This window comes from Cetorhinus maximus, chromosome 10 (assembly GCF_964194155.1).
Source record: "Cetorhinus maximus chromosome 10, sCetMax3.hap1.1, whole genome shotgun sequence".
Classification (NCBI taxonomy): domain Eukaryota; kingdom Metazoa; phylum Chordata; class Chondrichthyes; order Lamniformes; family Cetorhinidae; genus Cetorhinus; species Cetorhinus maximus.
In genome coordinates this window covers 111,382,497-111,526,675 of record NC_135888.1, presented here as the reverse complement: position 1 = coordinate 111,526,675, position 144,179 = coordinate 111,382,497, and the positions used below count along the sequence as shown (strand labels likewise).

The following is a 144,179-nucleotide window of genomic DNA, read 5'->3' as shown; positions in this document are numbered from 1 at the left end:
GGCAACATGGAGGGCATCCACTGCCAGTGGCCATGAAAGTGACCACAGTGCTCAATTTTTATGCCAGTGGCTCCTTTCAAGGATGCACAGGTGACCTCTGTGGGATATCACAAGCCTCCACCCACAAATACATCCATGAGGTCACGGATGCCATCTTCTCAAGGGCACACAACTTTGTGCATTTCGCCCAGGACCAAGAGAGCCAGGATGCAAGAGCGATTGGATTTGTCCAGATCTTGGGTTTCCCACAGGTGCAAGGTACCATCGACTGCACTCACGTGGCGCTCAGATCTCTGTCGCAACACGTGGCCAAATATGTCAACTGTGAGGGCTTCCATTCGCTGAATGTGCAGCTGGTGTGCGACCACCACAAACCTGCAGGTCTGCGCACGATTTCCAGGGAGCGTCCATGACTCCTACATTCTCAGTTGGTCACAGATCTCTGACATCTTTCGGGGTCCACTAAGGCTGCAGGGTTGGCTCCTCAGGGACAAGGGTTACCCACAGAGGACGTGTCTGATGACACCCGTGCAGCAGCCTCAGGCTACAGCAGAGTGTAGATATAACAAGACTCATGCTGCAGCTCACAACTTGGTGGAGCAAACCATTGGTATGCTGAAAATAAGGTTCCGGTGCCTGGACAGTTTCTGGTGGAGCCCTGCAATTTAGTCCACAGAGGGTGTCACGCATCGTTGTCACCTGCTGCACCCTTCACAAGCTGGTGCTGCAACGGGGGGAGGAGCTGGCTGAGGAAGAGTTGGAGAAGCTGGATGTCTCCTTCGATGAGGAGGACGTCGACGGTGATGAGAGTGAGGATGTCCTCGAAGGCGACGATGACAGCGATGAAGTCCTCACACCGGCCAGATGAGGGAGGCGTGCTTGGGAGGCCCTCCTAGCTTCTAGATTCGTGGAGAATGATGATGACATGCAGTGAGGAGTAACCATAGATCCTCATATTGCATCTATGAATATTTGACTCCTGTCTGGCTTATGAGAGCGCACATACTTTGTGATAATGTTCCTGTCATTGAGATGCAGTGGAGGCCCTAATAGTCACTCAATTGCGGGAGGATGATGACGACATGCAGTGAAGACACTCCATAGACTTCACATAGCCTCTAAGAATGTCCGACACCTGTCTGGCCAAGGGCAGCTCGCTTGCGCTCTGTGATCAGGGTCATATCATAGAGACGCAGCCATGAGCCAACTTTAGAAGCACCTGATCCTTTTCCCACCTTCAGCACCTGACCCCTTCAGGAACACAGCGTCGCTGGTAACAGATGCCGATGAGATGGATGTTATCCCCCACATAAAGTTGCTGAGAGCACCCAGAGAGAGTGACGGAATTCTGTGAGGCCTGCCCACGAAATTCTGGCAACAATGACAAGCACCATCGAGGTGCAGGCATCACTAACATGTCCAGAGAGTGTGAAGCCGGATAATCACTTTGGTCTGAAAGTTTCACAAAGCACAGGGAAGAAGACCTGGACTAAGACACCTGCCTTTATCTTGCGCAGAAAGGTTTCACATCTGAATAACATGTACACTGCTCAACAGAACAAAGAGCTGTCAGCAGGGAGACATTGTGGAGAGTTTATTTACAATAGTGAACATTATGTACAAGTGATTAATGCCCATCCCCTGGCTGTGCAACTACATCTTCTTAACTTTCCTAATCCAGCCACTACGTCTCGGTGCTCCCTGGACACCCATAGTGGAGCTGGAGGCAGCCTGCTGACTACTACACCTTGTCTGTGATAAACTTAGTGGGCGTCCTCTGGAGGGCCAAGACTTGGAGGGCCCCAGATAGCTTTTGGGGTCCTGCTGTGTGGCAGTGGCACCCTCCTCAGCCTGTGGTGCTGGAACTGCTGGGGTCACAGGAAGAGGGGGTTCGGATGGGCCGGACACTCCCAAGGTCACATGAGTGGATGGCCTCGGGATGTGCGCCTGCTGATTCTTCTCCCTATGGGTGCCTGAGGGCCCCTGGCTGACCCCTTGAGGAAAAGGGGAAGCTGGAGTGAGATTGAGCTGCCCTGCACTCCCCTCACATACACACTGTTGGAGGCCAACTGTGGCATTAGCGATGGAGTTGAAGCCGCGCAGCAGTGCAGGAGTGATGCCCTCAACCAAGGTCTCCATGGTGGCCACCATCCTACCAGTGTTGACCTTGGTGTGTTGGCATGCCGGCGCCATCACCTCAGCCTGAAGATGGATGGATTCCTCCATCGTGCCTTCCAACCTGAGGAGTGCAGCGGACATCCCTTCTTGATATTCCCGAGCTTGCCTTTGTAGCTCCAGCAACTGTGACATGACCGAGTCCAGAGGCTCGTCATCTGACTCAGACTCGGCAGATTTCTGGCCTCCAGCAGTCCTCCAATTGCCGGACACCTGGGAAGTCCCTGCCGCCACCTGCTGTGGATCAGAAAGTGTGGTGTGCTCACCAGATTGTGATCCCGAGGCTACTCTAAAGCTAGGTCCCACTAAGGCATGTGTCTCTGCGCTAGCGGAGGGTGTGTGTATACGCATTCCTCCCCCGGTCAGCAACCTCTCCTTTTTGTTGTGCGCTAGCTTGTCCTGCATGAATAGAGATGGAGAGAGTATAAGCAGGACACCTGCCAGGCCAGGTGACAAGGATGCCTGGTATGTGTGAGTGGTGAGTGGTCCCATGGACAGGATGAGGACAATGAAGGTGTGTGTGTGGGAGTGAATGGTGATTCCCCTTGAACTGGCAGTGAGTGAGAGCCCTGTGGATGTGTGGTGGGTTTATGAGTGTGTGGGTTGAGAGTTTTGAGAAGAGTGACTTACCCCGGTGGAGCGTAAGAGATCATTCATCCTTTTTTGGCACTGGATAGCTGTCTTCTTTTGCAGAGCATTGGCTCTGACCACCACTGCCACCGCCTCCCAAGCCGGATTGGAGATGTTGCTTCCCATCCTGCAGCCAGAGCAGGGGTAGAGGACATCACGGCGGGCCTCCACTGCATCAAAAAGGCGCTTGAGGGATGCATCATCAAACCTGGGGGCTGCAGTCTTTTTGCCTTTTGGGGCCATATCTTCCTTGCAGCAGCCATGAGCTGGAAGCATTGAGAGCGACTGCAGCGTGATGAATGGGTGAGGTAATGGCGAGGCGGGTGAATGAGAGTCTGCCTGCCATGGAAATGACGTGTTTTCCAAGAATGCATAAGTAATGCGCTGAGATTGGGCCAATATGGCGTGAGAAAGCGTCATTGCGGCCAGCTGGTAAAACATAATTTTTCCCGGCTGCTCCTGCACTTAGTGCAAACCTGGGATGATTCCGCCCTTTGTTTCACTTTGAGGAGATCACACAGCACACAGGTCTGCTGCTGGAGTCTTTGATCTTTCTATCCATGTATATCTGTTCTCATGTGCCTGGTGTTAATAACTGAACCCACAACTTTGTCTACCCAATCCCTTATGAGTAATTGGTGCCTTTATATCATATAACAATGCAGCAATGTGGTCATGTGAAGTTATCAATAGGAGCTCCACTAATTGAATTCTGCTTTCTGGCTGATTAGAGATTATAAATTGAGATCTTGATGGTGTCTGGGTGTACCTAGAGCATCAATCATGAATACCTATTGTAAATAGTTTTGTTTTAAGTTAAGCTTTTCCATTTGTATTTATAAAGAATTGATACCAGTGAAATTTTATAACCTTTACGCAGTCCATGTGCTTGAGCCTCAGGTAAAGAAATGAAATTGTGTTAAGAGGAAATGAGAATGGCAAAATAATGAACAGCTGCAATCCGAAGCAAAAAACAGGAGAGAAACAAGATTAAAACCGAAACCTGCAAAGAGAAAGAAAGAAAATGGGGGAAGAGATTACACTTTACAATTGTTGCATGCAATATTCAGCCCAGAAATCTGCAAAGTGCCTAATCATAAGATGAGGGGCTGAATTTTCTGGCTGGCGTGTGGGTGGCGGAGCCCGCACGCCAGCGCTTAAAATGTCACGCGCTGACATCGCACGAGCGTCCCGACGTCAGCGTGCGGCATCGCGATATTTCTGTTGGCGGGCGCGCTATGCAGCGGGACGCGTACCCGCCATTAATTAAAGGCCTCATTAAGGCCCTTAACTTGCCAACCGCCAACGATTTTGAGGAGCCCGTGCGAACTTCAGCTCGGCGCACGGGCCCAACGGGCAGGTGGGTAGGTGATTTTTTTACAAACCTCATCCAGTGGCGGGATGAGGTTTGACAGCAGTTTTAAAAAAGTTTAATAAAGTTTTTGTTTAATTCATTAACATGTGTGACTCGTGTAAAATGTAACTCGTGTGACATTTTCACATAAGGGGGGCATGTTAATGAATTTTTTATTGTTCAATTTTTTTATATTTGCCAATCTTTCAGCGATCTCCCTGAGGCAGCACTTTGCCTCAGGGAGGTGTGCGCTCTTGCATGTGCATGCGCAAAAGAGCGCACTCTGACAGTTGGGGAATCCCCCCCCCCACCCCCCGCACAGAAAGTGCATAGCACTTCCCGTCGGGCGGCCCACTGGACAGGCCTTAATTAGCCCGCCCACTTAAAATGGCGGCGGGGCCCGTTTCGGCGGCAGCGATCGGCGGCCCGCCCGTCCATCAAGGGCAAAATTCTGCCCGAGGTGTCCTTTCTCAAGTTTGCATTGAGTTTCATTGGAACACTGCAGTAGGCTGAGGACAGAGATGTCAGCATGATAGCAAGGTGGAGAATTAAAATGGCAGGCCATCGGAGGTGCAGGGTCATCCTTGCAGACTGAACAGCTGCACTAACCAATGTTGCACCAACCTGCGTTTGGTCTTCTCAACCCTTTTGTCAGTTAGCGTCTCCTATCTTCCACCCAATCAGAAACTGTCCCTTTTGTTCTTTTTCCACTCCCATTTCACCTGCTTAAAACCTATTACATTTCTAAATTTTCCCAATTTAGGAAAATTTCCCCCAACTGCCTCCAAGGCCGTCTCCACACAACTCATAAGATTTTGCCCAGAGAGTCAGCAACTCAGTTCCAAACTAGCTCCCAATGTAGCAATCAATTGAAAAAAAAATGTGGATGACTGTTATCAGGTTGTTCTAATTTTAAAACTAACTCCATGTAACAGTTTTAGCATGTTCCCCAAGGATGGAACAGCCTGTGAAAAGTCCTGACATTTTTCAGAGGCCTCTCACCAGTCTGTGAGAGAGGCTTCATTTTACTGAGAAATCACATCTCTCACAATAAAATGAGAGTTGTGAGAAATGGATGTTTTTTAAAAATATATTTTTGGGGATTGCCAAAGCAAGCTGGGGCCCTCAAGACTTTGGATCTCCAGAGGACCCTCGCCAAAGCCATCAGAGGCAACCGGGCCAACCCTTGTACAGGCTGTCTCCGCCCCTGCTGCGAATGTCAGGGCAGCACCTAGAAGAAGTGATAGGCCTAGAAAAGTTAAGAATTTCTGATCACAAGTGGTTGCACAGGTGAACACATTTTGTCACTTTATAATCTGAAAATATATTCACTTTCACTGAATAATGTGTAATGGTGTCCATCAGCTTCAATTACAGGTTTCACAAGTCCTCCCCCTGCACCCACACCCCTCCCCCCACACCCCCACTCCCCAACTAGCAGTCCAGCTGCAAACAGCTGGACGAAGGGTGATCCTGGAAGGAGCAGTGTGTGTGTGTGTGTGGCAGAGCTTTCCGGAGCCTCATGCAAGCACTCTCCCGCGGATGCAGAGCGTTCCTCAATCACACTCATCTCAATGTCCCGATTATTTTCAGTGCTGCCTGCTGGGATCCTCTTTCAGTTGTCCATCTGAGCTGACCTGCAGCTCTGCCCACCCACTGATCACACTCCCATGCAGCACCTCTGCCCCTCCAACACTTTCGATTTCATAAGCATGGTTGTTCAGCTTCTCTGTCCTTTCCCTCCCCCAGTCACCATGTCCTTTCCCCCATCACTGTTGACCCCCACCCCGGCATCACCTTCCATCTCCCCATCGCCACCTACCAACCCGAACCTTTTTCTTTCCAGGATGTCCAGATGAACATGTATGTTCCCTACCTTCCTGAAAACCCCACCCCATCCACATTGACCTCCCCAACCTCCTCTTTCCCATCCCCAGGATGCATGTCTGCCTCCAAGTCCCCTCCAACCACCTTCACCAACTCTTCTATCGCCATTGTCACACCCTGACCCTCCCACCCTATCGCCTTATTCTGTCTTCCCTCATACCCACCCTTCTCTCCAAACATGCCCACCCTTAGGTCGCTCTCCAGGAGACAGTCCTCATCTCCACAGACCCTCACTTGCACATCCCCCTGGATAGCGCCCCCCCTTACTCCCTCCTCCATCCTTACTCCTTCCTCCACCCTTACTCCTGCTCCCCCAAACTCCTTCCTCCCCCTGGGCTCCTTTCCCCTCCGACTCCCTCCTCCCCCAGACTACCTCCTCCTCCCGACTCCTTCCTCCACCTGGACTTCTTCTTCCCTCCAAAGTCCTTCATCCCCCCGAAGTCCTGCTTCCCCTCTGAACTCCTTCCCTTACACCTTCCTCCTCTCTTAAACCCACCTCCTCAGTTGCTGCATTGCCCGCCCTTCCACACTCCTCCTCCCATATTCCATCCCCCCACTTCCAACCTCACCCCCCATACACGTTCCTCTCCCAGCCAAACCTTGACCTTCCTCTCCTCCCCCTTGATGATCATCCATAGCAGCCCATGGCTAGAACCCTGAAATCCTGAAGCAGACCCCAGATATCAATGGTGACCTTCCTTCCTTGAGCTGCTTCACAGCAGAGCCATGTCCATGAAAACCCACACAGCATGCAATGCACATGTTCCTCCAGGGTCCGGTAGCTGTAGGGCTCCAACATCTTCTGCTCCTCGGATGTCCACGATGTGAGCAAGGCCCTGACGTTAAGTCCTGACTTCTGCACATCCCACTTGTCAGGACTTGTTCTGGGCCGGCATGTTTTCCCGCTGACGTGCCGGGAAAATCCAGCGTGGTGTGTGATTCTGCTGAGCAGGGCTCATAACTATATGCAGATGTATTAAAATGACATTCCTGATGTGCGGAGGAGGGAAGTTCGTTGATAGGTGAAGCGGGTGATCATAAATTGGTTTCATGACATCATGAAACGGATTTTCTGCCTTCTTGCCATATTGTCCGCTCACGCCTGCCATGATGCCCGATGCTAACGGGGATAGGAAATTCCGGCCGATAAATGCAGGAAGTCATTTGTGGGAATGGTATTCAGACCCTCTAATTGTAACTACATGGTAGGACAGACTATAAAGGAAGCAATAATAGAAGCTTGTCAGGAAGGTACAGCAATAATCATGGGTGATTTTAATTTACAGATAGACTGGAAAAATTAGATGGGCAAAGGTAGCCTAGATGAGGAGTTCATAGAATGTTTTCTGGATAGTTTCTTGCAACAGCACATTCTGAAACCAATCAGAGTTGAGGCTATACTTGACCTGTGTTATGAAGGTATAATTATTTTCATAATTATTATTTGTTATAAAAGTAGGTTAATAGTGGGGTTTGGATAGTTTCTGAGTGTGTGTGTCGGGGAGGGATTTCACAGGATTGGAGGCAGCTGGTCTGGAGGCTTTGACTCAACAAAAGAAGCTAGATTTGAAATGCCACATAGGTCAGGTGTGAGGAGAATTTGCATTTTAAATAAATCGGGACAGTTTGAACCTCAAAGAGATGATAGGATGTTTACATCTAACAAAAGAAGCTAGGCCAAGCAGTGTGTTTATTTTTCCCAAAGGTTGCTGATAATATTAGCACCATGAAAAGCTTTATATTATGGGAAAGTACATTTTCAAAGACATATGGGACAACGGAATTTATAGATTAAAAAGAGAGAAAACCTATATAAGGGAGAATGAAAGGCAATGTTGGGGGAGGCCCTGTGACATCCGGCAGAAGCTTGTGATAAAGCCTCAGGCAAAATCCTCCAGCATGTCTTTATGAGTTTTGCTGCATCCAGCCTTTTAAGGTGATAATTGTGCTGGTCTGTTTTTAACTTTAAAATCTATTTTTGGACTGTTGCCTTGTAAGGGAATATATTTGGGAGTCAGGTTAGGCAGGAATTTTAGTATTTACTATAGTATTAAGTAACTGGAATCTTATCTATGTGTTTGACATCTTTTCTTTTGTTAATAAATATTTTAATTCAGTTTTTTAAAAAAATCTCTAAAGGTCTCAGTGGACATAATACTTCTGAATTCAATGCACACATCTCAAAATAAATACAAATTGCAAAACCGTTGTGATAGCAGGATCAAGTTTCCTTTGCGGATTTGATCCACCTGGCACACATCATCTGCCATGTCCAATTGTAAGGACATCGTGACTATGAAGCCAGGGGACTCGCTGATTTAAACTCGTTATTCCTGCAGCATTGTTAACAGATGCATCTCGAACCTGGGACTGTCCAGATCCATTTCAAAAGGAGACCATTGATGGGACAATGGGTGTCATTTGCATCTTGATAAGCTTAGCCCTCCAGAGGAGTCAGAGGGTTTGGCGTTGGGAAACTATTGTCTAGACAGACCCACTGACTCCGCTAGCAAGATGAGTTAATCAGGTGCAAATGACATCCTTGTAGTTCCCTTTCAAAATGGGTCTGGACTGTCTCAGGTGTAATATGAGTCTGTTAGCTGCTTTGTGGTCATAATGAGGTTTGATGTGAGAGCCTCCTGGTCTTTTATGATTACAGGGGATTTGTACAATCAGGTGAGATCCTGGAAGCTGAGAAAATAATTTCTTTGTTCTTGTAAATCCTGGTGTGTAGTTCCCAGACAAAAGGTCAACCCTGTGGTCATGTGACATGTAGCTGTCATGTTTTGGTTCAACCAGAAATCCATTTCTAAAAAATAACATCAAGGATAAAGTTTTGAACATACAGTGTTGGATTTTTTTCTCATGTCATAGGAACCCAACAATAGTTATAGACTGGAATTTTACTTCTATTGGTTGGTTTGTGGCAGTAGAAGCAGAGATGGGTGGCGAGGGCCGTCCTACTGTGACCCCCCCCCCCCCCTCCAACTGTGAGTGAGTGCAAATTTGAGTCACAGCAAATGGAAGCAGGACATCCCGTGGCAGTGATGGAAAGCTGTGACCCAATAGAAGGCGCTGGCAGCCAGCTTGAAAGGGCTGTCAGCCAGCCAAATCAGAGCCACTACAGGAGCTGAGACTTCAGCTCTGAAGAATTCCTTGAAGCAGCATCAGGAGGAAGCAAGTTTCATCCTCAAGGCCAAATCTAGGGTCATCTTCCAACATTGCTACCCATTGCGGACCAGCTCAGTGGGCACAATTATCAGAGCCAGCCATCCACCCTGCTCCAAAGACACTGAGCTTGCAATATCCCAGTGAGAACCATCATCACCTCAGCAGATCCACTGCCTCCCCCTGTCTAGAGGCATCAGCAATCAGCTTGTGACCACAGCAAAGATTAGATCCCAGGTGGCCCCAAGGGTTCAGCGATGACTCCCAGCATGTCCTCCTCCAGGATGCTGCAGCAAGGCAGGAGCCTCTTTCTGCAGGATGGAAAGAGGAGCCCAGGAGGAAAAAACAGTTCAGACTAGCACTCTTATTTCCCAGATTTACAGGTGTTCCATTTTAAGGCACATAAGACTGGTTCGGACCAGTATTCTCATTTCCCAGTTTTTACTGCCTTTTCCTTCTGGGAGATCTACCAATCAGAGCAGGCAAGACTGGGTGGAGGTAGCAGGGGAGCTCAGCAGCCATGGGGTCATTGAGAGAACCAAGCTCCAGTGCTGCAAGGGGCTCAATGACCTTCTCCACTCAGCCAGGGTGAGTGACAAACTTCAGTCTCCCTTTGGGTTAATGCAGCTGGGTGGATATACAGTTGAGGAGCATTGGGTATGGAAACAAACAGATTGAGGGAATATCTGCAGCCCTGTCAGAAAGTGAGTGCCTGACAAAATAGACAGTCAAGAGCTCATAAGTGACTTTAATTTAGTTTCTTAAGTTTATTAAGAGTGAAAGCTTAGGTATGATGCATAGGCTATCTAAATAGGAAAAGCATACAGCTTGTGACAATCGTGAGTGGTTTACTGATCGCAGAAGATGAACAGACGGATGGTGCAGAGTGTGTTGGTCTATATAGCTTGTGATGGCAGCATTCTGCTCTCTAGACAAAGTGTTAGGAAACTCTTCCCCCAGTCTTCTTCCATCTTCCCAGGTTCCTCTTCCATCTGCAAAGTGCAGCTGCCTGACGACACTGCCGCAAGTCTCTGAGCATCTGCTAATATACTTTATTTCCAGGGGCAGGTAGCATACCCTATGTTAATCATTTGTTCAAACCCCTCTCACCAATGAATTCAGAGCAGATATCCAAGATGTCAGGGTAGTCACTAAAATTGTGTACTCTGGGATTACTCAGGCTTGATCAAGTTACTGGTTTAAATTTCAAAAGGTGTTTGCAGTTGAAAAAATGAACCCACAAGAGTAAATGTAGTAGGGAATGTGCCTTTGGGTCAGGCCAGGAAGTTCCATGATAAGTTAAGAAGTGTGACCTTTGGGTCAGGATAGAATATGTTAATGAATGATCTATGAACTATACTATGACAAAGATATTGCCTGGCCTTCAGACCAGGATAAGATAAGCAAATGACTGGGCAATGCAGTAAAATGTCAGGATAGATAAGCAAAGTATGTGTTTTGGAATAAACGGTGCGCATCGTTTGTGCCAAAGGTCAAGGTCATTGCATGATTATTTTGTAAACTCATCTGTAATGGCAGATATATCCAACTAGATGTAAAAGATAAGAACATTGTATCAGAAAAATGGTGTTAATAACTGACGGAAACTGTGGCCTGAATTTTCAGCTTGGCGGGTGGGCGTGATTGGCAGGCCCGGGAGCAGTTGGGAAATGGACCACCGACCAGGATCGGCCCCCGACCACGATTTCATGCTGGCTGAACAAATAATGGCCAGCCAACATGAAGCATGCTCTGAAAAGCTCAGTGCTGCCAGGGTGGGGGCAGGAGGAGGGCATGCGATGATGTCCCTGAGAGCTGCCTCAGGGAGCTGAAGACCCAAAACCCAGGAAATAAAGTTTTAAATTCAGGAAAGAAATATCCAAATATCACAATCAGGCACCTGAACATATAGATTATAAAAAGGCCCCCACAGATTTCTATTTCCATTTTATTTAATAACGGAAACATCATCCCATCCTTGCAAGAGGTTTTGCTGAGAAATGTAAAGGCGGCCTGGCCGATTCGCCCATCTGCCCACCATAAGGTTGGATGGGCTATGTAAAATGAGAGACAATTGTGCCAACAATGGGCATAATTGCCCTCTTAATTGTCAGTGGCGCTTCTGCCTTTTGCACGCGCCTGATGACTGAAAAATCGCACGAGCACGGGATGACGTCAGGACGCTCACCCGATGTCATCTTGCACGATTTCACGCCTGATCAGGTCGGGCACACGCCCGCCTGATCGGCGTAAAATTCAGCCCTGTGTATCTTAGAATTGCCTCTTAGGGCATCCTGAGAGAACATTCTCCTGTATGCATACTTGCATTGAATAAACTGCTGCTTGCTTTACCCAGCTGACTCTGTGTCAAGTGCTTTTAGATACCCCACAACAATCACCTCTCCCCTTATCCATCACCTTTTAGTTTACCTTATGCTGAAGGTCATTTGTTAGCCCTTACCTGACATTTGTATAGGTAAGAACATACAAGACACTGTCCTATTCCTTCAACTTAGGAATGTCAACATGGAAGCTGAATTAGGAGACCTTGAGATGTCTTGTTTATGTGCTTTTCCAGAGAGAAAGAAAAAAAGGTTTATCTGCCAAGATGGCTTTATGCTATGACTAGCACTTCTGTAAGAATTCTATACTTATTCTGAAAGGTATATTTTATTAAAGGTCCCATATCTGACATGAGCACCACTCAAACACCTGACCAGTTGTCAGGTGAGGCCACTAACACTCGAAGAAGTGTGGGAGGTCAAGCCCATGGTGAGCCCTAAGCTGATAACATGCTTCTGGAGTCACCTGTAAGGCAATAGTGCTGAATGTAGAGTGTGATGTGGATGAAGAACTGGCTGAGATTCCAGAGGGTATGCACATCCTGGCAAGAACATCAGGTCATGAGTGCTGCGATCTCGCCTGCACACATGGCATCCTCCATTAAGGGTTTGGTGACTCTTATGGAGAGCCAGATCCAGCAGAGCAGTGAGGGGAGGCTGGAGGCGAACTCAGAGCTGTATGCCATCACCTTGTACCTGAGCTCAAGGGAGCAGTGACAAGGCAAGAGGGGATGAGGCACCAGGTCCTCATCCTTCTCAGGTTAGCAAGGAGGTACAAGGATGCACCATGATGACAGACGAAGAATAGCAGTCAGCGTCTGAGGGTTCCTCTCAGGATGCTCTTGACGCAGACACCAATTCCTCCATTCCTTCTGCCAGTGACACCAGTGTCTCAATACATCATGGCGACAGAGGAGGCTTCTGCCACTGGTCAGGAATATCCCAGAATTCAGTGCCCTCAACGCCTCAGATTACCAAAGGATGGTTGCCAAAATCATCACAGGCAATAAGGTGGTAATCTCAGCATCCTGTCTCCACCTCAGCAAGCAATAAAGAGGGAGCACCACATTGGAGCAGCCAGAAACAAATTAAGAAAACTCACTAGATGCACTCAGGAATCATATGAACAAGGAACAGGAGTAGGCCATTCAGTCCCTCGAGCCTGCTCCACCATTTAATAAGATCATGGCTGATCTGATAGTAACCTGAAATCTGCATCCCACCTACCCCCAATAACCTATCACCCCCTAGCTTACCAAGGATCTATCCACTCTGCCTTAAAAATATTGAAAGACCCTGCTTCCACCACCTTTTCAGGAAGAGAGCTCCAAAGACTCATGGCCCTCTGAGTGAAAAAAAATTCTCCTCATCTCTGTCTTAAATGGGCGACTGCTTATTTTTAAACTATGACCCCCTCGTTTACTACAAGAGAAAACACCCTCTCCACATCCACCCTGTCAAGTCCTCTCAGGATCAATGTTTCAATCTAGTTGCCTCTTACTCTTCTAAACTCCAGGGGATACAGGTCTAGCCTGTCCAACCTTTCTTCATAAGACAACTCACCCATTACAAGCATTAGCTAAGATGAAAACAAAAAACTGCGGATGCTGGAAATCCAAAACAAAAACAAAAACACCTGGAAAAACTCAGCAGGTCTGACAGCATCTGCAGAGAGGAACACAGTTAACTAGTCTGGTAAACCTTCTCTGAACTGCTTCCAACACATTTATATCCTTCCTTAAATAAGGTGACTAATACTGTACATAGTACTCCAAATGTAGTCTCCATAATGCTCTGTACAACTGAAGCATAATCTCCCTACTTTTGTATTCAATTCCCCTCACAATAAAAGACAACATTCTATTAGCTTTCCTAATTACTTGCTGCACTTGCATACTCACCTTTTGTGATTCATGCACTAGGACACCTACATCTCTCTGCACCTCAGAGCTCTGCAATCTCTCACCATTTACATATTATGCTGCTCTTTTCTTCTTCCTGCCAAAATGGACAATTTCACATTTTCCCACATTATATTACATTTGCCAAATCTTTGCCCACTCACTTAACCTATCTACATATTTCTGTAGCCTCTTTATGTCCTCTTCACAACTTACTTTCCTATCAATCTTTGTGCCATCAGAAAAATTGGCAGCCATCCCTTCAACCCCTTCATCCAATTCATTTACATAAATTGCAAACAATTGAGGTCCCACTGGTTACATCTTGCCAACCTGAAAAAGCCCCCTTTATGCCTACTCTCTGCTTTCTGTTAGCCAACCAATCTTCTATCTGTGCAAATATGTTACCCACTATATCATGAACTTTTATTTTCCATAATAACCTTTGATGTGGCACTTTATCAACAGCCTTCTGGAAATCTAAGTATAGTACACTCACCGGTTCCCCTTTATCGACAGCACATGTTACTTCCTCAAGGAACTCCAATAAGTTGGTTAACCATGATTTCGCTTTCACAAAACCATGTCGACTCTGCCTAATCCAAGCTTATCCAAGTGCCCTGCTATTACTTCTTTAATAATAGCTTTTAACATTTTCCCTGCGACCGATGCTAAGCTAACAGGCCTATAGTTTCCCACTTTCTGTCTTCCTCCCTTTTTGAATAATGGAGTTAAATTTGCTCTTTTCCAATCTAATGGGACATTCCCTGAATCTAGGGAGTTTTGAAAAATTAAAACCAATGCATCAACTATCTCACTGGACACTTCTTTTAAGACCCTAGGATGAAGTCCATCAGGACCCGTGCTCTTGTCAGCCCGCAGCTCCAACAATTTACTCAATACCACTTCTCTGGTGACTGTACTTCCTTCCTGACTTCCTTGCCCACTTCTATTTCCTGGCTTATAGCTGCTTCTGGGATATTACTTGTATCCTCTATAGTGAAAACTAATGCAAAATATCTGGTCAATGTCCCTCTCTGATTATGACTGTATCAATGCAATGAAGAGGTTAATATGGCCAGATGTGTATGTGGAAGGTTACAGGCCAGGGGCCACGTAGGGTTAACTTGTGGGCTGATGAGAGGGACAATCACCAAAGCACTGTGCACCTATGGTCAAGTTATTCTCTGCTGTTATTGGACAGTCGAGGTTGTAGTGCACCAGTTATGATGATCCTTAGTGTACCAATGGCTGGTGTGTTACAGCTCATGAGAAGCGCCTTATGACTATGGACTCCAGACTCTCCCTGCCATCTAAATCTTGAGGCCCATGAAGTGGTGCATGAGCCTGTTCTAGATGGTGTGGCCACTCTTCTGACCCCTTATTGTCATCCTCCTCTAAGGATGTCCCATAGTCCACGATAACTCCTATAGTCAGGACCTTGCTTCTCTGTAGCACCAGGTTGTGCAAGATGCAACATAAAACCACAGTCAGGGAAATCCTTGCTGCCACATACCGCAGGCCACCACCCGGTCACCCCAGGAATCTAAATCTCATGTTGAGCAGACTGATGGCCTGTTTAATGGTTCGCTGGTCGTTGTGTGGCCCACAGTGTAGCACTCCTCAGCATCAATCTATGGGTTTTTCATTTGTGTCATTAGCCATCTCTTCTGTGAAAACCCCCTGTCATCACATACCCTACTTTGAAATTGTGCTGGTCATGTAAAAAAAAGCATTGGAACCTGGGAGTGCTGGAGAAGCTATAGCTTGACTGCTCCAGGGTAATAAGTACACACCTGCAGGATTTGCTGCCAGCGGTCACGGACAAGATGAACATTAAGGGAGTTAAGGATGTTCAGGAATGCTCCTGGCTGGCTAGAGGGAGCACTAATGACCACATGCGTGCCATCAATGATGCCTTAGACATGAGGGAATCCAATCTTGACACCAAAGCCTCTGGACCTCTCAGCCCGACTGCCCGCATCTTTCGTAAATTAGATGAAATTCTTAATTCTCCTCAATTGGGCATTGTTCACAACCTTGGTGCAGTGATGTGGCTGGTGCTGCACATGTCACCAGTTACACTCTGGACTAAGACTAAGGTATAGAAATTCAGGGCATTGTGACCTTGAGAGGCATCAGCATTGGGTGTCCACCCACATAATTGGAGCTGACCTCCGCTGCCATCAAAGAGATGTCACAGTCTCTCTGGGCAGATACATCTGCCGTAGTTACTGGCACTCTAACATTTCTAGGTACTTTGACTGCTGCTGTTAGATCCTGCCTAGGTAACGTTGTCTCCTGCATGTCCTAATAGACAGTGCACCCTGAAGCCCTCTGCTCCTTCACCATCACGAGACTGGGCCTACACCTGCAGCTGGCCACCAGGGCTCTGCTGTCTCTGGCCACCTGGCAGCCTCTCCTCCCTCCTCCGTTTTACCTCCTCACTGGAGGAAACTCCAACGAATTGGACAATGCCCTTAGCCACAGCACACTGGCACTCTTGTGTCAGTGCCTTCCTACTGGCTGCGGATTCCTCATGAACTGGCAAACACTATCCAAAATGCAGTGGATGCTGCTTTTCAATAAGGCTCAACTTAAACTAAAATTTCGGCCCCTCACCTCTCACACCAACTTCTGCTGCTGCTTCCTACACTTCCTCACCCATAGTGTTGGTGGTCCCTTTATATGCCAAACAGCTGCTGCTCTTTGGAGATTGCCTCCAACACAGTATCACCACCGCCCCCCATGTGGCCCATATGTGACCTGTAAAATAGCTCAGGACACGTAAAATAAATGTAAACAGCATTTTAAATTGGCACAATTGGCCTTTATTTGGCCTTGAATGGTGAGCAGGTTTCTGAATTAACCCTCTGCTTGACTTACTTATAATTGCTCATTGGCATAATGATGTCAGGGGCTCAACTCAAGGCCATGACAACCCAAATTGCAGTTCACCTACTTTGGAGGCTGCTCAGTTTAGCGCTGTTAAGTCTGGTCATAGATTCAGTTCTGGTATTATCCTCCTAATTTTTTATTGCATCCTCTTTAATGCCTCTTTATTATTTGTAGAATATAGTCTAAACAAGATTCTGTACAAGTTTATCGTAACATCTCTGCTTAGCAATTTTACTCCCCTAGAGACAATTAGCATTTTGCACAGAGGTTATATCTATATCGTTTTCCAGCCCAACAGATACCAAAATGAAAATGAAAATTTATACACCACAAGCCAAAGCATCAAGAGCTGCTGTTATTGTAACATCACACACCATAGAAATGAGGCTGCACTGCCTCAGAAAGAACTTTACTAAACCTGATGATAGTGGGTTTCCACAGAAGAGAAGTCTAATGGCACAAATGAAACACCAATAGACCGATGCTGAGGACTGCTACACTGTGGGCCACACAACGACCAGCAAACCATTAAATAGGCCATCAGTCTGCTCAACTCTATCCCTGATGATTACTCAGTCGAAAACAATATTTCGAATAGAGCTTTATTAATTTGTTCAAGGGATATGGGCATCACTGGCTAGATCAGCACTTATTGCCCATCCCTAACTTCCCTTGAGAAGGTGGTGGTGAGCTGCCTTCTTGAATCTCTGCAATCCTTGTGGTGTAGGTACACCCATAGTGCTGTTAGGGAGGAAGTTCCAGGATTTTGACCCAGCGACAGTGAAGGAACGGCGATAAAATTCCAAGTCAGGATGGTGAGTGGCTTGGAGGGGAACTTGCAGGTGGTGGTGTTCCAATGCATCTGCTGCCCTTGTCCTTCTAGGCGGTAGAGGTCATGGGTTTGGAAGGTGTTGTCACAGGATCCCCTTGGTGAGTTGCTGCAAGGCATCTTGTAGATGGTACACAATGCTGCCACTGTGCCTCGGTAGAGAAGGGAATGAATGCGAAGGTTGGTGCTTGGGGTGTCAATCAAGTGGGCTACTTTGTCCTGGATGGTGTTGTGCTTCTTGAGTATTGTTGAAGCTGCACTCATCCAGTCAATTGGAGAGTATTCTATCACACCCCTGACCTGTGCCTTTTAGATGTTGGACAGGCTTTGGAAAGTCAGGAGGTGAGTTACTCACCTCAGAATTTCCATCTCTGACCTGCTCCTGTAGCCACAGCAGTTATATAGCTTGTCCAATTCAGTTTCTGTTCAATGGTAACCCCCAGGATTCAGAGATGATGATGCCATTGAATGTCAAAGGCAGATGGTTAGATTCTCTTTTGTTGGAGATGGTCATTGCCTGGCACTTGTGTGTTGCAAATGTCACTTGCCACTTAGCAGCCCAAGGCTGAATATTGTCCAGGTCTTCCTGTAAATGGGCACAGATTGCTTCAGTACTTGAGCAGTTGCAAATGTTACTGAACATTGTGCAATCATCAGCGAACATCACACTTCTGATCTTATGATAGAGGGAAGGTCATTGATGAAGCAGCTTAAAATGGTTGGGCCTGGGACCCTATCCTGACAAAATCCTGCAGTGGTGTCCTGGGCTTGAGATGATTGGCTTCCAACAACCTCTAAAAACCACAAGCATCTTCCTTTGTGTGGCGGAGCCCAGTAGGGAAAGAAAAATCAGAGGGTGACTCAGCATTATAATTATACCTCGGAATGAGTTGAATCTCACTTTTATTTTGTTGACACTGAACCCACTTAACAGCATAGCTGGAGTTAATACAAACCCCTGGAATATAATGGGATATAGGCTGCCTCAGGTACTAAGAGCATCCATTTTTATTTCCATAGCATCATCAGACTTCTCCCCTGCCTCAGTTCATCTGCTGCTCAAACCCACATTTATGTCTTTGTTACCTCTAGACTTGACTATTCCAATGCACTTCTGGCTGGCCTCCCACACTCTACCCTCCTAAAACTTTGTGGTCATCCAATATTCCACTGCCCATGTCCTTTCTCAAACCAAATCCCATTCACCCCTCTGCTTACTGAACCACATTGGTGTCTGGTCAAGCGAGTAATCAAGAGATTTTAAAACCTCATCCTTGTTCTCAAATTCCTCCATAACCTCATCCTTCCCATATAAATATATATATATAATATATATACTTATATGCTCATTTAATTCTGGCCTCTTGTGAAACCCCAGGTTTAATTACTCCACCATTGGTGGCCCTGCCTTCAGCTGCCTGGATCCTAAGTTCTGGAAATCCCACCCCTCACCGTTTCTTCCCCATCGCTGCCACCCCCAAACTCTCTACCCTTTTTTCTTCCTTTAAATTGCTCCGATAAACCTACGTCTTTGACCAAGCTTTTGACCAGTCTCCCTAATGTTGTGGCTTTTTAATCTTGGTATCTAAGTTTGTTTTCTAAAGTACTTGTGAAGATCCCTGAGATGGTTTATTATATTAAAGGTGATGTGTAATTATGAGTTCCTGTTGTTGGATAATAGCAAATCAGCAGCACATTTTGCATCCCCGCCTGAGGCAACATCATACATGAATGTATGGGCAGCATTATCCCCCAGTCGGGGGGATGTGCGGGAGCGCGCGGGTTACTGAACGGCACTCCCGGTCGGGGTCATGCCGCCATTTTATACGGGTGGGCCAATTAAGGCCCACCCAGCGTGACATGCGCCAGGAAGCGCTATGCGCTCCCTATGCGGGCAGGGGGGGATTCCCTGAGCCAGGAGTGCACTCTTTCGCACATGCGCATGAAAGAGCGCACAGATCTCCCTGAGGCTAAGTGCTGCCTCAGGGATGTCAGTGGTACTTTTAAAAAGATAATAAACGATGTGAAAAATTTAATTGACATTTCCCCTCATGTGACACTGTCACTTGAGCTGGGACATGTCAATTACTTTTATTCAAGATGTAACACAGATTTTAAATCCCTCATGAAACCTCATCCTGCCCATGGATAAGGTTTCATGTTTTTTCTGAAGGCCGCCTAAGCTCTTCACCTGCCTGCTAACCTTAAGGTTGGACGGACAGCATTCTTAACAACTTTAATTAGTTTAATAATGGCCTGAATAGGCCTTTGACAGTTCATAGAAACATAGAAACATAGAAACTAGGAGCAGGAGTAGGCCATTCGGCCCTTCGAGCCTGCTCCGCCATTCATTATGATCAGGGCTGATCATCCAACTCAATATCCTGCTCCCGCTTTCTCCCCATACCCTTTGATCCCTTTCGCCCCAAGAGCTATATCTAACTCCTTCTTGAAAACATACAATGTTTTGGTCTCAACTACTTCCTGTGGTAACGAATTCCACAGGCTCACCACTCTCTGGGTGAAGAAATTTCTCCTCATCTCATCCTAAATGGTCTACCCCATATCCTCAGACTGTGACCCCTGGTTCTGGACTCTCCCACCATCGGGAACATCCTTCCTGCATCTACCCTGTCTAGTCCTGTTAGAATTTTATAGGTTTCTATGAGATCCCCCTCATTCTTCTGAACTCCAGCGAATATAATCCTAATCGACTCAATCTCTCTTCATATGTCAGTCCTGTCATCCCAGGAATCAGTCGGGTAAACCTTCGCTGCACTCCCTCTATAGTAAGTACATCCTTCCTCAGATAAGGACACAATTTTCCAGATGTGGTCTCACCAAGGCCCTGTACAATTGCAGCAAGACATCCCTGCTCCTGTACTCGAATCCTCTGGTTATGAAGGCCAACATACCATTTGCCTTCTTTACCGTCTGCTGCACCTGCATGCTTACCTTCAGCGACTGGTGTACATGGACACCCAGGTCTCGTTGCACATTCTCCTCTCTCAATTTATAGCCATTCAGATAATAATCTGCCTTAGCTTCTTCCTTGAACAGAGGCCCCAGCAATCCCCATCCACCACTACTCTCCTCCGTCTGGCTGAACTTGTTCTCACACTGAACAATTTCTCCTTTAACTCCTCTCACTTCCTCCAAATAAAAGGTGTGGCTATGGGTACCCGCATGGGCCCCAGCTATGCCTGTCTCTTTATGGGGTACGTGGAACATTCCTTGTTCCAGTCCTACTCCGGCCCCCTCCCACAACTCTTTCTCCGGTACACCAATGATTACGTCGGTGCTGCTTCATGCTCTCGTCGGGACCTGGAAAAATTTATTAATTTTGCTTCCAATCTCCACCCCTCCATCATCTTCACATGGTCCATCTCTGACACTTCTCTTCCCTTCCTTGACCTCTCTGTCTCAATTTCTGATGATAGACTGTCCACCAATATGCATTACAAGCCTACTGACTCCCACAGCTACCTCGACTACAGCTCCTCACACCCCGCTTCTTGTAAAGACTCCATCCCATTCTCTCAGTTCCTTCGCCTCCGTCGCATCTGTTCTGATGACGCTACCTTCAAAAACAGCTCCTCTGACATGTCCTCCTTCTTCCTTAACCGAGGTTTTCCAACCACGGTCGTTGACAGGGCCCTCAACCGTGTCCGGCCCATATCCCGCGCATCCTCCCTCACGCCTTCTCCTCCTTCCCAGAAACATGATAGGGTCCCCCTTGTCCTCACTTATCACCCCACCAGCCTCCGCATTCAAAGGATCATCCTCCGCCATTTCCGCCAACTCCAGCATGATGCCACCACCAAACACATCTTCCCTTCACCCCCCCGACGGCATTCCGTAGGGATCGTTCCCTCCGGGACACCCTGGTCCACTCCTCCATCACCCCCTACTCCTCAACCCCCACTTATGGCACCTCCCCATGCCCACGCAGAAGATGCAACACCTGCCCCTTCACTTCCTCTCTCCTCACCGTCCAAGGGCCCAAACACTCCTTTCAAGTGAAGCAGCATTTCACTTGCATTTCCCCTTAGTCTACTGCATTCGTTGCTCCCAATGCGGTCTCCTCTACATTGGAGAGACCAAACGCAAACTGGGCGACCGTTTTGCGGAACACCTGCGGTCTGTCCGCAAGAAAGACCCAAACCTCCCTGTCGCTTGCCATTTTAACACTCCACCCTGTTCTCTTGCCCACATGTCTGTCCTTGGCTTGCTGCATTGTTCCAGTGAAGCCCAACGCAAACTGGAGGAACAGCACCTCATCTTCCGACTAGGCACTTTACAGCCTTCCGGGCTGAATATTGAATTCAACAACTTTAGATCTTAAACTCCCCCTCCCCCCATCCCCACCCCGTTTCTTCCACCCACCCCCCCCCCTTTTTTTTCAATAATTTATATAGATTCTTCTTTCCCCACCTATTTCCATTATTTTTAAATCTAAAACTAAAACCTTGTTAGCCTTTCCACCCCACCCCCACTAGAGCTGTACTTTGAATATCCTGTCCTCCATTCCTAATTAGCACTTTTCTCAGACAAAACACCTCTTTGACCCTTTTGTCTGTGACAGCTTTTGATTATCTGCTCATCTCCACAATCACCACACCCTCAATGTCTCTCTCTCCCCCCACCCCCCACCCACCCCCCTCCCCCCACCTTAAACCAATTTATATTTCTCCCTTCTTCTAACTATGCTTCAGTTCTGCCGAAGGGCCATGAAGGCTCGAAACGTTAACTGATTTCTTCTCCGCCGATGCTGCCAGACCTGCTGAGTTTTTCCAGGTAATTCTGTTTTTGTTAATAATCTGCCTTCCTGTTTTTGCTACCAAAGTGGATAACCTCACAGTTATCCACATTATGCTGCATCTGCCATGCATTTGCCCACTCACTCAGCTTGTCCAAATCACACTGAAGCATCTCTGCATCCACCTCACAGCTCACCCTCTCACCCAGCTTTGTGTCATCTGCAAATCTGGAGATATTACATTTAATTCCCTCATCTAAATCATTAATATATATTGTGAATAGCTGGGGTCCCAGCACCAATCCCTGCGGTACCCCACTAGTCACTGCCTGCCATTCGGAAAAAGACCCGTTTATTCCTACTCTTTGTTTCCTGTCTGCCAACCAGTTTTCTATCCATCTCAATACACTACCCCCAATCCCATGTGCTTTAATTTTACTCGCCAATCTCTTATGTGAGACTTTGTCGAAACCCTTCTGAAAGTCCAAATAAACCACATCCACTGGCTCCCCCTCATCAATTCTACTAGTTACATCCTCGCAAAATTCCAGATTTGTCAAGAATGACAATCCATGCTGACTCTGTCCGATTCTGCCACTGTTTTCCACGTGCTCAGCGATTAAATCTTTTATAATGGACTCTAGAATTTTCCCCACTACCGACATCAGGCTGACTGGTCTATAATTCCCTGTTTTCTCTCTACCTCCCTTTTTAAATAGTGGGGTTACATTAGCTACCCTCCAATCTGTAGGAACTGTTCCAGAGTCTATAGAATCTCGGAAGTTGACCACCAATGCATCCACTATTTCTAGAGCCACTTCCTTAAGTACTCTAGGATGTAGATTATCAGGTCCTGGGGATTTATCGGCCTTCAATCCCATCAATTTCTCCAACACCATTTCCCTACTAATACTGATTTCTTTCAGTTCCTCCCTGTCACTAAACCCTGTGTTCCCCAACATTTCTGGTATGTTATTAGTGTCCTCCTTTGTGAAAACAGAACCAAAGTATGTATTTGGTTGGTCAGCCATTTCTTTGTTCCCCATTATAAATTCTCCTGTTCCTGACTGTAAGGGACCTACATTTGTCTTCACCAATCTTTTTCTCTTCACATACCTATAGAAACTTTTACAGTCAGTTTTTATGTTCCCTGCAAGCTTACTCTCGTACTCTATTTTCCCCTTCTTTATCAATCCCTTGGTCCTCCTTTGCTGAATTATAAACCGCTCCCAATTCTCAGGTCTGTTGTTTATTCTGGCCAATTTGTATGCCTCTTCCTTGCATCTAATACTACCTCTAATTTCCCTTGTAAGCCATGGTTTGGCCACCTTTCCTGTTTTACTTTTGCGCCAGACAGGAATAAACAATTACTGCAGTTCACCCATGCACTCTTTGAACGTTTGCGATTGCCTATCCACTGTCATCCCTTTAAGTAATGTTTCCAAATCCATCATAGCCAATTCGCGCCTCATACCATCGTAGTTTCTTTATTAAGATTCAGGACCCAAGTCTCAGAATCAACTACGTCACTCTCCATCTTGATGACGAATTCTATCATATTATGGTTGCCCATCCCCAAGGGGCCTCGCACAACTAGATTGCCAATTATTCCTTTCTCATTACACAATACCCAGTCGAGGATGGCCTGTTCTCTTATTGGTTCCTCAATGTATTGGTCCAGAAAAACATCCTGTATACACTCCAGGAATTCCTCCTCTATGGTATTGTTACTAATTTGATTTGCCCAATCTATATGCACATTAAAGTCACCCATAATTACAGATGTTCCTTTATTGCATGCATCTTTAATTTCCTGTTTAATGCCATTCCCAACTCACCACTACAGTTTGGGTGTCTATATACAACCCCCACTAACGTTTTTTGCCCCTTAGTGTTTCTCAGCTCTACCCATACAGATTCCACATCGTCTGAACTAATATCTTTCCTCACTATTGCGTTAATTTCCTCTTTAACCAGCAATGCAACTCCAACGCTTTTTCCTTTTTGTCTGTCCTTTCTAAATACTGAATACCCCTGGATGTTCAGTTCCCATCCCTGGTCACCCTGCAGTCATGTCTCCATAATCCCGACTATATCATACCTGTTTACATCTATTTGCACGGTTAATGCATCCACTTTATTGCGAATGCTCCTCGCGTTAAGGCACAAAGCCTTAAGGCTTGTCTTTTTAACATTACTTGTCCTGTTCCCACTATTTTTCATTGAGGCCCTGTTTGATTCTTGCCCTTGATGTCTCTGACTATCACTTTTCTTATTCCGCTTCTGTTCGCGCCCGCCCGACATCACCACACGTCATTTTACGAGCCGGCGAGCAGGCCCCACCCCCGCCCGCCAAAGGGGGAATTCTGCCCTATGTTACACTTCTTATTAAAATGACCCTATGTCTACTTGCTGGTGCATCTCTCATACAAGGCAGTTAAATTAAATGAGTAAGTACAGGAGACAAGTTTGTAGGGACAATTGAGACCTACACACCTGTTTTTACAGTTGCTTAGAGCATTCAATGTAAGGAATGTTCATTGGTGTTTCACACATGGATATAGAAAAAATGGACCCTGAGCAAGGAAGAAAATAGAAGTGCTCAGAAACAGCTATTGAACAGTTAATTTTGAGGAGACTTTGAAAGCAGGAGAGAGGTGGAGAGGCTGGGTACTTTGTGAGAGAATTCCAGAGAGTAGGACCTGAGCAGCGGAAGGCTGTGCACCAATACTGAATGAACGGTGATATGTATAAACACTGGAGTCAAAGGAACTAATTATCTAGGGGAAAGTGCAGGTCCCATAGAGGGATTTAAAGATGAGAAAGAGGATTTTAAATTTAATGCTTTGAAGGACAGGGAGGTTGATTACATGGCAGAATTGTGGACAGTTGATCGAAGTTTTCAAAATCATGAGGGGGCTGGACAGAGTACATAGGGTGAAATTGTTCCTGCTCGTAAAAGGATCAAGAATAAGAGGGTACAGATTTAAAGTGATTTTCAAAAGAAGCAAATGTGATGTGAGAAAAAACTTTTTCACACAATGAGTGGGTCGGGTCTGGAATGCACTGCCTATGCAAAATTTCCTGAGGATGTATTATGAAGGTGAAGGAGGAGAACATTAAAGGCTTGTAAAATGGTTTCATCAGTGAAGTGCTATGACAATGCTGTGGAAGGTGGAAGAAAGCAGTCCTAGTGATGGAAGGGTATGGGGTTTAAAATTCAACTCAGGATCAAACATGCCACCAAGACTGTGAACTGCCTGGTTCAATATGATCACGGTGGAGGAAAGGGAAAGAAACAGAGGCAAAAGAGTAAAAATATTATGGGAAAAGACAATGATTCCAGCATTCCCTAGTGAACTGAAGGAAATCACAGCTTATCCAAAATGGCTGTTAGAAAATCAATTTGAGGAAAGTTGAGGGGTTGAGAGAGGCGGTAGAAAGGTGGTGTTGGGTGTCATCAGTGCGAAAGCAGCAGAAGGTATCAGTGTATGATCTTACTAAGGGCAGCATGCAGATGAGGAACAGAATGAAGGCAAGAACTATAGAGTTGAAAGTATGGGGAAGTGTGTTATTGCTGGGAAGTAAATGTTATTGCTGGAGATGCACTCAATATTTCAGATAGGTAGGAATGAAATCTTGCGAGAGCAGTTCCACAGAGCTGGAAAAAGGAGGGGAAGTGTTGGAGGAGGATGGTGTGGTCAGCCATATTGAATTCTATGAGGTGGTCAGGAGGAGGCTGAGTAATACACCACAATTACAACCGCAGCACATATTCTTTGTGACTTTACCAAAAATCAGTTTGGGACAGTGAGAATGGTGTAAGGTAGACTTGAGGAATTCAGAAAGGTGTTTTGGGAAAGCTGGAGGATGGCATGATTAATTATAAGCGTTTTAAATATAAGGCATAAATAATGGAAGAGTGCGTGTGTATGCTGGCTTCCCTGAGGATTCAAGTGCCGGGGACTTCAATGTGATATTTGGAGGTGTCTGCATGAGCACAGTAGGACTTAAATTTTTAGAAGTGACAGTTGCTTGACCAGCCTGAGTGAGATGCTTTATTTTAATGCCTCATTTACAACAGCCAAGTAGCCATAATATCTTCATTAAGGGCTGATTTTCTGATTGAATGCCTTCTTTGCAAAACCCTGCTTGGTGTCATATTGGGATATCATGGTCCATTCTCACAATTTTCTATTCATTAAAATGAATAAACACATAATCATGGAAAATGTGTCAGTGGTTTCTCACTATATACTGCAAGCAGTCAAGGGTCCAGGTCAGGAGCACACATTCAGAAAAATAGATCTTTGGTGCTTATGGATCAGTGCATCCTCCATCAAGTTTATGATTACTAGCGGTAATAATTCTTGGAAAATTTGTATCATCCCTGCCTTCTCTGTAGTTTCACAACTGCATCCCAATCTGACCCCGTGTGCAGTCTGTCAGAGATGCAGAAATCTAAGGATACTGACATTTTGACACTCCAGGGAATAACAGTATTCTTCATGGTCATTGCAGCAATGTTCCTGTTGTTGAGCACTGCCCCATCCAGCTGACTGCTGTTTAATTCTGACAGCAGTACGAATCATACCAATTGGGTCAATGAATTCCTATCTCATTGTTTCCTCTAACATATTCCTAAACGTATAAAAGCCAGAAGAGATAATCTGTTTTACAAACGTCTGACATGGAGGCCTCTGCTGCAGATGTGCCTGGACTTGCCACATGCAGCATGGTAAGGAATAGATCTTGCTGAGGCAATTGCTATGAGTGGACTGTGACACTGTCATGAGGCTATTAATGTATATAACGTTATTGGAATTTTTTTTTTAAATAGAGGGTTAGTCTGTGAGTGTGTACACATCAAAGCCGGCTAGTCTGGGTGCTTTGATGTGTACTAGTTTTGAGATGTAAGAGAGATAGAGTTCATTTGTATTTTGTTGAATAGAGCATTCAAGAAGGGAAGTGAATTCTGGCACCTAGTTTACAGAGACCAAGCAATGTTCATATTACTAATAAATTTGGTACTATGAAAGGGGTTTTATTGTTAGAAGAGGTGGAGTTCAAAGGGGCTGGTGATATAGTGAGAATTTACATTCAATGAGATGTGATAGGTATAACAGATAGCAGTTTCGTGTGTGCAGGACAGAGGCAATGTAAGATCAAAACCTGTAAGCCTACCACGGTGTCTGTAAAGGAACCAAAGTGAAAAGAACCTCATTTTGAATTTGTAAGATGAAAATATTTTGCCTGGTGTCTGCATAAAAACCTATGAGTTGCTATTGCCTTAGTAGACATTAGTCTGGGAACTTGTTAAAAGTTATGATAGTAGTAGTTTGTAGTTATGTGTATGTGTTAATGTATTGTAACTTAATAAAATGTATCATTTGGTTTAATATAAAAACCTCTCGAGAACTGGTGGTCTGATTCCTGAATTTAGAGCTGCATCTCAAACATACCACTTAAAAATATAGGTTATGACAGTTGTTTAAAGTTTCCCTCTGGCATTTTTAAAATAACTCAGCTTTACCAACTGCTGGGTCATAACAGACAGCTACTTTTTTGTTATATTCTTCAGTATCATTTATTAGCAATGTTGTAAAACTGTCTGAGAAAACGGCACACGTGTGAGTAATGCATTTATCCACCCTTAATATTGAGTTCAACAATTTTAGATCATGAACTCTCTCCTCCATCCCCACCCCCTTTCCAATCCCCCTTTTTTCAATAATTTATAATTTTTAAAATATATATATTTTTCTTTTCCCACCTATTTCCATTATTTTTAAATGTATTTCCACCATTGTTTTATCCCACCCCCCACTAGGGCTATCTGTCACTTGCTCGTCCTGCTTTCTACCCTTAATGTCATCATTTGCACATGCCTCAGCTAATACCACCACCGTCAACACCTCTTTGGCCTTTTGTCTATGACATCTTTGACAATTCTTCTTTGCCTCCACCTATCACTGGCCCTCTATTCAGTTCTACCTGTTCCAGCTTATATTCCACCTCATTTCTATAGTTCTTAGTTCTGCTGAAGAGTCATACGGACTAGAAACGTTAACTGTGTTCCTCTCTGCAGATGCTGTCAGACCTGCTGAGTTTTTCCAGGTATTTTTGTTTTTGTTTTGGATTTCCAGCATCCGCAGTTTTTTGCATTTATCTACCAAATGCTGTCCCATTGGTGGGGGAGGGGGAGGGAGAGGGGGTGGGGTGGGCGCTCTCAGGGCCGGCTCAAGATTGGATTAGTATTTATAGGTGGAAGCGATTGAGATTTAAACAAAGTTTGAAATAATTGAAGGCAGTTGTTCTGGTCTGCCCTCCAAGGGCAAATTTCTGCATTTTTATAGAAGAAATTCGCTGCTAGTCCTCTCGCTGTCACTAACCATGCGGGATTACGATGAAATCACCGCTTTTCTTGGAGAATGGGGACCCTACCAGAAAGTTATCTTCTTCCTCTTGAGCCTCAGTGTCTTTCCCAACGGGTTCTGCGGAATTTCCATGGTTTTCGTTGTGGATGTTCTAGAGCATCGCTGCTCAATTCCCGGGAATCTCAATCTGAGTGAAGCGTGGATGAATCGGACTATCCCTCTGGAGCAAGAGAGAGGCAAACTTCAGTACAGCAAATGTAGACGGTACCGGCTGGATGTGATAGTGAATCTTTCGGAGACCTTTCCCAACCCAGATTCCTGCAACATGTCTGAGGTAGAACAGGAGCCCTGTTTGGATGGTTGGGAGTACAGTAAGGATCAGTACATCTCCACCATCGTCAGTGAGGTAAGTGCCGGAAGGAATAGAGTGATTTCACTGGCAACAGTGAGTCTGAGAATAGATTGTGCAGGTAACTAACATATTTCGATTTTGTTTTGAGTAAAAGGAGCAGATGCTCTTGAATCCAAAATATGACCAGGCAACTGCAATTCTTTATCTTCCGTGGCCGCGGGGCAGATACATTTTACTAATTAACTTCAGTATCTTTGCGTTTCTGAGCATTAGTGATTTGAATTTTAACTCCTGGCTCTAAATTTGTTCTCTGAATGTTAACCGTGGCTCTGTGCACTCTGGCCTCTGAGTAACCACGTTCAAACCCTCGCCCTCCACAACAATCTAGGTTGATACTCCAGTGCAGTACTTAGGGAGTGTTGAGGTGTCAGACATGCTGCTTTCTGATGGGCCATTAAACTAAGGTCCTGTCTGCCCACTCAGGTGCACAGATAAGATCCTGAGCACCATTTTCAAGTAGAGTAGGGGAGCTTTCCCTGGTCTGAGCAAAATTTATCCCCCGATCAATATAATCAAAAAACAGATTATCTGGTCTTTATCATATTTCTGTTTGTAAGAGTTAGCTGAGTGCAAAATAGCTGCGGCATTTCCTGTGTTACAACAGTGACTATAGGTCGAAAGTGCTTCATTGCCTGTAAAACACTTTGGAATATCCAGTGGTTGTGAAAGGTGCTATAGAAATGCAAGTTTTCTTTTGCACTTTCTATTGAGCAGTATTGAGCTCTCAGCACCTGACATAAGGTTTCGTTTTTTGCCTTATCCTGTCCCGTGTGCTCTTTGACATTTAAAGGGGCCTGGATTTGAGAGTCCTACACTTGTTCCCTTTAGAAACATTTATCTGAACCTTTTCTATCTCCTTTTTGAATGCCTCAAACTGCTCTTGCACTAATTTACCTTCAAATACCTGTTTCCAGTCCCCTTTTGCCAAATCAAAGCTCAGTTTAGTAAAATTGGAACTTTCCACTGTTTAACACTTTTATTCTTTGTCTATCTTTGTCTTTTTCCATAATTACACTAAATCTAAGTGAATTATGATCACTAACACCAAGATGCTTCTGACTGACCAGCTTTATCCTCTATATAATTAACTCAAGGACCAGATCTTCTCTTATTGGGCTTGCTAGGTTCTGGCTAAAAAAAGATCTCCTGAATTCATTTTAAGAATTATATGCCCTCTGCACCTTTTATACAGATATTATCCCAGCTAATATTAGCATAATTGAAATTCCCTACTAGTGGTGCCTTATTTTCTTTCTCACTTCTAAGCAATTTGCCTATGTATTAACAAAAACAAATGTATGGGCAAATTGTTGACAAGTGAGAAAAATATTTAAGCATAGGTGAAATATAAATATAACAGAATACAAATAAAATATAAATATGTGAGCCTATATAAAATACAAGCTAGACCCAATGGAAGATAAATTAAAGAAGCCAGATGTTGTTTCTGAGGCATACAATAAGGATTAGTTGGACAACACACACAACTAATGACGAAAGTTTGCGGAAAACAGCCACCCAAGAGCTTTTGCAGATAACCACCAAGAAACAATTACATTTCTTTGGGAACATACTTAGGGCTAGAACACCTGATAAAATTTATGATAGCAGAGCAAGAGGGAGTTAAAGGATGACATACACTGACAGTTTAGGAAGCAGAACAGGTGTAAGATTTGAGAACAACACCAAAATGTTGGTTAATATCAAGGATCATGAAAGTTGGAAAGCCATGATCACTGAGATTGTAAAACATGGCACCTGAAGAAGATTTGCTCTTGTATATCTCTCTGACTCAGGCTCTATTGTATACTCCCAGCACAACTTTGGAGGTTTGTTCTTCTCATCTCTACTTTAGAACAGTAATCCATGACAGGGGTGCTCAACTGGGGATCTTCAGCCCCATAAGACCTGTGAAAAGATTTCAAGGGATCACCAAGAAAAGGTCTTTGACAAACGAAATAACATTTTTATTCATTTATGAGATGTGGGCATCTCTGGCTAGTCTAGCATTTATTGTCATCCCTAATTGCCCTTGAGAAGGTGGTGGTGAGCTGCCTTCTTGAACCGCTGCAGACGCTGTGGTGTAGGTATACCCACGGTGCTGTTAGGGAGACATTTGACCCAGCGACAGTGAAGGAACGGCGATATATTTCCAAGTCAGCATGGTGAGTGGCTTGGAGGGGAACTTCCAGGTGGTGATGTTCCCATGTGTCTGCTGCCCTTGTTCTTCTTGATGGTAGTGGCTATGGGTTTGGAAGATACCATCTAAGGAGCCTTGGTGAGTTCCTGCAATGCATCTTGTAGATGGCACAGACTGCTCCCACTGTGCGTTGGTGGTGGGAGGGAGTAAATGTGGTTGGGGTGCCAATCAAGCGGGTTGGTTTGTCCTGGATGGTGCTAAGCTTCTTGAACGTTGTTGGAGCTTCACTCATCCAGGCAAGTGAACAATATTCCATTACACTCCTGACTTATACCTTGTAGATAGTGGACAGGCTTTGGGGAGTCAGGAGGTGAGTTACTCGCTGCAGGGTTCCAAGCCTGTGGTAATCTGATGTGTAATATACCTTTGAGAAGAATATTATAATGGAAGATCACATGATCTTAGTACCAAATAGCAGAGTAGCATGGGCTACCTCAGTATTCTGTTGTTAGAGTCTGTAATGTAGACACAGGGTTTGAGTAGAAAGCATATCAGTGTGGCTGCTGAGTTCCTCTGTAAATAAATAAAATGTGTTCTACCTAAGAACTGTCTGCTGATTTACTCTGTTTTTGGTACCAACTCGGCCTTCCTGAAACAAGCGTGCAACACAGGGTTGTACCAATATACCCATTTCCTTTCGGTGTCTCCTCAGCTTGCATCATATTCCAGAGAACAATGAAAAATTTACTACTGGGACTGCCCAACGCTGTAGTTTATTTTGATGACATTCTGGTGACAGGACTCACTGAAAAGGAGCATTTGGCAAACTTAGCAGAGTTGTGGTACCACCAAGTGGCTTGCACAGTAACTGCAGCTATAAAGATCTCACACTGAGTGCAGTTTCAGTTTTTGCTTTATTCACTTTCAGAGTCACTGAGTGTTTCTCACCTTGAACTACACAGAGTAGAGAACTGAACTATGGACCATTCCCCTTCAGTTGGTGACTTTAAAAATTGGTTCTGCGGAACAATGAGAAGTAGATTACAATGTTGGTCAAGTTCATCTATTTGTTGTGTTCCTTGGTGTTACCTGATACTTTCTGCCTACGAAATGTCTGCGACAGAACAATGGGAAAAATCCCCCCCCCCACCGCCCCCACTTGGGGGGGGGGGGATTGTGCGGGGGTGGGCGCGAACCCGATCTGCGCCCCCTGATCGGGGCTGCGCTCTCATTTTACGTGGGCGGGCCAGTTAAGGCCTGCCCATCGTGACGCTCACCCAGAAGCGCTGTGCGCTCCCTGTACGGGCGGGGGGGATTCCCTGAGTCATTTCCTGCGCTCTTTCGCGCATGTGAAACCCCTTGCCTCAGGGAGATCAGCTTGACTTGTGTAAATATAAATAAAGGAGAAAAAAACCCTTTTAAAACATGTCCCCTCATGTGACACTATCACATGAGCTGGGACATGACAAAGAATTAAGGTAAACATTTTTGTTAGATTTTAAAACACTTCATGAAACTTCATCCCACCCGTGGATGGATGAGGTTTCATGAAAAATGCGAAGGCCGCCTGGGCTCTTCGCCTGCCCGTCAGCCTTAAGATTGGATGGGCAGCTCATTTAATTGAGTTAATTAGTTTTTAAGTGGTCTTAATAGGCCTCTGACAATTCGGCAGGCGCGCAGTTGAGTCAGCTGTGCACTCGCCGAACTGAAAATCTAAATGATGTGCAGTGACGTCGGGACGCCCGCCCAATGTCATTGCGCGTCATTTTACGTGTCGGCAAGTGGGCCCAGCCCCCGCTCGCCGACCGGAGAATTCAGCCCAATGAGTTGCGAATGGCAATGAATTCTGTGCAATCGTCAATGAATATCCATTTCTCGGTCCTTATGATGGAGGGAAAGACCCCTCGGGTTGTAATCTCTGGATTACTCCCAGTGCCACGTGCTAGCGAGCTCAGAAATAAGAGAATAGCGCAGATGAATACGTGGCTTAAGAGTTGGTGTAAGAGGGAGAGTTTTAGATTCCTGGATCACTGGGACCTTTTCTGGGAAAGGTGGGACCTGTACAAGTGGGATGGTCTACATCTGAACCAGAGTGGGACTAACATCACTACGGGCGGGTTTGCTAGTGCTAGGCAGGGGGAGGGGACACAGAATGTTAGCAGAATAGGGACACATTATAATACAGTAAAACAATCATGTCAGAGAGAGTACAGCTGCAATAAGCCTCAAGGGAGTAAAGCAAGGCTGGATGGCCTCTACTTTAATGCCAGGAGTATTACAGGTAAAACGGGTGAGTTAAGGTGAGGATTGACACGTGGAAATGTGATATAGTAGCCATCACTGAGACGTGGTTGAGGGAAGGGCAGGATTGGCAGCTCAACATTCCAGGATATTGAATCTTCAGGTGAGGCAGGGGAGGGGGTAAAAGAGGAGGAGGCATTGCATTATTAGTTAAGGAGCCAGTTACTGCAGTAAGGAGAGATGATATCTTGGAGGGGGCATCGAATGAAGCTTTGTGGGTGGACCTTAGGAATAAAAAAGGGGCAACCATGTTATTAGGTGTTTAGTATAGACCCCCAGAGAGTCAGCAGGAAATTGAGAGCAAATATGTGAATAATTTGTGGAGGTGTGTAAAAACAATAACAATAGGGTAATTATATTAGGTGATTTCAACTTTCCCAACATTAATTGGGATAGACATAGTGTTAAGGGCTTGGATGGAGTGGATTTCTTGAGATGTGTACAGGAAAACATTTTAGGTCAGTATGTAGAGGGTCCAATAAGGGACGGTGCATTGCTGGACCTACTTCTGGGGAATGATGCCGGACAGGTGGCTGAGGTGGTGGTGGGCGAGCATTTTAGTGATAGTGACCACAACCTGGTACAGTTTAAGTTTGTTATGGACGAAGAAATCGACAAGTTGCAAAAAAATGTTTTGGATTGGGGGAGAGTGGATTTTAGTAAAATAAGGCAGGATGTAGCCAAGGTAGACTGGGAACAATTACTTGTGGGGAAATCTACAGAGGAACAATGGGGGGGTGTTCAGAAAGGAAATGGGGAGGTACAGGCTCAACATGTTCCCTCTAGGGTGATAGGAAGGAGTGACAAACCCAGAGAACCATGGATGACCAGAGATATTCAGCTAACGATGAGAAGGAAAAGAGAGGCTTTTAGCAGGTGCAAGGTGGAAGAGGGAGAGTTTTAGATTCCTGGATCACTGGGACCTTTTCTGGGAAAGGTGGGACCTGTACAAGTGGGATGGTCTACATCTGAACCAGAGTGGGACTAACATCACTACGGGCGGGTTTGCTAGTGCTAGGCAGGGGGAGGGGACACAGAATGTTAGCAGAATAGGGACACATTATAATACAGTAAAACAATCATGTCAGAGAGAGTACAGCTGCAATAAGCTTCAAGGGAGTAAAACAAGGCTGGATGGCCTCTACTTTAATGCCAGGAGTATTACGGGTAAAACGGGTGAGTTAAGGGTGAGGATTGACACGTGGAATTGTGATATAGTAGCCATCATTGAGACGTGGTCTCAGCAAAGGCAGAGGCATTAGTGGAGTACAGACTGTGCAGGGTGGAGCTTAATAAAGCAATTAGGAAAGCAAAAAGGGGATATGAGAAAGCTCTGGCTGGTAAAAGTAGGGAAAATCCCAAGATATTCTACAAGTATATCAATGGGAAGAGGATAACCAGGGAAAGAGTAGGGCCCATAAGAGACCAAGGGGGCAATCTATGGGTGGAGCCAGAGGACATCGCTAGAGTGTTGAACGAATACTTCATGTCCGTCTTCACCCAAAAGAATGAGGATGAAGGAATCGAACTCAGGGAGAGAGACTGCGAGGTTCTTAAGCAAATTGATATAGGCAGTGACAAGGTATTGGAGGTGTTGGCAGGCTTAAAAGTGGACAGATCTCCAGGTCTGAATGATTTGTGCCCCAGACTGCTGAGTGAGGCAAGGGAGGAGATCGCAGGGGCACTGACCCTATTTTAATTCCTCTCTGGCCACAGGGGAGCTGCCAGAGGACTGGAGAACAGCTAATGTGGTTCCACTATTTAAGAAGGGTTCTAGAGATAAGTCAGGGAACTACAGGCCAGTGAGTCTCACGTCAATGGTAGGGAAACTATTGGAGGAAGTTCTGAAAGAGAGTATCTATCTCCACTTGGAGAGGCAAGGTTTGATCAGGGATTGTCAGCATGGCTTTGTCAGAGGGAGGACATGCCTAACAAATTTGATTGAATTTTTTGAGGAGGTGACCAAGTGTGTAGATGAGGGTAGTGCAGTTGATGTAGTTTATATGGATTTCAGCAAAGCCTTTGACAAGGTCCCACATGGGAGACTTATAAAGAAGGCAAATGCACATGGGACACAGGGTAATTTGATAAGGTGGATTCAAAATTAGCTTAGTTGTAGGAGGCAGAGGGTGATGACAGAAGGATGCTTTAGTGACTGGAAGCCAGTGTCCAGTGGCGTACCACAGGGATCTGTGCTGGGTCCCCTATTATTCGTCATTTATATAAATGATATAGATGACTATGTGGGGGGTAGGATTAGTAAGTTGCGAATGACACAAAGATTGGCCGGGTGGTTAACAGTGAGGTTGAGTGTCTTGGGTACAGGAAGATATAGATGGGATGGTCAAATGGGCAGATAAGTGGCAGATGGAATTTAACCCTGAAAAGTGTGAGGTGATACACTTTGGAAGGAGTAATTTGACAAGTAAGTATTCAATGAACGGCATGACACTAGGAAGTTCTGAGGAACAAAGGGACCTTGGCGTGTGTGTCCATAGATATCCTGAAGGCAGAGGGACATGTTAGTGGGGTGGCAAAAAAGGCATATGGGACACTTGCCTTTATCAATTGAGGCAAAGATAACAAAAGTAGGGATGTCATGTTGGAGTTGTATAGAACCTTAGTGATGCCGCAGCTGGAGTACTGTGTGCTGTTCTGGTCGCCACATTATAGGAAGGATGTGATTACACTGGAGGGGGTGCAGAGGAGATTCACCAGGATGTTACCTGGGATGAAACATTTAAGCCATGAAGAGAGGTTGGATAGACTTGGGTTGTTTTCCTTGGAGCAGAGAAGACTGAGGGGCGACCTGATCGAGATGTTCAAAATTATGAGGGGCATGGACAGGGTGGATAGGGAGCAGCTGTTCCCCTTAGTTGAAGGGTCAGTCACAAGGCGTCATAAGTTCAAAGTGAGGGGCAGGAGGTTTAGGGGGGATGTGAGGAAAAACTTTTTTACCCAGAGGGTGGTGATGGTCTGGAATGCACTGCCTGGGATGGTGGTGGAGGCGGGTTGCCTCACATCCTTTAAAAAGTACCTGGATGAGCACTTGGCACGTCATAACATTCAAAGCTATGGGCCAAGTGCTGGTAAATGGGATTAGGTAGGTAGGTCAGGTGTTTCTCACATGTCGGTGCAGACTCAATGGGCTGAAGGGCCTCTTCTGTACTGTGATTCTGTGAAAACCATTGATTAAAGCAGCTGAAGATGGTTGTGCCTGAAGAAGCCAGTTATGTCCTGGGACTGAGATGATTGGCTACCAAGAACCACAACAATCTCCTTTTGAGGGGTATGACTCCAGCCAGTGGAGCGCTTTCCTGCTGATTCCCATGTTGTAAGGGTCCCTTGATGTCACAGTTGGTCAAGTGCTGCTCTGCTGTCAAGAATAGTCACTCTCACCTTGCCTTTGGAATTTAACACTTTTGTCCATGTTCAGACCAAGGATGTAATTAGGTCTGGAGCAGGGTGGTCCTGGTGGAACCTAAACTGAACATCTGTGAGCAGTTTGTTGCTGAGCAAGTGCCACTTGAAAATGCAGCCAATGACACCTTCTATCAATTTGCTGATAAATGAGAGTAAACTGATGAGTTGGTAATTGCCCAGAATGGATTTATCCTCTGCTTTGTGAAGAGGAAATATCTGGATAATTTTCCAGTTTGTTGCTTAAATACCAATGTTGTAGCTATAAGGAAACAGCTTGGCTAGAGGCAGTTACGAGTTCTGAAGCACAAGTCTTCAGCGCTACAGACGGGATGTTGTCTGCGCATATAGCCTTCGCTGCATCCACACAAGGCCATTTTATGACATCGCATGAAGCTAATCAAATTGGCTAAAGGCTGGCTTCTATAATGATGAGGACCACCGGAGAAGGCGGAGATGAATCATTCACTTGGCACTTCTGCTTGAATATGTTTACAAACGCTTCAGCCTTGTCTTTTGTTCTGGTGTGTTAGACACCACCTTCACTGAGGGTAGGAATGTTCATGGAACCTCCTCCTCTCTTTTTAGTTTTTAAGTTGTCCACCATCATTCACGACTGAATGTGTCAGGACTGTTATGTGGTCGAAACAGCAGCAGAAGTGCACATGGGTGTCTGGATATTCATTATTGCTAGGTTGAGTTATGTTCCACCAGTCCACCTGACCGACAACTACATGCAAAAGCTACTCCCTCACTCTCCCCAACACCGAGTAGTCTGATGAACAAAGATAAAATACTGCAGTTGCTGGAAATCTGAGATAAAAAGATAAAGTGCTGGATATACTCAGCATCTGTGGAGAAAGAAACCAAGTTAACATTTCAAGTTGATGACCCTTCATCAAAGCCAAGTATTGGCTTGCAAAATAACAACAATTTGTATTTATATAGGACCTTTAACATACATAATGCTCAGTACAAGCATGAGGACATTGGATAAGACATAGGAGCAGAAATTAGGCCATTCAGCCCATCGAGTCTGCTCCGCCATTCAGTCATGGCTGATAAGTTTCTCAACCCCATTCTCCCACCTTCTCCCCGTAACCTTTGATCCCCTTACCAATCAAGAACCTATCTATCTCGGTCTTAAATACACTCAATGACCTGGCCTCCACAGCCTTCTGTGGTAATAAATTCCATAGATACTATGGACTGTAAGATCATACTTTGTGAAAGCGGCCATAAACTCTGTTAAGGTGGCTGTAACTTAACATATGACTATGGACTTTAAACTGTGAGCAGTGTTTGATCCTGCGGCCTATATTTAGTTAATCATGGACTGAATAAGAGTGGGAGATTTGAAAAATGTAGTAAGTGAAGGTATAGCCTCTCCTGCTGTCTATTAAAATTCAGCCCTATCATTCACTGCACAGGAATGTAGGGTGGGGGATCTCGCCCTCGGGATGAAAAGACCAAATTCCAATGATTTGAAATGAGGCTGGAGAATTCGCCGAACTTGCACAAGAGGGAAAATTGCCAGGAAAGACCCTTACTGCAAAGGCAGTTCCTGGGTTAAAAGTAACTAGGCTGGGAAAGGAAATGAAAGGAAGTAACCCTCAGGGACTAAGGATAATTTTGGACTTGGACTGGGAAAAATCGAATGACTACCTGAGGTACAGTGTAAAGTATATCTGTGAAGAGAGGTGTCTTGGTTGTGTTGAAAGGAAAAGGGGAAAGTTTTTTGTTCTGTAGTTAAGTGTAAGTTGCCTACAGCAATACTGTTTAGTCAATAATGCTTTAAGTTTGTTACAATAAAAGCCTTAAAGCATGAAATCTTGACATATCATCCTTTTAGCTATCAACTGGAAGTTTAATTTTCTTTTTTTTTAAAGTTATTGGTCTCAATGGGGATAATAATACATGCTTGTGAAGTTTGTAATTTTTGATTATGCCTTGTAGGGTTTCCGGCATAGTGTTGCTGGAACCACTTTTTGCCTCCCGATTCTATTGTCCTATTCCCAAATATTTTCTGCTCAGCTGCCATTTGATAGTTACTTGTCCTTTCAAATGCCCTCTAAGATAGTAAATCAATGTTGGTCTTCAATACACCAAATTAATCTATTGGCCAAATTGCCCTTTGGTCTCTTTTATGCAGATAAATAAAGTGTAATGGACAGATCAGCAATTTGGATGTAGCTTTATCAATATTTGTTGCATATGCAAAATGCATGTTATCATTTATAGTTTATGCAAAATCTTTTGATGGTATAGTTATTCACACACTGAACTTGTGTTCAGTGGCGAGAAAAATAACAAGCTGAAGAAGCATGCTTCAAATTTTAAGGAGCAGTAGAGTAGAGTTGTCAGTTCCCCCACAAACATGCAGCATTTTAGAATAGTTTCCTATCAAAATACATTAAACACAATAATGATTTGCATCTTATTTTCAAAGAAATAGCTCTGCCTTTGGTGTTTCAGTTTTTATGGACAGTATTTAATGTAAGATTGATCTGAACAGGCCAGAGTTGTTTACCAAATTAGCTGATCTCAAGTAAGTGTCAGTGAGCTGGATTTGTTTGAGGAAAAGTATACCGAGGCTCCCATATTTGTTCACTAGTCAATAATTCCAGCTGAAAAGTGTACTTGTGGATTTTGTTGAGAACAGGATCGAGCTTAGTTCTGATGTGTCCTTTCTTGATTAGCCTGCTGACCTACTTGTCAGCTTTCACATATAATGAACAGCCAACTGGGTAGGATAACAAGCAGAGACTGTACCTTAGAGCCTAGATCTGCATTAATCTGTGCTCTCGGGATATTATGAAGAAAATAAATGATAGAAAAATAAAAGTTCATTGATTCCAATCCATTCGGGAATAGAACTGATGATTACATGAGTGTACAGATAATTTATGGATTATGATTCTCCCAATCTTGCTGGATTCACAATAGTTATATCTGGGAATGCCAGTTGATCAATATTGACAATGCTGTCCGAAACATTTTCACTGTTCTGCCTTAGAAATTTGACATGTAAGTGCTGTAGAAAATGACAGCTTTTCACGCCGTATCATCCCAAACCTACCGCATTAATTATGCATCCCGGGAAACCTGCCGTTTCTGTGGTGGGCAGGCTCTCATCCGCCCACCACACCATCACCTCGCTGGGCACCACATTTAAAGTGCAGCCGTGCACACACTTCTCAGTGCTTCTAGCCCAGGACTGCCACACGGAAGACAGAATGGCCCCGAAAGGCAAAAGGACTGCAGCCTCCCGCTTCAGTGAGGCATCCCTCGAGTGCCTTTTGGACAATGTGGAGGCCGCCATGATATATTTTAACCCGCTCTCGCCACAGGAGGGGCAGCTGCATCACGAATCCAGCATGGGAGGTGTGGCAGCGGTGGTCAGCGCCAATGCCCTGCAAACGAAGACAGCCACCAGTGTCGCTACAGGATGAATGGTCTCATCCGTTCCACCATGTTAACCCACTCTTCTCACACACACACAAACCCATCACACATCCACAGGGATCTGCCCCTCAGGGGACAAAACCACTAACTCTCTCACACACCCTCACATCTCTATCAGCCTCATATCCTCTTGAGCTCATGTCCTCATCCTGTCCATGGCTCTGTTCACCACACAAACATTCCAGGCTGTACCATGTGTCCTGCTCACACTCTCTCCATCAGTTTTCATGCAGGAGAAGCTGACTCACATCAGCAGGGAGAGGTCCTAGACTGGGGGTGGGTGGTGGGGGTGTGGAGTAGCCGACATTAGGCTACTCATTCACTTTGAGCAGTGTGCCATCGTGCTGACTGGTGAGGACATGGACCGTGCCTGTGGTGACGGTGGGGTCAGTGACGAACACCCTTGTGAGGATCTGGCACCACATCATCCCTCTCTCAACGCAACTGTGAGTGCTCCCTCTCCTGCTTTTGACTCTGCCATGCACTAATTGTCTCCACTTTGATTCATAGGGAGCTCTGCCAAGCAACTCACACCCTCAGCCAGCCAGTCCCTCAGCTCCATCCAGGTCCTCACTTCCAGCCAAGAGGACACCTCCTCCGTTGAAGAGCTGAAAATAAGCAGCCTGGAAGACCCGTCACAGCGCTTACCCAAACACTCCACCAGCACAAAAGACACACATCTTGGTGGGACCTAGATCTAGAGCAGGCTTGGGTTCAGAATCTATTGGTCACCGCAAGGACACAAGTCCGCAGCAGGGGGAGGCAGGTTTGTGTGAGTTCCCCAGCACTGGGAGGACTGCTGGGGATCAGGCATTTGCGAGGTCAGAGTCAGATGACGAGCCTCTGGATTTGACCTTCCAATTCATCCTGGAGAGTCAACAGAAGGCGTGGGTACATCACGCAGAGCTGTTGGAAGCCCTCAGCAGGATGGTATGCGAGTCAGAGAACAAGTCCGCCTGTTCTCTAATGAAATGGTGCACACGTTTCCGTGTATAGAGGTCTCCATGGGGAGGATGGCGGATGCCATGGAGACCCTGGTTCAGCAGAAGGAGGAGATGTGCACAGGCCTGCACTCCGATGCGGGAGCCATGGGTGAGTTTCTGCATTGGCAACGTGAGAGGGAAATGGGGCACCTCAATGTCCCTCCAGGTGCTCCTTCCCCTCAAGGAATCAGGCTGGGGCTCCCGGGCACCCAAAGTGAGGAGGAGCGGCAGCTGGACACCCCTGTATCATCCACTCAAGAATCTCAGAGGTTGTCCTCTCCTTCCAAGTCCCCTTCGCTTGTGACCCCCTCAACCTCGTCCTCTGTCACTGCAGAGAGAGCAGCTGGCCAATGAGTGATTCTGGAGGGAGCAGTGTGTGTGTGTGGGGCAGGACCTTTCAGAGCCTTGTGCAAGCACTCTCCTACGCACGCAGATCCTTCCTGTATCACACTCACCTCAATGTCCTGGGCATTTTCAATGATGCCTGCTGGGCTTCACTTTCAGTTGTCCATCTGAGCCGACCTGTATCTCTGCCCACCCAATGATCACACTCCCACGCAGCACCTGATCTCACCCACCATGACTGTCATTTCACTTTCAATTTGGACAGCATGGTCTGGATTTGCTTTCATGTCAGCTCCCCCATCTTTTCCCCTCCTCCAGTCATCCATTTCCTTTCCCCTATCACTGTTGATCCCTGCTCCAGTATCACCTTCCACCTCCCCTCTGTGACCTGCTAGCCACAAACCATTTCCTTTGGGGATGTCCTGATGAACGTACACATTCCCTTCCTTCCTGAAAATTCCACCCCTATCTACATTCACCTTCTTGACCTCCTTCCCACCCACCAGGGTCCATGCCTGCCTCTGAATCCCCACCAACCATCTTCGCTGTGGCTTCTATTGCTACCGTCGAACCCACACCCTCCCGCCTTACTGCCTCACCAGCTCACTCTGCCCTTGGTCATTCCCAACATTCCCTCATTCCATGCCCACCTTCAGTTCGCTCCCAGGAGGCAGTCATGGACTCATCAGAGCCCTCCCTTGCATGTTCACCTGGACGTTACCCCCCATCCAGACTTATCCCCCTTGGAATCCCTTCTCCCCCCCTCAAGACTCCCCCCCTCCACCCTTGGACTCCACCCCCGCTGAGAAAAGAGACATGCTGTCAAAAGATTTTCGTCTTTTACTCATAAGGATTGATACCATGTCCAAATGCAGAATTACATCTAACGTTAGACTTTATGTCCTATGTCTAACGTTAGATGTGATTTCACAATTGGACAGCACTTGCTGAACAATCCTGGGTGTGCTAAGAATTACAACCAATGTAAGATAATCATTCGGACTCACAATGTGGCTCACCTACGCCTGATATAAGTTACATATATTCTTACATAGGGACCTGCCCTCTGCAGACAAAAGGAACATGTCCAGATATTGCGCCTCTTTTGAATTAGACAGAAGTGTGGGAGACAATAGTTCCTTGATACATTCTCCATGGCAATGCCTTGGCCAATCACAGTCAACTTGCCAACCAATCAACAACCTTTTCTCATGCAGTGAAAATCGTTGCTCCCTTTGAAATTTGCATTCTTGCTCTTGTCTTGATGAGTGTAAGATGGAAAGCTTCGAAAGTATATCTCTTTTTTTCAGCAATACACATGCAGGTTTATTCATTTCCCTCAACATATGAAGTATGTTTAAGAGATTTCATGACCATGAAAATTATATAGTGTCTGTTGGAAATAGAATTACTTTACATGTCCTTTCATGTACTATGTCTGTCCCAAAGTACTCCAAACGTAATGGTCTGAATAATACTAGGGTGGGGGAACAGCGTACACAGTCATAAATGCTGCGGGGATGGAATAATAAGGGCTGAGAGGGACTTCTGCCCCCTCAGAGGACTTAGTCCCGCCCTCTGGACCTGCCGGACAATCTGGTTGGCTGGCAGCTCCATCAATACTGGCAGCACCAGGAATGCATCACCGACCACTGCTGGGAATACAGGGGAAGAAAGGACTGCAAGGCTTTGGAACGCTGAAGCAGGTAAGCCCGGGAGCATAGGCCGAAATGCCTATGGTAGGTTGGGGAGAGGGGAGTGGGGGTGGGGGGAAGGGGGTCAATTTAAGGGAGGGAGTGGGTAGGAAGGAATGGGAGGGTTCAACCTAAGCGGGGGGGCATGGGGGCTGCCTCACAATCGGCAAAGGGCAGCCCCCAATGAGTGACTCCCACCCCCAACCCATCCCCACTTCCTTCCCACTTTTTGAGCACCTAAGGTAAAAAATTAGGTCTCCCGCCTCTGCCCTGCTGCCCAAGCCAAGCGGTTTATGGCATGGGCATCACATTTTCAGGGTCAATTGGCTTGATAACAAACCTAATTAACCCTTAGTTGTTTGATTAAATATGGCAGGCGGGCTGCCGATTTCAGCACTCACCCACCCCCTGCATTATGGGAGTGAGCCTGGCGGTGGCCGTGAAGGTGGTGGGATGGGCACCCACCTCATTTTGTGTGCCCACCCTGTGGGAAACACACAGAGGAGGCACTTAAAATTCAGCACAATGAACGACTTTTGAATTGTTTTCACTGTTGTAATGTAGATAAATGTGAAAACAACATCCTACAAATGAGATGTTCAACCAAGTAATCTGAAATAAAAAGAGAAAATGCTGGAAAAACTCAGCAGGTCTGGCAGCATCTGTGGAGAGAGAAACAGAATTAATATTTTGAGTCCGTATGACTCTGGAGAAGATGTTGCCAGACCTGCTGAGTTTTTCCAGCATTTTCTTTTTTTATTTCAGATTTTCAACATCTGCAGTATTTTACTTTGAACCAAATAACCTGCTTTTGTAAAACTGGTTGAGGAATAAGTGTGGCTGGAAACAATCCTGCTCTTCCTGAAATAGTGCAATGGAATATTTTACATCTAGAGAGCAGACAGAATTACAGTTCAACATCTGATATAAAACACTGCACCCCCTCAGTGCAGAACAAATGTGACAGCCTAGATTATGTACTGAAGCCTCCAGAGTTGGGTTTGAACCCACTGCCCTCTGGCTTAGAGGCGTAAACAATGATTTGAGGCTGACATCATAGTGGGCTTTTCTCAGATTCAATACCACCCATTCTTAGACCAGTATAGTAAAATGACTTGCTTGTAATTTTTCCCACAATACATACATTATTTTTCATTTCTCTTTGCCTTTCAGTGGGACTTGGTTTGCAACAATAACTGGAAAGGGCCGTTTTCTACGTCAACGTTCTTCATGGGAGTGTTGGTTGGTTCTTTTATTTCTGGACAGTTATCTGACAGGTGAGTTTTTCCCTTTATTCAGCCCAGGCAGAAGGAATCTTCATTCTCATTCGCACTGACAAAAAATGGCCTTTTGGCACGTGGGGAGGTCATTAAACTTGGGGCCAAGTACATACCTCACCATTTGCGCTGTATTCCCAATGTCTAGACTTGAGGAGGCACGTCAGGTGCTTGCTGCAGGTGGGGTATCTTCATAAATATTCAAAACTCTGGGTATGGTGATGTCATTCAAATCAGAGTTCAGGTGAATCAAGTACAATACTAACCCCAGTTCTGTTGAAAGGCCCCAGATCTATTAACTGTTCCTCTCCCCACTGATGCTGCCAGGCCTGCTGATTACTTTCAACATTTTCTGTTTTTATTTTAGATTTCCAGCATCCTGGGAAGAATGTCTACTGCAGCATCTTTTACTACATACCACAGCATAGCTTGTATGTGGTGATCCTTGCAGGTGATAGGAAAAACCATCTATATACACATCTGGGGTATCCTTGATATGTTCCTTCAATACAGGGTGTGAATCAAATGCGCCTGAAACAAGAAAGTTCTTAAATCATTTTACATAATATAACAATGTAAAATTAATCTCACCTCTCCTCTTGCACCCATTTCTAGATAAAGGCTGTGATAAGGTCTGAAGGCAATTTGTTCTGGTGGAACATGAACAGACAAGAGCAGGCTATTGGCATGCACGTGTTACCTGTCAACATTATAAATTACTCAATCCATTACTTTACTCAGAATTAATTAGAGACTGATTGATTGAACAACAACTAGTTTGGGAAAGATTTATCCTGTCTTTTATGTGTGGGTTATACCTGGATAAGCTTTTGCATTGTTGGTTAGCGACCAGGGTCACAGCTGTACTGGAACAGTATAGCTTGGGGGTCACCTAGCACATGTGCATAGGTCTTTTGTATTACAGCCAAGAATCTGGCCATACATTTGCTGTGTCCATGTGGCCAGACAGTTCTTAATATCATATGGAGTGAACTGAATTGGCAGGACGCTGTTATCGATGACAGCCTGGACTAAAGACCTGGGGACATGAGTTCAAATCCCATCACGTCAGCTAGTGATTTTAAATTCAGTTCATTAAAAAAAATCTGGAATAATAATCTAACATCAGTAATGATGCCCACGAAACTACCATATTGTCATTAAAAACCCATCTGATTCACTAATGTTCTTTAGGCAAGGAAATCTGCAAACACCATCTGAGATAGATTTGACTTCAGTCGACAACAGTGTGGTTCATTCTTGACTGCTCTCTGAATTGGTCTAGCAAGCTACTCAGTCATATCAGGATGCTACGATAAAATATTAAGAACTCACTATCTAACAACACTGTGGGCGTACCAAGACCACATGGATTTCAGCATTTCAAGAAGGTGGCTCGCCATCGCCTAATCAAGGACAGTTAGGAATGGGAAGTAAATGCTGGTCTTGCAAATGATGCACATATCCCATGAATGAGTAAAAATAAGAAATCCACCTAACACTTTTGGTTGAAAACACTTGGGGAAGAATTTTCCCCCGGTCAGTGGGGTTGTGCGGGGGCGGGTGGGAGCGGGCACGAACCCGATCAGCACCCCCAGGTCGGGTCCGCGCCGCCATTTTAAGGGGGTGGGCCAATTAAAACCCGCCCAGCGTGATGCACATCCGGAAGCGCTGAGCGCTCCCTGTGTGTTGGGTGGGGGGGGAGTGGGATTCTCTGAGTCGGGGCTTGCGCTCTTTCACACATGCGCATGAAAGGGCACAGAAAACGTGCCTCGGGGAGATCAGTTCAAGTTCAGAAAAATTTAATAAAGGAAAAAAAAAAAATTTTAAGGGCATGTCCCCTCATGTGAAACTGTCACATGAGCTGGGACACGTCCATTAATTTTTTCAAACATTTTAATTTAATTAATAAACCCTTCATGAAACCTCATCCTGCCCGTGGATGAGGATAGGCCGCCTGGACTCTTCGCCTGCCCGACAACCTTAAGGTTGGACGGGCAGCATTCTCAACAACTTTAATTACTTTCTTAATGGCCTTGATAGGCCTTTGACAGTTCAGCGGGCACGTAGCCGACCTGACAATCTAAATAATGCGCAGTGACGACGGGACGCATGCCTGACGTCACTGCGCGTCATTTTATGCATTGGCGAGCAGGCCCCGCCCCCACTCGCCGACCCGAAAATTCTGCCGTTGGTTTACACAGAATATCTGTGAGGAGGAGCACTGTAAATGCTGAATTGCACCTGCTCCAGGGCCTCTGTTGCTGACTCTTTAAAAGTTCACGTGACAAAGATGAAATTCCTTCATTATGTAAAGGTGTAAAGTCTACAGTATTGTAGGTTTTATTAAGAAGGGCATAGAGTGCAAGAGCGAGGAGGTTATGTTGAACTTGTATAGCACATTGGTTTGTTCTCAGCTGGCAAATTGCAACCAGCTCTGGGTGCCACGCTTTAGGAAGGATGTGAAGGCATTGGAGAGAGTGCAAAAAAGTAAAAAAGTTTCACGAGAATGGTTCCAGGGATGAGGAACTTGAGTATAAAGATAGATTAGAGAAGTTGGAACTGTTTTCCTTGGAGAAAAGAAGGCTGAGAGGAGATTTAGTAGAGGCATTCAAAGTCACATGTGGCCTAGACAGAGTTGATAGGGAGAAACTGTTCCTATTGTTGAACAGATCGAGAATGAGAGGACACAGATTTAAAGCAGTTTGTGAAAGAAGTAAAAGCAACATGAGAAAAATCTTTTTCACACAGTGAGTTGTTAATGGCAATGCACTGACATGCACTGCCTAAGAGTATGGTGGAGCCAGCTTCAATCAAGGCATTCAAAAGGAAATGAGACTGTTTATTTGAAGGGGAAGAAGTTTCAGGGTTACTGGGACAGGACAGGAGAATGGCATTAAGTGAATTGTTCAATCGAAGAGGCGGTGCAGACACGATGGTCTCCTTATGCGCTATAACAATTCTATGATTTTGTGATTATTAAGGCACTGTTGAATGCCCTACCAATAATCAAGGAATGATGGTGCAGTGGCTATATTAATGCAGGAGTAATCCAGCGGCTTTGACTATTAAACCTGTAGAAAATGAAGTCAAATCGTAGCATTCGAATTTGAAATCAGCTTTAAAAAACATAGAAATAAAAAGCTGGTATCAGTAAAAATGAGGCTGTTGGTTTGTCATTAAAATCTAACTTGTTTACTAATATCCTTTAGGGCAGAAAACCTGCGATCCTTACCGGGTCTGACTTTTATGTGACTCCAATCCCACGCCAATTTGGTTGACTCTTAGCCTTCTTCAGAAGTGGCTTAGCAAGCAGTTGTATCAAGCTTTTACTCAGGTTAATTCACGGGAGGTAATAATTGATGGCCTTGGCAGTGTTCGCCACAGCTTGAGAATATATTTATTTTTAAATCCATTGTAAGACAACCAGGAGACATGCCTGCACAAGTGGCATGAATGTCCATTGTGGTCGGCTGTAGAGGTTGTGTTGGATTCTGTCGAAGTAAACATCTCGTTGCCCCTCTGGTCCCCTTTGTAAGGGGGACACTAAGAATTTTAAAAACAAAATTGAAATCCTTTTCATCAGAGGACAAGCCAGAAGTCCCCCCAGCCCCTAACATCCAGGTGAGCCCCAACTCAACTGTTTGTCATGTTGGTGTGCATGATCTTATCAAACAGATTTCCACTGATTGTACATGGGTTGGTGGCTTCTATGGAAGTGATGTGAGTCTCAGCCCTCAGCTGGAGAGCTGCAACACACTTGCCTTGTCTCCTCCAGGAAGGCCCACTAGTATTACCTGCTCATCAGGCAGCTTAGAGGCCACTGATGGACCTTTCACCAGGATCCCATCAGGCCAGTCAGAGACCAGCAGATCTTTTGCTCAGCAGTGCCAGCAAAGGGGCAGTGGCTGCTGCTGGAACATCACCCACTGGAGGCCTAGGACTGCTGTGCAACTTAAGCCAGAGGTAAGTGATGGAGGGGGAGGTTTCACAGGATGGGAATGATGGAAGAAGAGGTCGCAGGGAGTCAGCAGCAAAGGTGGAGGGCTGTATCTCAGTGGGCTTCCCCTTCTTGATCCCCTCGATGAGGAACTGAGTGCCGTTGAATGAGGGACCCCCCACCTAGCTTGCCGGGGAGACCACAAGCAACCTAGACATGTTTGTACACCAAGCGTCCCACATGGTGACAGGCCCACCTTCTGCTGGGTTAATACTAGTGGCTGCAAAAAGAGGCCCTCAATTTGGGCATTAATAGCCCCTTAAGGGCCTCAATTGGTGGTGGGGCGAAAGGCCCCTGGCCTTCATGCCATGGACTCAATTGAGGTAAAGGTAGCTGTGGTAATTATGGTTTTATTTAGTGTGTAATATAACTTTAAGAAGAATGCTTGTTAAGGAAGATCACATGATCTTTAGTACCCAATAGGAGACCAGTGCAGGCTACCTCAGTAGTCAATAGTCATTAGTTAGTAGCGTAGAGATAGAGTTTGAGTTGAAAGCACACGTGTAGTTGCTGCTGAGAATAAACTTATAAATAAACTTAAAGGTTCCACCCAAGAAGTGTCTGCAGATCAACTCTATCGATAGTACCAACTCGGCCACCACTCACAACAAACTGGCGATGAGGCTAATACAAGTTTAACAGAAGGAATCAAGTGGGAAAGATGGTATTCGTAAAGAACTTTGGAGAAAGACTAAACTGGTTACTGGATGAAATAAGTGCAGTCCAACCTCTATCTTATCACGTGGAGGTGGAAGGCTGAGTCATACGGAGACATGTGGGTCATTTAAATAAGAGTGAAACAAGTCACCAAGAATTGTTCCCACCAGTGTTCACGACCGGGTCAACATTTCCTGTTGAGAGAACTCAACCCAGTACAGACATGTCTGTCCCTGCAAGAGTGGAGGATACAAAACTGCAGGTGCCCACCGAAGCACCTGATGTTCAATCAATTCTGGAAAGGAGGTTCCTGATAAAGCATTTGAAGTTGTAGAGCTGATAAGTTCAACACACATAAGGAAACCCCCAGAAAGTCTGAATTTGTAAATCACTTACCAGTGTAAATATTATGCCATGTTGAGAAAATTGTACATGTAAATATAAAATGTATATCTGAGTAAAGAGGGAGGGATGTGGTAATTATGGTTTTATTTAGTGTGTAATATACCTTTTAAGAAGAATGCTTTTTAAGGAGGATCACATGATCTTTCATACCCAATACGAGAGTAGCACAGGCTACCTCAGTAGCCAATAGTAGTTAGTAATGTAAAGATAGAGTTTGAGTTCAAAATGCACATACAGTTGCTGCTGAGTACCTTGTAAATGAATTTAAAGTTTCTACCCAAGAAGTGCCTATAGATCAACTCTATCACTAGTATCAACTCGGCCACCACTCACAACAGTAGCAGGGTCCTCACCTATGCAGCCTGATTCAATGCCATCCCTGTCTCCAAGCTCACCACAGGAAAAAGCATTAAAAAACACCCAAGGTCTTCTTGATGGTCAGAGACGTGGGAACTCCTGACATCATCACCTGGCTTGTTTCCTCTTATAATAATAACTTTTTGGGGGAGAAAGCCTCGAACAAGCCATCCCCAATCCCAGAGTCAAGACCTTGCATCTGGATCCCAACATAATTTCTAATCCTTCCAATATACCATTATCAAAGATGTGGTAGTTGAACATAAGCAGAATTATAGATTTTCAATCCCATGTGACTTTATGTAAATCTAAGGGTAAGTGGAGAAGCCTGTGTTGATATGCATGATGGCTATGTACTGGGAGAATATAGATATGCAATGTGCACCTGTGTACATACAAGTATGTGCATAATTTAGCATGTGTTTGTGTCTATTATAGTAAGCATAAAGTTGTGTATAAATTGACACAATCTTTACTTCTACTTCGCAGATTTGGGAGGAAGATCATTCTGCTTGGAACTATGGCTGTACAGACTGTGTTCAGCGTGCTTCAAGCATTCTCTCCAAACTGGGTAATATTCTGCCTTCTGAATTTCCTCGTGGGTCTTGGAGCAATTTCAAACTATCTGGCTGCCTTTGTTCTTGGTAAGTATCTAATCCATGCAGTACTTTTATTAGCCCTTCCCTCACTACTTTTGATGATCCTGTCATTCTCAGTATGACACCAAGTTCTGGTCATTACGTGATGGCCTAGAAGACTGGTAGGAATTTTGAGGCCTCATTTTTTTCCCCAATCCTTTTGTGGAAAAATTTTCAAAAAGTTCTGAAATGTGACAGGCGGCAAGAACATTCCTGCTGGGAATGTAAACCAGAGGATTATTGAATTGCAGAAAAAGTAATATATGAGCTATGATTCCCAAAATTCAGTATGACAGAAGAAAACTGCAAGAAGAATTCTGATATTATAGATCAGGCACTTGCGTTCCATGAAATGATGCAACAATTAAAGCAAATAAAATGGGAGAGGTTGCTCAACAACACTTCAAAATAATTTATTGGGTTACACCATCTTTTCTATTCAATCTGACTTTGTATCAATTGTTATAATCATTTCTATCTTGTAGATCTAACTTAATAGCCCCAGAAGCGGTACGATTTCCTAAATAAAAACAGAAAATGCCCCCTGTGCCAGGCTCTGCTCTTCCACCCACATCCTATGTCTTCTCATGCCCTCTTTGCTAAGCTTTGCCCTTCCACCCACCCCCTCAAGCCCTTCACGCCCCCATGCCAGGCTCTGTCCTTCCACCCACCCCCAATGGCAAGTTATGCCCCTGCACCCACCCGCATGTCCCCTCACGCCCCCTATTCCAAACCCTGGCCTTCCATCCATGCCCATGTCCCCTCATGGCCCCTATGCCATGTTCTGCACTTACACCCACCCTCACAAGCCCTTCATGCCCCTATGCCAAATTCTGCCCATCCACCCACCCGCTCAGCCTCCTCATGCTCCCTTATGCCAAGTTCTGCCATTTCCATGCTCACTGACCAACTATACACTTTATAGAGCCAATGACCACTATTAGTGTATCATGGAATTTGTAAAAAAAGCTTTGAAAAAGTTTCATCCATTGACAAATTCCTGCAATGAAACATGTCTGGACAGCAAGCTAATAGAAAGTGAAACATTGTTTGATTGACAGTTCAGGCTCACTGATCCCTGCAGTCAATTTCACAATGTTTTTTGACATAAGTCAAGTGGTTTCAAGTGGTTGTGGTTTCTGGTTTTTGAAACTTCAGATGGCCTGGATATTTGGCACTAGGATTAGCATGCTGTCAAGACTTATTTCCACAGGAGAAATTTATCAATGGATTACATTTTTTCAAAGCTATTTTCTTACAGATCCCGCTATATATTATGGTGTTCATTGGTTCTAGAAAGTGTACAGTGGCTCAATGGGCAAGGAAGTGCCAGAGATTTGCATAGGGCGCAGGAAGGGCCTGAGGGAGGTTGGATGGAAGGGCAGAGCTTGGCATAGGGGGCATAAAGGCCTAAGGGGCATGAGGGGACATAGGTGTTGGGTGAAAAGACAGAGCCTGGCATAGAAGGCCTGAGGGGATGTAGTGGGGTGGATGGAAGGATGGAGCCTGTCATAGGCGGTTTGAGAGGCCTGAAGTTGTGAGTGGCGGGGTGTAACTAGGCAAAGTTGAACTTTGAACTTTCCTTTTAAAAGGTCCCCTCATGCACACTAGGGTTCACAACTCCTCTAAGGAACCGTGAACCACGACTCTTTAAAAACCTGGCCCAACTCCATGAAAATTGCGGAGGTGTAGGAGATACCTATCTCCGCAAAGTAGCCAGCCAGTTCAGGAGTGCTGGATGTGGGCTACTAACAGAAAGCAGCTTGCACACTTTTTAAAGGCACTCCCAAAAATCACACAGCCCAGGAATGAGAACAGGTATCCTGGAATCTGGACCCATCCACTTTCTAAAAGCTCCTGAGTCAACCCAATTTGGCGAAAATCCAGGCCATGGTCTTAAAACAGTGCACTTCTGCAGTCCTGTACCCAAATTGCCATAGGCAGTCCTGTTTGCCTCTAGACCGCACTAGAGAGAAAGACCATTCCTTTAGTGTATTTCTTTCAGATGTAGAAAATGTTTGTCAAAAATGTGTAATGCTAGAATTGTGTTAGAATAGGAAGACCTAGAAAGGCAGTAATGGTGAAGATACACCCAGGATTTTCCGGATAGTGGAATGTTACCATAACTTTTTGCGTAGGATGGGAATTGTGCCCACTCAAGTTTTCCACCTCTGAGCAATTTTGTCATGCCAAGGTAATTTAAGTATTGTCACGATTTTCACCTTTGTTGGCCAGCCGACATGTGGTGGACACAACATGCTTGTGGCAGATTTCAGATACTTATTACAGTGTTGTGCACTTTACCAGAATGCGCTGATGCATTTTTAAATGAAATGTGACCTCAATCTGAATTATTCTCAGCGATTGATGTCAATTAAACAATTCAATTAACCATATACAGTTTTAAATGTTTGATTATCTGTATTAGAAAGGGTACAAGAAGGAAAACAAGCCTGATTCCAGGTCTAAAGATGATCTGTGAGGAAAGGTTAGCTAACTTGTGCTCTAGACTTGGAAAGAAGGCAGTTATAAGGGACCTGTGATATCTAAAATGCTAAATTTTTTCACATAATTTACACCCAGAATGTTACATCAAAAAACACCAGGAAATTAGAACTAGATATAGTTAGTGAAAAGTACATTTAAAATCAGAAATTCTTTACTGAAATAAAGAGCCATGTTTAAAATGTCTTCCAGAGAGGAAGCACAGGAAACTAGTGGGATTGTTGAAAATACAGTCAGAGTACTTGAGGGATAAGCTTTCAAGGACAAACTGGCCTATTGTCATCATTGGTTATTCTTGTATTTTTGTATCGAGAGGCAGTGATAATCTCCAGTGCCAATGCCTATTAAACATTTCTTTTTTTTAAGCTTGGTTTGTTTTTAATTGTTTTTCAAATGTATTCCGCTCCCTTTTCCTCTCCTCACTATCTTATTCCTGTTAATGCAGCTGAATCACTGGTCTCTGGAAGGTGCTGGGCTGAGGTGACAGATCTGCAATCAGGATCTTTCATACAGCATGGCTAGTAGCTTATATTTGGAGAGCATTCAATTAGATTACTGGAAGTCTTTTTATTTACACACAAAGTTTCTTTCAAAGTGGTGATAATCCATGGTGGAATTAAATTAGGGAATAACTCACAGTCAGGGTATTGATGGAAGGCCATTGATCTGAAACATGAACTCTGTTTCTCTCTCCACAAATGCCACCTGACCTGCAGAGTGTTTTCATCATTTTCTATTTTTATCTCACAATCACTGTTGTTCTTGAACTTGTTACAGGATCGGAAGTTCTTGGGAAATCTATTCGTGTTACATACTGTATATTGGGACTTGCCATGTCTTGTACAATCGGCTATGTGTACCTGCCTTTGGTTGCATACTTCATACGAAGCTGGTGGATGCTGCTGTTGACCCTGTCTTTTTCTGACCTCCTGTATGTTCCTTTGTGGTGGTAGGTAGGAATGTGAATCTTATCCTGATATAATCAGTTGGTAAGGACTTTTTTATCTGCTGTTAACTTCTGTCACTGACTCCAATCAACATAAAATGAAAGCCCTTTTTGCATGGGGGTAAGGATGGGGATCAGCACTGACAGTGTATAAAACAGGAGTGATTTCTCCTTGACTATGATGAGAGGCTGAATGTTCAGTGGATTAATTTTCATCTTCACTGCCTAGGAGGTAACTGAGTGAAATTTATATCCAGTCATTGCAATACCTAATAAATTTTACCGGGTTGAGATCAATGGGTTGAAAATTAGATGGCTTCTACAATGGCCAGGTGATCAGCTATATCAGGTTACTGCTCAGGCGGTAATGATGGACATTATCCCAAATGCTCAAGGAATTTATAAGTCATGGTCTTGTAATGATACTGGGATAATCAGTGTATTATATCACTTTCAATTCAATTCATTGGCTTGTGGTGGAGTCTGGATGATGAGTGTGTTGAAGCACTGCCCTTTCAATAGTACTTTTCAGTTGGTTAGTGGGAAACTCATATTCATTGCTTCTGCTGCCATGACCTGTGATAAAATGCTATTTTATATATTGAGGAAACCAAGTGATGCAGGCTTACATCATTTGCAGCTTGTAAACCACAAGAGATTGTGAGACAAAGGGGAAGTGGGATATGAGAAGGAGAGTAGAGCATTGCTGAAAAAAGAGTAATGCTGTCAAAGTGTTTCATCTTGCACTCATCAGAACAGATACATGAGAATACCAATTGCAAAGAGAGGAACAATTTAATTACATGAGAAGAGAGTGCGGATTGGTTGACAAGTGGATTCTGATTGGTAGAGCCATTGCCATAGAAAATGCACCAGGAAACATGTGCCAAGCTTTTTTTAACTTCAAAACAGGTGGGTTGACTCTGATTGGCCAAGGCATTGCCATGGGGAATGAACCAAGGAATGGCTGTCTCTAAGCTCCTGTTTAGTTGAAAAAGGTGCAATGTGTTGACGTGCTTCTTCTGTCTGCAAAGGATAGGGTGCTGTGGGGTGAATATATTTAGCTTCTGTAAGCCCGACTGATAATTCTAAATTGGTTGCCAGTGTAGTTCTTACCAGAAACAGGATTGCTTGGCAAGTGCTGTCCAATCATGGTATCACATCTAATGTTGGACACTATTATTTGAATTTTGCAAGCACGGGCTGTTTGAGTTTGGTCAGTACTATGCCTGTGCCTGTTGCAAACAGCTGAAGGGATGTGCTATTTGATACAATCCACTAGTCATTGGGATGTACAGCCTACATACACAAGAACGTTATGCCTAATTAAGGTGCTAAAAAAGGGATAATGGCTACTCTGATCAGAACATTGCTCACTGTATATCTCACAAACTCATAAATGGGCCTACATTTAGTCCTGAAAATCTCCCAGCCTATCTCAGATTACCCCAGAAGGGTAAAGGGTCTCAAAACTTTGAGCAACAGCTGAAGCAACCCGTTTCATGCTGCTGCTATACAGTAGCAACATGAGTGGTATTCTCCACTAACATGATACTGCCATCAAGCCAAAAAGATGTTCTGCCTATCACATGAATGAGTCATGCGGTATATGAATTTCAATGCCAGTGTGATGCCACATATGTAGTCTCAATGGCTGGCAGATCATATCAAACAGCACATCCCTTCAGCTATTTGCAACAAAGTGCTAACTGTACCCAACTAGCCCATGCTTGCAAAACACAAAGCATAGTGTCCAACATTAGATGTAATTCCAGAGTCGGACAGCTCTTGCTAAACAATCCAAACTGTGCTAAGAATTACACTGCAAACCAATTTAAGATTATCAGTTGGGCCCACAGTATGGCTCACTTACACATGCTAGAAGCTACATATATTCACACATGAGGCCCTGTCCTTTGCAGACAGAAGGAGCACGTCCATGCATTGCACCTTTTCAATAAAACAGAAGCTTCGGGGACAGGGGTGATTTCTGGAAGTTTGGATGAGAAAGGTGGTGTTCATCTCTTTGTAAAAATCTAATTTTGTTCATATTTAGCATTTAACTGAGATTTACTGTCTAAATTCTAAATATCTTAGCCTTAAGCAGGATTTCAGGGTTGTACTGGAAGAGCAGCTGAAGTTAGCTAATTAAGGAAAGAAACTGAAACTAGTTTTTCTGTAACTGGGGTCTGCTAACCCCTTAGTTTCAGAAGGATATAAGAACAGACATTATAGTACAACTTAGCACAGAGTATGACTTTGAACAGAGTGCTGGGAGTTGGGTGATTAAGGGAGTTAGCTGAGGAGGGGAAGCAGATGATTCTTTGCTTTTGCCTTTTCTAACTTTTTTACCCTGTATGGATTGGTTCTCTCTCTACTAGAGAGATAGAAGCAAACTTTTTGGTGAGTATCTGGTTAGTGGCTAAGGCCTATTCTATTCCTAAGGTTTAAATTAATATACAAACTTGTGGTGAGGTTAACATAAAAAAAGAAAATAACCCATTGAATAAAATAACTTAAGTAGTAGTTAAAGACATATTAAGGGTGGCAGGACAGGTGATATTTTAAATTTATTTATTGGATGTGAGCATCACTGGTTGGGCCAGCATTTATTGCCCATCCTTAATTGACCCTGAAAAGGTAGTGGTGAACTGCCTTCTTGAACGGCTGCAGTTCATGTGGTGTAGGTACACCCACAGTGCTGTTAGGGAGGGAGCTCCAGGATTTTGACACAGCGACAGTGAAGGAACGGCGATATATGTCATGGTTGCAGCATGTGGGAGCTCCTGGATGCCAGTGTGTACCAGGCCAAACACATCTGCAGTAAATGCTTGTGGCTTAAAGAGCTTCAGCTCAGAATTATTGAGCTGGAGGCTGAGCTGCAGACACTGCAATACGTTGGTGGAAGGGGGAGGTGGGTGGCAGGGTGGGGAAAGTTACCTGGATACTTTGTGCCAGGAGGCAGTCACACCTCTTAGGACAGGGTCTTCTGATTTGGTCAGGGACAGGAGAGTGTGACTGCCCAGAGGCCAGGAGCACATGAGCCTCAGCCTTTGCTTTTGCTCAACAGGCTTGAGGTTCTTTCAGCTTGTTTGGATGAGAGTGGGGGCTGCAGGAATGATGAGTTGACTGACCATGGCACCATGGTACAGGAAGCCATTCAAATGGTTGGAGCTAAAAGGAATGTGGTGGTAGTGGGATTAGTATAGTGATACTGTTCTCTGCAGCAAAGAGCGAGAATCCAGAAGGCTGTGTTGCCTGCCCAGTGCCAGGGCTTGGAACATTTGCTCAGGGATGGACAGGAACTTGAAGTGGGAGGGGGCGGATCCAGTCATTGTAGTCCATGTAGGTATCAACGATATAGGTAGAAGTAGGAAAGGGGTTCTACATAGTCAGTATAAGGAGGTAGGCACCAAATTAAGAAGCAGAACCTCAAAGGTAATAATTTCTGGATTATTATCTGAGCCACATGCAAATTGACATAGGGCAAATAAGATTAGAAAAATGAAAGCATGGCTCAAAGACGGGAGTGGGAGGAGTGGGTTCCGGTTCATGGGGCACTGGCACCAGTATTGGAGAAAGTTGGATCTATACTGTTGGGGCGATCGACAGCTGAACTGTGCTGGGACCAGTGTTCTAGCAAGTCACATAACTAGGAAAGTAAAGAGGGTTTTAAACTACACAATGGGGGCAAGGGATCAAATTTGGGAAGATGTGGTGTTATGACCCCAGCTGAGGATACCCCTGGGCAAGGCTGATCCTTGAGTGGAACCCAGCATGATAGATCCTAACTTTTAATTTGTTTGTTTAGATACATGGAGAGTAACTACTGAACAGTCACTGGAGTCAGCTAATGAACTTTTAACAAAAGAATAAAACATTTATTAAACAAGAAAAGATGAACTTTATTACAATACTCCTTCACCCACCACTATACAGATATGTATAGAATTGTAAGGATAACACAAGTTATAAATCTAATGTCCACAGTAATTACACAGTCCATGTACCAATAGGCACCCTGTGGTCAGACACACCACACTCTGAAGCCAATTGACAGATGCCACCTCAACCAGATACTATGGATCTCTCCTCAACTGCCCCCAGACACTTATCACACTGTGAGCCAACTCCCCCACACCGGCCCCCCCACCCCTGCCTTTCTGGGCTGCTTCTCTAGCAGCTACCTTCAAAACCAGCTGAACTCCAACAGCTTCCAAAGTAAACTGCTGTTTCTAGCTTTTCTGTGTGTGTCTATGGGAGGGACCTGTCTGCCTGGACCCCTGTTGATAGGCAACAGCCCAATTCTTCTACTCTTGTTTGCTTAACTTAAGTTGTAAACTCTCATTAGAAAGGCAAGCACCATTTTAAAGTGAAACTAAAACTCAATTTGACCTTTCTTAACACACAGATACAGAAATGCAAATCAAGTTTAAACTTTAAAGCTAAAACTCATTCCTAACACCCACAAATACCAATATATCTTACTGAAACTATCCCTATTTCCTAACAGTGGTAAATCAAAGGCTAGGACTTTCCGGTAGTTGGGCAGGCTCAGCGGGTAGGCCCAGGAGCGCTTGGGAAGCTGACTGCCACCCACCGTCAATTAACAGCCAGCCAGCATGAAACATCACTGCAGCGTCAGCAGGGTGGGGGTCAGCGGGAGGAGCTGCCTCAGGGAGCTGAAGATTTTTTAAATTGATAATTAAAAACTTAAGCAATGTTAAAAACATGTCACCTCATGTGATTCTGTCACATAACTCTGTCACATGCGCAGGGACATGTTATGAATGAAATGTAAACATTTTTATTTAATTTTTATTTGCTGTTGGAAACCTCATCCTGCCTGTGGATGAGGTTTCCGAAAAAATCCAAAATCCGCTTGGTCTTTTCACCTGCCCGCCAACTGTAAGGACGGACAGACAGTGAAAAATTTCATTTAATTATTACTTTAATGGTCTTAATAGGCCTGTTAATTATTGGCGGGAGCTCTGCTAACTCCCACATGTGCCCGCCGAACTAAAATATCGCGCGAGTGCATGATGACATCGGGACGCTCGTCCGACCTCATCACGCGTCATTTTATGCTCGTTCGGGTCAGGCATGCGCCTGCCTGACAAGTGCAATATTCTGCACAAAGAGTAGAGACAAGGCAAGAGAGAAAGCCAAAGGTTCATTCTTAAAACTTTTACAGTTCATATTTATTTTTGAGATGACCTCAAGCCATGAGCTTCAGGCAAAATGCCCCTTCACTTTAAGGCGTGCAAGTTATTTTTAAGTACCGCTGGCTAGCTTCAATAAATGCTAACCTCTCTCAATTTTGTGTCCCCTGCTCAGGCGTGCAGCCTGAGCACAAGGCTGCAATCACTTAAATGAGCATGCAGCATGAAATCTGTGTGCTGCCTGTATTGGAAGCATTGGTTGCAAGTTAATTGTGCATATTGATCCCTGCAACCATTTTCAAATGTTATCGATTTTGCAGCCACCATGTTTGTCTTTCTCCACAAAACAGTAAATTATTGGTAACGCATGTTTGTGTGAAAGTCAGAGAAAAGCATGCCTGGTGCCAGCTGATTTGTCTTTATCCCACAGTTTATAAATATACAATAATCCGCAGGATTCGAGTCAGTTAGAATGATGCATGATGTTTCTCACCTTGAAGCAGAAGACTGGAACTAAAACAAAGAGGAATCATGTTGTATCTGACCTCCTTTCTAGTGTACCTTCATCTGCCTATGGGAATTGGTGGAATGCGTTCTGCTTCTTCATGATGATTTTAACTTGAAAAACATTTTAAAATTTCAAGATTATTCAGCACACCATTTTGCATACTTTAACTGGCTTATATTGTAAAGATCGTTGTGATGGCTGAGACGTCAAGACTACTGCTCAAGAGTATTCAGTGTTTGCTGATTAGGTAATATTGTGTGTGCGTGTGCTAGTGGTCTGTTGCAATCTGTATGCAGTGGGATTGTAAGCCACTTTTATAAGCCATAAAGAGGAGGCGGTGTGGTAGTGGTAATGTGGCCAGACTAATAATACAGAGGCCCATGCTAATGCTCTGGGGACATGAGCTTGAATCCCACCACAGCAACTGGAGGAATTTAAATTCAGTGATTAAATCTGGAATTAAAACGCTGGTCTCTGTAATAGTAACCATGAAACCATTGTTGTAAAAATCCATCTGGTCACTAGTGCCGTTTAGGGAAGGAAATCTGCCATCTTTACCTGGTCTGGCCTCCACATGACTCCAATGACAGCAATGTGGTTGACTCTTAAATGCCCTCTGAAATGGCCGAGCTCATTTATATCAAAAACCACTACAAAGCCTGCAAAAAGGAATAAACAGGACAGATCACCCAGCATCGACCTAGGCACTGGAAATGGCATTGCAAACCCAACCCTGCCGACCCTGCAAAGCCCTCCTTACTAACATCTGGGGGCTTGTGCATAAACTGGGAGAGCTGTCTCTCAGACTAGTCAAGCAACAACCTGACATTCATACTCATGGAATCATACCTTACAGAGAATGTCCCACACACCACCATCACTATTCGGGGGGATGTCCTGTCGCACAGTCAGGGCAAACCCACCAGAGCTGGTGACAGTGTATTTAGTCAGGTGGTAGTTGCCCTGGGAGCGCTCAACATCGATTCCGGACTCCATGAAATCTCATGGCATCAGGTCAAACATGGGTGGGGAAACCACTTGCTGATTACTACCTACCTTCCCTCCCCCATCTCAGCTGATAAATCAGTACTGCTCCGTGTTGAACACCACTTGGAGGAAGCGCTGAGGGTGGCAAGGACATAGAATGTACCCTGGGTGAGAGACTTCAATATCCATCATCAAAAGTGACTCAGTAACACCACCACTGACTTAGCTGACCGAATCCTAAAGGACATAGCTGCTAGGCTGAGACTGCAGCAGGTGGCAAGGGAAGCAACAAGAGGAAATAACCTGCTTGACCGCATCCTCACTAATCTACCTATTGAAGTTGTATTTGTCCAAGACAGTATTTGTAGGAGCGACACTGCACAATCCTAGTGGAGATACCCTCCATTGTCTCCTGTGGCACTATCACCATGCTAAATGGGATAGAGTTCGAACAGATCTCGTAACTCAAAAATGGGCATTCATGAAGCATTGTGGACCATCAGCAGCAGCAGAATTGTACTCAACCACAATCTGTAACCTCAAAGCCCAGCATATCCCCCCACTCCATCATTACTATCAAGCCGGGGGATAAGCCCTGATTCAATGAAGACTGCAGATCAACCTGATGAAGCTACAACACAGGACATAAGCAAAAGCAAGATGCCATAGATAGTGCTAAGTGATCCCACAATCAACGGATCAGATCTAAGCTCTGCAGTACTGCCACATCCAGTCGTGAATGGTGGTGGACAATTAAACAACTAACATGAGGAGGAGGCTCCACAAATATCCCCAATCTCAATGATGGAGGAGCCCAGCACATCACTGCAAAAGATAAGGCTGAAGCATTCGAACAATCTTCAGAAGTGCTGAGTGGATGATCCATCTTGGCCTTCTGCTGTGGACCACAGCATCTCAGATGCCAGTCTTCAGCCAATTCGATTCACTCCATGTGATATCAAGAAACAGCTGAAGACACTGGATGCTGCAAAGGCTATGGGCCTTGACAACATTCCAGCAATAGTACTGAAGACGTGTGCTGCAGAACTAGCTATGCCCTTAGCCAAGCTGTTCCAGTACAGCTACAACACTGGCATTTATTCGGCAATGTGGATAATTGCAGAGATTTGCCCTGTCCACAAAACATTGGACAAATCCAATCAGGTCAATTAGCTCCCCATCAATCCACTCTTGATCATTAGCAAAGTTGTGGAAAGTGTCATCAACAGTGCTATCAGCAGCACTTGCTTAGCAATAACCTGCTCACTGAGTCAGTTTGAGTTCCACCAGGGTCACTCAGCTCCTGACCTCATTACAGACTCAGTCCAAACCTGAACAAAAGAGATGAACTCCAGAGGTGAGGTGAGAGTGACTGCCCTTGACATCAAGGCAGTATTTGACTGAGTGTGGCATCAAGGAGCCCTAGCAAAACTGGAGTCAATGAGAATCAAGGGAAAAGCTCTACATTGGTTGGAGTCATACCTAGCACAAAGGGAGATGGTTGTGTTTGTTGGACGTCAATAATGTCAGAGCCAGGACATCACTGTAGGTGTTCATCAGGGTAGTGTCCTCAGCCCAACCATCTTCAGCTGCTTCATCAATAACCATCCCTCCATCATAAGGTCAGAAGTGGGGATGTTCGCTGATGATTGCACAATGTTCAGCACCATTCGTGACTCCTCAGATACTGAAGCAGCCCATGTCCAAATGCAGCAAGACCTGGACAATATCCAGGCTTGGGCTGATAAGTGGCAAGTAATGTTCGCACCATTCAAGTACCAGGCAATGACTATCTCCAACAAGAAGAATTCAATCATCTCTTGTCATTCAATGGCATTACCATTACTGAATTCCCCCACCATCAACATCCTGGAGGTTACCATTGACTAGAAACAATAGTTTACCAACCATATACATACTGTGGCTACAAGAGCAGGATGGGAATTCTGCAGCGAATAACTCACCTCCTGACTCCCCAAAGCCATCTACATTGCACCAGTCAGGAGTGTGGTGGAGTGCTCTTCACTTGACTGAATGAGTGCAGCTCCAACAACTCTCAAAAGCCTGACAATATCCAGGACAAAGCAGACCGCTTGACTGGCACCCCATTCACCACCTTCAAAATCTACTCCCTCCTCCACCAATGCACAGTGGCAGCTGTGTATCATCTACAAGGTGCACTGCAGCAATTCACCAAGACACCATCGACAGCACCTTACAGACCTGTGAACTCCACCACCTAGAAAGGCAAGGGCAGCAGTTGCATGGGAACACCACCGCCTGAAAGTTCCCCTCCAAACCACATACCAACCCGTTCCTTCACTGTCGCTGAGTCAAGACCCTCAAACTCCCTCCCTAACAGCACTATAGGTGTACCTACACCATATGGACTGCAGCAATTCAAGAAGGCAGTTCACCACCATCTTCTCAATAGAAATTAGGGATGGGAATAAATGCTGGCCTAGCCAGTGATGCTCACATCCTGTGAAAGAATAAGAAAAGAAATATCCCAAGTCCTAATGTTCCACTTTTATTAACACTTTCAGTTAGGAGTCCCAGGATAAAGCAGCTGGGTCTTAATTTCTGTGGGCGTTCTCCTGCTTATTTGTAATCCTTGCTTCCTTCAGACAGCACTTCCCCGAAGTTGCGGAGGAGCACTGAACTGCATGCAGAAATTCATACCTGCCACATTATACACTTATATTTCTTCAGCTATTAAAAACTACCAATATGGCAGGTCATTGGAAGCCTTTGACATTTGTAGACGCATTGAATTGATTACTGGTGTCCTTAATTCCCTGATTTAGACCAGCAATAGCATAGAATTGTTATTGGACCTTTAATCAATTCTCTGTACATCTATGGAAATGGATGAGCTTCTGAAATTAGCGTCTTCAATCTGAAGAAAGAAAATTTTGATGGTATGAGGGACAGGTTGGCTATGGTGGATTGGGAAAATACATTGAAGGATTTGATAGGTAATAGCTAGTATTTAAAACAATGCTGTACAGTTTACAATAGATATACATCACTCTAAGCCACAAACACCCAAAGGGAAAGGTAAATAAACCGTAGTTAACAAAAAAAGCTAAAGTTGCATTAAATCAAAGGAAGTGGCTTCGAAGGATGCCAGAGAAAGTGGTAAGCCTGACTATTGGGTGCAGTTTAGAACCCAGCAAAGGTGAACCAAGAAATTAAGAAATGGAAAAGTGAATATGAATGTAAACTAGTGAGGAACATAAAGGTGGACTGTAAAAGCATCTTTAGGTATATGAAAAGGAAAAGATTAGTTAGGTCAAATGTGGACCCATTATAGGTGGGGACAGGAGAATTTATAGTGGAGAAGATGGAAATGGCAGAGAAACCAAACAGTTATTTTGTGTCTATCTTCATGAAAGAACATACAGTAATTCTCCCAGAAATACTGGATGACCAAGGGACTTGTGAAACTGAGGAACTAAAAGAAATTAGTTTTAGGAAGAATTAGAACTTGAAACGTTAACTAGATTGAAGGTTGATAAATCCACTGGGCCAGATGAGCTTCATCCCAGAGTGTTGAAGGTGATGGCTAGAGAGATAGTGGATGCATTGGTGGTTACCTTTCAAAATTCAATAGATTCTGGAAAGATTCCTGCGGACTGGGAAGTAGCAAATATGATCCCACTATTCAAGAAGGGAGGAAGAGGGAGAATGGAGAACTAAAGGACTGTTAGCCTAATGTCAGAGAAAATGTTAGAATCTAGAGCCTTCCGAACCCACAACCACCACCACCTAGAAGGACAAGGGCAGCAGCCACATGGGCCTGGATTTTTCCTATGGCGGGCAGCCTGGGCGGGAGCGGGTGGGGGCAGGTGCGGAGCCGATGGCTGCCCACAATCTGCTCCACGCCACCATTTTACGTGAGCGGGCGCTCAGTGCTACCTGGGCGGGGGGGGAGGACGGAGAGTTGGGGCATATGCGCGAAAGAGCGCAGCAATCTCCGAGGCATGGAACTGTCTCAGAGAGATTGAATGTATATGAAAATAATGACAGAAATGATTTAAAAATTTATTTAAACATATCCCCTCATATGACTGTGTCACATGAGTGGGCACATGTTTGTAGATTTATGACTAATTATTAAAAGCTTCAGGAAACCTCATCCCACCCGTGGCAGCGTTAACTGCTTTAATTAATTTCTTAATGGCCTTAATATGCTGTTGACATTTCGGCAGGTGCGGGAGATTGAGGAGATGGGTCTGTAGAAACATAGAAGCGTAGAAACATAGAAAATAGGAGCAGGAGTAGGCCATTCGGCCCTTCAAGTCTGCCCTGCCATTCATCATGGTCATGGCTGATCATCCAACTCCAACATTGTATGTTTCCAAGAAGGAGTTAGATATAGCTCTTGGGGCGAAAGGGATCAAAAGATATAGGGAGAAAGCAGGAGCAGGCTATATCTAACTCCTCCTTGAAAACATACAATGTTTTGGCCTCAACTATTTTCTGTGGTAGTGAATTCCACAGGCTCACTGCTCTCTGGGTGAAGAAATTTCTCCTCATCTCAGTCCTAAATGGTCTACCCCGTATCCTCAGACTGTGACCCCTGGTTCTGGACTCCCCCACCATCGGGAACATCCTCCCTGCATCTACCCTGTCTAGTCCTGTTAGAATTTTATAAATTTCTATGGGATCCCCCCTCATTCTTCTCAACTCTAGCGGATATAATCCTAACCGACTCAATCTCTTCTCATATGTCAGTCCCGCCATCCCAAGAATCAGCCTGGTATTTCGTAGAATTTTGAAGAATAAGGGTTGACCTCTTTGAAACCTTTAAATTCTTGCAGAGCATGACAGGGCGGATACATAAAAGATGTTTTCTCTGGCTGGTGAGCCTAAAACCAGGGGACATAGGCTGGAATTTTCTGGCCCCGCCAGGTGGCGGGAACTTTTGGTTCTGCCAAAGCCAGTGGCTGGCTTGCCGCACTTTCTGGCCCGATCACTGCCGCAGCAGGGGTGGAAAATTCCAGCCATAATCTCAGTGTTATGGGTAGGTTGTTTAAGACTGAGATGAGGAGGAAGTTCTTCACTCAAAAGGTGGTGAATCTTTGGAATTCTCTACCACAGAGGGCTGTGAAAGCTCAAATCATTGAGCATGTCCAAGATTTAAATTGATAACTTTTTGTAATCCAACGACATCAAGGGATATGGAGATAGTCTGAGAAAGTGCATTGAGGTAGATGATCATCCGTGAACTAATTGAATGGTGGAACAGGCTCAATCGGCCGAATGGCCTTCTTGTGTTCCTATACTCCTATGTTGATATGATCCTTCCAGAGCATTAAGTCACCTCCTGGATGTAATTGGCATTATGGATACTATTCACCAATAGCTTACCATCTGCTTTTGGACAATTTGTGCACATGTTTGTTCTGAGACGGTCCTTCTTACTTGTGGACTCTAGGCATGGTACTTGATTATTAGACAGACTGTAGGCATTCTCTGGTATCTGCTTAACATTTGTTTATTAGTACAACATCTAAGCAGGTTACAGAGTGGGCATGTTGTTCCTGAGCATGGTGTTCCAACCTCTCTCTTGAAAGAATCTAACACATGAATGACTGATGTCAGTGGTACATCATCATCTACGTCATACATTAGCATGCCCTATTTGATAACCCTTTATACTACACCTCCCCCCAAGTATACTATCCAATTTTCAGAAACACAGGAACACAGGAAACCACATATTTGACTACATTGCATTTTTGTAACTCCCTTTTTAGATCTACAGCTCCAACTGCTACTCTCCCCCCTCAGCAAGTCACAGTCCTGAGGGATTCAATCTACCACAGTATTCTCAGCCCTCAGGGAAAATGTCTTGGAGACATGTGAGGTTTCTTCTTTGTCTTGGAGGACATCATCATTATCAGAATGGGACAGCAATTCAGCCAAATGTGCTTTCGGGTTCTTGATGCTCTCTTGAGTGGGAACAGTGTTTCATTATTTATCCTGTCAATACACCTCAGGATCTTGAATACCTCTATCAAGTCTCGTCTCAGCCTTCTTTTCTCCAAGAAAAACAGTCACAACATCTGCAATCTATCCTCATAGCTACAGTTCTTTATCCCTGGAATCAATCCTGTGAACCTCCTCTGTAATCTCTCTAATGCTTTCACATCCTTCCTCAGATAAGGCACCTAGAACTGGAGGCAGCACTCCAGAAGAGGCCTAACTAGTGTCTTATACAAGATCAGCATGACCTCCTTACTCTCCTACTCAATGCCCCTGTTAATAAGGCCTAAGATACTATATGTTTTATTAAGGTGGGAGGTGGTGGCATTGTGATCTTGTCACTGGACTAATATTCCAGTGACCCAGGGTAATGCTCTGGGGGCCTGTGTTTGAATCCCACCACGGCTGATGGTGAAATTTGAATTCAGTAAAAATCTGGTTTTAAAAGCCTAATGATGACCATGAAACCATTGCTGATTGTCGTAAAGACCCATCTGGTTCACAAATATCCTTTAGGGGAGCAAATCTGCCATCCTTAATCTGGTCTAGCCTATATGTGACTCCAGACCCACAGCAATGTGGTTCACTCTCAAAATGCCTTTGAACAAGGGTAATTAGGGATGGGCAATCGTTAGACTAGCCAGCGATGCTCAAATCCCATGAACAAATTTTTGTTCTCACCTCCCTCAGTACCCTTGGATGCATCTCATCCAGTCCTGGTACCTTATTTATTTTAAGTAAAGACAATCTTTCTAATGCCTTTTTTTTATCCCTAATCGGCCCTACTCTTTCTTTTACCACCCATTTATTATTTATATACTTGTAGAAGATCTTGGGATTCCCTTTTGTGTTTGTTGCCAGTCTCTTTTCATGCTCTCTCCTTCCTTTTCTTATTAGTTTTTTCACTTACGCTCTGGTCCTTCCATATTCAGCCTGATTCTCTGTTGTATTTTCTATCTGACACCTGTCATTTGTGCACTTCTTCCTTTTCATTTTCACCTCTCTCATCATCCAGGGCAATCTGGATTTATTTGTCCCACATTCCCCCTTCAGGGGAATATAACTTGACATTGCCTGCAACACTTCTTCTTTGGAGGTGGCCAATTGTTCAGCCACCATCTTTTCTGCCAACATTTGATTCCATCTCACTCGACTCAGATGCATTCTCATTTCATCTAAGTTGGCTTTCTGCCAATCCTGCTCTGGATTGTACCATGTCCTTTCCCATGGCCAATCTAAACCTTATGATACAATGGTCACTGTCCCCTAGATGCTCTCCCACTAATAGTTGATCCATTTGGGCCAACTCATTCCCCAGAACCAGACCCAACAGTGCCTGTCCTCTTGTTGGGCCAGAAACATGCTGCTGCAGAAAATTATCTTGAACGCATTCCAGGAACCCTCACCCCTCTTGTCCCTTTGCTCTATCCCTATCCAAGTCAATATTTGGATATTTGAAGTCCCCTATTATAATTACTCTGTAAATATTGCACTTCTCTGTAACTTCTTTGCAAATTTGTTTCTCTACATCCCTTCCACTAGTTGGTGGCCTATATACCACACCGATCCATGTTATTGAGCCTTTTTCATTCCTTTCCTCTAGCCAGAGAGATTCTGTCCTTGACCACTCTGGAACATCCTCTCTTTCCAGTCCTGCAATATCATCTTCAATCAATACTGCCACTCCCCTCGACCCCCCCCATCCCCCCACTCCACTTTTCTTCCTTTTCTGTTTTCCTAAATACCTTGTACCCAAGAATATGTAATGTCTGGTCCTGCCCTTCTTTCAACCAAGGGCAACATTTTCCCCCTGTTGGTGTGGGCGGGCGGGCTTCCGGTGGCGCGCCGCCATTTTACGTGGGTTGGCCAATTAAGGCCCGCCCAGCGTGACGTCTGCCAGGTAGCGCTATGCGGGCGGGGGAGGGGATTCTCTCAGCCGGGAGTGCGCTCTTTCGCGCATGCGCGAGGAAGAGCGCACAGATCTCCCTGAGGCAAAGTGCTGCATTAGGGAAATTGGCTCACATTTTAAACTTTAAATAAACGTTTTCAGAAGCCCGCCAGAGCTCCCGGCCTGCCTGCCAACCTTGAGGTTGGATGGGCAGGTCCATTAATGACTTCAACTACTTTGTTAATGGCCTTAATAGGCCACTGACAGGTCGGCGGGCGCACAGCCGACTTGGGTGCACAGCCACTGAACTGAAAGCCTGAATGACGCACCATGACGCCCTGCACCATTTTATGCGTCGGTGAGTGGGCCCCGCTCTCAATCGCCGATTGGAAGATACAGCCCCAGGTCTTTTGTTGGCGAGAATATCATAATTCCATTTGTCAACCTGTGCCTGCAGCTCACCAACCCTTTTAACCACACTCCATGCATTCAAATACATGCACATTAACCTTGATTAAAGCTTTTTTACTTCCCCCCCTCCCTTATTCTGACACCATCTGATGACTTACTATTGCCTACTCTAATCCTATCAAACTCTCCAAGTATTCTATTTACCTTGATACTACTCTCTGATATATCCTCCTTATCAGGTAATACTTCACTCCTTCCCACTGCCAGTTTTTCTCCTCTCCACTCTGAATTTCCCCTCAGGTTCCCATCCCTCACAGGACTAGCAAACCTCCGCACAACAACATTTGTCCCAGCCCTGTTAAGGCGTAACCCGTCCTTCTTGTACAGGTCCCATCTGTCCCAGAACCACTCCCAATCCTTCAGAAATCTAAAGCCTCCTATGCAATTTCTTCAGCCACATGTTGAACTGCTCAATCTTTCTATTCTTATGCTCACTAGCACGTGGCACTGGGAATAATCCTAAGATTACTGCTCTTGAGGTCCTACTTTTTAATTTCCTTCCCAACTCTCTAAAATCTGTTTTCAGTACCTCATCCCTTTTTCTACCTATGTTATTGGTCCCAGTGTGGACCACGGCCTCTGGCTGTTTGCCCTCCCCAAAAAGAATGTTCTGCAGCCGCTCTGTGACATCCTTGACCCTGGCACCAGGGAGGCAACATACCATCTTGGAGTCACTTCTACAGCCACAGAAATGCCTGTCTGCTTCCTAACTATGAAATCCCCCACCACTATAGCACTCCCACTCTTCCTCCTCCTGTGCAGCTGAGCCGCCCATGATGCCATAAACTTGGATCTTGCTACAATCCCCTGAAGAGCCAGCTCGCTCATCAGTGTCCACAATGGAAAATCGGTTACAGAGCGATATGGCCTCAGGGGATTTCAGGACTACCTTCCTGTTTCTCTTAGACACTGTGGTGGTCACCCATTCCTCTCTACCTGTGTACTTCTTAGCTGTGGTGTGATGACCTCTCTAAACATGCTACCCATGTAATCCTCTGCCTTGCAGATGCACCACAGTGACGCCAGTCGCTGCTCGAGTTCCGCAAGCTGGAGTTCAAGTTTCTGTAGCTGGTGCTGCTTCCTGCAGATGTAGTCATCGAGGCTACTTTGTGCCTGCATGACTTCCCACATCCCACAGGATGCACACTCTGCATGGCCAAGCTGCACTGACGTTCCTTAAACTTTTTTATAAAGTGTTTACTACAGAATGGTATAATATAATAACTAACCTGTCACTCACCAATCCTCTCTCTGTGCCAAATATGGAAAGGCCTCTATTTGCCATCCAGTCAATTTTTGGGACTCCTATGATGTAACTTTTAGATTTTATCTGTAAACTCCTGGCTCTTTCTCTCTGCTGCTTTATGGGCTCCTAAGACATTCAATCAGCTTCTTTCCTTGTAGCAATGTAACAGCTAGCTGCTGGAGGCTGAGGAAAGGTAGAAAAAGAAAGAAGCACCTCCTTTACCTCTTCACAGAGCTCCCTCACTCACCAAACCCCAACTGAAGTATTCAAATGCACCCAAAGCAACACTCCAGTACAGACAAGGTAGCACTGAAGCATGCCTGTTTTTATGCTCCCTGATAGAAGCTTCTGAAAACTAATTTAAGCCAGTTATCTAATTAACTGGCTGTAGCTCCAAGGAGAGCCTGTTTAAAGCCAGGGTAAAATTCAACTTCTCCCAACCCAAAGAACAACTTTTAGTTAATTGATAAATTAAAGAAAAGGCTGGGCCTGATCTCCAATCCTCTTTTGCTCACCTTGAATGTGATGTCACTTGCTGAATCCAATAATAATCTCCCTTGATTCACTATTTGAATCTACTCAACGTTCTACCCCCGCCATTGCAGCTGAGCAGTTCTAACCAAAGTCGTGAACGATATTGTCTTGCTGTGACTATTGTCAGAATGTATTATGCCTCCTCGTTGTCATCAACTTCTGTGAGTCTGTGACCTAGTCAACTGAATTACTTTCCTCTAGTGCCTCACATGTTATTTCTGAATCCACTCCTGGGACAGAATCTTCGGGTCGGCGAGCAGGGGCGGGCCTCACTCGCTGACGCGCAGTGACGTCAGGCATGCATCCCGACATCACCACGCATCATTCTGATCCTCAGTTCGGCAGGCGCACAGCGGAGTCGGCTGCGTGCCTGCCGAACTGTCAACGTTCTATTAAGGCCATTTAAAAGCTAATTAAAGTAATTAATTGAACTGCCCGTCCAACCTTAAGGCTGACCGGCAGGCGAAGAGCCCAGGTGGCCTTCGCATTTATCATGAAACCTCATCCACGGGCGGGATGAGGTTTCACGAAGGGTTTATAAATTAAATAAATTTTTTCATTCAGTTCATTGGCACGTTCCAGCTCATGTGACACATGAGGGGACATGTCTTAAAAATTTTTTTCTTTATTAAAATTTTTGGAACTTAAACTAATCTCCCTGAGGCAGCTCTGTGCCCCAGGGAGATTTCTGCGTTTTTTCGCGTGCATGCCCTGACTCAGGCAACCGCCCCCCCCACCCACCCGCACAGGGAGCGCTCAGCATTTCCGGGTGCACGTCATGCTGAGCAGGCCTTAATTGGCCCGCCCATGTAAAATGGCGGCACCCAGCCAATCGTGGGCAGCCCGCCTCGCCCAACCCCCCCGATGGGAAGAAAATTCTCCCCCTGGAGTTGAATGAAGTTACATGTTAATACCTGCCATTAGAGAGTATTTTAATAATAATAGTAACTGATAAGTCATTTTGTGACTTACACACTCTTTAGTTAAAGCAAAACCTTTTGATTCCAGGTTTATTCCTGAATCTCCACGCTGGCTGCTGATAAAGGGAAGGGTACAGGAGGCTGAAGCAATACTCCGACACATTGCGAAGAAAAATGGTATCACTCCACCAGAGGTGCTCCTCAATGATCTTGAGGTACTGCAAAATGACAGCATCATGATTGCTACCAGGACACTGGGCACTAACCTGCATAATACATTGCATAAGGGAATGCACCAGCTGAACCTAGAGGGAGTGGAATCCTTTTCAGTTATGTTACATTTCACAGTTGATGTGCAGCATCTGCAAACCTACATGCGTGCAGTTAATGGCACCTTGACCATTCAGCTGTCTGCAATCCTTGCAAAGCCATGATCTCATTCCACCTGCTTATCTGTGGCAAGAGAAAGTGAAACAAAGGCATCCCGTAGAATATGGAGCCTCAGTGATCTCTTTTATGCAATAGCGGACAGCAGACTGGGTGATGTTACAAATATTGCCCGCCCCAGCTATGAACAGCCAGACATATAAAGTTTCAGGTCCATGGTTATCATAGCCATAATACCATCTTCATCCGTTATGAAGTTGCAGTTATGGCTAGAAAAAGTGACAGATTTGAGTGAGAACATCCTGATCCAAGCACAGACATGCAACACACTGACCCTTGCTGATGTTCAGGTAGATGAATTGCTCCTTTAACACCTCTGGGGATAAATGGCTTCCTAGCGAGAGCCATTGTCTCCGCTCCTCCTCCTCCTCCCTCTTCTAGCAGCTTGTCTAGCTCCGTGTTGCCTTTTGTTTATTCTTCCAGCCATGCTGTAGTCCATGTAGACAGTATGTTACCTGTGTATGGGAGCAAGTAGTTTATGTAGAATCTTTGTAGTCAGGGCAACCTGGGAGGGTTGCCTTATGAGGAAAGGTTGGACAGGCTAGACTTGTGTCCACTGGAGTCTAGAAGAGCATGAGGTGACTTGATTGAGACATATAACATCCTGAGGTTGTTGACAGGGAGGATGTGGAGAGGATGTTCCATCTTGTAGGAGAATCTAGAAATAGGGGGTCACTGTTTAAAAATAAGGGGCTGCCCATTTAAGACAGAGATGAAGAGAAATTATTTCTCTCAGAGCTTTGTAAGTCTTTGGAACTCTCTTTCTCAAAAGGCAATGGAAGCAGAGTCTTTGAATATTTTGAAGGCAGAGGTAGATAGATTCTTGATAAGCAAGAGGGTGAAAGGTTATCGGGGGAAGGTGAGAATGTGGAGTCAAGGTTACAATCAAATCAGCGATGATCTTATTGACTGACTGGCAGAGCAGGCTCGAGGGGCTTAGTGGCCTATCCTGCTCCTAACTCGTATGTTCAGATATAAGACAAAAGCATGCCACATCACTCCCTGTAGACTATTGGTGAAGTACGAGAGTCACGATGCATGACAAAAACATAAAGCACATGGAAACATGGGAATCATATCAATTAGTTTGCATGGATTTAGTCAAAGATCAGTTTTGCTTTACTGACCTTAGAAAATTCTTTGGAGACATAAGTGAAAGATGGATTTCAAAAAACATTGTTCAGGTATTAGCTGTTATGGAAGGGGATCATGGCAAAAAATAGCACAGGGACCAGGATTTCTAGGATGGCGAGGTTTCCCTCACCGATATCCGAAGAGTTGGGAAAGAATACGTCCCCGCCGATATCTTCTATTCCACAGCTATTTAACGCTTCAACAAGCATTAATTGGCTGGAAGCGAGACTTCCGCCACTCACTTGGGAGGAAGTCCACTTCAGAGAGCGGCTGATCAATCAGCACCAGAAGCTGCAGTGGACAGGAACAAGACTGCAAGCAGTCCCCAGAGCCTCAGTCTCGGGAGTCTAGGTCCAAGTAAGTTTTGGGGGTCTCAAGGCAGGGTGGCGAGGTGAGCCCCCAGTGGGGTGGGGGTGTTGGTGCAGAGGCCAGTGGAGGAGGGAGGACCTACGGGGCTCAGTCCTTTGGCGGGGGGTGGGGTGTGCCCGAAAGGAAAATGAGGCTTCTGATGATGGCGTCTCCCACCATCACACCAGAGGCTTCAACCAGGTTACTTTTTGGACTTCCTCTGGCCCCTGAACTCCTGCCAGCCTGAAAATTGAGGCTGGACAGGAAATAGCCTTTAAGGGGTCAATAATTGGCCACTTAAGGGCCTTAATTGGGGCACGGGCAGGTGGGCCAGCATAGGCCTTGACTATCCCAGCATAAAATTATAGAGAGGTAGGGATGGGCAGCAGATTGGTGGGAAGGCCATCCGAGAAATTTTATGGCCAACTTCAGCCTATAAACCTGCTGGTGGGAGAATGTAAAATTCTGCCCATGGAATTAAAAGGAATTTGATGGACATTGATTAGGAAGTGGTTGGAAGACAGGAAAAAACAGCCAGAATGAAAGATATTAGAAAGACAAAGTGCTTGGTATACTATAAGTTACTGTGTTGGAGCCACTGTTATTTATTATGACCCTGAAATTCCACGAGGGCTCTCTTTTTCTCCCATATTATAACTTCAGAATACAAGTGCAACTTTACAGAGGAATAGGACATATTGTTAAAAATTAGTTATGGCAGGAGATTAGGAAAATTTCTGTTCCATTCTGGGACCTGTAGATATGTAAAAGATGGGGATAGTGGAATTTGGGGAACAATATTGTCATTTGTGGAAGATAACAAGCTGGCAGAAATAAAAATGAAACAAATGAGGAGATGTTCAATGGGGTAGAGCAGTGTTAGTGCTCAGAAACAGACATCATTAAAGGTGGCAGCATGAATAGAGAAGGCCATGAAAAATACAAATAGAATCCTTGGTCTTCTAACCAGAGACATTGAATACAAGAGTAAGGGAATAATGTTGTACAAGATTTCAGTTAGGCTGTGAGTGAAATATCGTATGGAGTTTTGGCCATCCTATTATAGGGAGGTATAAACACAATGAGTAAGGTGGAGCATTTATTCACTCCTGTATATAAACAGAGGTGAGAGGTTTTATGAATTCGGCTTGACCATGGATACCTTCTTGTGTTTAGTGGCTTAGTCACTCCCTTATGCAATCTGCTCCACTTTGTTATGGGACTCGACTCACGGAGCCATGTATATTTTTATTAAATATTGGACTCCAGGAATGAAACAAGGAAGTTCATTGCAATCCAGGCTGGATCCCTATATGTTGTGCATGTGTACTTCTCAAATCTTCCTGAAACTGGGCTGAATATTAGACTAATTCAGAGTTTGATTTGAAACATAAGATGTGCAATTTTAGCTGTTTGCATTAGTGTACAACAGGATTATCAGATCAACTGTCAATTATACATTTCTCATGATTTTTCTTTACATTGAAGTTAACAGACAGGAACATTGAGGCTAATGTATAATGGGTGACCAACTCAATAACACACATTTTACACTATTGCCAGAAGTTAAAAAGTTATTCCCAAATTGATTTATTCAACAATACATAAAAATTAAGAACAATGAGCAGGATGAGAGTAACTTGATACAATTAGTCCTATTAGAAAATGCAGGAGATTGGGAGGAGGTGAGTTGCTCTTGCAGAGAGCTGGCAGGAAAACAACGGTTTGAATGGCCTCATTCTGTGCTGTAACTATTTTGGTAGCTGCATCGTTGCCTGTAAACACTGGGAGCAGGATAGTGGCTTCTTCTGCGGCCCCTTACGCCTTGGACTACCTGCAGGCCCTGCGCCCTTGTGCTTGTGCCTCTCCTTCCACAGGCCCCTCCCCTGGAAGCTGCATTGGGACACCTGGCCTCCTCTCCCTTCTGCCCCTCTCTTCCTCCTCTGAGAAGGTGCCCCCAGCAGAGATCACAATCCCCATTATCAGGCTTTGAGAAGGATGTCTGATACCTGGAGGGGTACACACAGTCAAAATCATCCGGGAGCCTTGGAGACACCAGGGAGTCCTGAAGTGAAGCCTCGAAATGCTAAGAATGAAGCTCAGAACTGAGATGAAGCTGTCAAATTCAAATAAGCAACCGGCAGCAAACTATCTCCTAAACTCCTCCATACTCACAATGGCAATGCTGCTGACCCTTTTTATCCCGCACTTGGATGAGCTTTTGCAAAATATGGGCTGCCCGCCTGCCAGTTTTGCCTGTGCGACAAGCGTGAAATCGCACAGGCAACGTAAAATATGGATCAATTGGCTTTAAAATGGCCTTAAGTAGCCTTTTAATTGATGGCGGGCACAGCTCCGATAGCCATGTGCGCCCGCCAACCTGAAGATTCTGCGCATGTGGAATGACGTCGGGATGCTCGCCCAATGTCTTCTCGTGCTATTTGACGCCCGATTGGGTCAGGCCGCCCATGAGGCGTAAAATTCTGCTCATATGCTTCAATATTGGACCTGGTGTAATGTTTATGCACATAGCCAATGGGGCAGCTACTTATAGATTTGAAAAAAACTAAAAGACAAGTGAATGTAATCTTGTATTTATCTCAACATCTTTAATTCATTTAAACCATGGTGAAAAAGTGAAAGGTCTGGTGGAGTTTTTCAGTTTATTTGATGTCTGGAACAGTCCACATCGTACACTATGCTGCCATTGCAAATCAGCTTCAGTATCTTTCTTGCCACATTCATTTGCACTGTGCCCTTCTCCCAAGTTTATTAAAACTAGGATTTTAAAAATAATAATGTTCCATGCTATTGCCATGGAGTTGCTCTCATTGCACTCCTGTCTCTTTAACAGTTCTGACTAATTATCTGAGAAAATATATCATGATAATATGGCAGTTTAAACAAATGCAAATCATGTCTGAATTATTTTTCATGCCAGTGAGGAAGAATTTATTGTGCTCAAAGTATACAAAATGTTAATTCCTGCCCACTACTCTCCACATATTCAGTTCTGAAGGAGATTGCACGAAGAGTTATAATATACAACTTCATTACAACTCCTACTTAAAGATATGTAGATATTAAGGAATATCCCTAGCCCACAAAAGCATTTTACCTATCCAAGCACAAACTAAGTGACAGTATTCCTCTTTGAAGCCAATATCATGAACTGTGACATGTCACTGCATCAATAAAATGGATGTTTTATTATGTTTATATTGAGCCCCACTTTTATCTATAGGTGTTGCAGGGTCAACACAAGTGGTGACAGGGGCAGAGGAAAGAAAGAAGCTGAAAATGTGAAAGTTTAGACTGCACTGTTTGCAAATAAGTTTTCTGATTAATCCATGTCCAATATACACTCAATAATATTGTTGTTACAAATAATAATAATCCATGATAACACTGACTCCTCTCTGTTTTCCTTCCAGCTTGAAGATATCAAGGCTAGAAGTAAACAACCTCATGCAATTATTCACTTGTTTAAAACTGGTAATATCCGAACCGTCACGATCATTAACTTTGTAGTTTGGTGAGTATTTCATCGAATCACAGGTTAGTATAGAAGAGAAGGCCATTCAGCCCATCACCTCTGCACTGATTATTTACAAGAACAATCCAGTTAGTCCCACTCTCCTGCTCTTACCCCCACCCCCCACCCTTGCAAGTTTTCCTCCTTCAAGTATTCATCAAATTCTTTTTTAAAAGTTACTGGTTAATTTGTATCCACCATTCTACCAGGCAGTGCATTCCAAATTCTTACCACTCATTGCATAAAAAAGCTTTTCCCCAGAACATCTCAGATTATTTAGCCAATCATTTTAAATCTGTGCCTCCTGGTTATTGACACTTCAGATATTGGAAACATTTATGTTTTACTTATTCTGTCTAAACCCGTCATGATTTTAATAATCTGAATCAAGTCTCCTCTTAACCTTCTTTGCTCAAAGAAGAATAGTGCCAACTTCTCCACTTTATCCATTAACTGTAAATCCCTCAACCCCGGAAATATTCAAGTAAGTCTTTTTTGTATCCTGCCCAAAGCCTTAACTGAGCTACAGCATTGGGGTCCCACTTCTGCATCTCCCAACAAACTGGATCGAGCAGGTGAGTGCGATCACAAATCTTCATCATTTAATGCGACTCTGCCGAGGAACAGAATGGAACCTTTTACAACTGGCTATAGAGGCTACAGAGAAATTTTGGCCTGAACCTTGCGCTTCTCAGGCGTGTGCATTCGGCAGACCCGGAAGCAGACGCGATATGCGCCTCCGACCACAATCACTGCCACCCCCCAACTGCGATTTCATGTTGGCTGGCCAATTAACTGGCAGCCAGCAAGAAACGCGCATTGAGAAAGACTCAGCGCTGCCGGGAGGTGTGGGAAGAGGGCGGGCACCGAGAAAAGTAGGGGTGCGGGTGGGCACACCCTGAAGGCTGAGAGCTGCTGTGGGGAGCTGCAGTACTGTAAAAATGAAATGAGGTTAATAAACTGATGCAAACTGTGTCAAAACTGCAAATTCAAGCACCTGACAGCAGACTACATAACACCTCATCCCTCAAACGTCGTCTTTTATTTAACCCCAGACATTTCAACCCGCCCTGTATGGAGTTTGTAGTGAAAACGTGAAGGCCACCTGGTTGATTGGCCCATCTGTCAACCATAAAAGTGGACGGGCCACGTAAAATTGCTAACAATTGGCTCCGTAATGGGTTTAATTGCCCGCTTAATTGTTGGCAGCAGTGCTTCTGACTCCTGCATGTGTCCGCCAACTACAATGTTGTGCGTGAATGTAGTGATGTCTGAACACGCGCCTGACGTCTTCCCATGAGATTCCACGTGATTCTGGGTCAGGTGCGTGCCCGCACATTGAACATAAAATTCTGGCCTTTCTTTCCAACAGTCATGAGGAGCAAGCCTGCCTTGCAAACTAAGCAGGTATGGTTGGAAGTGGCTGAGGAGGTGAACAGCAGGAGTATGGTCCTTAATCGGTTCAATTACATCATCGGGTAGGAAAGGTGAGTGGCATGCCAAATTCAAGTGCCGAACACCCCGGTCACCCAGCTTTATCCTTCATAGCACTCCTCAGACTAATACAACTTGCAGACCCATCCATTACTCTATCTCAAGGCACCTCCTCACATTAACAGCCACCACTGAGACTCACCTTCATCTGGCTGCATTCTCATGCCTATTTCTCACAGTCACCCACCTCAAATGTTGTCATTCCACCTTCTCAAAACACTCCATTCCTCACACTCATGTGTCTTCTTCCTTCTTTCATTGCAGAATAGAGTGTTGAACACCGGAGACACTGAGAATTTGAGGTGGCCCCCCCAGTCACCGCCATTCTGGCCACTGCAGAGGACGATGCACTGAAAATAACCAGAGTTTTGGAATGCATGACAAATGGCGATGGAAAAATGGGGTTTCCCAGCCACCTGGCGAAAGAATTAGATATCACACAGCTACATGGCACCCAGTACTCACCCTGATGTCAGCAGTCACTGAAATATGATGATCTGCACAATGTTGAAATCAATGCTAATTTCTGTCTTTCATCTTCCACAGGTCCTTCAAGCATCACTCAAGAGCTGGTGACAGACAAGGAGAAAGACTCCTCAGAAGATGTTGCACACTCTGAGGAAGCACAATCACAAGACTCAGGTGTATCCCTCACCAAATCAGATGCATATAAATAGTTGGGTTGTTACATAGTGAGACACACATCACAGGTGGGCACGAGTAGGTGACAGGGATAGCAGTGGAAATTCCTACTGAAGTGTGCAGGATCCCCCAAACTCTGCTCAATGGATGCAGATGCTGAACCTCAGAGACCATTGAAGAGGCGGACTTATGTCTCTGAGTCAGAAGGTTGTAGATTCAAGTGCCACAAAAATTACACAAACCTTTAGGCTGACACTATTGTGAAATAGTGAAGATGTGGTACACAGTCATCTCCTTCATCTTTTGGAACAGACATAAAACAGAGGTTTCTTCTGGCCTCTCAGTTGGATATAAAAGATCTCATGGCTCTGTTTTGAATTAGACCAGCGGAGATATTCTGGTTCCTTGGCCAATATTTATCCCTCAGTCAACATCACAAAACAGATTATCTGGCAATTAACACTTTACTGTTTGTAGGAGCTTGCTGTGTGCTAATTGGCTGACCCGTTTCCTACATTACAACTGTGATTACACTTCAAAACATTTAGTTAGCTGTAAAGTTATTTGAGAAATCCTGAACTTAATGGAGTATATAACCTATTTAGCTGCAAATATGTTTTTCATATTCTGGAGCAATAGCAGAAAATGTGCAAGGTTCTGCCAGCATTTGCAAAGGCAGTGTGCACATTTTTTATTATTCGTTCATAGGATGTGGGGATGACTGGCTAGGCCAACAATTATTGCCCATCCCTTGTTGCCCTTAAAAGGTGGTGGTGAGCCTCCTTCTTGAACTGCTGCAGTCCATGTGGTGTAGGTACACCCACAGTGCTGTTAGGAAGGGAGTTCCAGGGTTTTGACCCAACGACAGTGAAGGAACGGCGATATATTTCCAAGTCAGGATAGTGTGTGACATGGAGGGAAACTTGCAGATGGTAGTGTTCCCATACATCTGCTGCCCCTGACTTTCTAGGCGGCAGAGGTTGTGAGTTTGGAAGATGCTGTAGAAGGAGTTTTGGTGAGTTGCTGCAGTGTGTCTTGTAGATGGTACACACTGCTGCCACTGTGCATCGGTGGTGGAGAGACTGAATGTTGAAAATGGTGGATGGGGTGTCAATCAATCCTGCTGCTTTGTCCTTTATATGTGGAGATTTTTCAGTTTTGTGGGAGCTGCACTTATCCAGACAAGCAGAGAGTATTCTATCACACTCTTGACTTGTGTCTTGTAGGTGGTGGACAGGATGGTGGACAGGTTTTGTGGAGTCAGAAGGTGAGTTACTTGCCTCTTGTAGAGACATATAACTTGGAGAGAGATTGGAGGAGTCCATCACCACACATGAGGCACAGATGCCTCCTTCCATGGAAAGAATGAGCACCTGCATGAAGCATTAAACGTGGCTGGCAATCAAATATCTATTTGCTCTCACCAACATCCTCCATACTCAATCCATCAGCCTAAATGGAATGGAGGAAAGGATCCCATTGGCCATTCAATGCCTCATTAAATTGCAGAAAAATGCTCTCCAGCTCTTGCTTGCAGGGAGGTGCTGGTGGGCCATGAGAGGGCAAATGGAGAAGTGCACATTCAGTTCATGTTCTCTACCCTAGTCTCCCTCTCATTCAGAGCCTCACTGCCTCCTGATGGCTGACTCTACCCCTGCAGGTGGGGCAGTCGTTGGTGGAGCCCTTATGGACTCAAAAATCCAGAGGACATTGACCGCTGAGCAGTCAGAGCAGGGAAATGGATATCTTACCTCTTGCTCTACTGAAACAAAAGGTGTAACAATAAGGGCAAGTAATACAAACATATGAATTAGAAGCAGAGTAGGCCACTCAGCCTTTCGAGCCTGCTCTGCCATTCAATAAGATCATGACTGTTCTGATTGTGACCTCAACTCCGCATTCCTGCCTACCCCTGATAACCTTTCACCTCCTTGCTTGTCAAGAATCTACCTAGCTATGCCTTAAAAATATTCTAAGATTCTGCTTCTACTGCCTTTTGAGGAAGAGAGTTTCAAAGTCTTAAGGCCCTCTGAGAGAAGAAAAATCTTCTCGTCCCTGTCTTAAATGATCGAACCCATTTTTTAAAAACAGTGACCCCTAGTTCTAGATTCTCCCACAAGAGGAAATATCCTTTCCACATCCACCCTGTCAAGACCCGCCAAGATCTTATTTGTTTCACTCAAGTCACCTCTTTCTTTTCTATGCTCCAGCAGATACAAGCCTAGCCTTGGTACCAAGCCTTGGTATTCTTGTGGATGCCCTGGTGAGTGCAAGATGTAAAGCTTTGGCATGTGTCTTTTTTTCAGTGATGCACAAGATCTGTACTACCAAATGACTAGAGTAAATACCCTTTATCTTCATTTTCATATTAGGAGGAATCTGGATGCCCTCGTGCATGAATTGCGATACAAGTTCCAACCTTTCCTTATAAGACAACCCTCCAATTCCAGGTATTAGTCTAGTAACTTTCTCTGGATTGCTTCCAATGCATTTACATCCTTCCTTAAATAAGAAGACCAATACTGTACACAGTACTCCAGATGTTGTCTCACCAATGCCCTGTATGACTGAAGCATACCCTCCTTACTTTTCTATTCAACTCCCCTTCCAGTAAACAATAACATTCTACTAGTTTTCCTAACTACTTGCTGTACCTGCATACTAACCTGTCGCAATTCATGCACTAGGACACCCAGATTCCTCCTAATGGGAAAATGAAGATAAAGAATGTACACTCTAGTCATTTGGTAGTACAGATCTTGAATATCATTGAAAAAATGACACATGTCAAAGCTCTACATCTTACACTCATCAGGACATTCACAAGAATACCTAATGTAAAGGGAGCAACAATTTATACTTCATGAGAAGAGAGTGCTGATTGGTTGGCAAGTGGACACTGATTGGTAGAGGCATTGCCATGGAGAATACACCAGTTAACCTATGACTGACAGTTAAATGCCAAGCTTTGTTTAAATTCAAACCAGGCAGGTTGACCCTGATTGGTCACAGCACAGGGAATGAACCAGAGAATAGCTGTTGATTATTTTGTTCAGGTGGAACAGGCACAATCTATGCGCATGTTCTTTCTGTCTGCAAAGAACAGGGCTCTGTGTATTAATATTTGTAGCTTCCAGCAGGCGTAAGTTTGCCACACTGTGAGTCTGACTGAAAATTAGTTGTCAGCGTAATTCTTAGCACACTCGGGATCATTTACCAAATGTTGTCCAATCGGGGAATCACATCTAATGTTAGACACTATATTTTGGGTTTTTTGAGCATGTGCTGATTGGGTACAGTCAGTACCTTGTCTGTTGAAAACAGTCAAAGGGACATGCTGTTTGCTAGGATCCGTCAGTCTTTGGGACGTACAATCTACATATCTAGCATCACACTGGCACTGAAATTCATATATCACATTATTAATTTGTTTGATAGGCAGAACATCTTTTTGGTCTGATGGTAGCATCCTGTCACTGGCAAACATCACTCATGTTGCTACTGCATAAGGCAGCATCAAACAGCTAGCTTCACCTGTTGCTCACATCCCTGATACTGTGGAAGATACCCTTCCACAGTAATCTGAGGTAGGCTGGGCACTTTTCAGGACCAAAAGTGGCGGCCTTAGCCTCATTCATGTGTTTGTGCGATATACAGCAAGGAATGATCTGATCAGGGTAGCCATTACCTTGCAGGATGGCTTAGATATGCCCTATTTCAGCATCAAGCTTGCACGGTGAAGAAATGGCTTGGGCCCTATTTATGACGTTGCCAATAGGTCAATTTTATAGCATGTGGTACTGAATTTAAACCGAGCTTGGCAGTTAACTTTCAGTCATCAGTTAACTGGTGGCAATCCTCTTGGCAACGCCTCTATCAATCAGAGTCCACTTGCCAACCAATTAGCACTCTTCTCACAAAGTATAAATTATAGTTCCTTTTACATTTGATATACTTGCGAATGTCCTGATGAATGCATGATGAAAGTCTTCAACATGTCCCTTTTCAGCAATACTCAATGTTCAATCTCATAAGGGAAGTCACTTGTACATTTAACATTTTGTGAAAGGTCATTTTTGTTGACAATGTTTATGCTGCTGAAACTTTAAGCTCCATTGTCCAATCATCCCTTGTTGCCTGCCAAATGGTCTTCAGCCTTGAGGAAAATGTATGAAAAAAGTAGAAAGAAGTAATGGGTGTCAGTAAAAGGGATAGATTTTTGTCTGTTGGATTGCTTTGTACTGGGGATTTGGGGTGGGTACAGAGGGTTTTGCATTGGTGGTCAGATGGCTGCACTGCCTTAGATCAGCTGAAACGTGCCTGATGAGTCTGCCCCATGCATCCACGTCAGCTAAGTTTGCAGTTCTAGGTACCCAGCTGGCTAGATCAAGTTTGATCCTCCTGCTATTCCCATGGCTCATCCTGTTCCTCCTCTCCCTCAGAAGATGCAATGCATTCATCACCTTCCTCCTTCAGCAGCTCCAGTCCTTGTTCCTGCCCTGGATTACGAAAGGTGCAGCAGACCACTATCAGCACGCTACGGCAGCTTCTATTTCTTATGTTCTTGTATTCCCATTCTGGGTTCCTCATCCCGGAGCTGTCCTTGTAAATCTTTTCTACACCCTCCCCAATGGCTTCACAACCTTCTTAAATGTGGTGCCCAGAATTGGACACAATACTCCAGTTGAGACCGAAACATAGTTTTATGCAGGTTCACCATAATTTTGCTTTTGTGATCTATGCCTCTGTTTATAAAGCCCAGATCCCATGTGTCTTATTTACCACTTTCTCAACCTGCCTTGCCACCCTCAACAGTTCATGTATGTACACTCCCCAGGTCCCTCTGCTTTTAAAAAAATTTTATCTTGAACGTTATCTTACCTCCCCTCATCCTTCTGACATACGAACATGCGAGTTAGGAGCAAGAGTAGGCCACTTGGCCCCTCAAGCCTGCTCTGCCATTCAATAAGATCATGACTTATCTGATTGTAACCTCAACCCCACATTCCTGCCTATCCCCAATAACCTTTCAATCTCTTATTAATCAAAAATCTATCTATCTGATGATTGGTAACTTGCCTCTGATTGGTAGAGGTGTTGCTTTGGAGAATGCACCAGTGATCACCACTGCTGCACCGTCAATTCACCATTATTGGTGCATTCTCCATGGCAGCACCTCCACCAGTCAGAGTCCACTTGCCAACCAACCAGCACTCTCTTCTCATGCAGCATAAATTGCTGTTTTCCCCATAAATTGGTATTCTTGCAACGTGTCCTGATGAGTACAAGATGAAAAGCTTTGACATGTCTCTTTTTTCAGCAATATTCAAGATGTTAATAGCAGATCTGTCTGTCCCACAAGGGTTCAATGTTACAATTACCATAATTCAGTTAAATGCGAAAGGTGACAAGTTCCAACCTACTTCCTAACAAACCTGCATTTTTGATGTTTTAACCTCCCACAAGCACCAAAATCTGCCAAAACTGCCAGATTAAAACTTCCCCCTATACCTCCATTTATAAAGCCCAGAACCTAATTTCTTTAATTAAATGCTTTATTAATCTTTCCTGACACCTTCAAAGATTTGTGCAAAAACACCCCCAGGCCTCTCTGTTCTTCCACCCCCACCCCCTTTTAAAATTGTATCATTTAGCTTCTATTATCTCGCTTCATTCCTCCTACTAAAATGTATCACACACTTTTCAGAAGTGTGTTGAAAAACTGTCCACTTGCCTGGATGAGTGCAGCTCCAAAGCTCTCAAGAAGCTTGGTACCATCCAGGACAAAACAGCCCGCTCGATTGACACACCATCCACCACCTCAAACATTTTCTTGTTCCACCACCGATGCACAGTAGCAGCAGTGTGTACCATCTACAAGATGTACTGCAGCAACTCACCAAGGCTCCTTCGACAGCACCTTCCAAGCCCGTGATGTCTACCAACTGGAAGAGCAAGGACAGTAGGTGCATGAGAATGCCCACCACCTGCAAGTCCCACTCCAAACCGCACACTGTCCTGACTTGGAACTATAACGCTGTTCCTTCACTGTTGCTGCATCAAACTTTAAGGGGGATTGGCGTAGTGGTAATGTCACTGGACTAGTAATCCAATAAGCCCAATAATTGATCTGGAGGAACGGGTTCAAATCCCATCACAGCAGCTGGTGGAATTTGAATTCAGTTAATAAATCTGGAATATAAAGTTAGTCTCAGTAATGGTGACCATGACAACTACCGTCAATTGTTGCAAAAATCCATCTAGTTCACTAATGCCCTTTAGGGAAGGAAATCTGCCACCCCTACCTGGTCTGGCCTACATGAGACTCCACACCCACAGCAATGTGGTTGACTCCTAACTGCCCTCTGAAATGGCCTAGCAAGCCACTCAGTTCAAGGGCAATTAGAGATAGGCAATAAATTGCTGGCCTAGCCAGTGATGGCCACATCCCGTGAAAATAATAAAACAAATTGATACAGTGTCCAAGTTTCACTGCAGTTTGGCTAGCAGCTCCCCCCAGCCTTGTCCCCATGGGGTCTCCTGACGAGGAGGAAGGGGCTCCCTATGGGATCATTCAGTGGGCTGTCAGAGTGCACATGCCTGTGGTGATCCATTGAGGTATGGTAGCATATAGGGTATGGTGTATATGTTACCAGGCTAGTAACCAGGGAGGCCTGGATTAATGATCCAGGTACGTAAGTTCAAACCCTACCATAGCAGTGGACCTGCATGAGAAGGGCAGCGGCAGCAGGAGATAAAAACTGGCGGCAGAGAGCCCCTTCAACCTGTTTCTACCTGTCAGAGCTGAAGTGTGATGTCACAGGAAAACAGGTTGGTGATTGGTGGGTATCCCTTCTGTGACTCTTTCGATTGGCCAAGTGGCTTAAATCAGCAGACATTATTACAGCTGAAGAGTACAGTTAAGGAATTCACTTTTAAAATATTTAACATCCAAACTAATTAATTAAGTAGAATAGAGTTAGCTGGGCAGGTGAAGTGTTGCAGTTGTAGTATGTGGGAGCTGGTGGATGCAGGTGCAACCATGGTGACCACATCTGCAGCAAGTGTTGGCTCAGAGTTTATGAGCTGGAGTCCGAGCCGCAGACACTGCAACACATCAGGGAGGTGGAGAGTTACCTGGACACTCTGTTTCAGATCCCTTAGATTAATTACATCAAATTTGGACTATGGTCAGGGACAGGAGGGTGTGACTGTGAGTGAGGCAGGTATGAGATCCAGAATTTAGCTTTGGGGGAACCTTAGCCAGTGCCCTTGTCCAATAGGTACAAGGCTTTTGCTCCCAGTGTGAACAAGGACACAGACCGTAGGGAGGATGAGTGAACTGACCACAGCACCGTGGTACAGAACCCCATTCAAGTGGGGGGAGAAAAGAGAAATGTAGTAGTAATAGGGGATAGTATAGTTAGGGGAATAGATACTGTTCTCTGTAGCAAAAACAGAGAGTCCTAAAGGCTGTCTACCTGGTGCCAAGGTTAAGGACATCTCTTCTGGGCTGGAGATGAACTTGGAGTAGGAGGGAAAGGATCCAGTTGTTGTGGTCCACGTAGGTACCAATGTCATAGGTAGGACTAGGAAAGAGGTTCTGATGAGGGACTACAAGCAGTTTGGTGCCAAATTAAAAAGCAGAACCACAAAGGTAATAATCTCAGGATTACTACCTGAGCCATATGCAAATTGGCATAGGGTGAATAAGATTAGAGAGGTAAATGTGTGGTTCAAAGATTGGTGTGGGAGAAATGGGTTCCGATTCATGGGGCACTGGCACTAGTACTGGGGAAGGAGAGAGCTATTCCGTTGAGACAGGCTTCATTTGAACCATGCTGGGACCAGTGTCCTGGCGAATCATATAACTAGGGTTGTAGATAGAACTTTAAACTAATTAGTTGAGGGGAGGATTCAATTGAAGGGAAGTTTTAAAAATCAAAAAGAAACAAGAGCGCAGAGGTGCAGGGTAGTGAAGAGGTGAACAATAATCCAAGTGTGACAGCAAGAGGCAGAAAATATAAGCAGAAGAGTGCAGCAGAAATTAGGACAGAATGAGGTTAAGGCTCTTTATCTGAGTGCACGCAGCATTTGTGACAAGATAGGTGAGTTGACGGCACAAATAGAAATAAATGAATAAGACTTGATAGATATTACTGGGATTTGTTTGCAGGGTGATCAAGACTGGGAATTAAATATTCAAGGGTATTTGACATTCTGTAAAAAATAGGCAAAAAGGAAAATTAGATGGGATAGCTTTGTTAATAAAGGAAGGTATTAGTGCGGTGGTGAGTAATGAGATAGGTACAATAGATCGCGATGTGGAATCAGTTTGGGTGGAAATAAGGAATAGTAAGGGGAAGAAGTCACAGATGGGGGTCTTCTATAGGCTCCTGAAGATTTGCCTCACTGTCAGACAAAGTATAAATTGGGAAATAATGGAGGTGTGTAAGGAGGGCGCTACAATTGTCATGGGTGAATTTAATCTGCATCTTGACTGGACAAATCAGATTGGCAGGGGTAACATGAAGATGAATTTGTAGAGTGCATCAGGGATCATTTCTTAGAGCAATACATTGCAGAACCTACCCAGGACAGGCTATTTTAGATCTAGTAATGTGTAATGAGGTGGGACTGTTAAGAGATCCCATAGTTAAGGATCCTCTAGCGGGTAGCAACCACAATAATGTAGAATTTCAAATTCAGTTTGAGGCCGAGCAACTCGGGTCTCAAACCAGTGTCCTGAACTTAAATAAGGGAAAATTACAGAGGCATGAAGAAAGAGTTGTCTAAAGTAGGCTGGGAAAATAGACTAAGGGGAAGGTCAGTGGATGAGCAGTGGCAGACATTTAAGCAGATGCTTCATAATGCTCAGCAAAAATATATCCCGGCCAAAAAGAAGGGCTCGATGAGAAGGATGAACCACCCATGGTTAACAAAGGTGGTCAGGAGAGCATCCAATCAAACGCTAAGGCATACAAACTTGTCGTAGGCCAGAGCATTGGGAGTATTTTAGGAACCAGCAGCAGATGACTAAAAAGCTAATTAAGAGGGAGAAAATTGATTTTAAAGTAAATTGGCAAGAAATATTAAAAAAACACAGCAAGAATTCCTATGGGCATATAAAAAGAGAGTGGCTAAAGTGAGCGTGGGACCCTTGGAGGATGTGACTGGAGAATTGATAACGGGGAACGGACAAATGGCAGATAATTTAAACCAATATTTTGCATTGGTCTTCACGGTGGAGGACACTATAAACACCTCAAAGATATCAAATAAATAAGGAGCCAATGGAAGGAAAGATCTTGTAACAGTCTTTATCACAAGAGACAAAGTATTTGACAAACTAATGTGACTAAAGGCAGACCTGATAGCCTGCATCCACGGGTTTTGAAGGAAGTGGTTGCAGAGATAGTGGAGGCATTGGTCAAAATATTCCAGAATTCATTGGATTCTAGGAGGCTCCCAATGGATTGGAAAACTGCTAATATGACGCCCCTGTTCAAGAAGGGAGGGAGACAAAAAGTAGGAAACTATAGGCCAATCAGCCTAACATCTATCGTTGGGAAAATGCTGAAGTCCATTATTAAGGAAGAAATTGCAGAAAAGCTTAACGCAATCAAACAGAGTCAACATGGTTTTGTGAAAGGGAAATCAAGTTTGACAAATTTGCTAGAGTTCTTTGAGGTTATATAAAGCAGCGTTGATAAAGGGGAACCAGTAGATGTAGTGTATTTGGATTTCCAGAAGGCATTAGATAAGGTACCACATAAAAGGTTATTGCACAAGATAGGAGCTCATGGTATTGGGGGTAATGTATTAGCATGAATTGAGGATTGGTTAGCACACACAAGACAGAGTCTGGATTAATGGGTCTTTTTCAGTTTGGAAAGACGTAACTAGTGGAGTGCCACAAGGATCAGTCCTAGAGCTTCAATTATTTACCATCCATGTTAATGACTTGGAGGAGGGGGCAGGGTGCAATGTATCCAAATTTTCTGATGATACATAAATAGGTGGGAGGGCATGTTGTGATGAGGACATAAGGAATCTGCAAGGGGATATAAATAAGTTGAGTGAATGGGCAAAAACTTGGCAGATGGAGTTTAATGTAGGAAAGTGTGTGGTCATGCACTTTGGTAGGAAGAGTCAAAAGGCAGACTATTATTTAAATGGAGAGAGACTCCAAAAAAGTGCAGCACAGAGGGACCTGGGTGTTATTGTGCATGAAACACAAAAAGTTAGCATGCAGGTGTAGCAAGTAATTTAGAAGGCAAACGGAATTTTGGCCTGTATTGCTAGGGGGTTGGAATTTAAAAATAAGGAAGTCTTGTTACAACTGTACAGGGTGTTGGTGAGCCCACACTTGGAGTACTGTGTACAGTTTTGGTCCCTGTATTTAAGAGAGGATATACTGGCATTGGAGGCAGTTCAGAAGAGATTCACTAGGCTGATTCATAGGATGAAGGGGTTGATTTATCAAGAACAGCTAAACAGGTTAGGCCTTTATTCATTTGAGTTTAGACGAATGAGGGGTGATCTTATTGAAACATACAAGATTCTGAGGGGGCTTAACAGGGTAGATGTTGAGATGATGTTTCCACTAGTGGGGGAGTCTCAGACTAGGGGACATAGTTACAGAATAAGGGGACACTCATTTAAAACTGAGATGCAAAAGAATTTCTTCTCTAGTGTATGTCTGGAATTCTCTACCCCAGAGAGTTGTGGAGGCTAGATCACTGAAAGTATTTAAAGAGGAGGTAGATAGATTTTTGAAATATCGAGGAGTTGAGGGCTATGAGGAGCTGGAATGAAAGAGGAGTTGTGGCCTGGAGCAGATCAGCCATGATCTTATTGAATGGTAGGGCAGGCTTGGGGGGCCAAATGGCCTACTTCTGCTCCTATTTCTTATGTTAAATAAAAATCTTGAATAAGAAACTAGGGCGAAATATTACAATCCCCCACTGGCAAGTTTGAAGTTGGGGGTGGGGTGGGGACTCTTAAAATGCAGTGTGTGGTCTGTCCACTGCTTATCTGCCTGCCCGAACCAGTCTCTCATTTTGGGGTGTGGGTGTGGGGGAGCGGGGTGGTGGTGGAGGCGTCGGGTAGCCTGCCTGCCCTTGGGCCTAGCGAGACCCTTAAGTGGCCACTAAGTGGTCATTTAAGGCCCCCATCATACCACCTTCACTTCTCACATTCCTATTCTCTCTGCATCCACTGGATGGATCGTTGACAGCTGGTATGCTATGAGAAATCCAGTGGAACAATGAGAAAATACTGAATGGGACCTCTGAGGGTGCAAGTCTGGATCATGGTTTGGGTCCTCTGTACGGGAAAGAACATTTTCAGGAACTTTTGTTCCCTTGCAAAGACCTGCCTGTCTCCTCCAACCCCCCCCACCCCGCCCAAGACCCAGCAGTCTGTCTCATAGTCTGCAGCTTCCAGTGCAAATGGGTATCCTAGATGAGATTTCTTGCGAAGGAAAGAGCCTCCCCTGGCCACACAAACGCTCAATGGATTTTCACACCATGTCTCCTTTACAAAAAACATGACATACTATTTTTTTCTTTCGTTTTGTAATTATTTCAGAGTTTATATTAAATACAAGAAATATGTAAAGTAACATTAAGAGAGTAACCTAAACAGTCCTACAGAAAAGTAGAATTTCAGAACATTACAATTGAAGAGAGAAGATAACACTGTATATCAAAACACATCGAAATGAAAATATAGCACCAAACAAATGTAAATGCTTCAATAAATATAAATAAAAGTAAAATAAATTATATTTGTAGCATTGATGGTAGGAGGGAAGGAATTCACTTGCCCAGTCTCTCAGCAGCTGGATGGATACATTGGCAGCCGATACATTGTGTTACTCCTTGAGCTGGTGGAAGGATAAAAAAATGGAATAGAATCATATATACAGGTCATGTGTATACAGTGTTTGATTTTCCAAGAAAATACTTGTTTCTCAATGCAGAAGGGAGTAAATTTAGAAGGTTAATTGCCTGCAGGAAATGCTCCTGTTCACCTTCTAACATTTGACAATAATAGAGTATGGAGAGCAGATCTGCTGCCTGCCCACTTGGTGGCAAATGAGAGCACAAATGAGAGAGAAAGAAAATTTTAGTAGACCAAAATGGAAAAAGGGTGATGGGAATGAAAGTTTTAAAAATGGTTTTACAAGAAGATTTTACATTTTGTTGCAGGATGGTTCTGGCACTTGGATACTTAGGCCTGTCCTTGAGCACACCCAACCTCCATGGTGATGACTATTTGAACTGTTTCTTCTCTGGTGTCATCGAAATTCCAGCCAATATATTAGCTTGGCTTTTTCTCAAGAGATTTTCCCGAAGGTTCAGCCTTTCAGCCATACTTTTTCCGGGTGGAGTTGTCCTCTTCTTGGTCCAGCTCATACCTTCAAGTAATTTTTTTACACTGCAGCTAACATTATTGTGAACTGTCTTTGTAAAATATTTTGAAGCCAGATTTCATGATATAACATAAAAGTGGTGTAAGATTTGATCAAGGGTGACAAATTACACAAAAGAGTCGTGGAGTTGCAAGGTTTATTGAGAAATGACAGAGCAACAGTTCAAATACATGTCGTCAGAATAAGTAGACATGCGGCCCATAATAGGATGGTTTACCAATCCTGCATCAGATTCATGAAGAGGAGAAGCAAGATGGTTTGAGCTCTATAGATTATGGTAACAACCTCTCCTCCTTCAGCCCTAGCACTATTCTGACATGAGTTTCCCTTCCTGAGTACCTGTTTATGTAGCTTATCTCTGGGGTTTATTGGATATCTTATGCCAATCATTCGTTCATTTGGTCATATTTCAATTCTTCAGAATTGCGCAATTGCCAGGGGGGCAGGTTTTTAAAGTAGATCCCTCCCATTCCAGCCCCTTTGATGGGAAGCCATCTCCTCCCTTATCCTTTGCATGGATATCTTGCTATACTCTTCCAAACAGACTGTCTTAAGATATGTGGACATGGGGTAGGATTTTCCCCCCGTCAGGGGCAAAGTTGAAGAGTGGGCGCGCACAGGCGTGCTTCCGATCGGCACCCCCCATTGGGGGCGCGGTGCCATTTTACGTGGGCGGGCCAATTAAGGCCCGCCCAGCGTGATGTCTGCACAGAAGCACTGTGCGCTCCCTGTGCGGGTGGGGGGGGTTGGGGGGGGAAATCCCAAAATCGAGAGTGCGCTCTTTCACGCATGCGCAAGAAAGAGCGCACTCATCTCCCTGAGGCTAAGTGCTGTCTCAGGGAGATCGCCTCTAAGTGTAAAAAAGCTAAAAATAGAATAATAAAATTTCCCTAACATGTCCCCTCATGTGACACTGTCACGTGAGTTGGGACATGTCCATAATTTTAACGAAAGCTTTATTAAAATTTTTAAAAACCTACATGAAACCTCATCCCACCCGTGGATGAGGTTTCATGTTTTTTCTAGTTCCCGCTGGGGCTCCTGGCCTGCCCGCCAACTGTAAGGTTGGACACACAGGTCCTTTAATTACTTAATTGACTCTGTCAATGGCCTCAATTGGCCATTGACAGGTCGGCGGGCCCGCAGCTCATTTTGCTGTAGCCCCGCTTACCTGAAAATTTAAATGGGGCGCGGTGATGTCGGGAGTTCCGCCCTATGTCACCGCGTGCCATTTTACACGTCGGCGAGCAGGACCCGCCCCCGCTGCCGGCGGTAAAATCCTGCCCATGAAGTCCCTTCTCATCAGGTCCAGGAATGGGTACTCTAACGACTGCACCTGGAGTTGCGCTCGTTTTTTAATTCATTCAGAAGATGTTGGCTTCACTGGCTAAACAAGCATTTATAGCCCATCCCTAGGTGCCCTTGAGAAGGTGGTCGTGAGCTACCTTCTTGAACCGCTGAAGGAGTTCCAGGATATTGAGCCAGCAACAGTGAAAGAACGGAGGTATATTTCCAAGTCAGGCTGGTGAGTGATTTGGAGGGGAACTTCCAGGTGTTGGTGTTCCCATCTATCTGCTGCCCTTCTCCTTCCAGCTTGTAGTGTTTGGAAGGTGCTGTCTAAGGAGCCTTGGCTAATTCCTGCAGTGCGTCTTGTGGATGGAACACACTGCTGCTACTGTGTGTTGATAGTGGAAGGAGTAAATGTTTGTGAATGTGGTGCCAATCAAGCAGGCTGCTTTGTCCTGGACAGTGTCAAGCTTTTTGAGTGTTGTAGGAGCTGCACTCATCCATGCAAGTGGGGAGTATTCTGACTTGTGCCTTGCAGATGGTGGACAGGCTTTGGGGAGTCAGGAGGTGAGTTACTCGTCACAGGATTCCTAGCCTCAGACCTGCTTTTGTAACCACAGTATTTATATGGCTGGTCCAGTTCAGTTTCTGGTCAATGGTAACCCCCAGGATATTGATAGTGGGGAATTCAGTGATGATAATGCCATCGAATGTCAAGAGGCAATGGTTAGGTTCTGGCTCATTGCCTGGCACTTGTGTGGTGTGAATGTTACTTGCCGCTTGTAAGCCCAAGCCTGGATATTGTCCAGGTCTTGTTGCAATTGGACATGGACTGCTTCAGTATCTGAGGGGTCGTGAATGATGCTGAACATTGTGCAATCATCAAGAGAACATTCTGACCTTATGATGGAATTGCAATATTTACACCAGATGGATTTTGATAAACGTGAAGCATGAAGCAGCTGAAGATGGTTGGGCCTAGGACACTACCCTGACGAACTCCTGCATTGATGTCCTGGAGCTAAGATGACTGACCTCCAACAACCACAACCACCTGCCTTTGTGCTAGATATGACTCCAACCAGCCGAGAGTTTCCCCTGATTCCCATTGACTCTAGTTTTGCTAGGGCTCCTTGATGCCACATTTGGTCAAATGCTGCCTTGATGTCAAGGGCAATCACTCTCACCTCACCTCGGGAGTTCAGCTCTTTTGTCCATGTTTGAACCAAGGCTGTAACAAGGTAAGGAGCTGAGTGACCCTGGCGGAACCCAAGCTGGACATCAGTGAGCAAGTTATTGTGAAGCTAGTGCCGCTTGATAGCACTGTTGATGACCCCTTCCATCACTTTACTGATGATGGAGAGTGAAACTGATGGGTTAGTAATTGGCCGGGTTGGATTTGTCCCGCTTTTTGTGTACAGGACATACCTGGGCAATTTTCCACATAGCCAGGTAGATGCCAGTGTTGTAGCTGTACTGGGACAGCTTGGCTAGGGTCGCGGCAAGTTCTGGAGCACAAGTCTTCAGTACTATTGCCGGAATGTTGTCAGAGCCCATAGCCTTTGCAGTATCCAGTACCTTTAGCCGTTTCTTGATATCATGTGGAGTGAATCGAATTGGCTGAAGACTGGCACCTGTGATTCTGGGGACCTCCGGAGGAGGCTGAGATGGATCATCCACTCGGCACTTCTGGCTGAAGCTTGTTGTGAATACTTTTATCTTTTGCAGTACTGTGCTGGGCTCCTCCATCATTGAGGATGAGAATATTTGTGGAGCCACCTCCTCCAGTGTGTTGTTTAATTGTCCACCACCATTCACGACTGGATGTGGCAGGACTGCAGAGCTTAGATCTGTCTATCACTTGCTGCTTATGCTGTTTAGCATGCAAGCAGTCCTGTGTTATAGCTTCATCAGGTTGGCACCTCATATTTGGTATGCCTTGTGCTGCTCCTGACATGCCCTCCTGCACTCTTCATTGAACCAGGCTTGATGGTAATGGTAGAGTGGGGGATATGTCAGGCCATGAGGTTTCAGATTGTGTTTGAGTACAATTCTGCTGCTGCTGATGGCCCACAATGCCTCATGGATGCCCAGTCTTGAGTTACTAGACCTGATCGAAATCTATCCCATTTAGCACGGTGGTAGTGCCACACAGCACAATGGAGGGTATCCTCAATGTGAAGGTGGGAATTCGTCTCCACAATGACAGTGCGGTGGTCACTCCTACCGATACCATCATGGACAGATGCATCTGCGGCAGGCAGGTTGGTGAGGATGAGGTCAAGTATGTTTTTCCCTCTTGTTGGTTCCCTCACCGCTTGCCGCAGACCCAGTCTTCAGCATTTAGGAGTCAGCCAGCTCGGTCAGTAGTGGTGCTATCAAGACACTCTTGGTGATGGACATTGAAGTCCCCCACCCAGTATACACCCTCAGTGCTTCCTCATGTGATGTTCAACATGGAGGAGCACTGATTCATCAGCTGAGGAAGGGCAGTACATGGTAATCAGCAGGAGGTTACCTCGCCCATGTTTGACCTGATGCCATGAGACTTCATAGGGTCCGGAGTCAATGTTGAGGATTCCCACGGCAATTCCCTCCCAACTGTATATGACTATGCTGCCACCTCTGCTCAGTCTGTCCTGCTGCTGGGACAGGACATACCCGGGGATGGTGATGGTGGAGTCTGGGACGTTATCTGTAATGTATGATTCTCTGAGGATGACTGTGTCAGGCTGTTGCTTGACTTGTCTGTGAGACAGCTCTCCCAGTTTTGGCACTAGCCCCAGATGTTAGTAAGGAGGACTTTGCAGAGGCGACAGGGCTGCGATTGCTGTTGTCATTTCCGGTGCCTAGGTTGATACCAGGTGGCCCGGTTTCATACCTTTTTTGTGCCCTTGTAGCGGTTTTGTTCCAACTAAGTGGCTTGCTAGGCCATTTCAGAGGCAACCATATTGCTGGAGCCACATGTAGGCCAGACCAGGTAAACCAGATGGGTTTTTACAACCCACCTGTTTTTGAACTTTTAATTCCAGATTGTTTTTTTATTGAATTCAAGTTCCACCATCTGCCATGGCCGGATTTGAACCCTGGGTCTCTGGATTACTAGCCCAGCGACAATGCCACTACGCCATCACCTCCTCTATAATTTGCAATTTGATTGCCAGGCCTATGTACGAAAGTGTATTCATATGCTGCCAGAATCAAGGCCCATTGTTGTATCCATGCTGAGGCGATGGGCAGTATTGCCTTCTCCTCACTAAACAATCCTAGCAATGGTTTGTGGTCTGAAACGATTGTAAAATGACGGCCGTGTACATACTGGTGAAATTTCTTGATGCCAAAGATGATGGACAGGCCTTCTTTCTCTATCTGCAAATTTTCTATTCTGCTGTGGCGAGTGTTATTCATATGTAATCCATTGGCCGTTCCGTGCCATCGTCCATCCAATGAGAGAGCTCTGCTCCCACTCCATAGGGAGATGCGTCACATGTCAGCACCGATTCTTTCGTCTGGTCATAATGCACGTTGGTTCTTTTTGAGTAGAGAATGCAGGAGGGGCAGCACTGTAGACAAATTGGGTAAAAACCGCCAATAATAGTTGATCATTCCTAGAATGATTTGAGCTCTGAGGTGTTCTTTGGTGCAGGTGCCTCTCTTATGGCTCTCATTTGCTCCTGAACCAGGTGGAGGCCCTGTGAATCTACCCGGTGACTCAAATAGATTACCTCCCTCACTTGGAACGTGCATTTTTCTTTTTTTAAACACATTCCAGCTTGCAAGAAATGTTTTAAGACTTTTTCAAAGTTTGCCAAATGCTCTTTTTCAGTGAATCCTGTCACCAATACACCATCTAAATAGACTACAACCTGGGGTAGTCCCTGCAGTAAGCTTTCTCTGAAAGATGGCATAAGCGAAGGAGACACTGAAGGGCAATCGTGTACCTTGGTACAACCCTTTGTGGGTATTAATTGTGACAAATTCCCGGGAGGCATTATCCAACTCTAATTGTTGGTAAGCATGACTCATATCAAGCTTTGTGCACATTGTCCCCCCTGCCAGGTTGGCATACAGGTTCGATTTTTGGAATGGGGTGCCTGTCTAGCTTAGCTACTTTATTGGCCGTCAGTTTATAGTCTCCACAAATTCAGACACTTTGGTCGGATTTAAGGATGGGGACAATGGGTGCTGCCCATTCTGAGAACTGAACAGGTTGTATAAAGCCCAGTTTCTTTAGTCTGTTCAGTTCAATGTCGATTTTTTTCTCACAGGGCATATGGCAACGGTCTCGCCTTCATGAAGCGAGGGGCTGCTTCCGGACATGAATCTTGGCCTGAAGGCCCTGGATTTTCCCCAGTTTGTCCTTGAAGACAGTGGCAGACTTTCTAAGTAGCTCTGGTAGCCCACTTGCTCTCAACTTGAAAATTTCATCCCATTCTAACTTAATATCCTTTAACCAATTTCGCCCCAGGAGGCTTGGCCCTTCACCTGCTACCACCAATTGGCTTCCATAATGGAAAGTTACTCTGCTTATGCCTTTTACTTGAATGTCTTCACCCTTATATGTTTTTATCTTGGCATCTGTCCCTCCTAAACTTAATTGATGTTCACCATTATTTAAATGCCTGAAGGTATGTTTCCAATTAATATAGTGGAAGATCCTGTGTCCACTTCCGCTCTAATAGGTTTACCATTTACTTTCACTGTGACAAGTATTGGTTCTGTCTTTCCAACTTTCAGATTAAACAATGTGTAAATGTCTGAATTTGTTGTTTCAGGCTCTTCTACATTGTAGATTTCATTGGGCTTCTTCTTTTGTTTAGAAGCCTGCTTGAAACTTTCCTTGCACAGTCTCATCATATGTCTGTTTCTGTGACAATAGTAGCATTCGATTTTTTTAAACTGCCAAGCGGTAAAAGACTGATTGTCTGATTGTTTCCACCTCTTTTAAAATTATCCTTCGATTTCACTGCTAAGTTATTTTTCTTCTTCAGCCAGTGGGAGTTTTTTGGCAGAGTCTTGCTTTCTCGCGCCTCTTTCACCTGTGGTCTCCTGCTCGATGTGGAGGACGGTGCCATTTTGCACATCATGTATTGCTTTTGATTCTCTTACTGCGCTTTCCATGGCCAGCGCTATCTCTAGCACCTTCTTGAAATCCAAATTCACTTCAGACAATAATGTTTTCTGAATAGTGTCCTCTTTCATACCGCACACTAAACGATCTCTGAGCATTTTGCTCAGAGTTGTACCAAACTCATAATGTGCCGTTAGTCGCTTTAACTTTGCCACATAGCATGCAATTACCTGACTTGGGGCTCTATTTCATGAATTAAACCTGAACCTCTGCATCATGATCGAGGGCTTGGGTTGAAAATGACCTTTCACTAGGTCCAAATTCTTCAAATCTGGGGCATTAGGTGCTGTCAAACTTTGAATCAAACTGTAGGTTTCGCTCCCATAAGTACTCAAGAGGATCACTCATCTCTTCTCTTCCCCTGTAATTTCATTCACTTGAAAAAAGAAAGTGAGGTGTTCTATGTATTGAGACCAATCATCTGTGGCTGGTTCAAAAGAATCAATTCTCCCAAATTGGAGCATTAAGAGAGAGGATAACTTTCTCAATTGTACGGAGCTTACTACTTCCAATCACTGGGCGAGGTGCGGTGCTGATTTTTTAACTTGATTTCTTCTGTCCAATCCTGTTTTATCCTCATCACCAGTTTGTTGTAGGGTGGTTGAGCCGTGCTATTAATGATAAAGTTGATCTGCAGACACTTCTTGGGTGGAAACATTGTTTATTTACAATATACTCAGCAGCAACTACACATATGCTTTCAACTCCAACTCTTTTTCTACACTGACCGCTGTGGTAGCCTGCGCTACTCTCCTTTTGGTTACTACAGATCATGTGATCTTGCCTAACAAGTATTATTCTTAAAGGTACATTACACACTAAATAAAAGCATAATTACTACAAGCTGCAACAAAAACAGAAAATGTTGGAAAAACTAAGCAGGACTGACAGCATCTGTGGAGAGAGGAACAGAGTTGATGTTTTGACCTTGACATCAGTGACCCATAAATAGTAGTAAACAGTCAACAAAGAGAAGTTGCTATTAGTTAGACTTGCCCTTGCCTGTTTTCAATGATATTTTATGCGCCAGTTAATGTAAGCGGGAAATTAAAATGGTGCAGCTCCCTCTATAAGGTATCTGGTATGTGAATAAAGAACTTGTACCTCCTTAACCAACCAGTTTGAAGGTTTCTGAAATGAACAGTGGGTCTCAACAAGGATGAGTAAAGTTAGAATGATGAATTTGATGTCAAATTAGGTACAGAAAGAGAACTAAAATGAGGGAAAGAAAGATTGGATTGAGATAGATAGACAGAAATATAAAGGAAAAAATATTGATGACACTCAGCGCATTTCACTAGGGAACCACACAGAGAGACAACTTTTTGTGAAGCTACTGGCAGAATGGCACATCTCCAACAGCAACTTCTCATTTCCATGCTGAATTATGTATCTGCCCTCATCTGAAGCTGCTTTGGCTTTTACACTGAATAATAGCTCCTCCGTTATTTTGACAGAAATTTTTGGGCCAATCATCAACTTTTGCATTTTTAATAAGCCAAGCACTCCATTGGATTGTGTTGTATCCTAATTAACTCTTTCCTTTCCGATTTCTTACAATTAGCCAACTATTACCTGACTAAGAATGTCCTCAGTTGTTCCGATTTTACCTATCTGATCACAGCCAGAGCAAGTTTACCAGGGGCCTCTATTCCCACCTCTACACGATTACTTTGAGAACTTTGGGGGTCTCCAAGGATTTGTCCGTGGTTCCCTCTTTCTTGCCATTTGCATGTTGCCCCTTATTGTCATCATCACTAGATATGGGGTTAGCTTCCTCATATACTGTGATATACCCAGCTCTACCACTCTTAACATCTCCATTGATTCTAAGCCATTGGACTGTCTATCAAAAACCACCAATCTTGAATACACACCAATTCCCTCGTGTTAATCATTGAGAAGATAAAAGCTGCCATCTTCGGCCCTTGGAACAAACTTCATGCTCTTGCCACCAACTCCGTTGTCCTCTTCAGTCACTGTCTCAAGCTGAGCAAATACTGTTCACACCCTTGACTTCCTTTGAATCAGAGCTGAATTTTTAACCACATATCCTCCCCATCACCAAGATATGATTATGTCCACCTCTGTAACTTCTGCTCATACCTCAGTCCTCATCTCGACTTGACCACTCCACTCTTATCTTGTCCTCTACTTTCAGTAAACTTAAACTCATCAGACTGTTTGCAGCTCATATTCCATTCCACAGTTCACATTTGCCCATCACCCCTGTCCTCATTGGTCTACATTGGCTTTCACTTCCCAACGTCTCAAATTTAAAAGTCTCATCTTTGATATTAAATCCTTCCATGTCTTATTCTTTCCTGGCTCTGTAACGTTACCCAGCTCTAGACACCCCCAAACCCTCCATGCATCTTGCTACAACCTCATGTGCAACGCCTACCTCTTCATCCTACCCATATTGGCTATGCATTTGGCTACCAAGTCCTCACATTCTGGAATTCCCTCTCTAAAACCCACTGCAATGACCCTCGTTAAATACCATGTTTGTGACCAAGTTTCTGGTCACCATTCCTCATCTTCAGCTCAGTTTTTTTTATATACCTCTGCGAAGCAGCTTGAGAGCTTTTTATACTCTTTACAAGATTTTATATAAATTTAATTTGATGTTGGAACCTGGGCAGAATGGGTGAGGTGCTTTTATTCAATGTGCCTCTCTCCCAACAGCCAAGTAATTGTAACACCTAGATTAAAGGGCCTTTATGGAAGCTTGCACTCAGTGTAGAATCACGTCTATTAGGCACATATAATGCAAAATTGTGAAAGCATGCTTTTCCATCTGTTAATTTTAGTGGATGGGGAGCATCACCGCAAATTTCCAACATACACTCCTGGTTGGGGAGGGTCTGTGTCAGAACCATGTATTTCGAAAATTGTCCCAAGTGGCAGGCGTGATGGGATTATACAGTCACCTGGAGTAGTGTGTGCAGTTTTGGTCTCCATATTTAAGGATGGGTGTACTTGCATTGGAGGCAGTATAGCAAAGGTTCACTAGATTGGTCTCAGAGATGATAGGGTTGTCCTATGAAGAGAGGCTGAGTGAACTGTACCTATATTCTCTGGAGTTTATAAGAATGAAAGGTGATCTCATTGAAACACACAAAATTCTGAAGGGACTTAGCAGGGTAGACACTGAGATATTTCCCCTGGCAAGGCAATCTAGAACATGGGGGTACAGTTTTATGATGAGTAGCCAATCATTTAGGACTGAGATGAGGAGAAATTCCTTCACTTAAAGAGTTACAAATTCTTGGGATTCCCTACCACAGAGGGTTGTGAATGCACCATTGTTGATTACACTTAAGTTTGGAATTGACAAATATTTGGTCTCAGAAAATTATGGGGAAAGGAGAACAGCCAAGAAAATGGAGTTGAAGCCCAAGATCAGCCATGCTCATATAGAATGGCAGATCAGGCTTGATGGGCCATATAGGCCATTGGTGCTCCTACCTCTTATGTTCATGTATTCTGGTAAACAAGTTTCCATTTCCACTAAGTTTATGATTACATGTGTTTTTTCTAGATCTTTCAATACTTGCCACAATGCTGGTGATGATTGGAAAATTTGCGACCGCAAGTGGCTTCACCATGATTTATGTCTATAGTGCCGAGCTGTACCCAACTGCAGTAAGAAACATGGGTGTAGGAACGAGCTCAACAGCCTCTAGGTTGGGCAGCATCATCACACCTTACATTTTCTATCTTGGTAAGTTAACAGTTTAACTTCTGTATGGCTCAAGGAGAAGTGCAGGATGGCATACCAGGAGCAGCACCAGTCTTAACTAAAAATTAGGTGCCAAACTGCTACAACAGGGCTACCAGTGGATGCCAAACAGTGGAAATAACATGTGATAGACAAAGCTAAGTGATTCCACAATCAAAGGATGAAATCAAAGTTCTGCAGTTTTGTGACCAAGTCATGAATGGCGATGGGACAGTTAATCAACGAACCAGAGGAGGATGCTCCATAGCTAGCTCCATCCTCAATGATAGGGGAGTGCAGCACATCAGTGCAAAAGACAATGCTGAAACATTTGCAACCATTTGTAGCCAGGTGTGCTGAATGTCTGATCCATCTCAGCCACCACCCGAGGTCCCCAGCATCACAAATATCAGCCTTTCAGTCAATTTGATTCACTCCATGTGACATCAAGAAATGACTGAAAACACTAGATACATCAAAGGCTATTGACCCTGATAACATTCCAGCAGTAGTACTGAAAACTTGTGCTCCAGAATTAGCCACATCCATAGCATAGTTATTCCAGTGCAGCTACAACAATGGCGTCTACCCGGCAATGTGGAAAATTTCCCAGGTATGTCCTGTCCACAAAAAGCAGGACAAATCCAATCAGGCCAAATACCACCCAACAGTCCATTCTTGACCATCAGCCAAGTGATGGAAGATGCCATTGACAGTGCTATCAAGTGACACTTGGACAGCAATAAACTGCTCACTGGTGCTCAGTCTGGGTTTTGCCAGTTCCATTCAGTTTATGACCTCATTACATCCTTGGTCGAAACATGGACAAAAAGAGTTGAACTCAAGAGGTGAGGTGAGAATGACTGATCTTGACATCAAGACAGTATTTGATCAAGAATAATATCGAAGAGGCTTGGGTAAAGCCAAGTCAATGGCAATCAGGGAGAAAATTCTCCACTAGCTGGAGTCATACCTATCACAAAGGAATATGGCTGTGTTTGTTGGAGGCCAATCATCTTAGCCCCAGGAAATCGTTGCAGGAGTTCCTCATGGCGGTTTCCTAAGCCCAACCATCTTCAAAGGCATTAGTTAGGTTGAGAAGGTTGAGAAGAGAAAGTTTAAAGTTGTCATAGCTACGTGGATGTCATCTGATTTTGATAAAAGCTGTTTTGGTACTGTGGCAAAGCCAGAATCATGAATTCTGGGAAAAATGTGCACGACTTTTGGAGGTAAGAACACATTCAAGAGCTTTAATAATTGTGATAATCAAGGGGAATTTTAATCTATATATAGACAGGAAAAATCAGATGAGCAAAGGTAGCCTAGATGAGGAGTTCATAAAATGCTTTGGGGATAGTTTCGTAGAACAACGTGTTCTGGAGCCAACCAGAGATCGCGGCTATACTAGACCTGGTATTGTGCAATAAGATGGGATTAATTGATAACCTTATAGTGATTGCCCCTAGGTAACAGCAATCATAATATGATTGAATTTTATATTCAGTTTGAGGAAGAGAAGAGTGGGTCCAGACTAGTAGTTTAAATTTAAATAAGGGCAATTATGAGGGCATGAAAGCACAGCTAGCAGAAGTGCACTAGCTAATGAGGTTAAGGAATAGTCAATAGAGATGCAGTGACAGGCATTTAAGGGGATGTTTCAGAATGCACAGAATAGATACATTCCAACAAGAAAGAAAAATTCCAAGGGGCAGATCCACCATCCATAGTGGACTAAAAAAGTTAAAGTTAGTATCAAACCTGAAGAAAAAGTATATAATTGCACAAGGATGGGTGGCAGATAAGAAAATTGGACAGAATATAAAGCACAGCAATGAATGATAAAAAGATTAATAAGGAGGCAAAAAATAGAGTACGAGAGAAAGCTAGCTAGAAATATAAAGACGGATAGGAAGAGTTTCTATAGAAAATTAAATAAGAAAAGAGTTAATAGAGTGAGCACTGGCCCTATAGAAAGTGAGTTTGGGGAATTGATAATGGAAAATAAGGAGATGGCAAATGAATTGAACAGATATTTTGCATTAAGATAAAAGCAAAAAACTGCAGATGCTGGAAATCCAAAACAAAAATATACCTGGAAAAACTCAGCAGATCTGGCAGCATCTGCAGAGAGGAACACAGTTAACGTTTCGAGCCCGTATGACTCTTCAACAATCATACGGACTCGAAACATTAACTGTGTTCCTCTCTGCAGATGCTGCCAGACCTGCTGAATTTTTCCAGGTATTTTTATTTTTGTTTAGGTATTTTGCATTGGTCTTCACTATAGAGAATAGAAGTAACATCCCAGAAATAGCTGTAAATCAGGAATTGGGAGGGTGGAACTCAGGAAAATTACAATCGCCAGGGAAGAAGTACTTAGCAAATTGCTGGAACTATGGGTTGACAGGTCCCCGGGCCCTCATGGACTTCATCCTATGACCTTAAAAGAATTGGCTAGTGAGGTAGTCGATGCATTGGTTTTAATTTTCCAAAATTCCCTAGATTCTGGGAAGGTTCCATTAGATTGGAAAAGAGCAGGTGTAACTCCTTTAATCAAAAAGAGAGAGAGGCAGGAAGCAGGGACAGAATTTTATACCCCGTGAGCAGGCACTCACCCAACCCGATCGGGCATAAAATAGCACACAATGACATCGGGCATGCGCCCCAATGTCACCATGCACTCGCGCAATATTTTGGTCGGCAGGCGTGCGCTAGAGTTGGCAGCATGTCCGCTGACAATTTAGAGGCCTATTAAGGCCCTTAATCAACTAAGTTCTACCTATTTTTCACTGCTCGTTCAACCTTATGGTTTCCAACAGTAATTTAAAAAACAATAAAAATTTTAAAACATAATTTTTAATATGTCTCTGTTTATATGACTAAGTCACGTGTGGGGGCATGTTTCCATCATTTTTAAAATCTTTATTTTGGAGTTAACAATTCTTCTGCTCCCTGCCCTCAGTGAGCTTTCGGTGTGCGCTCCCCCATGCATGCGCAGACTTTTAAGCTCACACTTCTCCCGCCTCCACCCTAGCAGCGCTGAGCTTCTCAGCGCACCTTTCACACTGGCTGACCATTAATTGGCCAGCCAGCGTGAAATCGTGGTCAGGAGCTGATCGTGGGGGGCGGACCGTTTCCTGGCCACTCCTAGGCCTGCCCGTTGCGCCCTCCCAATGACCTGGGAAATCCTGCCCCAGGGAACTACAGGCCAGTTAACAACATTTGTCATAGGGTAAATGTGGGAAGCTATTATTAAAGATGTTATGGCAGGGCACTTAGAAAAATTCAAGGCCATCAGGCAGAATCAACATGGTTTTGTGAAAGGGAGATCACATTTAATCAATTCATTGGAGTTCTTTGAAGGAGTCACATGTGCTGTGGATAAAGAGGAACCTGTTGATGTACTGTACCTAGATTTCCAGAAGAAATTTCAAGAAGTGCCACATCAAAGGTTACTGGGGAAAATAAAAACTCATAATGTAGAGGGTGACATATTGGCATGGATAGAAGACTAGCTAGCTAACAGGAAACAGAGAGTGGGCATAAATGGGTCTTTATCTGGTTGGTAAGATGTGGCAAGTGGCGTGCCACAGGGATCAGTGCTGGGGCCTCAACATTTTACAATTTACATAAATGACTTGGATGAAGGGACCAAAGGTAAGTTTGCTAAATTTGCTGACAACACAAAGATAAGTAGGAAAGTAGGTTGTGAAAAGAACATAGGGAGGCTACAAAGGCACATAGATAGGTTAACTGTGGGAAAAGATCTATCAATTGGAGTATAATGTGGGAAAATGCGAAATTGCCCATTTTGGCAGGAAGAATGAAAAAGGAAGCATATTATCTAAATGGTGAAAGATTGCAGAGCTCTGAGATTCAGAGGGATCTGGGTGGCCGAGTGCATGAATCATGAAAGACTAGTAGGCAGGTACAGCAGATAATTAGGAAATCTAATAGAATGTATCATTTATTGCAAGGGGAATTGAATTTAAGAGTCGGGAGGTTATGCTTCATTTGTAAAGGACATTGGTGAGGTCACATCTGGAGTACTGTGTACAGGTCTCTTTATTTAAGGAAGGATGTAAATGCAGTAGAAGCAGTTCAGGGAAGGTTCACTAAACTAATACCAGGAATGAGCTGGTTTTCTTAAGGGGAAAGATTGGACAGGTTAGGCTCATATCCACTGAAGTTTAGAACAGTAAGAGGCGACTTGATTGAAACTTTTAAGATCCTGAGTGGTCTTGACAGGGTGAATGTGGAGAGGATGTTTCCTCTTGTGGGAAAATCTACAGCCAGGGGTCACTGTTTTCAAATAAGCATTTGCCCTTTTAAGACAAAGATGAGGAGAGTTTTTTTCTTTCAGAGGGTAGTGTGTCTTTGGGACTCTCTTCCTCAAAAGGTTGTGGAAACAGTGTATTTGATTATTTTTAAGGCAGAGCTAAATAGATTCTTGATAAATGAGAGGGTGAAAGTTTATGAGAGGGTAAAAGGTTATCAGGAGTATGCAGGAGGTTACAATCAGATCAGCCATGATCTTATTGAATGGCAGAGCAGGCTCGATGTGCCGAGTGACCTACTCCTGCTCCTAATTTGTATGTTCAAGGTTGGTGATGGGACAATACCCTGCAAGGGAAGTGGAGTCAAGGGTTGTTTTTTGAGGAGAGTGGCAACGATGGCAGATTTGAATGAGGGGGTGACAACACTTGAAAGAAACCTTTTAACAATGTCAGCTAACATGCAAGCCAGGAAATGAAGTTAGGTGGGAATGAGGTCCAGAGAGCAAGAGGTGGATCTCTTGGACAAGCTCAGAGAGGACATGAGGAGAGATAGGCGAGAAACTAGGAAAGGTTATACGTTCAGGACAAAGGCAGGGGGTAATTAAAGAAGACAGTTTGCAATACAGACAAGAAACCTGGGGATTTATCTTGTAATCAGCATGATCTTGGGATAGTAAGCAACTTTTGTAAATGCCAGAAGGATCCAACAGTGCATTATGTTGTCCAGCCAGATCTGGCAGCGAATGGCTAAATCAGTTGTCTACCGTATCAGTTAACGTCTACATTTCTTGGAGTTCAGGGAATGCTTATGAGAGCCATGCCAGAGGGAATAACCGGCATGAGAGAGGAAGGTTTTAATGAGGGTAAGCGCTTGGTTGATGGAAGTGAGAGTGTAGTTTAGCAGATCAGTCGCTACGGAAATCCTGTGGTGAGCAGAGTTCAAAGGTGAAACAGTTGGAATTTTGAAATTTCAGGTGAATTGGGGGATAGATTTCTCAAGTGGAAGATGCAGATTTCAAGGGACAAGCAGATTGTGGGTGATGAGTGTTACAAGGAAGTGGTCATAGGTGAACTTATCTGTGATTGATGCTATACGAGTACTGAGGTGACATGAGATGATAGAGAGCTGGAATTAAGTATGGTTTGAGGGCAGATTTAGGGAGGATAAGAGTGAACTCAGAAGAGAAAAAAACATGGATCTGAATTTCTAGGTCATCGGGCAGGCGTAGCGGGTGGGCACAGAGGGCGGGTGCTGGAGCAGCTGCGAAATGGACCTTCACCCGCGATCAGGTCCCGACCGCAAATTCCCACTGGCAGGCCAATTAAGGCCCACCCAAAGTGAATTGTGGCTCCAGACTGGCCGGGAGGGACCAAGCAGAGTCGGGGGCCTGTCAGCCACCGGGTCCAATGGTGACCCGACAGCTGGTTTAAAACTGGCCCAAGCAGCCCCTGGGAGGCTGTCATGGAGGACATCCCCTGTACGTTTGCAATGGAGTCAAGTGCAGCTGGACACAGCAGGTGGGAGAGCAGGTTGGGTGGGCACTTGGCTCCCCTACTTATATGATGATTGCCTCGCCGTCCTCTTGGAGGGGTTGGCTGCCAGGAGGACACCCTAGTCCCCAGGAATGGGAGGAAGAGGCCACCGCACCTCACCAAAAGGGCATGGGAGGAGGTGGCAGCAATGGTTAGCAGCTGTGACATGGTATGGCACACCTGGGTCCAGTGCCAGAAGTGCTTTAATAACCTGATGCACCCAGGAAGGGTGAATACCATGTTGGCATGGGTCAATGTGCAGAAGTGTTAGGGTGTGGTCATCCCCCTGTGGATTTCAGGGGTGCTAGAGTCTGAGTGCCGACTGTCAATGATGTCAGAGCTGGCCAAGTGGGTGAGCCCTGGCTGCTTGGACTGAGTGCCTTGTGGCTCGAGATCCATGACTTGGATGTTCAGGTGGTCAGTGCCAGTGTGGGAAATGGATGACGCAGCCAGTATCCCAGCTAGGTGACCATCAATCAATGGCGAGCAGGGAGGTCCAGAGTGACCTCAGGTTGGTGCACGAGCTGCCTGTCATCTCTGCGGGCTCCTCTCAGGTCATTCTGGATGATGGTAGCAGCCCCTCCGCCCCTCTGCCAGTGACTGTGGCATCTGATGAGGCTGCGGTGACTGGGGAAATGCCAGCAGTGGCACTGGCCACTCCCTCCCAGGTGGGGCCAGCACAGGCTCCACTGGCCAAAGGACGACCAGCAAGGTTATCAAGGCTAACAAGACAGCAGAGTCAGCAGGCTGTCTCTAATGTAAGGGGGGAGCAACAACACGTAGCACTTACAAAACTAAGTTAAAGGCACCCTGAGCACAAGAGGGACAGGTCACAGGTGATTTTATGTTCTTTATGTTCATTTTATGTATAGGGGCCTGGGGTTGAAGATCAGAAATGATTATGTAAGTATTGTTGAACTGTCAAAATGAGATAAATTGTGCTTTTGTCGTCATGGCCTGAGTATGCTTCATCATTTTATTTCATTGGTGCTGGGAACATCAGTTTAAAATGCTGGACATAGGTGGCTCTGAAACTTATTGCACAGTGTTCTTTGCGTTCAAATAAAAAGGTCCTTTCAGTCATCTGGGATGGAGGTGGCAGCCCTGGCATGCAGTTGAAAATGATCTTTGGTAGCCTAGCTGAAGGGCAACCCCAAAATCTCTGACTCCCCCACTCCCTGTTGTAAACTCTGAGCAACCCCTTTCCCTCCCCTCCCGATGATCTGCCCTTGTGCAATTTGCAACCTCCCCAATTTACCCGGCATCCGCTCCTTCCAGCCTTTCTGAAACTCTGATTAAAACATTTAAAAGACATCCTGCAATTAACAGCAGAACATGCAGAAAAACCACCCCACATGGCCCTAACTAAATATCAGGCCCAATTTCTTTCCTGACTTCCATCAAAGCCATTGTGTTTTTTTCTAACGGGGCGGAATTGTCCCAGATAAGCGCGGCAGCGGGCAGGAGAAAGAACATTTTACCCGCTGGCCGCAATGGTGGCCTTTCAAGCTGTATCGTCCCAATCCTGCCTCATTAATTATGCATTCCTAGGAGACGTGCCACTTTATAGTGGGTGGGCTCACCTCGCTGCTTCATCATGCCGAGTGCCATCTTTAAAGTGCAGCCGCATGCACACCTTTCAGTGCTTCCAACCCAACACTGCTGCACAGAAGACATGCCCGATAAAGGCAAGAAAACTGCAGCTCCCCCAATTCAGTGATATGTCCCTGGAAGGCCTTTTGGACACCGTGGAGACCCACCGTGATGTCCTCTGCCCCGCTCTCGCTGCAGGATGTCCAGCAATCTCACCACTCCAGCTTGGTAGGCGATGGCAGTAGTGGTCAGTGCCAAAGCTGCAGAGAAGAGGTTGGCCATTCAATGCAGAAAGAGGATGAATGATCTCATCTGTGCCACCAGGATAAGGCAATCATCTCATCATTCTAAACTCTCATACTCAAGTCCATCACACATTCACTGGCATCTCACTCACTCTCTCAACACACCCTCACATCTCCATCTGGACTCATCTCCTCATTGGACTGCCTCCTCGGCCCTCTCCACCTTGAAGTCACTTGCACAGATCAACTTGTACCACCCCCCCCCCGCCACACACCCCGGGATACCTCCTTCCCCAGTACAGCCCTCACCCTGCAGCCTCTTCCCTCGCCTGAGGCCACTTCTCCCCCTTTCTCGAGCAAGCCCTAGCCCTGAAGCCATTGAATAGCCCCCCCTGCCTTATGGCTGGCCTGGTAGGTAGACACTTGCCCATGAGCCCCTCTAAAAGTGATGTGGTTCTGCCTGTGAAGCCTGGCGCTGACGACCGCGAGTGCTGCCCGAAACAAGGTGGGCCTCGATGTCCCAAGTGAAGTGCAGCTTGCCAGGTGTTCAGTTGTGAAACAATCACACTGGTGTGCTCGGATGATCCGGCGTGGGGAGATGGTTCTGGCGAGCTGGGCTTATAATGACGTGCAGATGTATCACAATGAAGTTCTGGATGTCTGACGGTGGAAAACACAGCCTATCATTGACGGGCAGAGTGGACAATTACAAACTGATTTCAGAACATCATGAAACCGAATTTTTGGCCTTCTCGTCATATTGTCTGCTCACGCCACCAAACACCCCCGCCGGCAACAAGCATGGAAAATTCCACCCACTGAGTCCCTTGTCTGCCCAAGGAATTCAATGGGAAATTCCATAGTTTCCATTCTCTTGTTACATTCTCTTGTTCCAACTGGAAACAACTGGTCTGAGTCCTCCAGATGATTTCCTCAATTTCTCTTCCTGCACTCATTTACCCCTTTACTTGTTAAAAAAGACCCTGGATGGGATTTAATGGAACCCACTGGAAAGGGTCAGGTTGTGGACAGGGCCTCATAATCGCGGAGGGGGAAGACACACGGCCTGTTCAAACTGACAGCAAAACTGACCCCTATTTACTCAGTGGTGGGAACAGGGTGAGGTGGGGAAACTGTTGGCTAATTGGGCTCATTATTGAGTGGATAAAAAGACGTTATCACTGAGACCACCAGGATTTGGTGTGCTTCAGGGATCTCTCAAACTCACATGGGTCTCCTGTGCCTCCTGAAGGCCACCCAGCAAACACTGTCAGGTTTGCCACTGGCCTCCGAGGTGGGGGTGGGGGGGAGAAAAATGGGGTGGGGGGGGGTTGTGGGTCCCTATTTCAAAGGCACTTAGTGCCTGATTGAAGGACCCGGCATCTGGAAGATGTGTGCCTACTGAGTGCTACCCAGATACCCTTGCATCCAACTGCACCCCCCCAATCGCTGGTGAACCACTTCCCATGACACCCAAAGCACCTACACTCACCTGTCTCCAGGGGTCGAATAAAGACTCCTGGTGAAGGCCTCACTGAATTATCAGCAGCGCCCAGTGCTCCCAGTGGCACTGCCTGTAACGTGGAGCTTCCGGCCTTGATTGGCCAGCAGCTGTTGGGAGCCGGGTTTCCTCCCTCCTGGGGCCTTAATTCTGTGGATGGCTTGATGCTGCCCACTTGCGTGCCTGATTGCACTTAAAAAAACACCCAGTGCCTATTGGAGAGGTGGCATAGGTTTCCCACTGGCGGGCTGAACAATGTCACCTAAACCCACACCACCCACCACCATAGCTCTCCTTCAAGGAAGAGCAGGGGAGTTCTTGCTGATGTCTTGACTGCTGGTTGTCACTCAATCAATATTTATGAGGCACTGTGGGCCAACAGCAGCAGCAGCAGCAGAATTGTATTCCTATACAATCTGTAACCTCATGGCCCAACATATCCCTCACTCTATCATTACCATCAAGCCAAGGGATCAACCCTGGTTCAATGGAGAGCACAATGAGAATGTCAGGCACACCACCAGACATACCTCAGTGAGATGCCAATCTGGTGAAACAGTGGAAGTGGCATGCTCCAAACGGGCTAAGCAAAACCCACAACCAGATCAAAGCTCTGCAGAACAGCCACATCCAGTAGGGAATGCTGGTGGACAATTAAACAACTTGGGGAGGAGGAAATTCCATTAATCATCTTCATTCTCAATGATGACGGAGACCAGCCCATGAATGCAAATGCAAAACTGATGTGTTTGAAATCATCTGCAGCCAGACGTGCTGAGTGGATAATCCATTTCAGTTTACTCCTGAAGCCAATTCACTCCCTGTGATACCAAGAAATGGCTGAACACACTGCATACATGCAGCAAAGGCTGTCGGCCCCGCCAACAACATCCTGACTGCAGCACTAAAGACTTATCCAGAACTAGCCACAAACCTTGTCAAGCTGTTCCAGTACAGCCCCACCACTGGTATCTATCCGATAAAGTAGAAAATTGCCTCGGTATGTCCTGTCCACAACAAGCAGGGAAAATCCAATCCAGCCATTTAACCCCCCCATCAATCTACAGCCAATAATTAGTAAAGTGATGGGAGGGATTGTCAACAGTGCCAAGTGACGCTTACTCACCAATAGCCTGCTCACTGATGCTCAGTTTGGAATCTGCCAGAGGCACTGTACTGTAAACTTCTTTACAACCTTAGTCCAAAAAAGACAAAAGGCTGAATTCCAGAGGTGAGCCAATACATCAAGGCAGCATGTAAGACTAAGTAAAATTAAAGATAATGGGAATTGAGGGGGGTACTTTCCACTGGCTGGGGTTATACCTGGCACATTGGAAGATGGTTGAGGTTGTTGGAAACCATCTCAGCCCAGGGCATTGCTGCAGGAGTTATTCAGCGTAGTGTCCTAGGCCGAACAATCTTCAGCTGCTTCATCAATAACCTTCCTTCTATCATAAGGAGAGAAGCGGGAATGTTCGCTGATGATTGCATGGTGCCCAGCTCCATTTGTAACTCCTCAGATACTGAAGCATCCCATTCTCACATGCAGCAACATTTAAACTAGGACTGATATGTGGCACAAATGTTATTTCCCATCTAATTACCTGGCAATGATTATTTCCATCAAGAGAGAAAATAACCACCTTCCCTTGACGGTCAATGGCATTACAATCATCAAATCCATCCTGGAGTCACCTCTGACCTATTAATAGGGAGCCTACAACATCAGGTCAGAGACTAGGAATTCAGTTGTGGGATGGGAGGGGTGATTCACCAATTAACTGTCCAAAGACTTTACACCACCTACAAGGCACAAGTCAGGAGTGTGATGGAATAATTTCCAATTGCCTGGACGTGTGCAGTTCCAACAACACTGGAAAAGCCAAACACCATCCAGGACAAAGTAGGCCACTTGACTGGAATCCCATCCAACACATTCAATACTGCTATTGCAGTGTGTGCCAATATGCACTGCAGCAATTTGTCAGGGCATCTCCCAAACAGGAACTTATACTACCTAGAAGGACAAGGGCAACCTGCACATGGGAGCACCACTGCCTCCAAGTTCTCCTCTAAATCACACGTTACCCTGACTTGCAAATATATGACTGTTGTTTCATCAGTGCTGAGTAAAAAACCCTGAAACCTCCTCCCTAACGGAAGTGGGGTAAGTTCACCACATGAACTGCAGTGGTGCAAGAAGGTAGCTCACTGTTAACATCTTCGCAAGGGAAAGGTGTGCCCTTCTGTTAGTATCTCTGGAGGCAGTGAGATTGGAGGAGACCATTCCAGTATGGGTGCCATGATGTCTCAGGCATTTGTGCTGTTGTTCACCTCCATGGAAAGAGCCTCCATCTGCGTGGAGCATCAGGTGCAGCAGGCCACTGAGTTCATGTTGGTCCAGGCCAATGACCTGCACACTCTCATAGTCATAGAGGTCTACCGCACAGAAAAAGGCCCTTTGGCCCATCAAGTCTGCGCCGGTCAAACAAGTGCCTAACTGTTCTAATCCCATTTTCCAGCACTAAGCCCATAGCCTTGTATGCCATGGCATCACAAGTGCACATCCAAATACTTCTTAAATGTTATGAGGGTTTCTGCCTCTACCACCCTTTCAGGCAGTGAGTTCCAGATTCCTACCACCCTCTGGATGAAAAGATTCTTCATCACATCCCCTCTAAACCTCCTGCCCCTTACCTTAAATCTATGCCCCCTGGTTATTGATCCCTCCATCAAGGGGAAAAGTTCCTCCTGTCCTGTCTATGCTGTCTATGCCCCTCATAATTTTATACATCTCAGTCATGTCCCCCCTCAATCTTCTCTGCTCCAGGGAAAATAGACCCGTTCTATCCAATTTCTCATCATAACTAAAACTCTCCAGCCCAGGCAACATCCTGGTAAATCTCCTCTGCACTCTCTCTAGTGCAATCACATCCTTCGTATAATGCGGATTCCAGAACTGCACGCAATACTCTAGCTGTGGCCTAACCAGCGTTTTGTATAGTTCCAGCATAACCTCCCTGCTCTTATGTTCTATGCCTTGGCTAATAAAGGCAAGTATCCAGTATGCCTTCTTAGCCACCTTATCTACCTGTCCCGCTACCTTAAGGGACCGGTGGACATGTACACCAAGGTCCCTCTGATCCTCAGTACTTCCCAGGATCTTACCATTCATCGTGTGTTCCCGTGCCATGTTTGTCCTGCCCAAGTGCATCACCTCACACTTACCCAGTTTAAATTCCATTTGTCACTGATCAGCCCATCTGACCAGCCCATCTATATCCTCCTGTAATTTAAGGCTATCCTCCTCACTATTTACCACCTCACCAATTTACGTGTCATCCGCAAACTTACTGATCAACCCTCCTACATTCAAGTCTAAATCGTTTATATATATGACAAACAGCAAGGGACCCAAAGCCGACCCCTGTGGAACCCCACTGGACACAGGCATCCAGTCACAAAAACACCCCTCAACCATCACCCTCTGCTTCCTGCCACTCAACCAATTCTGGCTCCAATTTGCCAAATTGCCTTGGATCCCATGGGCTCTTACCTTCGTTATCAGTCTCCCATGCGGGACCTTATCAAAAACCATGCTGAAGTCCAAGTAGACTACATCAAATGCATTGCCCTCATCTACACACCTGGTCACCTTTTCGAAAAATTCAATCAAATTGGTCAGACATGACCTCCCCTTAACAAAACCATACTGACTGTCCTTGATTAATTCCTGCCTCTCCAAGTGTAATTAATTCTGTCCCTCAGGGTTTCCCCACCACTGAAGTTAGACTGACTGGCCTGTAGTTCCCTGGTTCATCCCTTCCTCCCTTCTTGAATAACGGTACCACATCGGCTGTCCTCCAGTCCTCTGGCACCTCTCCTGTGGCCAGAGAGGTATAGAAAATTATTGCCAGCACCCATGCTAACTCCTCCCTTGCCTCACTCAACAGCCTAGGATACATTTCATCTGAGCCTGGAGATTTATCTACTTTTAAGCCTGCCAGACCACTTAGAACCTCCTCCCTTTCTATGCTAATTTCTTTAATTATATCACAGTCCTTCTGCCTGATTTCCATAAACATGTTGTCCCTCTCACTTGTGAACACTGACCAAATTATTCATTTAGAACCCTACCCTACGTCTTCCGGCTCCACACACAAATTACCACTATGGTCCTTAATGGGCCCTACTCTTTCCCTAGTTATCCTTTTACTCTTAATGTACTTGTAAAATAACTTTGGATTTTCCTTTAGTTTACCTGCCAATATTTTTTCATGTCCCTTTTTGCTCTCCTAATTTCCTTTTTAAGTTCTCCCCCACGCATTCTATACTCCTCTAGGGCTTCTGCTGTTTTGAGCCCTCGGTATCTGCCATTAGCCTCCCTTTTTCTTTTTATCCAACTCTGTATATCCCTCGACATCCAGGGTTCCCTGGACTTGTTTGTCCCACCCTTTGTCTTTACTGGAATACGTTGGCCCTGTACTCTCCCTATTTCCTTCTTGAATGAGTCCCACTGCTCTGACGCAGATTTACCTACAAGTAGCTGCGCCCAGTCCACTCTAGCCAAATCATATCTGAACTGAAACTTTAAACTGGATGGGGGGAAGCCTCTCCTTGGTGGCTCAATGTGTCACTGACGTGCAGCCACGTGCTCACCAATACTTGGAAAACAGGCAAGTGTAGGTGGACCATGAAAGGCAATGAAGAGAAAGGACTCATGATCGTGAAACTCTTCTCAAAGTGCTCCCTCTTTTCATCCCTTTGATCCCATTCCCCATCACCACCCCCAAACAGAGCCCCACAAACTGATTTCTGCCCTGATGACTGAGTCTGCATCTGCATTGGTGCAAGTGCGGCATCGTTGGTAGGGTCTGATGATGTCCAAAATCCAGAGGATGTCTGCCACGGGCAGCTCATGTATCAGAGCAGCAGTTGACACGGAGAATATCCAAAACCAAGGCTTAGCATGTTGCAATTTCGGCAAATTGTGGGTATGATTTTGAAATTATTCATACAATAAATTCCTAATTTATCCATCTTCTGCAGAAATTGAGAGGAAAAGCCGAAGTAATTCGAGTCCAATTCCACATTGTCTGAAAGATTTCCCAAACTATTTGAACATATTTACTTGTAAATATATTAAAGCGTATTGATCACAAAACCTGTGTTACATGGACTGTCTATGATTTTATGTTGATATGTGGGTCTTCACCTTACAATTTATGTATTGTGTTTTCACAGCTGTTTATCATGAGTTTCTGCCTTTTATTCTGATTGGGAGTTTGATGGTGCTGTCAGCAATTCTGGTCTTGTTTCTGCCTGAAACAGCCAATATTCCCCTCCCAGAAACCATTGACCAGATGCAGAAAATTAAGGGGTAAGCATGTACAGTTCTTATGATTTAGTATTTTTGTAATTTTCTGCTGTGGACAGCAACTTATATTTATATGAGACTAATAATACAGAAAATATCCCAAAGTGCATTAGCGAGGAGAAAGAGGCAAGCACCTGTCCTTTGTTGGAGTGTTAGGAGAGGTGATTAAAGGCCTAGTTGAAGACATGTGTTTCAAATAGAGGGAGAGAAGCAAAGACCTGGGAATGTTAGAAAGGGAATTCCAAAGAGTACTGCTGTGATATCTGAAGATGGAGCGGGGAGTGTGAGGAATTGAGGGGAGACCAGGTTCAGAGGACCAGAGAGTGGAAAAAGGACATTAGGTTGGAGATGCTAGCCAAGATAAGGTGAAATAGGGTTAAGTCAAGATCTGTAGCCAAGAATGAGAACTTTAAACTCACTTCATTGGGGGGGCAAGGTCAGCAATAATAGGAGCTGCTGAGTGAGTTTAATTTAATGCAGGACAGGATGTGAATGACAGAGCTTTAGATGATTTGGAGCTTGTGAGGGATGGAGACTAGGAAGGTGGTGATTGGAAAATTTGAGTGTAGAGAAGGCAAAACTATATTGGTGAAATATGGGTAAAAGTAAAATGTTGCAGAGATGAAAATAAACATACATTGAATTGCACAGAAACAAGCCATTACCCTAACTGGTCTTTGCTGCCATTTGTGTTTCATATGAACCTCCTCCCACCCCTCTACATCTAACCTATCAACTATCCTTCTATTCCTTTCTCCCTCGTGGGCTTATTTAGCTTCCTCATAAATGATTTATGTTCTTCTTCTCCACTACTCCTTATGGTAAAAAGTTCCATATTCTTATCACTCTCTAGCTAAAGGGGTTTCTCCTGCATTAATAATTAACTGGTTATAGTATCTGAAACTTGGTCCTGAATCAAATAAATTTCCACTTTTGATTATTGCCTGGTTCAACCTGAGTAAGCAGCAAGGGAAGGATAAAGTTAAAGACAAGAGTGCAATAATTTAGTTGGTAAATGGAAAAAAATGGCTTCAGCCTTCCCAATGGAGAAAATTCTGATCCAGCCATGACTTAATGTCAGACAGGCAGTCTGTCAGCACATTGGGAATGTTATAGGATTGTGAGAGATGGTTAAGGAATAAAACTGGATGTCATCATAAATGTAGATTCTTACTCCATATTATGGATCATGCCACTGTGGGGAAGATTATAAATAAGGAAGAGGAGAGAGCTGAGGCAACATCCACAGGGGATTCCCGAAGTGACTGTGTGACAGCTGAAGGAGAAACCGTTGCTGAAGGTGAATTGATTGTATTGTGAAAGGTCGGAATGCACTCACTGGAGAATAAACTGGAGTGAAGACAATGGAGTGAAGACAATGGGTTGAATTTTACCAAGCACCCACGTGCAGGAATCCAGGCGGATGGGCTCATTAATTAGGGTGGTGTGCCCACCACTGGCCCAATCACCCAGCTCCAACTGCAATTGTACAAGCAGCATGGGATACATCAGGTGGTTCACTCACCCATGGCCATTTCAGGCTCACTATAGTGGGCAATTAAAGCCCAATTAAAGGCCTTATCATGCTGCCCTCCTGATAGACCAGGTGACGGGAGTGGCCGGCACTCAATGTGCAGCCCAGCAGGTTAAACCCGGTGGACTGCTGGCAGTAAAAGGGGGTGAGGGTGCCTCTTACTGGGGTCCCAGAGCCAATTAGAGGCCATTCCTCACAGTTTTGTCTCCCCATCTCCACGTTCACCCCCTGCTCTTTCCAACACATTTCCTGCAACACCTCTCCAGGGCCTGTCAGCCTGGCCCCAGAAAGATCGTGGATGTCTCTAAATGCCCGGGTCCATTACTGAATGCCATTTCCTTGGCCAACCTGCAGCACCAGCATTGGCTACTGCTCCTTCTGGCACTGTCGGTGTGCAGAGTTGATGATCTTCGATTAGCCAGCAGCTGGATTAGGTAGGACTTCCTCCTGGAGATGGATGGAAGTTCCGCCTCATACTAATTAAAAGGCCATCACCTGAAGTATTAACGTGGGATTAGTCAGCTCAGTGGAGGCAGGCTCGCTCCTGATGTTTATGCTGCATTGTGGGGAACCCACCCTCAGCGAATAATCCAGCTCGATGATGGAGGCGACGTGATTGATCATGTCAAATGCTGCAGTGAAGTCAAGGATGATAATGCCCCATGATCGGACTCACCATCCTGACATGGAAACATATCTCTGTTCCTTCGCTGTCGCTGAGTCAAAATCCTGGAACTCCCTCCCTGACAGCACTGTGGGTGTACCTACACCACATGGACTGCAGCGGCTCAAGAAGGCAGCTCACCACCACCTCCTCAAGGGCAATTAGGGATGTGTAATAAATGCTGGCCTAGCCAACAACGCCCACATCTCGTAAAATGAATTTTTTAAAAATCACAGAAGCTGTGCCTTTGACCAGGTGTGCTCGGTGCTGGTGGTATTTCAGAAACACACAAACATAGCAAATAGGAAATGGTGAGAAAGGTAACCCCACTAGTACTGGAAGTGACTTTATAATTTTCTAATTCAAAATTTGAGTAGAGGTTAAGGGGGCAGCGAGGTCATGGTTCAGTTTCTTAAGATGAAGTTTTTGGAAAGGCAATGTGTGAGCAGACAGTGATTTCAATGTTGATTAACATTGATGTCCAGGAGAAGTGGTGGTCAGGAAGAGGGTGAAGAGAGGATTAGGGGGAAATGAGATGCATCTGATAGAAGAGATGAGCCTCTATGAGAGCCATTTTATTGTAACTCCGGTTAGTGTGTTATTTCACTGGATGTCATCTCTAGTTTCAGAGCTAAGTGGCCAAGGCTGTGAGTGAGTGATGGGATATTTGACTCACTCAAATTCCATGTCTCACTTTCCAGCAAAGAACCTGGCTTTGCATGCACACACCACTCCTCCTTGGTCCCAACTCCACCACATTCCAGGAACCATTAGGGTACCAATCCTGGAAGTTTCATCATATCACCAGCTCCCTCCAACCAGCACATCCAGTCAACAGCCTTTTCTCCCATCCTCAATGTTTTTATGATTAATAATAAAAAGTAAAGTATCGGCTGTGGCTCAATTGCGATGCTCTGAGTTGGAAGAATGTGTGTCCAAGTCCTGGCTCCGAGACGTGACAGATTCTCTGGTCATTATCACGTTGCTGTTCGTGGGAGCTTTCTGTGTACAAATTGTTGCTGCATTGCCTGCATTCAAAAGAAACAGTGACTATGGCCGGTATTTTCCATGACCGGCGGCATCAGGTGTGTTCGGTGGCGTGAGCGGACATCCCCTCAGCCCACTGATGGCGGGCTGCATTTTCCAACATCAGACATCGGGAAGCTTATTGTAATACATCTGCATATCGTTATTAGGCCTGCCCACTGGAATCGCCCCCCCGCCCCTCCCCTCTGGATCATCTGCCCGCAAAAGCATATAAAAGGCATGCACTTGGCGGGCTGCACTTTGGTGGGAAGTCGGAAGTAAGTACACAGTAACGTTGTGCAGCGCTCACCAGGGTCACCTGTTGAACTTCAAGCTTGAGGCGCATTGGGGGTGTGGGGGAAAAAGCAGCTCTGCGGTTGAGGTGACTTGAGGTGGCCAAGGGCAGCCTTGTAGTTGAGGTGACTTGGGGTGGCCAAGGGCAGCCCTGCGATTGAATGTAGTGCACAAGCATTTGGGGTGGGTGGTAGAGTGGGCGATGGAAACAGCGACGCATTAGGGACGCCTTATATAAAGTGGCCATTCCTCTGCAGCTGAGACAATTCAGGCGCAACCATTGATATGATTGGAGTTGGGCCTCTAGCTTCTCTGCCCACTCAAACAACGTAGAGGCATCAAAGTGCCACCAAGTGCTCCGAGCTTTTCACCCCTCGAGCACAGACTGCAAACTAATGAGCATTTTAGTGGACTGCAGAACAGTTGGATGACTGCTCACGTTGAACAATCTCCTTGCTAAAGCTGGCCATGGAGCAGTCACTGGTGGAGATGCTCACAGCCCCTTGCAATGTCATCATCCCGGTTTGGACCAGTCTTCCCTATGGTTCAAGCTAACAGTGCAGCCTTGCAGCGCGGGTTAGGAGAATGCCTGTGCCTGAGCTGAAAGCACAGCATGCAGTCCAATGGGCAAAACTGACATCAATCGGTCGGATGGAGTGGGGCGGAGGTGGAAGCCATGCAATGCGCTAATCTCTGGCCATCCAAGAGGTGGCCAGCACTTCGGGAAGCATTAAGGGATCATCACATTTAACCAGGACAGGTTCTTAGTACAACCATGCTAACCCATGTGTCTCTTGCTTTCATCCTGCAGGAGGAGTACAGCAGGATCATGGAGCCTGGTGGACTAGCTGTATGCCTTGTGGCATACAGAGAATGAGGATGATGGAGGAGAGAGCGACTGAGGCATCTGTCTGCACAGAGGGAGGAGCAGCACCCTCAGGAAGAAGGGGCTGCTGGGGCTCCTGCACACGCTGCCCAAAAGTCACAGCGAGCCGTCACTAGTCAGCGCTTAATGGACTTCAAAAAGGATGCCTCCAGATTCCTCTTCAGAGGTTTCTTCGGAGCTTGATTGGAGGCCCTGGGTCGTAGACTCCGTCGGCTGCTTCCCAGATTTGCTTGCGGAATCAAGGAGGGATAATTAGTGCATGGCAGTGGCCTGTGAAACAGGACACATCACTCGCAAAATGGTTGTCTGATGAATTTTACTCTGCTGGACCTCACTTGGTAGAGCACCACCGACCTCACCATCAGCACAAGAACAGCCCAGATCTTCACTGGCCAGCCAGATGACTCTGCTTTCAAAATCTGTGAGGACTTTGATTTCAGGCGTTCCTCCACCTATCTGCCACATCTCCATCTTGTTGTGTGCCAGCTTGTCCTGCATAGAAAGAGATGGAGAAAGTATAAGCGGGTCACCTGCCAGGCCAAATGATAAGTATGCCTGGCATGTGTGAGTGGTGGGTGTTGCCGTGGATGGGATGAGGACACTGAATGTGTGTATGAGAGTGTGAATGGTGATGTCCCTTGAACTGGCACTGAGTGAGATCACTGTGAATGTGTGATGGGTTTGTGAGTGTGTGAGTTGTGGGTGTGAGAAGAGTGACTTACGCTGGTAGAACGGAGGAGATCATTCATCCTTTTGCGGCACTGGTGGCTGTCCTTTTTTGAAGGGTGTTGGCACTGACCACAGTTGCCACCTCCTCCCAAGTCTGGTTGGTCACGCCGCTGCCCACCCTGTGACCAGAGCTGGGGTAGAGGACATCGTGGCAGGTCTCCACAACATCCAAAAGGCATTCCAGTGACAAGCCTCTAAATCTGGGTGCTGCAGTCTTTTTGCCTTATGATGACATTCTCCCTGCAGCAGTCATGGACTGGAAGCACTGAGATGTGCACACGGCTGGACTTTAATTATGGCGGCCGGCGTGCTGAAGCAGTGGGGTGATTGCCTACCGGACGAATAAGAGCCCAACACCATGGAATTGGCATGTTTCCCAGGAATTCATAAATAATGCAGCAGGTTTGGGATGACATGGTGTGAAAACCCACCATCCCGGCCGACAGGTAAGATGTTGTTTTACCTACCCGCTACCGCACTTAGCGCAAAACTGGGACGATTTCACCTACATTTCAAAAGCATTTCATTTGTTGTAAAGTGCTTTGGGACACCCTGAGGTCATGAAAGTTGCTATATAAATGTGAGCCTTGCTTTCATATTTATTAAAGGAAACCCTTCAAAGAAAATGAAAACAATAAACTTTTTTTTAATGGCCCTATTATTTTTCCCCCGTGTTACTCAGCACAGTGACCAGGAGTTTACTGTTTGATTCTTCAAGCCTCCAGGACTTTTCTGGAGGGCTGGAAACTCCAAGGACCAGAGAGGCTAATGGTGGCATATTCACGGGAATTTTAGACCATCTAACAGCACGGATCTGGCGGAGATCCATACTCCTGATCTACCACAAGTTACACCATATCAAATTGCAAAACAATGGACATTATACTTTATAGCAAGGATGATATTTCTTCTGAAACCCATGAAACATAGAAACTAGGAGCAGGAGTAGGCTATTCGGCCCTTCGAGCCTGCTGCATCATTCAATGTGATCATGGCTGATCCTCTATCTCAATGCCATATTCCCACTTTCTCTCCATACCCCTTGATGCCCCTAATATCCAAAAAATTATCGATTTCTTTCCTTAATATACTCAGTTACCTGGCCTCCACAGCCTTCTCTGGTAGAGAATTCCACAGGTTGACCACCCTCTGAGTGAAGACATTTTTCCTCATCTCAATCCTAAGTGGCCTGCCCGGTATTCTGCGACTGTGGCCCCTGGTTCTAGACTCCCCAACCAGGGGGAACATCCACCCTGCATCTAGTCTGTCTAGCCCTGTTAGAATTTTATATGTTTCAATCCGATCCCCTCTCATTCTTCTAAACTATAGTGAATACAGGCCCAGTTGAACCAATCTTTCCTCATACGACAGTCCTGCCATCCCCAGGATCAGCCTGGTGAACCTTCGCTGCACTCCCTCTATGGCAAGTATATCCTTTCTCGGGTAGGGAGACCAAAACTACACGCAATACTCCAGGTATGGTCTCGCCAAGGCCCTGTATAACTATAGTAAGACATCCCTACTTCTGAGCTAAAATCCTCTTGCAATGGAGGCCAACATATCATTTGCCTTTCTAATTGCTTGCTGCACCCAACCATTTACTTTCATTGACTGGTGTACAAGGACACCCAGATCCCTTTGTATATCCACATTTCCTAATATATCACCATTTAAATAATATTCTGCCTTTCTGTTTTTCACACCAAAGCGTATAACTTCACATTTATCCACATTATACTGCATCTGCCATGTGTTTGCCCCCACACACAACATGACTAAATCGCCCTGAAGCCTCCTTGCATCCCCCTCACAATTCACAACCCCACCCAGTTTTGTGTCATCAGTAAACTTGGAAATATTGTATTTGGATTCCTTGTCCAAGTCATTTAAATATCTCATGAATAGCTGGAACCCAAGCACTATTCCCTGCGGTACATCACTAGTCATCACGTGCCACCCAGAAAAAGACCCATTTATTCCCACTTTCTGTTTTTAGTCTGTCAACCAATCCTCAATCCACGCCAGTATATTACCCCCAATCCCATGTGCTTTAATTTTGCCCACTAGCCTCTTATGTAGGACCTTATCAAAAGCCTTCTTGAAATCCAAATAGACCACACTTAATGCAAGGAATCTGACGAATAAGGCAGATGAGTTGAGGGCACAAATTAACACATGGAAGTACGATGTCTTTGCTGTCACAGAGACATGGTTGAGAGAGGGGCAGGATTGGCAGCTCAATATTCCAGGATATAGGGTCTTCAGGCAAGACAGGGAAGGAGGTAAAAGAGGAGGAGGTATCGCATTATTAATCAAGGAATCAATTACAGCAGTAAAGAGGGATGACATCTTAGAAGGGTCCTCAAATGAAGCCATATGAGTAGAACTTAAAAGCAAAAAAGGAGCAAACGCATTGCTGGGAGTGTACTATAGGCCCCCAAACAGTAAGAAATAGAAGAGCAGATATGTAGGCAAATTTCAGACAAGTGTAAAAATAATAGGGGAGGAATAGTGGGGGGTTTCAACTTCCCCAACATTAACTGGGTTAGTAATAGCGTGATAGGCTTAGAGGGAGTGGAATTCTTAAAATGCATCCAGGAGAGCTTTTTAAGCCAGCACATAAAAGGTCCTACAAGAGAGGGGGCGGTCCTGGACTTAATTTTAGGGAAGCCGAGCAAGTGGTAAAGGTATCAGTGGGGGAGCATTTTGCAGATAGTGATTATAACTCCTTTAGATTCAAGACAGTTATGGAAAAGGACAAGGATGGGCCAGAAATCAGAGTTCTAAATTGGGGGAAGGCCAATTTTAATAAGATCAGATATGATTTGGCCAGAGTGGACTGGGAGCAGCTACTTTTAGGTAAATCTGCGTCAGAGCAGTGGGACTCATTCAAGAAGGAAATAGGGAGAGCACAGGGCCAACATATTCCAGTAAAGGCAAAGGGTGGGACCAACAAATCCTGGATGTCGAGGGATATACAGGATTAGACAAAGAGAAAAAGGGAGGCTAATGTCAGATACCGAGGGCTCAAAACAGCAGAAGCCCTAGAGGAGTATAAAATGTGTAGGAGGGAACTTATAAAGGAAATTAGGAGAGCAAAAAGGGACATGAAAAAACATTGGCAGGTAAAATAAAGGAAAATCCAAAGTTATTTTACAAGTACATAAAGAGTAAGAGGATAACTAGGGAAAGAGTAGGGTCCACTAAGGACCATAGTGGTAATTTGTGTGTGGAGCCGGAAGACGTAGGGTAGGGTTCTAAATGAATACTTTGTGTCAGTGTTCACAAATGAGAGGGACAACATGGGGTATGGAAATCACGCAGAAGGACTGTGATATAATTAAAGAAATTAGCATAGAAAGGGAAGAGGTTCTAAGTGGTCTGGCAGGCTTAAAAGTACATAAGGCTCGGATTAAATATATCCTAGGCTGTTGAGGGATGCAAGGGAGGAGATAGCAGGGATGCTGGCAATAATTTTCAATACTTCTCTGGCCACAGGAGAGGTGCCAGAGGACTGGAGGACAGCCAATGTGGTACCGTTATTCAAGAAGGGAAGAAGGGATAAATCAAGGAACTACAGGCCAGTCAATCTAACCTCCGTGGTGGGGAAACTATTGGAAGCAATTCTGAGGGACAGAATTAATTACACTTGGAGAGGCAGGGATTAATCAAGGACAGTCAGTATGGTTTTGTTAAGGGGTGGTCATGTCTGACCAATTTGATTGAATTTTTCGAAGAGGTGACCAGGTGTGTAGATGAGGGCAATGCATTTGACGTAGTATACTTGGACTTCAGCAAGGCTTTTGATAAGGTCCTGCATGGGAGACTGATAACGAAGGTAAGAGCCCATGGGATCCAGGGCAATTTGGCAAATTGGAGCCAGAATTGGTTGAGTGGCAGGAAGCAGAGGGTGATGGTTGAGGGGTGTTTTTGTGACTGGATGCTTGTGTCCAGTGGGGTTCCATAGGGATCGGTGTTGGGTCCCTTGATGTTTGTGGTATGTATAAACGATTTAGACTTGAATGTAGAAGGGTTGATCAGTAAGTTCACGGATGACACGAAAATTGGTGGGGTGGTAAATATTGAGGAGGATAGCCTTAGACTACAGGAGGATATAGACGGGCTGGTCAGATGGGCTGATCAGTGACAAATGGAATTTAAACCAGGTAAGTGTGAGGTGATGCACTTGGGCAGGACAAATATGGCACGGGAACACACGATGAATGGTAAGATCCTGGTAAGTACCAAAGAGTAGAGGGATCTTGGTCTGCATGTCCACCGGTCCCTTAAGGTAGCAGGACAGGTAGATAAGGTGGTTAAGAAGGCCTATGAGATACTTGCCTTTATTAGCCAAGGCATAGAAGATAAGGGTAGGGAGGTTATGCTGGAACTGTATAAAACGCTGGTTAGGCCACAGCTAGAGTATTGCGTGCATTTCTGGAATCCGCATTATAGGAAAGATGTGATTGCTCTAGAGAGAGTGCAGAGGATATTTACCAGGATGTTGCCTGGGCTGGACACTTTTAGTTATGAGGAGAGATTGGATAGACTGGGATTATTTTCCCTGGAGCAGAGGAGATTGAGGGGGGACATGATTGAGGTGTATAAAATTATGAGGGGCACAGATAGGGTAGGCAGGAAGGAACTTTTCCCCTTGGTGGAGGGATCAATAACCAGGGGACATAGATTTAAGATAAGGGGCAGGAAGATTAGAGGCGATGTGAGGAAGAATCTTTTCACCCAGAGGGTGGTGGGAATCTGGAACACACTGCCTGAAAGGGTGGTAGAGGCAGAAACCCTCATAACATTTAAGAAGTACTTGGATGTGCACTTGCGATGCCATGGCATAAAAGGCTATGGGATTAGAACAGTTAGGTACTTGTTTGACCGGTGCAGACTCGATGGGCCGAAGGGCCTGTTTCTGTGCTGTAGACCTCTATGATTCTATGACTCTTTGACACATCCACTGGTCCTCCCTTATCTATTCTACTAGTTACACCCTCAAAAAACTCCATTGATTAAGAATGATTTCCCTTTCGTAAACCCATGCTGACTTTGTCTAGTCCCGTTAATGTTTTCCAAGTGTTCTGTTACCATGTCTTTTATAAAAGACCTAGCATTTTCCCCACTACTGATGTTAGGCTAACTGGTCTGTAATTTACTGTTTTTTCTCTCCCTCCTTATTTAAATAGTGCCGTTACATTTGCCACCCTTCAATCTGTAGAAACTGCTCCAGAGTCTATAGAATTTTGGAAATGAACACCAATGTATCCAATATTTCCAGGGTCACTTCCTTTAGTACTCTGGGATGTAGATTATCAGGCCCCTGGGGAATTTTCAGCCTTTAACTCCATTAATTTCTCGAGCACCATTTTTTTACGAATACTGATTTTCTTCAATTCCTCCCTCTCAGTGGACCCTTGGTTCCCTAACATTTCTGGGAAATTATTTGTCCTCTTTTGTGAAGACAGAACCAAAATATGTGTTCAATTCTACTGCCATTTCTTGGTTCCCCATTATAATTTCCCCCATTCCTGACTGTAAGGAACCTACATTTGTCTTTGCTAATCTTTTTTCTCTTCACATGTTTATAGAAGCTTTTACAGTCAGTTTTAATGTTCCCTGCAAGTTTGCTCTCATACTCCATTTTCCCCTTCTTGATCAATCTTTTTGTCCACTTTTGCTGAATTCTAAACTGTTCCCAATCCTCAGGCTTGTTGCTTTTTCTGGCAAAATGTCTCCTCTTTGGATCTAATACTATCCCTAATTTCTTTTGTAATCCATGGTTGAACTGCTTTTCCTGTTTTATTTTTGCGCCAGACAGGAATGAATAATTGTTGTAATTCATGCATATGTTCCTTAAATATTAGCCATTGTCTATCTACTGTTTAATGTCTATCTTACTTTTAGTAAGCTTCCCCAATCCATCATTGCCAACTCGCGCCTAATACCCTTGTAGTTCCCTTTATTTAGATTCAGGACCCTAGTTTCGGATTCAACTTCTTCACTCTCCATCTTAATGGACAATTCTATAATTTTATGGTCACTCTTCCCCAAGGGACCCTGCACAACATGATTGCTAATTAATCCTCTCTCATTGCACAATACCCAGTCTAGGATAGCCTGCTCTCTAGTTGGTTCCTCAACATATTAGTCTAAAAAACTATCACATACACACTCCAGGAAATCATCCTTCACAGTATTATTGCTAGTTTGGTTTGTCCAATCTATATGTAGGTTAAAATCACCCATGATTACAGTTGTACCCTCATTGAATGCATCTCTAATTTCCTGTTTAATGCCTTCCCTAACATCCTTGTTACTGTTAGGGGGCCTTTAGACAACCCCCACCAACATTTTCTGCCTCTTGGTGTTTCTTATCTCCACCTAAACAGATTCCACATCATGCTTTTCTGAACCAATATCCTTCCTCACTATTGCATTGATTTCCTCCTTTACTAACAGTGCCCATCTCCTTTCCCTATTTGCCTGTCCTTCTTAAATATTGAATACCCCTGGATGTTCAGTTCCTATCCTTGGTCACCCTGCAGCCATGTCTCCGCAATTGCGACTGTATCATAACCATTTATATCTATTTGCACTGTTAATTCATCTACCTTATCGTGAATGCTCTGCGCATTAAGATACAATGCCTTTAGACTTGTCTTTTTAACCTTGTTAGTCATCTTAGCTTTATTTTGCACTATGACCCCATTTGTTTCTCACCCTTGTTTTTTCTGTCTTCCACTTTTGCTTCTTACTTTTCTGTCTTTCGTATCTATCCTTGTTTCCCCCTCCTCTGTCTCCCTGCTCAGGTTCCCATCCCCTGCCATTCCAATTTTAACTAGCAAACAACCACACCAGCACCCCCCTGCCCTCCGCCCCCCCCCCCCCCCCCCCCCCGTCCAACCCCGAAGACATTGGTCCCAGTCCTGCCCAGATGCAACCCATCCTGTTTGTACTGGTCCAACCTGCCCCAGAACTGGTCCCAATGTCCCTGGAGTCTGAATCCCTCCCCTCTATACTATTTCTTCAGCCACATATTCATCCTGTTGTTTCTACTCTCGCTAGCACCTGGCACTGGTAGTAATCCTGAGATTTCTACCTTTGAGGCCCTACTTTTTAATTTACGTCCCAACTCCCTATATTCAGCTTGTAGGACCTCATCCCTTGTTTTACATATGTTATTGGTACCAATATGTACCACGACCACTGGTTGTTCACCCTCCCCCTTCAGAATGCCCTGCAGTCTCTCCAAGACATCCTTGATCCTGGCATCAGGGAGGCAACATACCATCCTGGAGTCTTTTCTGTGGCCACAGAAATGCCTGCCTGTTCCCCTTACTATTGAATCCCCTATCACTATCGCCCTGCCACTCTTCTTCTTCCCCTCTTGTGCAGCAGAGCCACCCATGGTGCCATGGACTTGCCTCCTGCTGCTTTCCCCTGAGAAGTGGTCTCCCCAACAGTATCCAAAATGGTATATCTGTTAGAGAGGGGGATGGCCACAGGGGACTCCTGCCTTCCTCTACTCTGCCTGGTGGTCACCCATCCCTTTTCTGCCTGTTCAGTCTTAACCTGCAGTGTGACCAACACACTGAATGTGCTGTCCATGACAATCTCAGCATCACAGATGTTCCACAGTGAATCCACCCACGGCTCCCAAGTGTGGTTAGCCAGTAGCTGTAGCTGGACACACTTCCTGCACACATGGTCACCAGGGACACTGTAAGTGTCCATGACTTCCCACATAGCACAGGAGGAGCATATCACAGGTTCGAGCTCTGCTGCCATGATTTCCATTTTGATTAAGCCCGTTACTTACGCCCTTTAAAGAATCCAAACTATGCTAGGGTCCTTGTTCCCCTCCAAACACTCCCACTACAGTCCAATGCCCTCACCTTATTTTGTTTAAGCTAATGGACTGCAGCAGTTTAATTAATAGAAAAAGTAGAAGTAGAAGTGCTCGCCTGACTCTACTTACCAATCAGCTGCCTCCTCTGCATCGCATCACTTTTTGAATCATGACATCACTTCGAACTCCACCACCTGAAGGTCCTGAGGGTACGCCTCTCCTCTCCGGTCTCGTTTTTTGCGCCCTTTATACCTGCCTTGCTGGCCTCTCTCCAGTCTAAAACTCATCTTCTTCCAACCCTAACAGCAACTGTTAGTTAATTGCTAAAAGAAAGACTAAACTTAGATAGAATTTAACCCTTAATTTAACTCTTAAACTCCCTCAGTCACCAATCTCCAACTGCAGCCAAACACCGCACTCCAGTGCAGACAAAGTGAGCACTATAAGATAGTCTACTTTTATACTTTCTGAATCTAGCCTCTGAAAACCTGTTTAAGCCATTTATCTAATTAACTAGTTACAGTTGCAAGCAGAGCATGTATGAGCCCTGTTTTAAGGCTGGACTAAAACTCACCTTTCAACCTTAACAGCAACTTTTAGTTAATTGCTACATTAAAGAAAGACTAGCCTTTAGATAGAATTTGACCCTTAATTTAACCCTTACACTCCCTCAGTCACCAATCTCCAACTGAAGCTCTCTACTGCAGCCAAGCAGAGCACTCCTCTGCAACATTGATCTCAAAATGCATTAACGAAGAAAATAAGCCTAACACATATATCACTTTGATGTGCCTTAATGCCTTAACTTTAACACATTTTCCAATCCACTTGCCCATTTATTGTTGAAAGTCAGTAGTTTATATGCAGATGTATTAAAATGAAGTTCCCAACACGCAGCGGCAGGAAACACAGCCCGCCATTGATGGGCAGAGTGGATAAGCGTAAACTGGTTTCACGACCTCGTGAAAACAATTTTTGGCCTTCCTGCCATGTTGTCTGCTCATGCCTGCAATGACGCCCGACGTCAACGGAAATGGAAAATTTCGGCCTAAATCTTTTTGAATTACAGAAATCAAATCAAACCAAACTGACTGAATGTACCCAAAGAGATAGAATGGGAAAGTTTCAGTGCATTCTTTATGACGGTGCTGTTTTTGATTTTATCACAGATTGAAATGTTGAAGGAATCACAGAAATCAACACAATTATTATAAAAATGGAACAACAAGAGAAAACAATATGGTTGTCAGTAAAAAGGGGGAAATTTAACCCAGCCCTGGCCACTCATCAGCAGCAATGGAGAAATGGACAAGCAATCCTTCCTTTCTAGTTTATGTCACTGATTAACATTATCTCCAATTCAAAAGTACTTAGCAATGCAATCAAGATACTTAGGAATCACTGTCAAATATTCAGATCGGCAGGGTGCTGCACGATTTTATATTTCCTATACCTTCATACTTCCATTTAGAACCAACAATGTATTCTTGTGTAACACAAAACTTTGGGTGGACTTTTACAGCCCCTGCTGCCAGCGGGATCTTCCGGTCCTGCCGAAGTCAATGGAGTTTTGAATTGCTCGCCACATTTTCTGGCCCCGCTCTCCCATGATGGATCCAGAAAATTCCATGCTTTGTCTCACATTTTGGGCTAAAGTGTATTATGAGGTCGATTTTGACAATTGGGCAACAGACCAATGGAGACTGCTGGCCAGCCGGTCACATAACTGCAGGGAAGAAGTGGCCACAATTTTGAGGTGCTGACCTCATTAATGTATAGCTGCCACATTGTGGATTGTATAGTCATGGTAGTTGGTGGGGTAGTGGTAATGTCAACGGACTAATAATCCAAAAACCTAGTCTAATGCTTTTGGGATGTGGGCTCAACTCCCACCATAGCAGCTGGTGGTATTTAAATTCACTTATTTAATAAAAACCTGGAATTGAAAGTTAGACTGACCTTGAAACTAGTATCATCCATTGATTTTTGTAAAAAGCCCATTTGGTTCACTCATGTCCTTTAGGGAAGGAAGTCTGCTGTATTTAAATGGTCTGGTTTATAGGTGTCTCCAGATCCACAGCAATGTGATTGACAATTAACTTCCCTCTGAAATGGCCCAGCAAGCCATTCAGTTCAAGAACAATTCGGGATTAGAACAAATGCTCGTCTTGCCAGCAATGGCCACATCCCATAAAAAGAATTTTTTAAAAGCGCCAATGCAGATGACCATGTCGAGCTCCCAATAATAATTTTAACACTACGCATGTGAAGTGCAAATTGACCCCATGTGAATCATATCCTCCTTTTGTTTCTCTCCCAGTAGGAACAATTTTGCCAAAGACCATGAAACAAATAGCAGCACCAAACCAGTGCTTTCCTTTCAGATGATATTGTTAGCTGTTCCTGTCAACTGTTACTCCTGTTCCAATCCTCCAACTTGCAGGAAATTCACCCTGCTCGGTATAAAATGGGAAATCGATCATCAGGTTAAATTCAGAGAGAAGATATTTAAAATCAACAACAGGAGCCAGAACTGAAATCAGGGTAGATAGTTATCCTTTAAATAGTATGATATTGGAGGAGTGGTGTAATAGAGCATTAAAAATATTCCAAATGAAATGATAAAGGATAGGAAATAATGTATTTGTGGCTAATGATGTAAAGCTGAGAATTTATTAGGGAGAAAGCATTATCACTTTGTTCATTATTTTGGGTGAATGCCTATGCATTATTTTACACATGGTTCACATTATAAACTAGTAGTTATGATGCCTTTTAGAACATAAATTATACTCTAGAACAAGATTTGGATACATGCCTGAAGTCAATGATTGATTATGAATAGGAAAGGCAGCCATTGATGATGTTCAGTTCAGTTATACCACACTTTCTTTATTTAATCATTTTCCTGAAATGATTTCTTTTTGCTTATTGATCTCAGAATTACAATTATTCTCCTTGTTAGGAAGCAAGATTATGTCATCTATAATTATGGATTAATGAGCATGAGTAATAAGGCTGTTAGAGAGTGTTATGGGTGTTAATCTAAATTACAGGATTTAGTTGTGAGTGATTTTTGGAATCCATTGAAACATCCTTAATTTTATTCAGTGTCTAGCATCCTTTATTAACCTTGTCTGAATAACTTGCTTATGGCAATTGAAATAATATTAATGGAAGGCCTCATTGGAATTATTAAGTTAATACTGTGACGCAATAGTGTAGGGAGTGCTGGTAGTAATGTCACTGAACTTGTAATCCAGAGACTAAGGCTAATTTTCAGGTGATATGGGCTCAAATCTCACTGCAGCTGGTGGAATTTAAATTCAATTAATAAATCTGGAAAAGAAAGCTACTTTCAGTAAACATGGTCATGAAATTATCATTGATTGTTGTGAAAATCCATCTGGTTCACTAATGCCCTTCAGGTAAGGCTATCTGTTATCAGGTTTACATGTGCATCCCAGCTATGTGGCTGACTGTAGTTTGACTGCCCTCTGAAATGGCAAGCCACTCAGTTCATTTGGCAATTAAGGATGGGCAATAAATGCTGGCCTTGCTGATGATGCTGAGAACCCATGATAGAATAGAGACAAAAAATACAGTTTGGGCCAAAGGCAGGCTTAGGTGATGGAGCAGGATGCTTGGGCTAAATAGCTGTTTTGTGTTTGTATGGAATGCAGAGCTAAGTGTCCATGGAACCAAATGACACTAAAGGTGAGGTCCTGTCATTTTTCAGGTAGTAATCAAGCACGGGCAAGAGGTGGTAATTCTCCTGTGATGTTATGAAGAGAAGGCAATTAAGACTCAGCAGGCAGGATTGGTGGTCAATTAAGATCAACAGTGGGCCTTCCATGCTGCCAGCCTCATCAGAGGGCCAGCAGACCTGGAACCCCGAGAGCATCACTGAGAGAGGTAGCTGCTAATGAGATGGCAAGAAGAACATGAGGCTTCTCCATTTGTGCCTCGGAAGGGTGAGCATTAAATAGATTAGTACATGGGCCAACTAGTCAGGGCCCAGTAAACAGAGAGGAAATATCTTCAGTAGCAGCACTGGGGCGGGCTGAGCCACTACCGTCACTGGAACAAAATCCAGCCCAACATTTCAGACTGATTACCCTTTGTCAGAACAGAATCCCAGTTCTGACGAAGGGTCATTAACCTAAAATGTTAACTGCTTTTCTGTCCTTGGATGCTGCCAGACCTGCCAAGTATTTTCCAGCATTTTCTGTTTTATTCCAGAATTCTCACATCTGCTGCATTTTTCTCCTGTATTAATGGGGTGTCAGCCTTTAATACAAAGGGGTGAAAGTTATGCTGCAGTTGGAGGACTGATTTGATATGGAGGACTGGGCTCCATTCTGAGCTCCACAACTCAAGAAGTTTGTATTTATTTTGGATGTAGTATAAAGGGTTAATAGCTATTATATTAATAGCTAATACACATGATTAGTGATGTCGGATCACATATGACCAGGACAGAGAGAGAGAGAGAGATACTTCTGGAAAGAGTCTTGTGTTTATTTATCCTAGCACATAGCTGTAGATAGTTCTTAGTTCTTAAATGTTTGGAAGTTCCCAGAGGCCTTGTTTCCAGCTGTCTCTGTTAAATATACCCTGGGACCCATGGTGAGAAGGCCAGCACAGATTCATGATACTATGATTAAATGTTGAATTAAGGGGAGGTTTTGCATGATAATGGACTTGTATTCACTCACATCTAGAAGGTGAAAGGTAATCAAATTGAGGTGTTGAAAATGAATAAAGAATTTGACGTGCTATTATGTTACCTGATAGAAAAATATCACGGAAACTGCAAAGAAGGATCTACAAGAGAGTTGTGAGACCGACCTTGTTGTATAGTGCAGGAACTCAGGCAGCATGAAGAAGAGAGGAACAATGGCTGGATACTAGTGAGATGTGGAAGCTGAGAGGGATGTGTGAAGTAATGAGAAAGGAGAAAATCAGGAACTAGCACATCAGGGGGTCGGTGAAGATTGTGGGAGCATCAAAGAAAGTAGCCGAGAAGAGATTGAAATGATGCAGTCAGTTGTTATGGAGAGAGGAAATGCTATGAGGTGAGTGGTGGAGATGAGACAGCCAGGAAGAAAGAGAACAGGAAGGCCTAAGACCAGATGGAAAGATGTGGTGGTGAGAGACGTTAAACACAGTGTGATTGAAAGAGGAATGGGTGACTGACAGGTGAAGGGGGAGAAGGGTGATCAATCACAATTGTGGTGACCCCAAGTATAATGGAAGAGGCTGAAAGAAGAAGAACAAATAGAGATAAACTGTTTCTTCTCATGGGGCAGTCCAGAGCAAGAAAGGATAACCTTAAAATTAGAGCAAGATAATTCATGAATGATGTCAGGATGCATTTATTCACACAAACGTGGTGGAAATCTGAAACTCTTGTCGTTGCACTGCATCTCACACCCCACCACACCTCCACCAAAACAAAATGATGTTGAGGCTCAGTCAATTGAAATTTCAAAACTGAGATTGATATAAATTTGTGACAAAGGTATAAAATCATGTGGAACCAAGGTTGGTAAATGAAGTTACGATACAGATCAGCCATGATAGATTTGAATGGCAGATTAGCTTGAGAGGCCAAACCTGTTCCTGATATGTTAGTATTGAAACAAAATTATCAGCCTCTTGTAAACAGAACGGAGTTTGTTTCAAGTCATTTATCATCTGTTCATGAGTAAATATACCTCCAGTGTGATAAGAAATTGAAACCCTCTTCAATTCAAATAAATATGGTTTACAATTAAATTAAGTCTGCTGCCTGAAATGAAATTAAACACTGCACAGAGACATTTCTATCTTAATTTCATCAATGTTAAGTTGTTGCTCAGGTTGTTGATAACTCTGCAAGTATTAACTTTAGTCATTTCAATACAATTCTCTATTTGTTGATACAAAGACATGCCTTTGGGAATCTTCACCAGTAATCTGCAATGTAAAAACCCACAAATAGAACAAACCCTTCTCTCTGTTCCCATAATAATACATTGTGTTCCCAAATCAACAATACCAGGATCATTGCCCATCAGATGCTGCATGACTCCTCACAGCAATGTTGTGTCTTCATGCTGCAACGCAAGATAACTAATTTATTTGCCATGTTGCTCCTGGCACATAACCCATAACATACTAAGAGGTTGGGAAGGTTAGGTAACATAAGAACATGGGTAGATCACTTAGACCTTCAAACCTTTTCTGCCAGTTAATGAGATTATGACTGATCTGTGACCTAACTCCATACAGCTGCCTTTACCACATATCCCTTAAAATCTTTGGGTAACATTAGATAGCAAATTTTAAGTTTACAATTGTTCTAGCATCAATTGCCATTTGCGGAAGAGAGATCCAAACTCCCACTACTGTGTAAAGGCATTTTCGCCTGGGAGGGAGCAGCCAGTGCCACAGCTGGCATCTCCCCAGTCGTCATCAGATGCCACAGTCTCTGGCAGAGGTGCGGAGGAGCTGCTGCCATCATCCAGAGCGCCCTGAGAGGAGCCCGCAGAGACGACAGGCAGCTTGTGCGCCAACATAAGGTTGCTGTGGACCTCCCTGCTCACCACTGATGGACAGGCACCTAGCCGGGATACTGGGTGCGTCATCCATTTCCCACACTGACACTGACCACCTGAGATCAGTGCCTGTGTGAGGGCTTGCAGGTCCGAGCGCAACCCCAGGAACCCTTGATTCTGTTCCTGGAGCTGCCTCTCCATGAGAGTTGTCACTCAATGGAGGAGGCAGTGAGCTCGGCCATGATGGTCAACGCAGTAGTCATGCCCCACATGGACTCCTCCAGCACGGAGACCATGGCATGCAGACCCTCGTGGATCTCTGCCAGATACTCCCACACATCTTGCCAGAATCTGCCACCTAATGGACGACTCCAGAGGCTCATCATCAGCCTTCGATTGAGCATTGTCCTGGTCTCCAGCACTCCTCCACCTTGGTCACTTTCTGTCTCCGCCTGCACCTCAAGCGAGTGTAGACAGCCCTCACCAATGTGTGCTGAGATTCTAGCCACCAAACTAATGCCCACTGAGGTGCTGGTATCTGCGCTGGTGCCTGCTTCAGAGAGTAGGTATGATGCAGGTGACAGGGATGCCGGGTGGTCCTCTGACGTCAGGGGTGGCCCTTTGGGGTCTATGGATGGGATGCCTGCTGGTGAACCTAAAAGGGAGAACAAGGACATGTCATTAGTTAAAGTTATCACACTGTCACTGTACATGCCAGGCACCCTGGTGAGACGATAGATCATGGTGCCATCATCTTCCAATGATCAATGGGGTTGCCAGGTTCGAGGCTCCCATCAATGAGCTGAGGAGTAAATTCAGTCACTGGAAGGGTTTAAAATTGATTCGGAGGAGATATTAGATAAGCTGTCGGTACTTACAGTTGATAAGGCACCGGGACCGGTTAAGGTGCATCCAAGACTACTGAAGGAAGTGAGAGTGGAAATTGCAGAGGCACTGGCGATAATCTTTCATTGTGCCTTGGATTCAGGGGAGGTGCCAGAGGACTGGAGAATTGCAAACATTACGCCCTTGTTCAAAAAAGATTGTAAAAGATCTGTCCTGCAATTACAGACCAGTCAGTTAACTTCGGTGGTGGGGAAACTCTTAGAAACAATTAATTGGGTTAGAATTAATAGTCACATGGAAAGATTTGGATTCAGAAGAGTCAGCATTGATTTATTAAAGGAAAATCATGTCTAACTAATTTGCTGAAGCTTTTTGAAGGGGTAACAAAGATGGTTGATGAGGGCAAGGCCATTGATGTGGTACATATGGACTTCAAAAAGATATTCGATACAGTGCCACACAACAGACTTGTGAGGAAAGTTTTAGGTCATGGAACAAAAAGGACAGTAGCAACGTGGATACAAAATTAACTGAGGGATAGGAAACCTAGAGTAATGGTTAATGGGTATTTTTTGGGCTGGAAGAAGGTTTGTAGTGGAGTTCCCCAGGGGTCGGTATTGGGACCCTTGCTCGTCCTGATATATATAAATGATCTAGACCTTGATATCCAGGGGACAATTTCAAAGTTTGCGGACGACACAAATATTGGGAGAATTATAAACTGTGAGGAGGACAGTGTAAAACTTCAAAAGGACATTGACACATAGATGGAGTGGGCAGATAGGTGGCAGATGAAGTTCAATGGAGAGAAGTGTGAGGTGAAACACTTTGGTACAAAGAACATGGAGAGACAGTGTAAAATAATACCATTCTAAAGGGTGTGCAGGAGCAGAGAGACCTGGGTGTAGAGCTACATAAATCATTAAAGGTAGCAGGACAGACAGAGAGAGAGCTGTTTCTAAAGCATACAGTATTCAGGCTTCATTAATAAGGGCATAGAATACAAGAGCAGGGAGGCTATGATGAATTTATATAAGACATTAGTTAGACTAGTATTGTGTACAGTTGTGGGTGCCACACTATAGGAAGGATGTGAGTGCATTGGAGAGAGTGCAGAAGAAGTTTACGAGAATGGTTCCAGGGATGAGACACTTCAGTTATAAGGAAAGATTGGAGAAGTTGGGAATGTTTACCTTGGAGAGGAGAAGGCTGAGAGGAGGCTTGTTAGAAGTTTTCAAAATAATGAGGGGCCTGGATGGAGTAGATAGGGAGAAGCTGTTCCCACTCGTAAATGGATCGAGAAGCAAAGGGCACAGTTTAAAAGTGTTTTGCAAAAGAAGCCAATGCGACGTGAGAAAACACTTTTTCACACAGCGAGTAGTCATGATCTGGAATGCACTGGAAGTGTGGTGGAGGTAGGTTCAAATGAGGCATTCAAGAGGGCATTGGATGTTATCTAAATAGAAACAATGTGCAGGGTTATGGGGAAAAGGCAGGAGATTGGTACTAAGTTAAAATGCTCAGAGAGCCGGTGCAGACATGATGGGCTGAATGGCCTCCTTCTCCACCGTAACAAACCTGCGATTCTGGATTCTGTGACTGTACTAGAATGGTTGCACAATGCAAAAGACTCACTTTTGTGCACTGCGCTCTTACCTTTGTGTGACACCCTGCCTCTCCACGCCCGGTTGCATGGGAAGCGTGCCAGCTCTCCAGCTCAAGGACATCCTGCTCAAACCTGGTGAGCAGCAGCAGGTTGGGTAGGCCTTCACCTGTACGTGACCTCTCTATTTGGTTATGGTTTGTTTTTTCCTGAAAGAACAGAGGAGCATTGATTATTCCACTCTCCACCTACAGCGCCATTGCAGCCTGGCCAACCCCAGCTGAGGAAAACCTCACAGGGCACATCCGAGTCGTGGCCCTCGAGCCGCAAGGCACTCAGTTCAAGCAGCCAGGGTTCAGCCCCTTGGCCAGCTCCGGCGTCATTGACAGTTGGCACTCAGACTCTAGCACCCCTGAGGTCCGGGGGGTCGGCCACACTTTAAGCTCCTGTACACAAAGCCATGTCAACACAGTACTCACCCTTCCTGAGCACAGCAGTTGATTGAAGCACTTCCAGCACTGCATCCATGTGTGCTGCACCACATCTTGGCTGCTCATCATTGCTGCCACCCCCTCCCATGCTCTCTTTGTGAGGTGCGGTGACCTCCCCCTCCCATCTCTGGGGACAAGGGTGTCTCTTCTAGCAGCCACCTCCTCCAGGAGAACGGTAAGGCACTTATCGGAAAAGCAGGGGGCTGAGTGTCCGCCCGACCTGCCCCCTCGCCTGGCGTTTGCTGCCACACTCGAATGCATGGTCTGAACGGCAGCCAAGGCGTCCTTACCTGGCAGCCTTTCTGGGCCTGGCTGGGCCTTCTTTATACCGACTGCCAGGTCGCTATTGGACCCAGTGGCTGACAGGCCCCCACCCCCACTCGGCCCTTCCTGGCCAGTAACAAGCTTGCTTCATGTTGGATGGGTCTTAATTGGCCTGCCAGCATGAAACCGCGGTCGAGGACAAGGGCAAAATTCAGCCTATTAAGTTTATTTATAATATATTCAGCAGCAACTAAACGTGTGCTTTCAACCTCAATTTATCTCTGCACTGACCGCGCTAATCTCCTATTGGTTACTACTGATAATGTGGTCTTCCTTAACAAGTATTATTCTTAAAAGCTACATTACACTCTAAATAAAACCATAATTATTACATTCCTCCCCATTTAACTCGGCAATACATATATTTACAAGTACATTTTTTTCAAGAAAGCATAATATTTACACTGGGTAAAGAATTTACAAGTTCAGTCATTCAGGTGGTTTCCTGGTAAGTGTGGAATGTTGCAGCTCCACAACTCCAGATTCTTTGTCAGGAACCTCCTTTTCCGGAGTTGCCTGGACATCAAGTGGGCACTTGCAGTTCTGTATCCTCAACTCTTACAGAAGCATCAGACATGTCAGTCCTGGGTTGAGTATCCTCAACAGGAAATGCAAGCCCGGTCATGGTCACTGGTGGAACTATATCTTGATGATTTGTCCCTCTCTTCCTTAAATGGTCCACATGTTTACGGATGATCTGGCCTTCCACCTCCATGTAACACGATAGAGGTCCAGTCACTGCACTTATTTAACCCGATAACCACTTTGGTCCTTCCCTGAAGCTCTTCACGTATACCGTCTCTCCCACGGTAAGTTTCCTCTTGTGACTATGCCCGTCGTGTCTAGTTTTCAGGCTTCCCTGACTCCTTCCCAAATTCCCTTCTAAATTCGGCATTACTAAGCTCAATCTCGTCCTGAGACAGTGTTTCAACAATAACTCTGCAGGTGTGACACCAGTTGTTGTGTGAGGGGTAGTCCTGTAATGAAAAAGTATGCTAGCTTGGTTGCCAAGGAATTGCCAGTTAGCTTTTTCATGCCAGCCTTGAATGTTTGAACCACCCTTTCGGCCAGTCCATTTGAGGAATGGTGGTATGGTGCAGTTTTCACATGAGTGATACCACTGAGGCTTTTAAACCGTTGAAACTCAGCACTCGTAAATGCAGTGCCATTATCAGAAACGATTTCTTCTGGTAGTCCGTGAATAGCAAAACTCTGACGTAGTTTCTCAATTGTAGCGACTGAAGTTGGTGACTTCACCTCATACACGTCCAAACATTCTGAATGGGCATTGGCAATGAGCAGAAACATTGTTCCCAAGAAAGGTCCATCGTGGTCAATGTGTAACCGCACCCAAGGTCTATCTGCACTCCCATGGGTGTAATGGAGCTGTCACTGGCAACTTTTGAAGTTGCTGACATTGCACACAGTTCTTTACTAAACTCACTATTTTGCCATCCATCCCAGGCCACAATAGATAGCTGCGTGCTATGAGCTTCATTCAAGAAATTCCTGGAAGGGCACTGTGTAGTTCAATTAAAAGTGGCTCCCTTCCCTTTGGAGGAACTATCACTCATGCTCCCCACAATAAGATGCCATCCTGACTGGTTATTTCATGTCTTCTGTTGAAGTACGGTTTCATTTTGTCAGATACAGGCTCCTGTGACCAACCATGTAGCACTTGTTCTAATACCTGAGATAGGGCTGGGTCCTGATTTGTCCAGCCTCTGACCTGTCAAGCACATGCTGGCAAGGAATCTAAGAAATTTAACAGTAAAATAAATTCCTGTGGAACTGGGACATGCTCATCATTTTCTTGTGAAAGCAAATGACTAAGAGCATCGGCATTTGCGATTTGATTGCCAGGCCTATGTACAAAGTGTATTCATATGCAGCCAGAATTAAAGCCCATCGTTGTATTCTTGCTAAGGCTATGGGCGGAATTCCCCTTGCCCGCTGGCGGCGGGTGTGATAGGTGGCGTGAGCGAACAATATGACGTAACCAGCTTCACGATGGCAGGAAGGCGATTGTCCGCTCAGCCCACGAATGGTGGCCGCGTTTCCCGCCATCGGTCATCGGGAACCTCATTATAAACATCAGCATATCATTATCAGGCCATCCCACCAGGCTCTTGCGCCCCCGCTGGATTGCCCATCCACGTCAGCGAGAAAGCACACCAGCGTGTTTCACAACAGCGCAGAGGCAAAGTGTCCTTGGCGGCCTGCACTTTGGGTGAACTGGAGGTGAGTGCACAGACACGTTCTGCAGAGCTCACCAGGGCCGCCTGTTGCTTTGCAGGCTTCAGGGGTGCCGGGGGATTGGCGTTAAGTGCCGTCCTGCCTGACTGGTGGCATGGGGGGGGGGATCAGGGGGCAAGTGCAGCCCTACCTCTGAGGCGACTTTTGAGGGTGAGGGGGAGTGTGGGAGGCAAGTGCAGCCTTGCCATTGAGGTGACCGGTGGTGGGGGGGCGGTGATGGTTAAGGGCAGCCCTGCCTCTAAGGTGACTGGTGGTGAGGGCTTGGACAAGGGCAGCCCTGCCATTGAATGTAGCACACAAGCATTTGGGGTGGGGAGGGGGTGGGGGTGTAGTGTGGGCGAGGGAAGTGGCCATGCATTCGAGAAACCTGTATAAAGTGACCATTCGTCTGCAACTGAGACAGTTCAGGTGCAGCCGCCTTGATATGATTGGAGCCGGGCCTCCAGCTTATCTGCCCTCTCAAGCAATACAGAGGCATCAAAGTGCCACCAAGTACTCCAGAGCTACCCCTGCCCCACCACAGACTGCAAATTCATGAGCACTTTAGTGGACTGCAGAGCAGTTGGGCTGCACACGTTGTACAATCTCCTCCCCAATGCTGGCCATGTAGCAGTCACTGCTGGAGGTGCTCACAGCCCTTTGCAATCTCAGCATCCTGGTTTGGACCAGTCTCCCCCATGGTTCAAACTAACAGGGCAGCCATGCAGTGCACTAATCCCTGGCCATCCAAGGAGTGCCCAGCACTCTCTGGGAAGTGTTAAGGGGCTGTCATACTTAACCAGGACAGGTTCTTAGTACACCCATGCTAACCACATGTCTCCCTCTTTCACCCTAAGGGAGGAGTACATCAGGATCATGGAGCCTTGGTGAACTAGCCATATGCCTGATGGCCTACAGAGCACGAAGAAGACAGAGGAGAGAGCGACTGAGGCTCCTGGCTGCGCAGAAGCAGGAGCAGCAACCTTAGGAAGAAGGGGCAGCTGGAGCTCCCACACACGTGGCCGAAGAGCCACAACGAGCCATCGCAGGCCAGCGCCTAGCAACACCCAGGGTCAATAGACACCGCCTTTCATTCCTGCAGATGACCAAGAGCCAGTGTCGCTGAAGACTGCGGATACCTAGGGAAATGGTCGCTCACATCTGCCAGCTACTTTAGGATTTAGTGCCATGGGGTCATAGAGTCCATCCACTGCCAGTGGATGTGAAAGTGACTGCGGTGCTCAATTTCTACGCCAGTGGCCCCTGTCAAGGCTCCACAGGTGACCTCTGTGAGATCCCTCAAGCCTCCTCCCTCAAATGCATCCATGAGGTCCTGCATGCCATCTTTCCGAGGGCACACATCTTTGTGCATTTCACCCAGGACCAGGACAGCCAGGATGTAAGAGCGATTGCATTCGCCCTGATCTCGGGCTTCCTAAAGATGCAGGGTGTGATCGACTGCACTCATGTGGCGCTTAGGTCTCCGTCGCAACACACGGTGAACTATATCAACCACAAGGGCTTCCATTCACTGAATGTGCTGCTGGCGTGCGAGCACCAGAAACACATCCTGCAGGTATGCGCACGATTTCTAGGGAGTGTGCACAACGCCTACATCCTCAGTCGGTTACAGACCCCTGGAGCCTTCCAGGGTCCACAGAAGCTGCAGGGTTGGCTCCTCAGTGGGAAGGGCTACCCACAGAGGCCGTGGCTGATGACACCTGTGCCATGGCCTCAAACTGCAGCAGAGCGAAGGTATAAAGAGGCTCATGCTGCAGCTCGCAACTTGGTGGAGCAGACCATGGGGATGGAAGGTTTCAGTTCCTGGACTTGTCTGGTGGAGCCCTGCAATACAAGGCAGAGGGAATCATGCATCATTGTCATCTGCTGCACCCTTTACAACCTGGCGCTGCAACAGGGAGACGAGCTGGCTGAGGAGATGGAGGAGCTGCACAGATCAGGAGGACGCCAACAGGGATGAGGCTGAGGAGGCCCTCGGAGGCAATGATGACAGAGATGAGGCCCTCACACTGGCTAGACGAGGCAGGCACACTCGGAAGGCCCTCATAGCTGCTAGATTTGTGGAGGATGATGATGACATGCAGTGAGGTGATTCCATAGTTCCTCACATTGCATTTGTGAACATTTAACTCCAGTCTGGCTTATGGCAGCACAAATACCCTCTGTGAGAATTCTCCTGTCATGGAGAGGCAGTGGAGGCCCTAATAGTCACTCAACTGCAGGAGGATGATGATGACATACATTGAGGACATTCCATAACTCTTCACATAGCCCCAGAGAATATCTGACCACTGTCTGGCTGAGGGCAGCTCTCTTGCACTCGGTGATCGGGGTCATATCATAGAGACACAGCCATGAAACTTTAGAAGCATCTGATACTTTGTCTGCCTTCAGCACCTGAGCCCTTCAGGAGCTGGAGCACAGAATCAGTGGTCACAGATGCTGAAGAGATGGGGGCCAGCCCCTCCTTAAAGGTGCTGACAGCACACAGAGAGTATGAGGGTACTCTGTGGTGCCTGCCCACGACATTCTGGCAGCAATGACCAGCATCGCCGAGGTGCAGGTATCAGTAATGTTTCCAGGGAGTGTGAGGCTGGACCATCACTGTGGTCTGAAGGCTGCACAAAGCACAGGGAAGAGCCCCTGGACTGAGACACCTGCCTTTATCTTGTGCAGAAAGGGTTCACATCTGAGTGAGAAGAACACTGCTCATCAGAACAAGGAGCCATAGGCAGGGATTTTATTGACAATAGTGAACAGTATGTACAAATGTACAAGTGATTAACACCATGCCCATGGTGTGCAACTAATTCTCCTTAACTGTCCTAACCCTTCCGCTACGTCTTG

At 45.0% G+C, this 144,179-nt stretch overlaps 1 protein-coding gene across 1 annotated transcript; it reads left to right on the top strand.

Moving 5' to 3' along the window:
- The first annotated feature begins 28,336 nt into the window (after positions 1–28,336).
- On the top strand, positions 28,337–116,289 carry LOC144685284 (organic cation/carnitine transporter 2-like). Its single transcript, XM_078549704.1, has 9 exons — positions 28,337–28,726; positions 44,254–44,357; positions 50,266–50,420; positions 53,697–53,868; positions 71,664–71,790; positions 76,939–77,039; positions 91,391–91,605; positions 101,577–101,759; positions 116,150–116,289. Exons 1-9 carry the CDS (start codon positions 28,337–28,339, stop codon positions 116,287–116,289), a joined length of 1,587 nt encoding a protein of 528 aa, XP_078405830.1.
- The last annotated feature ends 27,890 nt before the right edge of the window (positions 116,290–144,179 follow it).

Excerpts from the sequence above, each read along its gene's own strand:
- LOC144685284 (XM_078549704.1), top strand. The coding sequence starts at position 28,337 with ATGCGGGATTACGATGAAATCACCGCTTTTCTTGGAGAATGGGGACCC. Across the intron at positions 77,040-91,390 it reads ATCATTAACTTTGTAGTTTG|GATGGTTCTGGCACTTGGAT; the intron begins GTGAGTATTTCA and ends ATTTTGTTGCAG. Across the intron at positions 101,760-116,149 it reads ACCTTACATTTTCTATCTTG|CTGTTTATCATGAGTTTCTG; the intron begins GTAAGTTAACAG and ends GTGTTTTCACAG.